The 122613-nt window shown below is 44.0% G+C and overlaps 5 protein-coding genes across 12 annotated transcripts; 3 read left to right on the plus strand and 2 right to left on the minus strand.

The window, feature by feature from the left end:
- The first annotated feature begins 9149 nt into the window (after positions 1 to 9149).
- slc13a4 (solute carrier family 13 member 4) lies at positions 9150 to 26159 on the plus strand. The gene is made up of 16 exons (XM_034526151.1): positions 9150 to 9272; positions 15672 to 15800; positions 18713 to 18849; positions 19109 to 19284; positions 19530 to 19593; positions 20250 to 20286; positions 20399 to 20461; positions 20552 to 20736; positions 23029 to 23148; positions 23401 to 23502; positions 23807 to 23908; positions 23981 to 24093; positions 24773 to 24900; positions 25015 to 25176; positions 25670 to 25807; positions 26022 to 26159. Exons 1-16 carry the CDS (start codon positions 9150 to 9152, stop codon positions 26157 to 26159), a joined length of 1917 nt encoding a protein of 638 aa, XP_034382042.1.
- A 2036-nt stretch (positions 26160 to 28195) lies between these two features.
- LOC117726088 (cytochrome c oxidase assembly factor 6 homolog) lies at positions 28196 to 29627 on the minus strand. Of its 2 annotated transcripts, none has more exons than XM_034526153.1 (3): positions 29449 to 29627; positions 28966 to 29111; positions 28196 to 28768 (listed from the first exon to the last, which is right to left on the minus strand). In XM_034526153.1, the coding sequence occupies exons 2-3, from the start codon at positions 29107 to 29109 to the stop codon at positions 28670 to 28672; spliced, it is 243 nt and encodes an 80-aa protein (XP_034382044.1). In that variant the 5' UTR covers positions 29110 to 29111; positions 29449 to 29627; the 3' UTR covers positions 28196 to 28669. The 2 variants fall into 2 exon arrangements, with proteins under 2 accessions (XP_034382044.1, XP_034382043.1); XM_034526152.1 differs by having other exon boundaries at positions 28966 to 29115.
- An 8151-nt stretch (positions 29628 to 37778) lies between these two features.
- Positions 37779 to 87106, plus strand: ptprz1b (protein tyrosine phosphatase receptor type Z1b). Its single transcript, XM_034526818.1, has 33 exons — positions 37779 to 37934; positions 38032 to 38092; positions 55978 to 56046; positions 67503 to 67682; positions 69438 to 69589; positions 69676 to 69771; positions 69881 to 69947; positions 70333 to 70490; positions 72092 to 72242; positions 73801 to 73985; positions 75561 to 75687; positions 75782 to 75834; positions 76311 to 76760; positions 76991 to 77183; positions 77773 to 78000; positions 80217 to 80361; positions 80460 to 80551; positions 80671 to 80756; positions 81691 to 81711; positions 82927 to 83023; positions 83112 to 83194; positions 83310 to 83444; positions 84084 to 84215; positions 84407 to 84555; positions 84628 to 84763; positions 85032 to 85178; positions 85347 to 85440; positions 85851 to 85924; positions 86006 to 86134; positions 86215 to 86367; positions 86464 to 86600; positions 86696 to 86831; positions 86963 to 87106. Exons 1-33 carry the CDS (start codon positions 37779 to 37781, stop codon positions 87104 to 87106), a joined length of 4416 nt encoding a protein of 1471 aa, XP_034382709.1.
- A 5928-nt stretch (positions 87107 to 93034) lies between these two features.
- LOC117725923 (HMG box-containing protein 1-like) lies at positions 93035 to 101063 on the minus strand. 7 transcript variants are annotated; one of them, XM_034525799.1, is made up of 14 exons: positions 100948 to 101063; positions 98204 to 98362; positions 97049 to 97153; positions 96290 to 96397; positions 96006 to 96201; positions 95511 to 95628; positions 95196 to 95307; positions 94934 to 95109; positions 94418 to 94574; positions 94193 to 94337; positions 94000 to 94118; positions 93693 to 93870; positions 93447 to 93588; positions 93035 to 93289 (listed from the first exon to the last, which is right to left on the minus strand). In XM_034525799.1, the coding sequence occupies exons 3-14, from the start codon at positions 97137 to 97139 to the stop codon at positions 93272 to 93274; spliced, it is 1560 nt and encodes a 519-aa protein (XP_034381690.1). In that variant the 5' UTR covers positions 97140 to 97153; positions 98204 to 98362; positions 100948 to 101063; the 3' UTR covers positions 93035 to 93271. The 7 variants fall into 7 exon arrangements, with proteins under 7 accessions (XP_034381690.1, XP_034381687.1, XP_034381688.1 ...); XM_034525796.1 differs by lacking the exon at positions 100948 to 101063 and adding an exon at positions 99985 to 100126 and having other exon boundaries at positions 96290 to 96394; XM_034525797.1 differs by lacking the exon at positions 100948 to 101063 and adding an exon at positions 99985 to 100126 and having other exon boundaries at positions 94934 to 95043.
- Positions 100122 to 111904, plus strand: pik3cg (phosphatidylinositol-4,5-bisphosphate 3-kinase, catalytic subunit gamma). The gene is made up of 24 exons (XM_034525793.1): positions 100122 to 100236; positions 101056 to 101275; positions 101380 to 101551; positions 101650 to 101912; positions 102611 to 102697; positions 102778 to 102878; positions 102961 to 103130; positions 103848 to 104035; positions 104328 to 104435; positions 104837 to 104924; positions 105000 to 105441; positions 105524 to 105622; positions 105699 to 105834; positions 107093 to 107158; positions 107289 to 107432; positions 107509 to 107590; positions 108194 to 108297; positions 108484 to 108630; positions 108751 to 108841; positions 108923 to 109053; positions 109491 to 109602; positions 110044 to 110201; positions 110325 to 110406; positions 110494 to 111904. Exons 2-24 carry the CDS (start codon positions 101063 to 101065, stop codon positions 110691 to 110693), a joined length of 3384 nt encoding a protein of 1127 aa, XP_034381684.1. The 5' UTR covers positions 100122 to 100236; positions 101056 to 101062; the 3' UTR covers positions 110694 to 111904.
- The last annotated feature ends 10709 nt before the right edge of the window (positions 111905 to 122613 follow it).

A 122613-nucleotide genomic window follows, 5' to 3' on the forward strand; every position in this document is an offset into this window, starting at 1 on the left:
TATATTGTACAAAATGACTTTGGAATTTAGTCCAAACCACTTGTGGAAGCCTCGTCTGTAGTGAAATTATATATTTTATTTGTCCAAAGTCAAATTTTGATCCTATTTGTACTTAACGCTGCTCTGCATCCATTAAGTCGGTGTCAGCTTGAAAGTCTGAACATTAAGTTTCCTAAATCTCATTTGCAAATTATCGCCTTCATTTAAATGCCTACAAACACAATATTTTACATATGAATGGGATACAATGACTCTATGGGATGTGAAAGAGATCTTTTCATATGAATCGCCAGAAATACAACTCCGGTGGTCGTGGTCCAGTGTGTAGGATATAGAGGGATCTATTGGCAGAAATGGAATATGATATACATTAAAAAAACGTTAATATTTAATTGGGTTTTCGCTTATATTAAAGTTCTTGATATCTACATAGGGAGGGAGCTCTTCGCAGAGGTCCGCCATGGCGTACTGCCATGTTTCTATAATTTTGCGACGGAAAAAATGAAGAGCTAAAATATCATTAACCGTTGTTTCCCAGTAGGAATAATCTTAAATTAGTCATTTAGTCATTTTAGCACGACGTGCATAGTTCAAATCGTCTTCAGCTTTCAAAATAGATTGTTGAGGTACAAACAAGGTTGTTGTTGTTTTTTAGAGCACGCCTTCATGAACAATTTCATCAACTTATCATTTTTTATTTTTAGTGAGAATACTTCAGCAACTTCTTCTCTGGACCTGTCTGCTCCCAGACTAAATTGACTCATTACTGTCAGCGCATATACAACTCTTCTTTCCCATCATCACACCCACTGTAAACAATTCTCAGGGTCTTCCTGCAGCACAGTGGGGAACTGTAGATTCATGGTTTTCACATCTTTCTGAAAGTATTCTACATTTGCTAAAGTGTGTTTTTCTTTCTTTCTGTGAGCGCCAGTAGGATCTTCTGTTTCTCATTTCCGCTGCGACGAGAAGAGACGAGAAGCGAGGCGGAGGTGAAACCAGAGGGAGAGGATTTGCAGTCAGGGGTCAGGACTGGAGGGAGGCCGGTTCAAATCCCTGGACAGCTGGGGAGCGATCCCCTCCAAAAGACCACTGCTGGAATGTCCTCGAAGGGTTCTCGAGCATTCTGTTCACAGCACGCGGCGCGTCGTTATTTGGGCCATTATTATTCCAAGGAATAAGCCATCCCCGCACTGTAGACTTTTGAGTTGTTTAAAATCGGAGTGTAACCTCAAACCGCTGCTGAGCGTGAAAGGGGAGATAACTTGAAGTTACCAGAAGAACTGGAAAATATGAAACCAGGGGAAAACTTTAACTTTTATTAAACTGTAATCGCTTTGATAGTTCTCTGGTTTCCCCAGATCGCCGCTCATCTCACGGAGAAACACTGAACTACTTGTACGACTTGTACTCTGGGGATTGGAGTGAAGAGCCGAGCTCTGGACGACTCCCCGCAGCTTTGCCGTTAATTAGAGAGGCGAAGCGGCAGATTATTGGACAGATAGACGCTGTGTGACGCTGGTGAGACTTTGGGACCCCCGTAGCCCGTCTGATCTTTCACTTGATCACTTACTATTAAGAAAGTGATCAGTCGGTGTGGTTCAGAGGTCAACGAGAGGGCAGCAGCGCGACGACTGTCGAATGTGTAAATCTTAAACGTTCATATTTCACCTTTGGCAGCGCATAAGAGCCATTTCATATGCTGAAAAGAGGATTTACAAAGCATCAAAACACTTCAAAATGCCAAAAAACAAAACAACAAAAGCTCAACAGGTGGAAAATATTAGGAAATATAAAGAAATAAAAACTTATTAAATCATCTTGCCTCTTTGAGAGCTGATGGTTTAAAGGAATGAGAGTAGCTGTGGAGCTGGCAAACAGCAGACTCATATGGATTTAGATTTGGTTGCCAAACAGGCGTGTGCGTGTGTGTGTGTGTGTGTGTGTGTGTGTGTGTGTGTGTGTGTGTGTGTGTGTGTGTGTGTGTGTAATGCGTTCTTAATGTGATTCCTAATCTGAGATTGGATTTCACTGCAACCTGGCACTGCAGTTTCTATTTAAATTTGAGGTCTTTAACTACTGTAATCCGGTGAGAAACGGATTCCTTTTTTTTTTATTAATCCCATCAGCAACACAAGCAGAGTGCTAAAAAGCCTGAATTAAAACGCTTAGAAATGATAAGAACATGCGCGACCTTCAAAAAAAAAACTGAAATGAAATGAAATACAATATTTAGGATAAAAAAAGCTCCATTAAAAATGAAAGATATTCATAGAAACACATTGTAATAAAATACATATTCTTTCAGCCCAGACAGTGACAAGTCTGGTTCCTCTTATGAACCAAAGCGTGTTCAGTATTTCCATAAAATACAAGCAGTACAGTATATCTCAGCTCTAACTAAGTGTGCAGCACCAGCTGGTGGTTATTAGATGGTATTGTGATCTTACTCGTCTCCCTCTTGCACCTTCACTCACACATTAAGTGGTTTTTCCCCAAAATACTTTTGTGTTCCTTGACAAAAAAGTTGAATAATAAATATGAGTACAACTGCAGTAAACTGTATGTTTAGGTCTGTACAAACTTTATTTATTTTATTTTAGATTATTGTTGAGATCCCAACATTTCTAAAGATACCAGATATGCCATGCTGAATTATGGGCTGTTGATACTCTGGGTGAGTGAATTTAATTTAAAAGTTTAACATTGATTAATGTCCTGTATCATTCCTAACTCCTACTTTGGATATTTGGAATAAATCTACATAACCATAGGCTAATAAAACAAGCTGGTGCTCATGATCAGGATTCAGAACCACAGCAGACTGGACAGCTCTGCCTCAGACTAACCACATTATATATTATTTTACTGTCTATTATAAATATATTATTACATTAAGAAGATTTTGTGTAGCTTAACACAAATTTAGGGTCGCAAACATCAGCCTAAGTACAATGTCTGAACTTCAGGAGCTCCAGAGCTCCAGGAATCCCATTGTGTCCTTTTGAAGATGGTTTTCTGTCAGAGTGTTTGCCCTGTCTATAGGAGAAGATAGTTATAGAAAGACTTCAGTAATACCTTCATCACACTAGTGAAAATCCCCCAAGATAGGTAGGTCCCCATAATGGAGTGATTTACAGTTGCTGGGACCTCACAATGTATTGTAAACTAGGCTCCACACACACACACAGGGCCACAAAATATCTGCATTCACAGATTTATTTGTGGCCACTAAACAAAACAAGCTGTGAACACAAAATGTACATATCGTTAACTTTTACATTACGGCTAATCATGTGTTGGCAGACAGGTCCTTATTCATGCAGCAGACACAATGCAACATTAGTCGTAGCCACGATGTAAAAAGAAGTAACGACTGTAACCCTGCAGAGAAGAACACGGGGAATCCAAACAAGACCCACCGCAGCCAGACTCTAATCCAATAAGAACTATGGGGGAGGAGCACAAGGACAACCGGAGACCCGCCAAATGATGGAATCGGCGTGTCACTCACACTTGGACAAATACTATTAATGTGCACAACAGAAAATAGAGGGGCATATATTCATTAGTTATACGGTATAACTCTCCGTACTACACACATATAGTGGGAACTCTGTGTGAAGGGTGCAGCCATTGACAAAGTCTTACGCAGTTGAAGACTCAAAGAGGTTTAGTGAGAATTGTCTAACAGTGATTGGATTATGTGAGATCAAAGGTTCAGTGAAGAGGAGATACACACAGACAATCCCTTGAAATGTCTCCTTGCTTTTACAGCCAGGGTTGTATTTTTTCTTGGCTGGAGAAGTCAAGAACGAATCCTCACGACACAATGGAGGAAAAGCTGTTTGTGAGTTTAAATGGTGCATACAGCATGTGTGGTTTTGCATCCCCTGTGTGTTTTTGAACGTGTTTTCGTAACTTCTGACCGAGGTCTGCACCCGGCAGGAAAATGGCCCTTCATGGAACATTAAAAAAAAGGCTAAGTAATAACTGAAAATAAAAATAACTGACCCTCTGATCAAAGCTAAAACTTTGACATAATCATCATGAACGTAAATATCATGAATAGAAAAAGCAATGTAAATACAAGGCATATATAGATTGATCATTTCCAGGCACGGGCTGCTTGAACAGTTGTTAGTACAACATCAAACGACTCAAATTACATGTGTGTGTGTGTGTGTGTGTGTGTGTGTGTGTGTGTGTGTGTGTGTGTGTGTGTGTGTGTGTGTGTGAGTAATTGAATTTAGCAGAATTTTTAAATCTTTAATTTAACTTTTTTTATATCTTCATACATGCGGGTCCTTTTTACCGAGCCGAGGCGGCAACCTCTGGGTCTGAAAAGTAAAGTTACATACAAAAGTGCCTTAAACTTTCTAATTACCAGCCGGGGGCGACTCCTCTGGTTGCAAAAAAAAGTTAGATTTTATAGAAATATGAGCAAATGACCTTACTTATTCCCTCAGTAAACATTGTAAACATGAGTTTCTGGTCTCAATCTCTAGGTTTCAAGTCTTTTGCAATACAGCGTGATGGTCAGTTAGTAAATTATGGTCCCATTACAGTCAAATAGACCGTAAAGCAGGCTATGCTTTTGGACGGGGCTACCTTGTGATTGACAGGTCTCTAATCTATTGTTGTCAGGTCTGGGAGTTGCCTGTGTTTTTGTCTGAGAACATTAGCCATTTCACAGATTCACATTTCAGGTTGTTAAAGTGAATTGTAACATTTTGGTTGTTTCACGTCCGGTTGTACTTAGATCCACCCTCTCACATCACGTCTGGTTGTATATAGATTCGCCCTCTCACATCACGTCTGGTTGTACATAGATCCACCCTCTCACATCACGTCTGGTTGTATATAGATCCACCCTCTCACATCACGTCTGGTTGTATATAGATCCACCCTCTCACATCACGTCTGGTTGTATATAGATCCACCCTCTCACATCACGTCTGGTTGTACTTAGATCCACCCTCTCACATCACGTCCGGTTGTACATAGATCCACCCTCTCACATCACGTCCGGTTGTACATAGATCCACCCTCTCACATCACGTCCGGTTGTATATAGATCCACCCTCTCACATCACGTCCGGTTGTATATAGATCCACCCTCTCACATCACGTCCGGTTGTATATAGATCCACCCTCTCACATCACGTCTGGTTGTATATAGATCCACCCTCTCACATCACGTCTGGTTGTATATAGATCCACCCTCTCACATCACGTCCGGTTGTACTTAGATCCACCCTCTCACATCACGTCCGGTTGTACTTAAATCCACCCTCTCACATCACGTCCGGTTGTATATAGATCCACCCTCTCACATCACGTCCGGTTGTACTTAGATCCACCCTCTCACATCACGTCCGGTTGTACTTAGATCCACCCTCTCACATCACGTCCGGTTGTATATAGATCCACCCTCTCACATCACGTCCGGTTGTACTTAGATCCACCCTCTCACATCACGTCCGGTTGTACTTAGATCCACCCTCTCACATCACGTCTGGTTGAATATAGATCCACCCTCTCACATCACGTCTGGTTGTATATAGATCCACCCTCTCACATCTTAACCGGCTGTACTTAGATCCACCCTCTCACATCACGTCTGGTTGTATATAGATCCACCCTCTCACATCACGTCTGGTTGTATATAGATTCACCCTCTCACATCACGTCTGGTTGTACTTAGATCCACCCTCTCACATCACGTCTGGTTGTATATAGATCCACCCTCTCACATCACGTCTGGTTGTATATAGATTCACCCTCTCACATCACATCCGGTTGTACTTAGAACCACCCTCTCACATCACGTCTGGTTGTATATAGATCCACCCTCTCACATCACGTCTGGTTGTACTTAGATCCACCCTCTCACATCACGTCCGGTTGTACTTAGATCCACCCTCTCACATCACATCTGGTTGTACTTAGATCCACCCTCTCACATCACGTCTGGTTGTATATAGATCCACCCTCTCACATCACGTCTGGTTGTATATAGATTCACCCTCTCACATCACATCCGGTTGTACTTAGATCCACCCTCTCACATCACGTCTGGTTGTATATAGATCCACCCTCTCACATCACATCTGGTTGTACTTAGATCCACCCTCTCACATCACGTCTGGTTGTATATAGATCCACCCTCTCACATCACGTCTGGTTGTATATAGATTCACCCTCTCACATCACGTCCGGTTGTACTTAGATCCACCCTCTCACATCACGTCCGGTTGTATATAGATTCACCCTCTCACATCACATCCGGTTGTACTTAGATCCACCCTCTCACATCACGTCCGGTTGTACTTAGATCCACCCTCTCACATCACGTCTGGTTGAATATAGATCCACCCTCTCACATCACGTCTGGTTGTATATAGATCCACCCTCTCACATCTTAACCGGCTGTACTTAGATCCACCCTCTCACATCACGTCTGGTTGTATATAGATCCACCCTCTCACATCACGTCTGGTTGTATATAGATTCACCCTCTCACATCACGTCTGGTTGTACTTAGATCCACCCTCTCACATCACGTCTGGTTGTATATAGATCCACCCTCTCACATCACGTCTGGTTGTATATAGATTCACCCTCTCACATCACATCCGGTTGTACTTAGAACCACCCTCTCACATCACGTCTGGTTGTATATAGATCCACCCTCTCACATCACGTCTGGTTGTACTTAGATCCACCCTCTCACATCACGTCCGGTTGTACTTAGATCCACCCTCTCACATCACATCTGGTTGTACTTAGATCCACCCTCTCACATCACGTCTGGTTGTATATAGATCCACCCTCTCACATCACGTCTGGTTGTATATAGATTCACCCTCTCACATCACATCCGGTTGTACTTAGATCCACCCTCTCACATCACGTCTGGTTGTATATAGATCCACCCTCTCACATCACATCTGGTTGTACTTAGATCCACCCTCTCACATCACGTCTGGTTGTATATAGATCCACCCTCTCACATCACGTCTGGTTGTATATAGATTCACCCTCTCACATCACGTCCGGTTGTACTTAGATCCACCCTCTCACATCACGTCCGGTTGTATATAGATTCACCCTCTCACATCACATCCGGTTGTACTTAGATCCACCCTCTCACATCACGTCCGGTTGTACTTAGATCCACCCTCTCACATCACGTCTGGTTGTATATAGATCCACCCTCTCACATCACGTCCGGTTGTACTTAGATCCACCCTCTCACATCACGTCTGGTTGTATATAGATCCACCCTCTCACATCACGTCTGGTTGTATATAGATCCACCCTCTCACATCACGTCTGGTTGTATATAGATCCACCCTCTCACATCACGTCTGGTTGTATATAGATCCACCCTCTCACATCACGTCTGGTTGTATATAGATCCACCCTCTCACATCACGTCCGGTTGTACTTAGATCCACCCTCTCACATCACGTCCGGTTGTACTTAGATCCACCCTCTCACATCACGTCTGGTTGTATATAGATCCACCCTCTCACATCACGTCTGGTTGTACTTAGATCCACCCTCTCACATCACGTCCGGTTGTACTTAGATCCACCCTCTCACATCACGTCTGGTTGTATATAGATCCACCCTCTCACATCACGTCTGGTTGTACTTAGATCCACCCTCTCACATCACGTCTGGTTGTACTTAGATCCACCCTCTCACATCACGTCCGGTTGTACTTAGATCCCCCCTCTCACATCACGTCCGGTTGTATATAGATCCACCCTCTCACATCACGTCTGGTTGTACTTAGATCCACCCTCTCACATCACGTCTGGTTGTATATAGATTCACCCTCTCACATCACGTCCGGTTGAAAAAACCAAGATGGCGAAGGCCAAAATGCTGAACTTGAGGCTTCAACACAGCAGTCCACAAACCAACGGTTGAGGTCACAGTGACAACGTCTACTTCTTGTATACAGTCTATGCTCTAGAAAGGGCCGTTCGGGATGAACTGCAACCAACACGTTTGGCACACAAGATACATTTCAGCTGGTTGGCTGCAACCCTCAGATGCCCCGACAGTTGAATGAACAATGCAGATGAATCTGTGCCATTAATATTAACGTATTGCTTATTTCTTCTATAGTTGGTCATCCATGTGGCTATGTGATAGTGCAGCGGTTGTTGTGTAGATGGTGTTTTTGCAGTGTGGTTGGGTGTATGCTTGTGTATTTTATACTCTTTATGCATGCTCCCTATGTCCTTATGTTTATGCCTCTCTTCATATATTGTTTTTAAATGTTAAGCACTTTGAGTTTACGTGCAATGAAATCTGCTACAAGAATAAAACTGCCATTGCACCTTTTCACTGAATCCTCTAGAGGGCAGTGTGTGGCTTCAGGGCTCAACTGATTGGTTTCCTTTCAGGCCACGCACTCTATTTGTGATGTTCCTGTTTAGGGTTATGTGATTTCACATTACGCAATAAAAATCATTGTGTTATTTGACCAACACACACCAGAATAATCAGCAAGTTGTTTATGGTTATTTTGTATATTCTTTTTTAATGTTAATAATTTCATTTTATCCAGCAAACCTAACATTCCAATAATATTTCTTAATGTTAAGCATCATTTTCCTCTAAACGCCATTAAATAAATTCCCCTGTCGAGGCAGTTTTGCTGCAAAAAACTTCTGGATACGCGCACACGCACACACCCACGCCCCTGTGAAAACTTTACTCGCCCCTGATTGGTCCAAACAGGGCCAGAGAGGGTGGGCTAAAGCCGTGATTAATTAGCATACCTATCCGGGCTGATAAATGTGTCGGCAGCCTCACCTGATGCCTCAGGCAGCACCACGCGGAGGAGGAGAGGGTGAGGTGTGCATGGCACGAGAGTGGAAGTGAAATTCTGATTTGGGAAGAAACAAGGTCACTCACCTCACAGCGCCACGCACAGGTCCGTCCACAGCCCGCGGTCTGTGCGTAAAAGCGCACAGCCAAAGCAGAACTTTACGCAAAGCAGACGGCTTCCCTCTCGCTCCTCCGGCCGGTTGCGGTGTGTGAGACCTTCCCGTCGGCCGATTGGTGACTTTCACACCCGGTTCTGCTGAGTTGTGTCCGGTCCGATCCAGAGCCCCGGGTCATCCATGAGGCTAGAGGCCGCGGCCAGCATGGAAGTGTTCAGGAAGCTGTGGAAGGCGCGGAAGCTGATCCTCGTGGTGTTCATCCCGCTGTCACTGCTTCCCTTACCGCTCATCCACCCCACCAGCGTGAGTACAATACATTGAATATTGTTATCTTTTAAATATAAATGGAAAAGAAAGTTTAAAATGCCAGAAAGTCATGATTCTCAAATTAAGAGTACAATGCAATTGGCTGGCAGAATTTAAGGAGATTAATAAAATACAACAAATCAAACTAGTTAATACCACTGGTCACTTTAGAATAATTGCTACTATATTGCATGCTGCTTACAGCAATATTGATTTTTAATTGTATTTCAACACTTTAAAAACTAATTTAGTTAGCATTAATAAATATATCATCAAACCACATAAATACCTAGAAAACCCCTGATGAAGCAGTAAACAAAACAATCCAGCTGATGTGTTCGTGTCCCTCTGAGTAGCTGCTAATGGCTTCACTATCTTGATGGGATTTTGTGTGTGTGTGTGTGTGTGTGTGTGTAAGAGTGAGAGAGAGAGAGACTAGAGACAGAGAATCAATCAAAAGGCACACTGTCCACTGTGTTGATGAATGCTTGTCTCGAGCTGTCCGGATCACCAGCTGAGCGGTGTGTGTGGAGAGGAGATGTCGCGACATGTTGATGAGATGGCGATGCTGCTAAAGAGGGAGAGAGAGAAGGAGTGAACCACTTGAATACCCATTTAGACCGGCGCTCAATCAGATTGTTTTCTGTGACAGAAGTTCTCATTCTGCCTCATAGCTCATGTTTGTCTTTGATCAAATGTGCCAGACAAGTGAGAGTGCCTAGGACACACACCTCTGTCAACCTCACGGCACAGAAAACAATAGTTTACCTTTTGTTCGGTTTTTTGAGTGGGCCTATAGGCCATGAACAGAAACCGATATTTGGCATCGTCTGGCTGTTTTAATTTAACTTTAACTTATTTCCATATACACACATAACATCCCATTTCAAGTTTAAAAGTGTTGAATTGATTTGAATTTAAGAGCAGCAGATATAGAAATACTTTTTGCAATATGTAGGCACACCAATGAATTACTTTTAATGTCGAACGTTAAACTGTGTAGTAGTGTTGCGTAGTTATTTTAATAAAAAAATAATTATGAAATATGGCACTTTGCTGGTCTAGAAACGCTGATTTGTCTGCAGTGTAACCGGTTCAAGACGACACATTGTGCCAGTGCTTCTTATGTGTTTCTCTATGTGGCCTAAGAGGTTTGGACACATTAGCCCCAGTTTGTGCCTTTTAATGTATGATCGCTATATTACAGTTACAGTGATGAGCATCAGGTGCTCTGCAAAAAGAAATATCTCAAAATCTTTGAAAAACTTGAAAATCTGGCAGAAAATATTAATGTGTCTCTTATTATCAACTATATTTCCTTCTTTATATTATTATATACTTTCATACAAAATGGCAGGTTTCATAATTTTTCTGGTGCTTTACAAAAATAACGAGGACATTATGTTATCTCCAGCTACCTATATCAGAACATACAGCTAACATTCATTGTATTTTGTTTGACTATGACTCACTTTAATGATAATTCATGAGAGGCATCGAACTGGGGCCAGGTCCAAATCTGGGTCAAACACCAAAAATCCTTTTCCTATAAATCATATAATATAATTTTGTCTCGTGATTACGCAGCACTGAATGAGACATGCAAAACGGGACAACAGTTTAAAGGTATCTTAAATAAACAAGTGGGTTTGTCGCTAATATTCTTATAAATAATCATGCAGTCACACGCTCATTACCACATCGCTAATATTTACTTTCCGTTGTGTTTTTAACACTCGCCAAATACGTTGCTAAAGAACCACCATCTCAAACAATAGCTGCGCGAGATGTGACAGGTGTGTGCGCCTATGTATTATTATAAATGGTCGCTTCTGCGTCACGTCATTCATATTCAAAGGAACTGTTACTTGTTCAGATGTTGTCCGTCAGCCAATCAGCTCTGTGGCCCGGGAGCCTTGCTGTTATGTCGGGGCTGATGGATGTTTGGCACAAGTTAGCGGTGCAGGATGAGGCCAACCGAGAACAAAAACTTCACTACAAAGAAAAAGAAAAACGATCAGAGCAATTAAGTTATATAATCACCCACCAACACGCTGGATTTCGGCCCCACGTGGTTTCCTTACGACACCAGGGACCCCAGACTGTGTCAAGAATGTGACGGGGGTCTGAAGAGAGAGAGAGAGAGAGTGAGAGTGTGTACGTGTGTGGGTTTGGAGTAGTAGGCCTACTGTGTCCAGCTGCAGAAAGGCAGAACATCTGTTGGATGCAGTCAGGCCAGGTCAGAGGGATGGGGAGAGAGAGACTTGACAGAAATCCCAATGTATACTTTGATGCAAATAAAATGTTATGCATTTAAAGTACTGTTGGAAATACCACCGTTAAAATGATTCCCATGTTGGTATATTATGAGCCGAGAGCCCTGAAACTCAGCAGCTGACGGTAAGATAGGTGTTTAATGTTGAGTGCATGTGCTTTCGTTTCGGTGGTTTCTCACATCTCACTTTGTGTGTGTGTGTGTGTGTGTGTGTGTGTGTGTGTGTGTGTGTGTGTGTGTGTGTGTGTGTGTGTGTGTGTGTGTGTGTGTGTGTGTGTGTGTGTGTGTGTGTGTGTGTGTGTGTGTGTGTGTGTGTGTGTGTGTGTGTGTGTTTGTGTGTGTGTGTGTGTGTGTGTGTGTGTGTGTGTGTGTGTGTGTGTGTGTGTGTGTGTGTGTGTGTGTGTGTGTGTGTGTGTGTGTGTGTGTGTGTGTGTGTGTGTGTGTGTGTGTGTGTGTGTGTGTGTGTGTGTGTGTGTGTGTGTGTGTGTGTGTGTGTGTGTGTGTGTGTGTGTGTGTGTGTGTGTGTGTGTGTGTGTGTGTGTGTGTGTGTGTGTGTGTGTGTGTGTGTGTGTGTGTGTGTGTGTGTGTGTGTGTGTGTGTGTGTGTGTGTGTGTGTATCTAAAGTCACTGTTTTTCTTTCTCAATGCCAATCCATGTCCACAGATAAAGGGAGTTGATGAGACAATCAATGCACTTCTGTTGCATGCTGAGATACAAAATTGGCCTGTCAGCTGTAAAAACTGTCAGAGTTTGAGCAAAACTTCCAACTTATCCGATTGAAGTTTTTAGGTCATGGAGATATGCTGGACATGCACATCCTTAAAACCACATGTGGAACTCTTTGGTTGGTTAATTCTGGCTAATCCAGAGATATAAGGATGCATATATAGGGGCGCATATATACAGCCCACCGAGACGATTTCACCTCGGGCACTCGAGCATCACATTCTTACATTTTCAGAACATTTAGCTTACATTCCAAAAAATATTAAATCCTTGAATTCTCATGCTTGTCACTGCAGTCTGACCTCAAAGAAAACCTATCGACTGAGGTTGCATCAGCGACGGATGTTTGAGGATCTGATTGAAGCTGCAGTCCTTGTGCGGCAACTATCTTCTGATAAACAAAGACCAATAGTCAATGATCAGTGACTGCTGAATCAGACCATCACCCTCTGAGTTTATTTAGTCGTCCATATTGGTCTCTCGAAATCTCTCCATTTGTTCTCAGGCTACACACTAATACGTTTTAAACCAGAGTTTTAAAACAAAAAGGATCTCCGTCCACACGAGCGTTTCTGTCCATACTAGCGCCGTTTCGTTGGTGTCTGCTCTCCCACTCGTTGCTCTGCTGGTGACTGAACTCCCTGTCGTACTGTAGAGCATTTATGCTTTAGTTCCTTTACAGTGTCTGTGTGGACTGCTCAATAGTTGTGCACAACAAAATAAACAAAGTCCTCCGTTTTGTGTCCATCGCCCTCCTCAAAGCTGCACACCGTGACTTCAGGCTTTGAGCAAGGGGATGGACAGCTCGCTAATCACGACAATAACAGCTGCTTCCTCCGTAGAATTATAAAATGCAGAATTTAACTGCACAACAGCTTCTAGTACAGACAACACGCCTGTAATCAGTCATTAATGTTAAATGAACCACTCGTAGTCGATTGATAATCAAGGCTGTTATTTGTGTTCTTCCGGGAGAGGGTCACGTGATCGGGGCGTGACAAATCAGGGAAAGGCACGTCGTGACTGCTACGACCTAATCAAGTAGCGGCGTCTACGTCATTGTTTTAAAACGTATGCGGCGTCCAAACTAGGAGGTAACCCCTGAGCTTTTAAACGTATCCGTTTCTGGTGCTCTGAAACTGCGGCCTAAACGAAGCAAAAGATATGCGTTTTAAAATGGGGACTTAGTCTTGTGGACAAGGCCTTAGCTGCCACATCTCTTTTGCTCTTTCCCCTCTTCTCAGTGTAAATTACAGATTATCAGTCCGACACCTAGCTTTGCTTTCATCCTGTTATTAGGCGACCTCATGTTTCTTGAATGTAACATTAGGGTGGAGACATGCTGATTAAAACAGTAGTTAGAATACACCGTTTGTTTATTGTCAACTCTTTTTTTTTTTTTTTTTTCTTTCTACCACATTCTCTCTTTGTGAAGTTTGTATGTGCTTTGAGAGGATTTAAACTGTTACACTTTCTTTGGCAAGGCCCTTTTTGGTTATGAACCCTAACAACTTGTTCTGTTCTCAGCCTAATCCAACAGCTGTGGCTGGAAATGTGCTCTTTCCTCTTGCCAAGTTAATCCACAGTGAATCATCCAAACAGGAGCACACGTTGTTGTGTTGGAGTTACAACCTGTGCATTGAAATCCAAATCAATACCAAGCCACTGCTGCAGGAAACTACTTTGGTGATCCCACAGACTGCATATAATGGTGGACGTAGTCCTTGTGATGTCCCCTATTGGTTTTTGGACTGTTGTTCTGAAGCCTTGAGTTTAGACTTTTGGCCATTGCCATCTTGGCTTTACAACCAGAAGTGACACAAGAGGGTGGAGCTAAGTACAACCGAATGTTGAATAAGTCATTTTTTTCGGAGTCCAAAAGGACAACTTCCAGACTGGACAAAGACGTGGTAGTGACCTGTCAATCACAAGGTAGCCACACCCTAAACATACCTGCTTTGTGGTCTATTATACATTCCCATCAGCCTCAGCTCCACTTTGCTTTTATTGTAAACATAGGAACTATTAGCACGCTAACATGCTGAATGAAGTTGGTGAACATAGTGAACATAATACCTGTTTAACATTAGCATGTTTGTAATTATGTGCATGCTGCAAGCTAGTGTTGAGCTCATAGCACCGCTGTGCTGAAGTAAAGGAACGTTGTAGTTTTTGTACTTTTTTTTTTTTTTTTTTTTTTTTTTTTTCATTCATCAATTCAATACCAACAAAAAGGATTTCATGGACATTTTTTAACGTTAAACTAGATTGTCTTCAAACAGGACACAACAGAGATGCAGAAATCGTATTAAAAATGGGTGCTATGCAACGCACTTGGCAGTGATTTCTGTAAAGTCCATGGTTTGAATACCTGTCTGGCCATGCTTCATCCTGAAGTCCTGTGGCTAATTCTCTCCCCTCTGGGTTTATTAATTTGAGATTAACTGACCTGTTGCTGGCAAGATGTCACAATGAATGTTGCTACAAGCACACACAGCATGTGGCAGAATTGGAAGGTGCGTATGTTTACCAAATGTGGGTTGCAGGTTAATGGATAAATCACTCTATCCGAATAATTATTTTCAAAACGTGTGCAGTGGCGTAATTTCTAACAGTGCCTTTGCCTCCATTATTTGACCTCCATTTGATCTGGTATTAAGTTTGTGCAATTTGAGTGTCAACTATAAGGACCCATCCTTAAATTTGGGGTATAAAATTGTCCTCCGAGTTTTGTGAAAGGTTAAATAAAAGTCTTGGTAATCTTCACAAGGCCTTAATAAATGTCACGAGATTCCTCTTTAGTTTTCAAGGTTGGGGAGCCTGTCGCTAAGCCCTCTGCTGTTGCGACAGAGCAGTATGAGAGGCTGGTATGTCGATATTATATAACCATTACCAGATTAATGCAACATCAATGTGTGTGTGTGTGTGTGCTCAGTCAAGTTAGATTCTGAGTATAAACCCCACAATACACATTCATACACAAAATGCTAATCACAAAAACTTTATTGCTACCAGTCTGATATCTGTCCGATAAATATGAACCTAGCCAGAAGATCGTTAATTTAGCATTAAGACAGGAAGCAGGGGTACATAGCTAGCCTAGCGTTAACGTAATCTGTTTATAACCCGAAGTTATACCACAAAGTGTCATTTGCTTTCCAAACGTTGTTTTTAACAACAAAAGAGAGGTAGGTATGATTATTTTCAGACCTTTGGTCAGAGGCAGGCTAGCCGCTTCCCCACATTATGCTGCTAAGCTAACCATATCCTGGCTGTAGGCTTCGCTTGTTTCTCATAGTTTCCAAACATTTCTAAATATACAAAAGAAGTATGAAGATGTGTCTTATCTGCTTGGTGATGAAACATTATTTGTTCCTTTGTTTTCTCATTTATAGGAGGCATGCTGTGCGTACGTGCTGATGGTGACCGCAGTCTACTGGGTGTCTGAGGCTGTTCCCCTGGGTGCTGCTGCTCTGGTACCAGCCTTCCTCTATCCGCTCTTTGGGGTACTCAAGTCCAGCGAGGTGAGTCTCCATGTATTGTCAGCTGTCTGTCTGTTTTTATAGTTTTAGTGCAAACATTTTCTCAATGGAAAATGGAAAAAAAAGCTCCCTTAGAATTGGTGAGGACAAAAGGGGTCAAGGACAGGAAGCAATGTAGTTATAGTGCTACCTATAGCACTCTAGTTAGATAATGTGCAATATAATCTATAAATTGTTTATCTTTATCCTTATCATTTTTGCTACCAAATAAGGGTCAAATTCGGTAGCTTATTTGGTTTATTACATTTCTAAAAATTCAAAGCTGAGTTAATGTATTTTTTTTTTGCCACTTGAAGACAGAAGAGCTACAAAAGAAACTCACATCATTGATATATTATTACTATTTACACATCCAGCAGACTTAAAACAACAACATTATCACACAATCTGAGTTCATTCAATCGGACAAATCTATGTCCAATATTCACTTTTGTTTTGGCTTCCCTCCATACCTCATGTTAGCTTGCAAACACCGGCTAATGCCAGCTAGCATTAGCATACTTATCATCTTTTAAAAATAAAAATGCTGCTATTGGATACAGTGATCTAAAAGAGGCGAACAAGTCACATGAGGCAGGAGTGAGGGGATGCTTTTATGTTGGTTTTGTCACTTCAGCCTTTGACAGAAAGCTAACATTTTGAGTGCCCTCTCCACCCCCTGCGCTCTCCCATCCAATAGACAAATTAGCTTGGCACTGATAACATTATCTCATCACAATGACCACATTTACATGGTTTGCAATTTGCTCAAAATCAGTGTGATTAGAAATTGCCTCGTAAACAAGGAATTCAGATTGCTTCAACAGAAATGATGATAGTATAATACTGGAGCTGGGACACGGTGTGTAACGATGAACTCTATTGACCTTACCCTAGATTAGCCTATGCTAAAATGTGTCTGTTTACATGGGATACTGACAGTTCCATTGATATCTCTATTTACATACTTGATAACGGAGGATACCCATTCCCCGTTTTGTCTCAACGTCTCCGTGTTTTCTGGAAGCGATGCGAAACATATCTTTGTTTTGAGAAGATTAAACGTGGTTCTGTTGTGTCAACCTTTGTCACTTTTGAAGGGGGAAAGTGAGAGAAACACTTATGAGAGCTAAATCATGTAGGGCTTAACAGCAACGCAGAGAACCAGCAATGCCGGGTTATCCGGTTGTGACGACACGTTGCTGTGCTTTATAGTAAGAGTCAGCTGATCAGATTACTGTTTATGTGGATGTACAATAAATCCAGATCAGGAAGAAAATGTTTGAAAGGCCTTTCTGTGCGCTGACACACAAGTATTTTACAAGATCTCAGATCCATCTGTATGTGTCCGTATACTTTTAAGAATGTGAAAGGTTTCTTGGATGAGTTTCCATGGGGGTTTTACAATATGTTAATGAGTTACGTGTCAGTGTAAAGCCGAGGCGTCATCGCTCAACCTGGTACTCATCACCATTATCCACTCATCACCCACTGGTGTTTTCTCAGTGGTGTTTCATCTCACAGTACATGCGTTCAAACATGCCAATCAAACATTCGACCAACCATCATCCCCACCGCCAAGTCCGTCTCCTAGGAAGATTTGATTGGTTCGATCGATGATGACAGCCGATAACATTCTAGTAACACAAGATTCCTCTCTGTTAACCCCCCCCCTTCACCTTTCTTATCAACCGTTACATAAAATGTGAGCTGTGCCAAATCGCATTGACAAACAAGCTGCCTGTTAACGCGGCTCTAAGCCTCTTGCGATGGCGCTCTCTAAATATGTCAGCAGAGAGCTTTATGCAACATATTCTGTTTTTGTATCGTACTCCCGGTCCTCCCTCAACTTTCCCAAATGAACCTAAGTACTGGCAGAACACCTTATAACACATTACTATTTATGGTACATGCAACTAATGTTGAATTATCAACATTTTCTAAATCTGTTTTAATGCTGGTAATTCATGGCAGAAATATCTATCTCTTGCTAACTATCTACTGCCACTCTTTGTACGGGTTCACTCACTGAGCGTGGACTGGAACGGCGTCGCTACAAATTTAGGCCGATATTTATTCCGGTTAAAGTTTCTCTTAAAGTCGAGATGAAGAATGCTCTTTTAACCCTTTTAGACCAAATGCACCTATTTGACAATATGCCAAACATTGCAACAAAAAAATAACGTGTGTGTGTGTGAAGCTAGAACTGACTAATGTCAACCAATAATATCGTGACATCCAACTATCAAGCAATCTGTAACTTTTAGCTACAAGAAAGGTGTGTCTCGGTCCTCTGTAGCTCCATATCGCGCTACACCCTAAGCCTACCCACCTTTTTACTGGTCCAATCAAATGTGAAGGATTGTTTTCAATCCCTCTTTTAGCTGAATATGTTCAAATATTCAGTTTCGCAGAGGAATACTCACAGTACATAAACTAAAGATACTCTCACATCTGTTTCACTGGGCCATTAAAAACAACGATATCATGTTTAAGAAAATGACCCTGAAACTATAGTGCTTGTTGGCTGTACATCTAAAGTAGGAGGAGAGTTTAAAGCATGTCCCTGCATCCTGTGTAGTTTCTTTCCTTTGGGTCCGTTGAAAAGGCAGAGAAAGAGTACGATAGGGCCATGTGTAAAAGTGTCCAGCAGGAGGAAGTGCAGCAGGTTTTAGGTGAGAGGTGAGGAGACGCGGTCTTATACAACACTTTGAGGTCGGGGACGCTGCGGGTGGGAAGTGGGGCAGATTAAAAAGAACAAGTGGGAAACTGTAAGTGTTGATCCAAAAAGAAGGAGGGGGAAGTGGCAAAGTGCCTGAAGGAGGGAAAAGCAAAAGGCCCCGTCTACTTCATCTTCCTGAATTTGAATTCACACAAACTTTCATTTTGAAATGTTCCTCTTTGCTTATGATTAGGTGGCAGCGGAGTACTGCAAAGACACCACTTTGCTGCTGATGGGAGTCATCTGCCTGGCCGCCTCTATTGAGAAGTGGAACCTGCACAAACGCATCGCTCTGCGCATGGTGATGATTGCAGGGGCCAAGCCTGGCATGTGAGCAGCACGCACGCACATCCATGCACTCGCTATACACAATACTCAACCCTCAGAGCGAGGACTGACACTGCTTCAATTCAGTTTATTTTGTGTAGCCCAAAATTACAAATTTGCATCAGAGGGTTTTACAATCTGTACACATATACGACATCCCTGACCTTTGACCTCACATCGAATCAGGAAAAACTCCTACATGAATGTAAAAACACACACTTGGAGACAAAGACATGATTCCCTGTCCCTCTCTGTCCTCCAGGTTGGTGCTGGGCTTCATGTGCTGCACAGTGTTTCTGTCCATGTGGCTCAGCAACACGTCCACCACAGCCATGGTGATGCCCATCGCCGAGGCCGTCCTGCAGCAGCTGATCTGCACCGGTCTGGCCGACGGCCACATGGACTCTGAAACCGCTGAGGCCCCCGAGGACGACAGCGGTACGTCCGGCGCCGCAACCACGGGGGGAGGTTGTTGAACTATAAAAGCTTTTTTTCGAAAAACATCGTACACTAAACAGATGTTGATAGAAATGCTTGACTGCGTGCATGGATAACAGTCGTAAACCCAAAAGGCACAAATATGTGATGTGTTCAGAAAATAGTGTCGCAGAACAGTTGATCTTGATTATAGTCTGGCGGCTTCACAAACAGTTCAGGCTTGTGACAAATGTTGTTGTCTGCAGCTGTTTCAGACAAAGAAGAGAACTTTGACAAAAACCAGCTGGAGCTACTCTATCGCAACAACAGGTACGTGTGTGTGTGTGTGTATGTGAGATAAATAGCAGTTTTGTTCTCCACAATTATCCTTGTTTTCTTCTCGATTGCAATTCCCATTATGTAACACTTCAACTTTTTAAAGTAAATTTCACTTTTGTTTTGTTTTATTGCCGATCAGAAATAAGGTGCTGCAGGACTAAAAGTTTCATCGTATTGAAGTCCATTAATTTTTTAATGGGTTTTCACAAGCTGAAGAGATTTTCCGTGTTTTAAAAAAAGGCGATCGCTAAATGAAACTACAAAACGTCATCACGCTAAATACTCTAATCTGCTTTTAGCCTAGGGAAGACATGTGCCCATGTTGTGGCTTGTTTATAGTCGTTAGCTTTTTACTTCTAGCGATTGCGTTCACGCTTCAAAAATCAGATTTTTATTTTTTTTTCATTTTGGAAGATTGCCAGTGGAAGCATCATAAATGTGTATTTGATTACTTTCTGCATTGATGCAAAATCCCAAAAATACTATATTTGCTGGAGGGAACTAGCGCGATGCTAACTTCTGGGGTTGGCGCCACCTCTGCAGCATCTCGTGCATTGGATTTCCCTCATTAGCAGTAACCCCGGGATCATCTGACGTCTTTAGTCATTGTGAAGTCTTCATGTTCTCTTCTCTTGTCCCTCTGGCAGCGACTGCACTAAACAGGAGCTCTGCACACTCAGCGAGGTGAGACCCTCCAAAGGCTTTTTTCTTTGCCAAGCAGACAGAAGTCAAATCATTAGAAATCCAATGACGCGAGTGAAATCCTTTTCTCTGAGTCCGTTGCTCTTGTTCTCAGGTGCAGATCGGGGAGGCCAATGGTTTGGGTCTCATCAGGCACACCAATGGACACCTGCCGCAGGTGAGGCACACACGCAGGCAGTCACGCTCACACGGGACAACATTTTTCTTCCTCCATTCATTCACAACAACCCTCTCTCTTCCCTCTCAGGTTGCGATCGAAATCCCGAATGTGAAGCGGGTGAAGATGAGGAGGGACTCCCAGTATCCCACCAAGAGGGATCACATGATCTGTAAATGCCTGTCGCTCAGCATCACCTACGCCGCGACGATCGGCGGCCTCATCACCATCACCGGCACGTCGACCAACCTCATCTTCGCTGAGCAGTTTAACACGTAAGCACACACACACACACACACACACACACACACACACACACTCTCTCTCTCTCTCTCTCTCTTCGAAAGCCTTCTGGGTTGACAAGCATCCAGGATCCGCTGGCGGTGAGAATAGATATTATAAGCAGCTTTAAAAACTGGTATCAGAGAGGTGTTTTGCTCTGGTATTAGCTCCCGCAGACACCATCTCAACTCAAGCTTATTTACAGCTCGATTGAATTCTTGGCTGCCGTGCCGGTCAGACCGAGACAGTTCAAGGTAACCTGGTTTCTGGGAGGGCTCGCAGGCTCTGAGATCAAACTAATCAGCCCCTACGATCCTAACAGAGCCGATTTCCTCCAGCCGCAGCACTAAGCCCGGCAGAATGGCCTCCTTCATGTTGCAGCTTTTTGGACAAAGGTCAGGTTTTGATTCTGTGTGTGTGTGTGTGTGTGTGTGTGTGCAGTAGTACGAGTAATCCTGGAGTGATGGTACGAGGAACAGCAACAAATAAATAAATAAATACTCCCTAAATATTGAATTTATTTAAATATAGTGAGATTGCTAGTCAAGCTGATTTGACTGACTTTGAGTAAAACAATAGCCTGAGGTTAACATCTCTAAGTGAGAGGTCCCTGGTGACTGAGGTTGGTGAGTCAGGTCAGTCAGGCCAAGTCTGTAATGAGCCCATGTGAGTACGAACAGGTCAATCGATCAAATACATGCATGCTCAGCAAATCTCCTCTTTTGAAAATGTACTGTGATCATTAGTTATCTCATATCAGCTGTGGGTACGCCAGATCGAACCTGAACTGTGTCCGCATATGTGTCCACGCTTTAATGTGATCAGCCTAATTGGATAGTGATTGGATACATTTTGTGGTCAAAGGAGCGGCTGTAAAATGACGGATAAACACATTTCATTTCCTTTAAATTCTTCAAAATAAATGTCCTGGGGTTATTTTTGCTGCTTCCTCTTCCTCCGTGCAGTATTAGAAGACTTGTGCATACTTTTTTATTTTTACTTTGAGTATATTCTGGAGCCGCCCCTTAAAAAGTACATACTGTCGCAGGCTGTGTTTAATTTGGACATATTACTTTTTTCACAACATTGCACCATGAACTTGTTGACCTTGTGGGCTGCATTTGACGAACTATGTATTGGGACATTCTAAATCTTTTTCTGGCATACTAAATAGTCCGGCAGTATGGGTATTGTAACACACAGTTGTTTTATTGAAGAACAGCAGCTAACAATTAGCTTCATAGGAATTCATTTCCTATAAAGCTTTTGTTTTGAAGCAGCAAAATCAGGAAATGTTGGCTTTTCCTCAGCAGTGACTGAACTCAGACGGCAGGTCTCAGCTGTGCTCCAGCCCCGGTTGCCCTTCTCTCCTTGTGTGGGGCCGAGACGTTTAATAAATTGTCCCAATTGTGCTCACATGCTGTCGACAGCTCACCGAGATCCCAACTCACTGCTGGGCACGTGGTCTGGCTGATGGGATCCCAGTGTGAGCTACATCTGACCCTCGGAGCTCGACTTTCATCTGTGCAAACATTTCTTTACTGCGGCGCTGCACACTGACGGTGGCTTTGATAGTGTGTGTGTGTGTGTGTGTGTGTGTCGACCCTTCTGGCCACCCCACCCCCCCCATGAGGCGGAGCTTTGGAGGGGAATGCACACACCATAGTTGGTGGTAGCAGCATGGAATCACTGACAGATGCTGACATGCAATAATTACATGTATGTTGATTGATATTAGAATGTTTATTCTATCACACATCACCAGAAACCTAGCAGAAGATCAGCAAAGAGGCTAAAGAGCAGCTTATTATCGACAGTATCAACAGTATATTGCTGTTGCCACTCACTCCCTCCTTATAAGGGTGGACAGTCACGGGAAGGACGGCGGCTGTCAGTCAAAGCAAAGACCAGAGGTCAGAGGAGGTCGGATGATGGGGGACAAATGGTTATTTTGGACTGGGATAAGCTCCCATTTTTATCAATAGGAGCGCAGATCAGTGGTCACCAGGTTCAGCCTTTAAAGATGCATCAATATATCACAGACTTGCATGTCAGAATCAGTGCGGCTGTTGTTAAATGATGGATCTTGTCGTCAGTGATTGGTGGCCCTGTGCTAACATTAGTGCGACTGTCTCCAAATGTAAAACCACATATCCCATCAGCCCTCCTCCTTTCTCCTGTTGCAAAGGTCCTTTCTAGCCATCAAAGTATGAAACGAGTGTTACAGGACGACCGCCTGCACACGCAGTTGAATTAACTCTGCGTCCCTCTCTTGGTCCTTTCAGTCGTTACCCGGACGCGAAGGTCATCAACTTTGGCACGTGGTTCATCTTCAGCTTCCCCATCGCCATCATCATGCTGATCCTCACCTGGCTGTGGCTGCACTGCCTCTTCCTCGGCTGCAAGTGAGTGTGTGCGCGTGTGTGCGCGTGTGTGCGCGTGTGTGTGTGTGTGTATCCTACTGTACTGTGTGAGTTGGTGTTGGCGTAATGCATCTTATCATTATCGACTCAATAACCGCTCTGTCTGTCTGGAGTTGAGGCCACTGCACCTGTCGGTGTCCTGTGGCTGCAGGTTAAATAATGAAGGGAAAAGAAAACAGAGCCGGTGTGTCAGGGGGCCGCGTGGTTGATGCTGTTATCGTTCTGTGCGTTCAGCTTCAGGGAAACGTGCTCGTGGAGTAAGAAACGCAAAACCAGGAGAGAGATTCTGTCGGAGAGGAGGATCCAGGAGGAGTACACCAAACTGGGACCCATCAGGTAGGTTTCTCCTGACTGGAATCTCCTGACCCTGGAATATTTCAAGTTGTATTCATGGGAATGCCCTCAATTCCTTACACTGACAAACAACATGAACAGAGCAGGAAGAAAGACCGTTTGGAAATGGTCTTAGCTACAGGAAATGTATGGGGAAAATTCATTAACTTATCTCTTGTACGCAATTTTAAAAGCTTCTAAAATGTCTCCAAGTCCCATTCAAAAATAGAGATGAAAAGCTTTTAAAGTCCCAGTAAACAAGTTGTTTGGCAGTAGCCTGTGTGTGAGGTGTGTGTTTGTCTCCCAGCTACCCAGAGGTGGTGACCGGTATCTTCTTCATCCTGATGACTCTGCTGTGGTTCACCAGAGATCCTGGTTTCGTGCCCGGCTGGACATCTTTTTTTGAGAAGTAAGTACCAATAGTGAAACAGACACACACGATCACACAGACAGGAACATCTGTGGGTGTTTTCTCCCTCAGGAAAGGCTACAGGACCGATGCCACTGTGTCTGTCCTTCTGGGCTTCCTGCTCTTCCTCATCCCTGCAAGGCGACCCTTCTCCTCCTCCTCCTCCTCCAGCTATAGGAACACAGGTCAGGACCCAAAAGAAAAGATATTTAGAAATCTATGTTCAGCTCTATCCATTAGTCAGCCACAACCATTATGATTTACCTCTAAGTGCGACAAAATCGCACAAAGTTGCACAATCATAAACAGTCAATTGCCCTGCTCCTAACAGCCTGTGCAGGTTGATTTATTGCCTGTATGCTGCAGGTTCAGCAGGTCAGAGTAGACTCTGCTTTAACAGTTGTGCAACAGTTGGAACAGCATTGGAAAAAGTCATTAATGTATTTCGCTGTGCTGTGTACACATGATGTGTTAGTGCTGACAGGCTTAATGATTAAAAAACGTGTACAATTGATCATTAATATTTCGCTATAGTTTGCAATAATAAATTAATGATTAGTTCATTTTAACTTCAAACAGTAACATATCTTGGTAATTACCTGTAAATTACCTAAAAATGTATTTACCATACATATTAGAGACTACAATGCAATGCAAAAAATATCAATTTCAGCAGAAACTCATCTCTAAATTACCAACCAAAAATTCACAAATATTTAGGTAAGAGAAACAATAAAAAATATCCACGACAAAATGATTTATAGATATGACGCTAATTTTAATAATGATTTATTAGTTATACGAGCAACAGGTCACCCCGTTAGCATTCCAGCTGTACTGACATATCTTCTGTGCGTTTTCAAGCACCCAACGACAACTCAGACTCCGACCCGCTGGCTCCCATGATCACCTGGAAGGACTTCCAGAGGCTGATGCCGTGGGAGATCGTCATCCTGGTGGGCGGCGGCTATGCCCTGGCTGCTGGTTGCAAGGTATGATGCATGTGTTTGTGTGTGTGTGGTTGCATTACTGTTGAGGGTTGGAAGACATTTTCATCTCCAAGATTACAAGCCTGTGTGTGTGTGTGTGTGTGTGTGTGTGTGTAGGTGTCCGGCCTGTCGGTGTGGATCGGCAGACAGCTGGAGCCCATGAGCGGTCTTCCTCCGTGGGCCGTCACCCTGCTGGCCTGCCTGCTGGTGTCGGCGGTCACAGAGTTTGCCTCCAACCCGGCAACTCTCACCGTCTTCCTGCCCATCCTGTCAGCACTGGTATGAAACGCGACCCCTCAATACCTGGTCCTCCAGTACCTACCAATGCACGCAGACAGTCTAGTCTCCTGCAGCGTCATATAATCCAGTGTTTGTGACTAAACTTAGCTTTGCATAAAGACTAAAAACAAAGGGAGAACCCAAAAGTATCGAAAAAATGAAAAGACACTGACTTTCTGACTTTTGTTCCTATTCCTTTAAAAGACGCACATTGCCTGTCATCTTCTTTACAACCTGCTGCGTTGCAGAAGCTACTCTGTCCACGCATACGTTTCCTAATAAGCGGCCATTTTGAACGAAGCATCACTTTGATGCTCCCCCCATGTGGATAATTGGTCTCTCCCACTGCACCTTGCTCGGACAATGAAAATAGGGCTGAAAGCAGTTTGGAATCCATTTACCTACTGGCTCATCTTCTTTTCCCTTTCCTTCTGTCTCCTCTCACCCCCTCCCCCCCCCCTCCATTGTTGTTTACCCACTTCTCTCCTTCTAGTCAGAGACTCTGCGCATCAACCCGCTCCACACTTTGATCCCGGCCACCATGTGCGTGTCATTTGGGGTCATGCTTCCAGTGGGGAACCCCCCCAACGCCATCGTCTTCAGTTATGGCCACGTGAAGATCAGCGACATGGTACGACACACACACACACACACACACACAGAGTCACATGCTCCTTCTGCACCTGCAACTTCGAAAGGCTCGAGAGCACAGTGTGTCAAAGTTGTTTTACAAAATCCGAGGGATGAAGAATTGCTCTTGCTGAACTTTATCCTGAAGTGTCTTTCGCATTGTTGAATAATTTCAACTATGTTCAAGTCACCATCTGTTTCTTCCCCTCCTCCAGGTGAAAGCCGGCTTCGGGGTGAACCTGATCGGCGTGGCGGTGGTGATGTTGGCCATCACCACGTGGGGGGTTCCCCTCTTCAACCTGAATGAGTTCCCGGCCTGGGCGGTGGCCAGAAACGTCACCGGGAGCTTATAACCACTGCCGGCTTTGGAGGATGAATCACCGGAAGACAGAGAGATCGAAAGAGAGAGAGAGAGAGAGTTTCTAAAGAGAGACAACAAGGAAATGACATCAAGAGGACGGTATTGCTCAGAGTCCAATCCTCTCGGATTAAACTGGACCTGAGGGAGGATGAAGAAAGGGAGAAGAAGAGGAGAGCAGAGAACCATTACCTGTTGCCTCGATGTAATAATTAGAATGATAATTGTATCAAGGGGGCACAAGGGGGCGGCACAAGAAATGCAGAACTGTGTGGAGCTCTGACTCCAGCAAAATAAAAAAAATGTTTTACCTCCGGCAACAAAGTTTGATGGAGATCCTGTTTTCAACGAATCACTGAAGATGTTACTAAAAGCAAAAAAAAACAAAAAAAATGTTTTTGGGTGATCAGGAATTTTGTTAAATGATTTATAATAGAACCAGAGCCACATCATGGCTTCCTCTGTGGATACGATTGATATTTAGATAGAAATACGCTACAGGGCTGATAGAAGTTAGCCTCTTTTTAACTGGGCGCTTGCTGAACCTCCGCTGCTCTCAAATGTATCGCAACCACGATGGGCTGGTGACAAGTGAGCTGAAAGAATTTGAGGCTTCAACTATGGCTGACACTGTACTGCATACATAGAGCTACTCGTCGTCAAGCCCTTCAGATGAACCCGGTATCTCATACGATACGATATCTGCTAAACGCTTGTGTCCTATCCCTGGATGTTCTCAGCATTACTTTGGAAATTGAGGTGTCTTAATGTGTGCCTGAAGTTTCTGGAGCTGATTATGTGCCCCATCACAACATTGAACAATCAACTCGCAGTACCAACTAGTGCCTTTTCATCCATATTGTTTCCCGTCATATTACACTTTCTCTTGTGGGAATCAGACCTCCAACCCTGACAGTGTTATTGCCTTGCTTTAATCTCAGAGCAGTGCAGGACCTTGGTTCACCACCATCCATCCTCCTTAAAAGATGGAGAGCGGGAGTGTAAGTGCTTTTTACTGTGCAACTGAGACCGTTAGAATATTAAGAGTGTACGCTGTACTGTATTTAAGGTATAAAAAGTTGCGCGCTGGTCGACTAATCAAACCACCGTGTGTTTTATGTAAATTCGATTTCTGAGCTTTCGCTTCTCTTGCAGTTTGGAAGGAGATACTCCTGCCATTGTTCTGTGTATTCAGCCAGGTGCTTTTGTCTCCTTAATTACTTCTTTGCCTTCAGCATCTTTTTGGGGGGGAGGGGGGTCATACTGAATACATCTGAAAACATTAGATTATGAAGATTATTTTGCTAGTTTGAGGTCATGAGGTTTATATGCCAACATACGATTTAAAAATTGAAACTGTGTGCTCGTCAGCCGGTAGAAAGCACTGTTATTAAGAATCAATAGCCTCTGCTTATTTATCACAAAAGCATATATGTTTTATGAGATCTTTGTTCCATTGGCATGTCAAGCAACAGGATGTTTGTCCGAGGTCAGGCGGTGTGACTTCTCCCAGCATGTGAGGGCTAAAGAGAAATGCAGATTTATTGATGAATGTAGCATCTGAAGGCTTCAGATAAGTGAGAGGCAGCACAGGGGTGTTTGCTCAATCACCTGTCAAATCACAACAACTGTTGATGTGAAAAGGTTTGCACATGACATTCACTGTACTGTGCAAAAATATAAAAGATGTGCTTTATATTTTTTACCCATTTTAATTGCAATTTTTTTCTTTTATATCACTGCATTTAAAGTGTAGGTCCTAGTGTGGGCAGAATCAAACGCTTTTATTTTGTAATTTATTCCGTTCTACTGAAGGTTTGACACATCTTGATGGTGTTGCAGCAGTGACCTTTGATCCAGGGGCCACACGTATTTTGTAAATACATACAGATTTGTAATATAAAGCCTGTTTCCGAATGAGCTGTAATATTCCTAAATTATGTGTTGTCTTGATGTCTCGTCAGGCAAAAACTAGAGGTAGGATGATACAACATTATACACGCACAACAATAAAACCACTAAAACCACAGATTGTTTGTATTGTATTTATTTACAAACAACACAAGTCAGACTTTTGCCCAATGGGGTCCTGGATTAAAAGGCGAGTATCGCCAAGCGGTAAAGATCAGCCTTGATTGATAAATCACACTGGTAAAATGTGATTGATCGAGTCTTGGGTCCAAACTCCATAGAGGTACCACCACTCTGGCTACGAGTAAGGGCTGCACTGATCATTAGTATTCCAACATCATTAAAGTGACAACGTTCGATGTAACTTTCAGGTGAAAGCCAACTGACTGGCTCTTTTCCGTCACTTGTCCTTTCGGTTTCCTTTGTTTTGAACACCTGGATGCAGCTCTTACCTCTACAAATAAATAACGACACAGGTGGAGTTCAGGTACTCTGTCCATAATAAAGTCCGGAGACTCATCTCCGAGCCCTGCGCCTCAAACCTGGTCTTAATGAGGCCAAAATTCTGCAGATTTTGAGTCTGCGGTCCAGGAGTTAGGAAGGTTGCCGGGGTCCTTCAGCAGGTGTGAATCCTTCCGTCTTCATCTTATCTTTGTATTTCAGGAAGTCTCTCCTCTTGGAGAAATACTTCACCTGTCAGGAAGATGGAAAAGATGAGCAACTATGCTGCGTACAGCTTTCACTTGCACGGTGAGAGTCGAGGCTGATAATAAATGACTGTAAATAATGACTTTTCAAGATTGTTGACATTGTGATTTTGCTTTCTGACTTCATGGTCTACACTAAAAACAGACATTGCTGATCACAAAGACAAAAAAGGGGTAGTTTACCCACTGAGCTGGGCAGTTTGCCTCAAACTCGCTCTGGAACTTCTGGCAGGAGTCCGTTTTGTCTCCATTGTCATCCAGACATTTCCACAAGTGGTCCCTGGCGTCCCAGCAGGCCTTCCTTTCCGCGGAGTTTGGAGCAGTCATCGCTACCTGACGCGGAGTTGAAAAGACCCATTTGACCAAGGGGACACTCTACACTAAAACACGCATTAACCTTTACTTGGAAATGTCTCATTATCCTCTTCAGTCTTGTAATACCTTTGCAACTTGCTGTATGTTTAGGCTTTGTTTACATCATGTCGGCCTCAAAAGACCACATATTTTAATGTAACTAGCTAACGTGACACCACACCACCGAGTTACCTTTGAAAATGTAACTTTCAATCGCTCTCAGATAGTTAATACAGTTAGTTAATAGCTAGCTAGTTAATTAACAACGATGGGGAACTGACTAACGCTTACAAGGACTCAGCTGTCACTCACCGAAATAACCACTGCAACGTCCACAATTATATATTTGTCCCAACCACCACTGCAGTTCGCTTCTGTCACTCCATGAAGCCCGAAAAAAGCAATACTGTAACTGAACCCCAAACCTTTGCAACGAGTTCACGGTCTGAAGCGGAGTACAGTGAAGGACGCGCGTACTTCCTGGTCGCTTCGTGATGACGTCAAGGCGCGATTGAAGACATCCACCAGGTGATGGCGCAGTTCGTTAAGAAATTCAAACCCGAGTGACACCTTTGGACGTTTTTAACATTATTTGTGAATACAAACAACTAATTATGTCACGATAAAACAACAATAATGTCCCCACACAACGTCTCCAAACACAATGTGGACTTTAGTGTAACTCGTGTCGCGTTAACGGTTTTCCTCAGGCCGCCATAAAGAGACCGACTGGAAGGAAGCAACAGGTGAGAGGGAGGGCTTCATTAGCTCCTGTACCTACTGAAGCTCGGTAGTTGTCGCTGTGGGGTTCTCATTAGCTAACAGGCTTTAACACTGTGCTGTTGCAGCTACGGCTATGCTGCTGTGTTTCGACATTGTTAGCTAGGAAATGTCTTACTTCTCCTCTGAGGTAGTAAGACAACTTTCGAAATGTCCACACGTGTTCCTTAACGTTAATAAACCATAGACTGTATGTGGCAAACAAATAATCACCATACTAAGATTGTGGAGCTTTACATTACATTACATTACATTTCATTTAGCTGACGCTTTTATCCAAAGCGACTTACAAACTGCTGTCATGTGAGCCGGCATCCGCAGATACTCCGCCGCTTGAAATGTAATGCACCTCTATTCATGGTGTTACAGTACGGAGGCTTGTACGGCCTATATTATTATTATATTCATAATTTCATAATATGTATGTGAGGCTGTGTCGATAAAGCCTCTCAGCGTTGAGATATCACTGACGTCATGCCGTTGAATCAGAAACTATGGAGGATAAGTTGATAGTCTGGAAGTGGCCGTCATCCAGACGCAGTTCCTGGAGAAGCTGTACGTGTGCGGCTACGGATATAATATATAATATTAATATCAGGAACCAGACACAAGGGCGTTTGATGTTCCGAGGTTTGTGGGACTTCCACAAGATGTACAAGGCAGAAATAGTGGCTATTTCTTCCATGGTGGACGGCGGAAACTAACTGTTTTTATGGCGATAAGCCACTCATCCTTTCCAGCACGAATGAAAGCTATTATATTAAGTAAGTAAACAGAAGCAGTGTTCGGGGTGTATGTGTCGGGGGCTTTTATTGTGAAGGGAATAACGGAAAGAGAAGAGAAGTAATGTTAGAAGAATAAAGGCGGTACAGAGAAAGGCGGCTCAGTTGACTCAACTAAAATATAAAGATTGTAGATCATTCTGGTGAATGATTATGTTCGCGCTCTGTATGCACGCTACGAGACACCGTACTCGAGGAAGTGCACATGTGCAGTGGGGTTCGGGTTCAGGGAGGCACCTCCCGCCAAGTTAAATGTTAGGCTGTATTCAAGTTCATATGGTTTCTACAAGTTTACGAAATAAACAACCGGCTTGGATTTAAAGTAACTCACTCATTTCGACAAATATGCTCCAACCGGACACCTCAAAGCTACTACTTTATCTAAGACCGTGTTTTGTAAGAGGTTTTGTAATTCATTTGTGGCGGACCACTAGGCAGGTCACATGTATCACAGCCATCACGGGAGACAGCGCCTGTTGATATGGATATTCCTAAGTAATTTCGAGCGAGTCAAATAGACTTGTAGGAGGAGGCAGTATTTGAAACCTGAGCTTGTGGTTGGTTCTGCTGAACAACTCTGACCCTCAGTGAAAGCAATTGAACTATTGTTGTGAATCAGTCTCTAAACTAGTGAACAAAAACTGGCATTTGCAGTAACGTTAACTAGAGGCTAAAAGTTACCGGTAGGTTTGTGTGTTTTTGTGAGTGCGTTCATGTTCCATTCGAATCGAGCAGGAAACACTTTTTAAATGTTTGTTTCATCCCTGGGAGCCTCTTTTCCCCCACAGAACAACAAGTATTGAGCTACGTGAATGTACGATAAAGTGTGTGTGTGTGTGCGAGTCTGTATAGTCTGTCAGGGAGTGAAGACAGAGGGAAAAACGTGTGTGGTTGATTAACTCCCTCTCTCTTTTCTCCCTTTCTTAGCCACAGCAACGGAAAATAGCCCCTCTGGTTGCCATGGCTCCCTGCAGCAATCCATCTCAGTTCGTGTGCGTGAGCGACCTGAAGGGAATAAAAAAATAAAAATAAAAGAATACTCTGATGCAGGGGTGAGGAGCTCACCCTCTTCCTAGGGAAGTAAGTGTTTTGTTGCCTGTGTGACTTGAGTGTGTCTCTCTAGCTGCTTCAAGAGACAGAACCTCATTCACTATTCATACCACACACCATTTACTAACCTCACTTCAAGTTTGTTTCCGTCGCTGTCAATGGATGTTTTTGTTTTCGTCTGCTCCAATAGGGAGATTAAGGTACAACACTTCTTGTCCGAGAACATGTTTTAAAAATGTGTCCCTTTTGCACAAGTGTGTAAATACACACAATTCATGCAAAAGAAAATGTGGAAAGTAGTCAACGCTGTGATGTCAGCATTTTCACATCGTAAAAAATGCAACTGAAGGAAGGGAGACATATAAAGATAAATACAAACACAAGGGAGACGTATAAAGAGCAACATTTTATGAATTGTAACTCCACATAGGTGTAACTTGCCTGCCCATGTGCATGTGTATACATTAGGCGCACTAAGAGGCGTTTGAAAGATAGAGTGGCAGAACACCAATTTGCCGTAAGAACCAACAATGGAGATAGAACGCCACTCCATTAATTGTCTCAACGGAAAGACGGCCTCTTAAGAGTTTATGGAGAAGTCGATTGGAGGCAGCGATCGCTTTAATAAATGACTTCAGAGAGAGAGACATATTAGATGTTTTGTCCCTCTATTATTGTTGGTGTTATTGGAGTTATTTTATTGTTCATGACTGTGACTTTTAACTTATTTTCCTCGCCTATTTGTGTCTGATACGCTGGTGTAATTTAGCCTCCTTGCTTTTAATTGCCGATGCAAGGAATCTCGACATTCAACTGAGGTTGACTTCTCCTTCCAGACACACCCTGGGGAAGACCCAGTGTGGGTTGAACCGCTAGACCTTCTTCTGTTGTACGTTGATGTGCTGAAAACTTCTGAAGGCATTTTAACTTCACCCATGGCTTGGTGCAAGTATGCCTGAAATAAGCCCAGAGGCTTCTCTTTGTCTACGGTTGACTCTTTAGACTTCAAGAGGACCTCGTATTCACCTGGAGTCTCTACCTGCTTCCAGTTTACTTCCAGTAACTCATTCTGTATTTCATCAATAAATAAATGGGGGAAATACTATGTGAAATGTTCAATTTAACAACATACAGATGCAGGTACATCTTATCTCCCCTAGCACCGACAAGATATTAGGAGGGGTATAAAATGTTCAAAAGGGATAAAAGGACTCGACCTGTATAGCAGGCTCTCCTCGCCCCTTAGCTCTGACAGTGTGCTGGTTTTAGATGCAGTATGAGAGGGGCACTTATTAGACTTTGGCAGCTGTTGAAGTTATATTCCCTTTCTGTTTGAAACTCTTATTTTAAAGCTAATTATCTAGGTTGAGGCTATTAAAGCACTAAAAGCATTTCCTCCTCCTCCTTCCGTAATATTGTTTACCGCAGCTGAGAGGTGGTATCGGAGTATTTTTGAAGAGGACGAGAAATATTAAGAGGCCAATTAGATAGCTGCCCTATGATGTATTTTCCAATCACAGCTATCATGACTATTACTAATGGAAAAACAGGTCTGTCGGTGACAAAAATCCATTGCATTTTTAAATGAGCTTTCTCATTTAAGAAAGTACTGGCTCCCACAGCCTGGAGCCAGAGCGCACCTCATTTCCTGCCGTATAGCTGAAGTAATGACGACGACTTTAATGGATCATTTGCCCTCTTCGTCACTTGTTCGTCTAATTCCCACAGCACACAAGTAAACTAGCAGGCCAGGGCCACTCACTTCACGGACAGAGGAAAACCTGCAGTCGTGATGGGCCTGCTGTCACCTGTCAGTCAGTGTCGGTTCAGCCGCGACGCAAAAGAAGGATGACAGTCACTTGACACGAGTCGGTTGGATATAAAGCCAGGTGCCCAGTAGTTGCAGGACGTTGTCATGTACAGCCTGAATCCCTAGAGGATTATCAACCACCACTGCAGCTTCACTGAGCTGTTATTACATAAAATACAGGTTTGAAAATAATATGGACTCTTAAGTGTGCTCCACGTCTGGTTCATTGACCTTATTGGTTGACTTTAACTGGAGTCCTCACTGTCTCTGCAGAATGTGGTCTCCAGTTGGCACCGCTGCTTTCGGCTCATCGGTCCCCTCTCCACTGGTAAGTTGTGTGAATGCACAGACAAAACAAAACTACAGTAAAGTTATGCTCATTGAGAGTGTGATGCAGAGTTGAGTTTAAAGTTCAAATTGTTGATGGCCATATTCCAAAGCATAGTGCAATTTGTGAGACTTCCTAACTTTTAAGTCAATAGTATAGTTGTCAATGGTTTAGTTTTTTGTGTGGTCAAAGTTACATTATTGCTTAACCAATGGGTTTTGTAGTGAATGGGGTAACACATGCCAAACCACGAGTGTGTTCCTTGATGCACCTTTGTGAAAACACTGGTTAATCCACCGCTGTCCATCACTCTCTCCATCTTAATTTGTTTTCCTGATGTAAACACTTCCATCTGATTGTTTGGAATAAACCTAATAAGATGTTGATGTGAATGAGTCTGCAGAACGCAATCTACACATTCAGATTCCTGCCATTCTTCCATTTACCACGATGTGCGAGACACAGTTCAGTTGTATTTCGAAGTGTAAATGTGTGCAGTGCGTAAATAAGTGCAAGATGCCATCTTTTTTTCTCTCTCTCACAACTAAAAGATTTTTTTTAAAGTGAGTATTAAAATGTTGCTCTGGCATGATGTTTTACATTGATAAAATAATTAATTAATGTAAATCCAACATGTAGGGATATTGTGGTCCACTTGTGGATAATGTAAGGAGGAGGTAATAAGAGTATGAGATGAGATGAGTCATACGCCTTTAAGATCTGTGGTGGAACCTTTAGTATGCCTGTAAGGTAAATGTCAGTCTGTAAAAAGGCCGAAACACACACTTAAAGGCAGACACGCTTGCTCTCTCTGTTTCAAAGACACACGCACACACAAAGATGCAAGCGGCTAGCTTTTAGCGCTTTCCGATGCTGCTTGATGCCGGTGACAAATGACAACTCTGACATTACTCTCCATATCGTGGGTTTTAAGATTTATTCTGGTTTCTTCTTTTTCTCTTGCCTCTAGGATAATCTGAGTTTATTGATTACTAAATACAACAGATGCTCCCAAAGGGAACACTTTCTTTCAACATTGGCTCGTTGGTCAATCTGACAGTAGTCTTTAGTAGTAGAGTTTAAAATAAGTTGTAGTTGGCAGAGACCAGTTTTTTCAGCATTCGTAAACCTCGACTATGCACCTTAACAACTTACATGTGCAGGCAGCACTGACGAGTTCCTTCGTTGTTCCACAGCAGGCATCGACTACCGATGGCATCGCTCTCTCTCTCGTGTGCGCACACACACACACACACACACACACACACACACACACATCGACCAGCATTTGTCAGCCCTGTGGTGTCCAGAAAACTGACCTCCAGTCGCCACCGCTAGAAGTCAATATCACTGCTAACTCGGAAACGACATTTCACTGTCATGGTAACAGAGGCACAGGCACCACCACACACATACGTGCATATCATCAAAACGTAATGGGGGGGGTGGTGTTGAAGAGGGGAACTTTTTTAAAACTTCTTCACATGGCGATTGTCTACTGATGACTCTGCGGTGGCTGTGGCTCAGGAGGTAGAGCGGCTCCCCCACTAACTGGATGATCGATGGTGCAATCTCCGGCTCCTCCAGTCCACATGTCCTTGGGCAAGATACTGAACCTCAAATTGAGCCTTTACACATGGGAATGATTCGACAGCAGACACTTAACTGGAAGATCTTTCCTCCAAGACACTTAATTGGTCTCCCGCATAGACTGTAGATGTATAGCCATGCAGGCTGGTCCCCTCCAGCATGCCTAGCTATACCTAAAATAATGCCAGCGAGGAAGTATAAAGACTACGCAGCACTAGCGGAGTGGCGGTGGATGGGTCCAACAAACACTGATCTTTGTTTGTTTCCCATGTTAAACAAGAAGTCCACTTTTCCTGAACCTAACTATTTAGTAATGTTGCCTAAACCTAATCTAAACCTCCCGTGAAGACGGAAGTTTATTTTGAAAAGACTATATTCATGGCACAAGCGGAAATTGACATGTGTTGCTGTTTTTTGTAGGAAAATGCACATAAAATGAGAAGCAACTTGTTGTAATATATCATACGAACCGTTGTGTGAAGGTACGTGGCATACGTTGGCTTCAGTCAGTTGATTGCCCTGACATTTGGTGTTCATAGTCCCCAGAGGAGTAACTGCACTTACAAGAAGATATAGGACCGGTGTGAATACTGGTCCAATCAAGATAAAAATCTATCACTCGCTTTAAGCTATAGGAACTGGAAAAGAAGTTGCCATCAGTGTAACATCAGAAACGATAGACTATGTTTTGTAGCTTCATGAAAATCTAATCAATGGCGACACGCACCTAACAGCAGATGACCCAAACACACTCTTATTGACCTTCCTCCACTCACTGTGCGAATGCACGGAAAGAGAGAGCAAACATGTAATCCATAATCCATGGCTGCCAGTGTGCAGCAAATCAGCTGTTCACAGCAGCGGGATGGGGGGAAAAAACTAAAAGCGCTGTATATTGTTTTGCAGGAGGCGACAGCACGTTGTGATCATTCACCACAAAGCTTGTGTCTGTACACCTGTCGGGGATGACGTGTAACGGTGTGCGTTCACACGTGTGTTCTGTTGAGATGTGTGTTTGTGTGTTATGTAAGACTCAAAAATAGATTTTTTTTTCTTCTCCTGTCGCATTTGTGTTTTGCTTTATTTTCTCTATTTGTGTCTGTCGTTGATTGATTGAAGCCACGAAAAAACTGATACAATCAACATGCTCTTTCTCCCAAGAGCAGGCACACACACACACACACACACACGCTCACACACACATGCACACAGGAAGAGGATATTGTAACAAGCAGCTGAAAAAGAAATGTTGGTCCAACAAGTGAGACGAGGCTCCCACCTGAATTAAAGAGGATTATCTTTCTTAATTTATGCTAATGAATGCACACGGAGTAACGAGAGCGGCATGTTATTGTGAGAGTGAGACCGAAGCACCGTCTCACTCTCACAAACATGAGAGAGCTCACACAACTGCTGTGTTATTGCACCATTGAAGCCTGTTGCTTGTGGAACTACACACATTGTGTTGCCAAAGACACACACACACACACACACACACACACACACACACACATTGCACCATGCCTTTGTGTACTTCATGGGAATCTCGTAGTCCAACCACTGCCAATACAAATCTCACCACCATCTCAAAGACGCACACGCTGGTTCCGCCGTGGGACAGGCCGGCTTGGCTGGGTCCACATTCTTGCTTCGTTTCACCGCTTCATAGAAAGTCTTTAAAACAGCTTGTGAGGTTTCTCCCTTGAGGCTTTGTGAGGTAGTCAAATGAAACTCTGTGAGAGTCACCACGATGTTCCAAGAGAGAAGACTTGTTGTCGGGTTTTTAACGTTAGAGACATTTCAAGTCACGTGGTTATGCTTCTTTGTTTATTTCTTGTGCGCCTGACTCTATATAACATGTTTGATCCTTTTATAATAATCCGATCAGATGGGCTGTGCATTCATTGCATAATCATAGAGGATTTTAAAAAATGTCTACAAAGATATATGCAAACCAATCAGCCAAACAATATGACTGTTTGGAGATAGTATATTGTCATTACAGTATCACTGTATGGGAGATGATACGGTAATACCATGACCATGCGTGAAAACACTTTGTCGTCCTCATTTATGCATTTTGTTCCCCAAATATTATATTCTCCTATAAAGTATGACGCGTTCACTGTAAACTCTTTGTTTGCTACTATAAAGTCACTCTTTCAATAAATGCCCCCCAGGAGATGAAATGAATAAAAGCTGCAGACACACACCACGTCCCCAGAAGGATATTTAATGAGCGATTCAGTGGTTTCCATTCGGGTCAGGGCGGCGCGCACACGCAGCCCCGTCTCTCGCTGCGATGTACGCGAGCGCGCGTCCGCTACCAGCGAGACAGCATTCCTCGCTCCGCACGCAGCCGAGCCGAGCCGAGCTGCACCGCGCCGAGCCGAGCCGAGCGGAGCACTTTATCACCCGGCGCCCCGCGCAGAGGCGGCAGAGGAGGGGCGATGAGCTGGTAGCGCATCTCCGCGTCCGTCCGGCCCTTTTTTGAGTTTTTTATTTCAGAAGAAGCCTCTCATTCTGCCTCTTGACGCGTCATTTCTCTCGCGGAGACCATGGCAGCTCCCAGGACCGAGATCTTCATCTCCCAGCTGCTCCTCTTCAGCCAAATGGGTAAGAAATCGCATGAGGGGGAGAGCGTGTTATTATTATTGTTTATTCGATTGAGTGCGGTGGCTGTCATGTGACGCACTGGACGTTATTGTGAACGCCGTCAACAGATTGAGCGTCTGGTTGATTCATTCCCCTCCGGATGGTGAATCATGAATTCTCTTTGGAGATTGGAATTCGGGATTTTGTCCGAGCGCATTTTCGGAAGCGTGCGCCTCCAATGTAGGTGACGCCAAGCATCTTCCAGTTTGAAGTGAATCCGCCGCAGCATGCGGGACTTCTCTGGTCATGCTTTGAGCAGTGAGCCGAAGTGTGCATGTGAATGTGAGGCTGTGCTCCCTGATGTCTTCTGTGAATGCTGCATTTGGAGAAACTGTCTGTTGAACTTATTGTTCAGTCCAAATGTCGCTTCAGGTGACGGCTGAGTGGGCTTGTGTTAATACAATCCCCTTTTTCAGAGATATATTCCAAAAGTAATTATGGTACTTAGTCATGAATATTATGACATGTATTGCTGTGTTATTCATATGCTATAAATTCAGATGTGTTTATATATAGGTAGATTTAGCCTTTTAATATAGACGGCCCAGAAGTCCTCGAGGGCATCACCACACCACCTGTTAGAGTTTTCAGGAAACACCTGATAGTTGTTTTTTTTACAAGCCATGTTGGCTGCTCTTCACCATCTTGTGAGAGCGACTGTAATGGTCTGTTAAAGACATAATCTCTCAATATATGAGTCACAGCAGCTGTCGAAGCACAGATCCTCTTTGGTAAAGAAATCCCAGAGAAAGACTTGGTGCTGATTTTACTAACTAGGTGTGGAAGTAGGATCGGGAAGAGAGAAAAAACAACCTCTGTAAACACTCTGCATGTACTCATTTCCAAAGAAGAAAGACACAAATACACATGTTCTCCAGTCAGTTTGACCAATGAATCATAGAAATATCAGTAGTTTCCATACAGTACATAGTTTGTCCACTACAGAAAGTGACGCGTAGATCTTTCCAGCTTTGAAATGTAAACTCAGTAAACTCTTTTTATCTTGGTCATAATTCTTTAACCAACTCATTTGAGCCTCATCCAACATCTTTGTTTATGTTATGTGTTGATGTTCAGACTATCAGCTGGCACATTGTTTTATTGGATTTCTTAAACTCCTCAATGAGACAATAGTTGCATTTTTTTGCTTTTTTATGGAGTGTCCAGACAGAAGAAAACCAAAGCCTTTTTCACTTGTTAAAGTTCCCAAATGGGGTAGTTGGCATTCACCCAACTTCAGTAAAGTTTAGCTGGATTTTGACCTTCGAGAACTAGAACATGCTAAAACCTTCGACATCAAGTCTTAACAAGGTCGCCTTTTTGGTTTTATTCCATTATTTGCTCGTTCTAGGAAAGTGCAGGAGATGAATCTCACGACGTTCAATTCAGGAGGCCGACATCAGAGACTTCCAAACGTCCCGAGCACAAACCTGCGTCTTCCCGTTTAAGGAGATCTTTGTGATATCAGATTAACGCGGATGAGCCATGAGGCGTTTTTCTAATTTGATATAACCCGGTGCAGAAATAGACAAATGCTGTGCCATTCCTTAAACGTCCTTATTGCAGCTGCTCTTACTTCGTGGCATGAAGATCTCACTGCCCCTAAATGCCTGTGGCTTTGACCTCCTTCCTCCACCTGCTGTCACCAGAGGAAAAAGCTTTTCATTTATATAATTAATCCCAGATTGGGTACAACAGGCTGAGTTATGTTTCCACTTCCATCCAGATATCGTGGTGCTCTGAAAGTTGCAGCAGTCGAGCTCGTAGACCCACTTTGCTGTAGCTGCACGTTCCCGTGTATTGTACCAACCGTCTGGTGCGACTTTCCTTTCCTTTGAAAAATGTTTGTGTTGAATGCTGTTCGGACACATACGGAGAGAAATAGAGGATGCTCCAGCCATCTGTCCCACAATATGCCTGGGCGCCGCTCAAAATCTCACACAAAACACACGTTCTCGCTATATACACACACACACACACACACACACACACACACACACACTGGCTGTGATGGTGTGGCTGTTTGTCCGAGCGGTTCTGCCAGTGAGCGCGATCTTCTCTCTGGAGTCCTTCTCTGTGCCACATGCTTTTCGACAGCATGGATTCCCCCCGTACAGCACAACATGCATCCGACTCCTCTTCTGCCTGTGGTGCTATGTGTGCATTTTGGCAGCCAAGGGATTCCAGCATGTATTCCCGTTTTGATGCGTCCGCTATTTTAATATTGAATATATGTCGATGCCCACCATGACTTTGGGTTTCAGCAGGCTGCGATCCTGAGATTTAAAACTAATCTGAATCTGCTCAGCATGAACGTGTGCTCGTCCCTTCCCTTCCCGATGCTCTCCTCTTCAGACCTCATTGTATTCCAATCGGCTTTCCAAACATCCTCCAACCATTATTGATTGCATGTTGTGGTTGTTTCCTGGAGTTAGTGGTGATATGTTTACTCTCCTAACAAGACTACCTTTCTCACAACGTTTGATTTGAATCGGCATATGTCCTGTTGGATTGATGGGTTGTTGTGGTTGGTGATTGGCAACAATGGCAACAGCAGCCTGCATGCTATTGATCCTTCAACAGCTCAGCAGGATCTATACTGGAGTTTGGCACAAATCGTTGCCTGTGTACTTTACTGTGTGTGTGTGTGTGTGTGTGTGTGTGTGTGTGTGTGTGTGTGTGTGTGTGTGTGTGTGTGAGCATGTGAGTGAGGGAGGGAAGGAGAGAGGGAGAGAGAGAAATCAGATTTAGGACCAAGGCAAGCTAATTTTAACCCCAAAAAAGCGAAATCATCAGCAGTTCCCAGATTGCATTCCAGCCAATGGCTCCACCTACTTAGCTCTCCACACAGACTGCTTACCTGCAGTCAACCAAGGCCTGCTGCGACGTGATTGGTCAACACTACTCAAGATTAAAAATGGCAACCAGAAGGCTTCCAACAGCCACATACTAATATGTCTCTTTGCATAATCTGTTTATGTGCAGTGCATGAACAGACATTAAATGCTATTACTTATCACTGACGGTGAGGTAGGAACTTTTAAACGGGAGCTACAAATGATTAAAAAGTAATCACCACCATCAAATACAGTAAATAGCACTATACATTATATACTAACATACCAGCATACACAATGTCATGGTTAATGTGTGATAGTTAGTGGGAGTTCAGTGATCATATCTTCTCCATGTGAGATACCACCTGGCCACCCAGTGCACTCCCAGCATTTGCATCCGGTGACATAATAGGATGTCTGGTGTAATATGGACGTCTCTATATGTGTCCGATGGTGTAATAGCAAATGCCCCCAAAATGCTGGCACACATAGCGTACTGACAGTAAATCCATAGACAATATGTAGAGAGCAGTGATGACCGAGTGTCAGATACACAGTAAATTACAGTATCATACTGTCTGTCTCAAAAGAGTTACAGTAAATGATTCTTATCATCAAACACAGGCGGCAATAATGTTGCAGCAAAGAAGACTGCAAGCTAGTAAACATTGTTGTAAACAATACAGGATTTCAAATACTTTATTAAAATGTTATAGGAAATGTGTTCAATACATTTTTGGTGAGTAAAACTAAGACTTTAAAGATAACTATAAATATATCATTTTAATTACATGAAAATGCAAAATACTTGCCTGCAAATATTATATGTCAAGGCCTTTTTAATGTGAAAGGAAGCAACAGAAGGAGTGGATGTGGTCTGCGCTCCCTTTGTCGACATTAAAAGGAGTGATCACATGTTCCGTCTTGATTCTGACTGCGAAAAAAACAACAACAACATTACTCCGATAGAAAAGTGAATCGCTTTTTATGCTGCATAGACTTAGGAGACTGCTCAGGCACACTCAACACGGTCCATGTTTGAAACTCACTGTTCATAGCATGTGATTTGAATTGCGTGCCTGCCTCCTTCTATCTTAAACTCCAATGCTCAAAATGAGATTATGCGCGCGCTAACTTACAAACACGCACACAGGCTGATGGAGTCTGTAGCTCTGTAAAGCAGCCAAATAAAAATCTCCACCGAGGGAAATGAATCTTGTTAGGAAGATTTTCCAAAGCCTTCTTAACTGTCAACCTTTTTTTTAGGGGTCATACACATTTGGGAGATTAGAATATTCTAGAGAAAACGATTTTTATAGAATACAGATCGTTAAACTCCTCAGAATGGAGCAAATGATTGTTTATGTGCTACTTTAAGTATAACCGATTGATAAAATGTGTGAAACACGACTGTACTGTGAGCGTCCTGATAGAAGTGGGTTGCACTGTTCTAGTCACCACAGTGTTGCCATTGCTAAAAACCCACAGATGTTACATTGAATAATTGATTGGCTGCTCTCTACTGTGATTTTTGTCTTCCTTAACTCTTTCTCCTCCACTCTCTTTCACTCCATCCAACGCATTTTACTCATAAGTGCTCTTATATCCTTTATTCCACTTTGCCGCAGTCTGCTTTTGACTGTGGCAGCGTAGAGTCCCACTCACGTCAAAGCTGGCCTGTGCCACGAGGACAGCCCAACGTCTTTGAGGCTCAGCGGCCTGGACAGGGAACTCGGCTCGGAGAAACACTCGAGTCACTCAAAGGTGTGGTCAGTGTAGTCGCTCTCGTCGGCAGACGTACAGGGTCTCCTAGGTAAAGGTAGAATACGGTGGGGGGAAGCTCTCTTGCAAGCCAAGACTGGTCAAATATTGAATATGGCGGTGTATCATCTTGAGGTTACCCCGTTTCTCATACAGATGCATCTTTTATGAAAAGTTTCAGTCGGACATTGAGGACCTTTTTTAGTTTTTTTCTTCACCTCAGCCTGATTTGGCCCTAAAGTAACGCTTGACACCAAATCTCACATTTCAGTAAATTAAGACAAGTGCTCCGAACAGTTTACTTTCTCTTTCGTGAAGAACATGAAATTATAGTTAACAGCAACACGAGTAACGTGGCAACAAATACATAAAAGCTCTGCAGAAACATCCCGAGCAGCCTCCTCATCCTAATCCACTTCTCCACTGCCATCGTCAACATCCAGGCCGAGCTTAAGTAGTGTGTTTAGCTCTGATGTGGAACAAGTATGTTTGGGAACACGATGAACACGAGCCTCGACTTGAGAAGTGTCTTTGCCTTTGAGTCTCCATCGGAATCCGTCGTGACTGCTGCGAGTCCGCGATAACCGGAGCTGCTGTCGTCTACAAAGAGGGAAGCGGAAGACTTTTCAAGGCTGTGCAGGAAGTTAGTATTTCCTACTTAAGAGAGAGATTCACTGTATTTCTTTAAAGCCAACAGACGTTGTACAGAATGTGTTTTATTATATGAATGGGAAACGGGAAGACAGGCGAAAGGTCCCTTTTTTTGAACAATTCTCCAGTTCAGTTTGGAGAATGCTGGCGCTCACGTTCTTTCACGATCTCCTGGATTGATGACCCCCCCTACGAGCATCTTGACCCTTTTTGAAATGCTACCTGTCCAAGGAGTTAGTACAAATGTTGTGCTATGTATTAAAAGTGTCCGATATGGATTTGTCTTTGGACTCGACATTTAAGACTCAAGAGAGTAGCGAGGGATAACCAGCGCAAGAAAAGGAGGATGGCAGGACCACGAGGGACAAAAGGTGAAAAGGAGAGGAGAGTGGAACTAAGTCGCTGAAAGCACAGAATGCCAATGCTCTCTCTGCGGTCTCTCCAGTTGAGGAGGTCTGTCTGGAGTTACAGCAGCTGACAATGGCCGTCTGTCTCTGTCGGTGCCCACATACAAAAGGTTTCAAAAGGTTGGCACTGAGGACTGAGGCTACCGGAGAGGGAAAGAACCTCGCAGGCTACCCGGCCATCCAGCTGATGGGCAGAGGAGACTTACACACTCTCAAACAGGAATACACACGCACATACTTCAGCTTTTAGGGAAGTCATATTAGTGTAAAGTTGTAGAAGTGACTTTTGACCTTAATCTAGATTAGAACTGGTTAAGTCTGATTACATGATCTGCTTGTAGACCTAATTCATTCATATTCCTGTTTCCCTGCTATAAAGCAGAGTGACTGACACATGGCTAAAGATGTTCCAGCAGTGCGTCACAACCGTAAGGTTTCTCTGTTGTATAGCACTGTTCTCTGTCATGGGGCCACTGTTGTCTTGCAAACACTCTGCTTTAAAGTCCTTTGTGCAGCAGCTATAGTCCAACATCCGTCACTGAGGCTCCATCTAACATACATTCTGCTCTTGTGCCATTGCCTGATGTTGTTAATGGCGTGAACTGAATTTGCTCACCGAAAGCAAATCCTGCCAAACCTGGCGGGATTTGTGGAATCGAGTCGTCGGAGTGAGGTAAAGTAAAGTAATGCGAGCAGAAGGTGGAGAGTGTTTGGACTGACATGTTGCAAATTCCACAACTTCCCCACTCCGAGGGTGATTAAGTGCATGTCTAGAATATCAACAATGCAACAATGCATGGTGATCAGGGTGCTGCTCCAGTGCCACGCCATCACACGGAGCCACTACAAACAGCTGTTGATATAATCATTTGGACTGTGACACCATTTTTTAAATGTTGCCTATTTACATGACTGCAATGGATTTGAAATAAAGCAGTCAATATATGGTTGAATGTAGACTTTAGAGACAAACTAACATAATAGTGAATATAATGATCATTTTGAATACTTCCTCCCTTGAGATGCTTTGCCAGGCCTTTACTGCAGCCTCCTTCAGTTGATGCTTGTTTGTGGGTCTTTCGTTTTCAGTGTGATCTGAAGTCAATGAAAAGCATACCTACTTTGAGATCAGGTGACTTGGCCATTGAAGAATATTCCATTTATTTGCCTTGAGAAGCTCTTGGGCTGTTTTCACAGTATGTTTGATTCATTATCGATCTGTACCGAGAAGCGCCGTCCACTCAGGTTTGCAGCATTTGGCTGAATCCGAGTAGATAGTTTAGCATATCTCAAAACTCATCCTGCTCCTTCTATCAGCTGTGACGTCATCAATGAACACCAGTGGCCCAGTTCCAATGGCAGCCATACAAGCCCATGCCACGGCACTGCCTCCACCATGTTAACCAGATGATGTGCCGCTCCTTTCCTTCTCTACACTTTTCTCTTCCAGTACATTCCTTCTTTTTAAGAACGTACCAAACTGTTGATTTTGTCAATCCTAATGTGTCTGCTAAAAAAAGTTGTCTTGATATAAAAAGTCATTCTATGGCTGAAGCGTTCCATAAATGTAAAAGACTTCATCACCCCAAAAACCAGATGAATTACGTGAAATGGGATGCTCTTTCCTGCTGTAACTCCCAATGTGTGACTCTTTCTAAATCATCAAGGTACTAGTCAGAAAACTGTTTAAAGAGCTTCTCAAATCAAAGTATTTTTTGTAACTCTGCAGCGTTGTTGCATGTGAGAGAGAATCCGCCGTGAAAAAAAACAAGATAGAGATGCAAAATTGGTACCAAAAGTTGGTTTTCCTTGAAGTGCTGACACATAACTCCTTTTATTGTTCAGAGAATGGCTGAGTTCAAAGAGAGAAACAAAGGCAGAAATCACAGCTGAAACTGGTGTATTTCTCAAAGCAGAGCTCTTTCCTGTTCCCCCCCCCCCCCAGCAGACCTCTTGACGCGGGGCTTTCTTCACTTGGTTCCTCACTTTAGAGCCATGACGTTGAGCGGGAACCAAATCCAATTGGTTTGATGAAAGTTAATGGAGGCTCGTCTGTTGGTCCGTGAAGCGTGGAATTCAGAGACGAGCCGAGTGGAAGCTAACTGAATCTCAGCACAGACCGGACTTTCTTTTCCCAGTGGGAAAGTTCACCGGGGGAGGGGGAGGGGGATGGGGGTTGAAAGTTGATTAACCCCCCGGCCCCCACCAGCCGAACCCCCTGAGTCGCACACACACACACACACGCACACACACATATTTCAATTGAAATCTTTGGGTGGCCGCTGATAGTCTCCCCTCCCAGATGCACATATACAGTTTCTAACACGCTTCTCTAGTGCCTGTACGAGAGCACAAATGCACACGGATGCTTTTATTTGTATACGGGTTATGTTTGCCTTTGTGTGATTATCCGTGTGTGTGTGTGTGTGTGTGTGTGTGTGTGTGTCAGACAGACAAGTGAGGAATTGGGGGCGCGACCCCGCACCGAAAGATAGAGAGGAGAGGTGATGGTTTTGTATCCATGGCAATAGAGAGAGTCCGAGCAGGAAGCCGACAGGAAGTCAGGGTGTTCCACGCGCCATCGCGGGTGCTCTTCCGTTGTCATGACGCTGTGGGCTGTTGTCACGGAAACGCGGCTGATTCAGACTGCATGCTGATGGAAAACATGCTGCCTGGATTCCTCAATGAAAAGCGCCTCATCCACACTTGTTGATAACAAGATCTGGCTTAAAGTTATAATTTAAGTCAGATCTTTTTCCTCTTTCTTCTGTCCTCGTTGTGTCCTTGTTTTATTCTTTTGCTGATTAAAACAGAAGCAGACTTCAAGGCAGTCGTCACTGCTTTAGACTTTTTTCTCCACCAGAAGCTGCTGTATTAGTTTGAAGTCCTGCTCCACTGAAATGCTACAGGATTACTAATCTCACTCGCTCGCTCGCTTACTGTGCAGTATTTTCAAAATGTGTGCCGAGCAGATGGAAGTGGTGCATCTCAGTGCTCTAACTAGGCACGCAAATTAATGACACACACACACACACACACACACACACACACACACACACACAAATAAATGAGGTGGACATGAGCAATCATACATGCTCAGTGGATAAACTAGAACTCAGAAACTCACATGCAGCCGCCAACTGGCTGGCTTCCCTCGGCCCCCCATGCTCTCTCCCCGTCGTACTGTATGTGTGTGTCCTAAATGTCCTGTCGCGTCACACACTCCTCACTGTTAACACACATGTCATGAGCTCAGTTGATCTTCTCTGATTATGTCATTCGTCTGAGTCATCGATCTGTGTCCGAGCTTTTGGATAAGATACTATCCTGCCTGCCTTTTCTTTCTTATTTGACCTCAAAGCTAAAATTTAAGGTCCGCAGGGTCTCTCTTCCCCACACTGCTCAACCAAAAATATATCTCTGCTCCACATTTTACATGAGGAGGAAACATTTATATCCTTAACGCCTGACTTTATCCAAAGCATGGGTTCATCAGTTTGTAATTGGACAGCACAAAATACATAATATGCAGGTGTATTTGAAAAAAAGTCACAATTTTACTGGCTTCACAACAGTAAAATGAAGCCCAAAGAAAGCAAAGATCAGTTAAATAATCAATGTTGATGACTGAGTACCAATTCAGTATTTTATTTTTGAGTACTGAAACAACTTGACAGGAAATAATTGACAACCATTTTAGTCATTTATCAATCAGAAATAGCATTCTCTGGTTCCAGAGGATTTTCTGCTTTTTCCTGTTATATTTAAAATACGCAAGATAATGATTGCTAATGAATGTTATTGTTAGTTGCAGTCCTATTCACATTACCCACATAGCCTGAAGTAGGCAATCATATTGCAGTCATTCAAATTTAGATTTATTTGACTAGCTCTGGATAAAGAAAACAAAGCCTGCATCATTGCTTTCCATTATGGTTTTCCTATTATATGTTGTAATCTATTTAGGGAGGTCTGTTAAGTGGGTAAAAGGTTTGGACAGGATCTGCACAGTCTTATTTGAATCTCAGCGGGGACAAAATGCTGAATTTCAAATGCAGCACTTTGGGTGTGCTCCACTTCTAAACTGAAGTCGAAAGAGACAAAAATACAAATTTTGCAACCAAAGCAGCTGTGCCTGCATAACTCGCTGACTCATGCCTTCAGTGTGGGTACTATTAATTTAATCTGTTTGACCGTAGCTCTTAGTTTTTATTTATTTTTTTATTGCTGGCATACTCGAGTGTAATGGGTTATGTGGTGGAAATTAATGTTCCCTTACCTTGTAAGAAATACAAAGTACTTTAAGCATGGTTGTCTCATAACACTTTATTACCAGAACAAGTTTACAAGTAATCAACCATGAGCCAAAGTCTTGAAAGATTCAGCTGAATGGAACAGGAACCTCTGAGCGGAGAAGTGAGGATGTCAGAAATGACTGCTGACGTTTCAGTCCAAGATCTCCGTCCTTTATACATTTACAGAAGCTCAGAAAACAAATAACTGTGTTTGAGCTACTGAGCTACATAATGATGACAAAGCTGTTTTTCTTTACCTCAACTGCCCCGGGCCTCTATAATCAATAATGTTTTGGCTTGTGTCCACTAAGATGCACCCAGGACATGTCGTTGCATTGAACCCCGTCCTGTTTCTTTAGACACAAAAAAAGCTAATAGTGTTTATCTGAGGGGGAACCGGGGGGGGGGGGGGGGGGGGGGGGGTGACTCATTCTCCGCTCAGGTGGACATGACTCCACAGTATCTTTACAAAACAAATAGAGAACCTTTGAATCACCTTGATATGCTAAAGCCGTCGTCATGTGGAGCTCCGGCAGCGTGTTTCTGTTAAAGCTGAGCAGAGTTTTAAATAACGAGATAGTTTGGTTTTATTAGAATCGGGGATACCTCATCTGGCTGGACCTCGTCAGGTGATACCTGACACTGTGTGTGTGTGTGTGTGTGTGTGTGTGTGTGTGTGTGTGTGACTGAGTGTTTTTTTAACCCCCCAGCTGTTCATCTGTATTACCACCTACAACCCAGGGCCCCAAATTCTCACGGTCACCACAAAAATGAACTCCCTTGTCCCCCCGAACAACTGTGCAGGACACACACACACACACACAGATCCCAGTGATGTCTGATATGGTTTTATATTGCGGCTTTAATTCTGTCGTGTCCAACATTTCTATAAATCATGATATATTCTAATACTTATTGGATGAATATGGAAAGTGTTTCACTCTTCTTATGCCTTATTCACAGTCGAAGTCCCCTGCTCAGGTAATTACATGGAATGACATTGAATTAAATGGGAAATAAAATGTCAGAGCCATTAAATGGACATTTTATCAGATGGGTACTAATGGTGCTGTGCGCTGTCCTATCAACATTTATGTTAAAGTGTTCCCTGTCCAGACAGCCAGTTATAAATCCCCTCTCTCTCTCTCTTCTTTGTGCATCCATATTGTTCACGGTCCTGTACGTAGCTTCCAATACGACCTGCAGCCAATCAGACGCAGGCTGACAAAGTAAGATGACGAGACAAACAGCGAGACACTGACTGAGAGACAAGCGTACTAAATTAACCAGCCGACACTCAACACAGCTGAATGCTATATAAGTTATAGTCTGGCCCCTGGAGGTATGTGCCTGTATGTATGTATCTATGTATCTATGTGTGGAGACGAGTGTGTGTGTGTGTGTGTGTGTGTGTGTGTGTGCGTGTGTGTGTGTGTTTGTTACACTGAGGTCAACAGCTGTCACGTTTTATGTGCCGCGGATGTCGCATGTCCAGCAGGGATCAGTGATGGCAGCAGTCATCTCGGAGTCCTTTCACTTGGCAAATATATTTAACACCAGTTGGTTTAATTAGAAGTTCACTGTAGGAATGTGACTCATTATGTGTTGACAGGCTTCAGTGATACAGTTTACTGTATGCTGAGAGCGGCTGCTTTGTGTTCTCAAGAGGATGAATTCTATTGATTTTGGTGAAGCCTTGCACTTTCCTCTTCCACCATCATGTCTCAACAACTATTGGATGGATTGTCTTGAAAATGTGTACAGATATTCAACGATCCTTAAAGGGTGAATCCCAATTATTTCCTGACTTTTCCGCTAGCCACCATGAGGTTGACATTTTTAATAATTTTTTTTTGTCCACTAATTTGTTTTATGACCAAACATCTGCAAAATAAATAATACTCCTGTTATTTTCAGCTTAAAGTTGTGGCATGTCGTCAATACCATTACCAGTGCAATTTTAGGATTCTTAATAACCACAATGCTATAGTAAACAGCAAAATAAAACAATACATCACTGTACTTCAACATACACTTTTATTACTGTTTGCAGTATATTTTTTTGCAAATTTATAATTAATCTCTTATGATCCGCCACGAGTTTGATTTTTCAAGATTGCATTTGAACTCATCATAATGAACGCATTATAACGTGCCTCAATGCAACCTCCGTACGTTAGCTGTTAGCTCCATTCGTTATTAGCCAAGCAGGACTGTGCTGCCCATCGGCTGCTAACGGCTAACGTTAACTAGCTCCCCAACATGTTCACAGCGTAGCCTCATCGGGGAAGCTTTCTGTCGTCCGTGGGTTGTGGGGATGCCATCGAGCCCTTATCCCCAGTACCTAGTAGACTTGAGGTACTGTAGAAAAACAAGTACCATTGCCTTTTCAGAATGTTGGCATTGCCTTGGTGCCGAAGAATGTCAGTTTTCCTGACATCCCTATCTAAGACTTGGGAAACTCGTCATCAAATCTAATGGTGGGTCAAAATGCTTTGCACATGATGCGTCTCCAAGCTTTGCCACTGAATCATCTGAAAACAGCGCTTGTTGAAAAGCTGCTTGAAAGAATTATAAAGTGCTGTGATTCTTCTGGAGAACAAACTAAACCCTACATAGAATCGTACAGACACTTTCCCTCTTGTGGATTGCACTCTCAGGATCTCCGTCCCCGGAGGAATACATTGCTTCATTTAATAAGACCGCGGTAATCACATCTACTGTTAATAATACGTTTGTGTTGGTGTAAATGCAGCCGATGAACACATCCCTCCTCTCAAGGATTCAGGTTAAATCAGCCCCAGGAGTCCTGTAATCCAATACTGTGCTATTCATTAGTGTTCAGCTGGGACCGACTCACTTATCCCAACACTAATAATACAGAATCCTCCTTGCAGCTTCCCAATCCCCCCACCCAAAAGAAACAGCCGCCTAGGGCTGCTTCTGCATGTAGTTAAAGAAGTCATAATTAGATTTAATTTCAAAGCAGTTCCAAGAGTTTAAAATACACGTTCCAAGCTTGATAACGTGCAGTAAACCGGCTAGCTATATTTCTTTATCTATAAATCTACATTGGATTGAAAGCAACATGTTCATGCCTCGCCTTTCTGGGTTATTGAAAGGCCTTCTCGGAAACATGAGGAATTGGTAACCGTAGAAGTGCAAAGGTCAAGGCCAAGTGGATACGGCATAACAGTCAATTTCAACACTTCATCACAAAATGACCGCTGGACTGAGCGGAACGTGATGGATTGATGTAAGAGGATCTGGGGGGGACACCCTAGCCTGTCTGCAGGGTGAGAGTGGAAGGGTTTCCTGATAAGAGTAAGTCGGGTTTAATACCGCAGCGGACATTCCTTGAGCAGCTTCTTTGTGAGAAATACATTGTGAGAACAACTGGTGTCTGTTTACAGCTCTTGTTTTACTTTTTGATCCAGTCAAATACGATGCTGTGAATGACTGAAAACTACTACATTCTGATGCAAATATTTTTTTCTTTTTTCCGTCTGCTTTACAATAAAAGCCACCATGTGTTGTCACCAGTTGAATGCTTTTAATGTGGAATATCAACAGTAGGACATGTGAGGCCGATAAGGTAGGCAATTTGAAAAAAAACCAAATAATTCTAGAAAGGTCATTTCAGATTTACTTTAAATTCTTATTGGAGGAGAAATGTCCACCTGATTGAGACCAAAACATTTCCAAAATGCTGTAGATTCAATTTGTGAAAATATAACACATGAAGTAATCTCATTACCAGCTCAGAAAGATCAACAATGCTATTTTTGGTATCACTGACGACCTCATCTGTGTTTTCATTTTGTCAGTCGAGGACTTGAACCTCTCCATCTTTTGATGACCAACTCATCAGATCAGATCTCAACTGAGAACTCGTGTTCTTCACACTCGCATCGCCTCAACATGTTTTGCCGTATTACATGTTTATGAGTGGAGCTCTTGTAGTCGTACGAGTGAAGCTTGTAGTGAGTATCAGCTGTCTGGCTGACACACATCCTCATTTGGCTTTTCTTTTCGCTTCATCCTTCAGTCCTACGCACTCATGCCAATACACGGGGCATCAATTAAAATGGGCTGAAGCGTGCTTTTGTTCCACATCTATAAGTGGAAACCAATCTTTTACTCCACCAGTGTTCCCTTCATTCCAGCATCGAAGGCAGGTATGTGAATGTGAGGTGCTGTGTCGGAGCCTTGTTGGAGAACTGCATGTCTGATGACCTTTCCTACATGAATAAAACATCCATACAAATGTCTTGATGCTGCCGCGGTCACCTAAGCCTTTAATGTCAGGCCTCTGGTGCCTCCCGGGGAAATCTGATAAAGCAGAAAGAGTGCAGATGGGTGGAATAATGCAGTGATTCAGCTGTGAGCGTCATGCATGGCCAGCCCCGCGGCGGCGCAGTCCCGTCACTATCCGCTGTGCTCTTCCAGCTCGAGGCACCGGGGACTCGGCCCGTCTCATCGCCTCGTTCCACCGCTTCCTCCAATGACTCAGAGTGGCTGTTTAGCTCTGACTGCTAGGCCACCGCTGCTTTAGGGCCGTGACACTTGCCAGTAAGACCCGTGAGGTCCATCAGAAGCCAGCGGCTGCCATTGTAACTCCCTGACAACCGGGCATCGGTGGCAGCTTCTCTTGGACCACGTGTTGAAAAGCTACATAATTAGTTAAAAAATGGCAGCTATCAACTCTTCACTCATTTTATAGGCCTACCTGTTCCCCTATCTATAATATGGTGTATGTAATAAACCTTTAAATAATACATGTTGATGAAAGAAAGATATCCGATAAACAAAATGTTGTTATTTTGTGATTTGAAACCATTTTCATGCCTTTTTATTACAGAAAGTAGAGAGAAATTACGACAAATGAAGGAGCGTCAGAGCCTGGCAGCTATACTTCTAATAACTAACACGAAACAAATACAACAACAGTTCTTGCAGTTGCATGATTAAAACCAGGTCCTGTTGATCTTCTTTAGAGCTTTTTATCAGCGTTATGAGAAGCTCAAGATAATCTAAGTCTAAATCTAAAATCTACATCTTCTCCTATTGACATTCCTCCACCTCTGTGCCTCTTCACTGATCAACCTGTAATCCATCCCTTTAGAAAAAGTGACTTGGCAGCTTCACTTGTTTAATAGTCACATCAGGATGCATCGGCCGACTCGATAAAGGGCGACTGGTGTCAGAGTCGGTCCATCTGGTTTTGTGGTTTCGCGAGTTACGGATGTCCACGTAGACGGCACGGGGAGGAAATACGCCCATCATACATTTATAATGTGCTTCAAAACGCGTATTATAATTTTGAAGGTGTTTCTAATTCATCTTAATGCATGTCCGCTCTTTGATTATGCAGCGCTAATGCATACAAGTACATTCAAAATCCATTTCAATCATAGTGTGTGTGTGTGTGATTGAAATCCATCACAGGGTGGTGTTAATGAAGCCATTATTTACGCCACATCACCACATTTAACTCCATTCTTCACACTTTCGTTCATCTCTCTCATCAGACTTCCCTCCTTTATGCGAAGGCAGATGTGATCATTGATTACACTGAATTTATAGATGGCAGTGTGAGTGAACGCTAGGAAAAGAGGCTTTAATTAAGCCCCCACATGTATCGGTGTGCTATTTTCTGTCTCTCGGTTTTCTGTCATTACATTTCTTTTCATGAAAAGTTTCTTTTTTTACTCTCTCCCTCCTGTCTTCGTTCTCATATTACACATAAAAGAGGATAGCAAGCTGCATGGGTCAAATCCTAATAATCACTTTACGATACATTGGTCTCGTAATTGTCATTCCTGTCAGTACATAGGGGACAAGACTCATTCCATTACTTACACATTCCATCTTCTTACATCCAAAATGTGATTTCCTTAAAGGAAGCACTCCTAACTTAGTCCCAAGGTCAAGAATGACCCTCCATAACTATTCGCCACCAAGTCATAGGCCTCTGCTCAGACCTTTAAAGACCCATCGGTAGTCTGTTTTCACCCCTCCGTGCAGCCAGTCAGCAAACAGCTCCCTGTAACCTCCAAAAGCAGAAAATGAAAAAGAAAATATTTCTCACTTTTATCATCAGTCTCTTTTGGGAAAGAAGCAAAAGTTAGTTAAACAAGTGTGAAGCGCAACATTAAATCCCCAACCCTGTGGCTGCATCTGTGCATCGGGGTGTGTTGAATATTCATCGATGCAGACCATTTTACAGATGATACAGAGATTTTCCCTGCGCTGCGTTTCGCGTCTTTGCAAGTTCAACAACAACATCGCTTTTGATAAAACTACATGAAAGGAGTGATTTTTTTGTCGGACGTTTTGATCCCGGCGGCTGTAAACAATAGGATTACACTGTGCTCGTCCGTGCCACATGGATAGACCTAATGCAGTAGATATGGTGGTAATCGTCCATGACCTAAATCTGACTCTCCTCGCGGCCTTTCATCTCCTCGCAGGATAGGTGTTTGTTTTTTTTCTACGCGCAGCAAAAGATCAATAGAGAGTAGCTCAGCGACGGGCGTTGTCAGACTATACATGTTGTGCCTGACCTCTTCTGAGCACATGAAATATGCCATCTGGTTTGCACTTTAGTGCGTTGCAGTATCACCGTTGGTACCCGTCGCTTGCGTATAGGCTTCTTTTCTGGCCACAAAAAGCACAATATTTATATTGCGGGCCTGTTTGTAGTATGTCATGCAGCTCTAATGGAAATTCAATCTGTGCAGCGTTGGCGTGTTAATGTTGGGATTATTTTAGGGTGGATGACTTTCCCACCAGCAGGCAACCCTTGATGGTGTTGCTGGGAGAGATGCACCGTGTGTGTGTTTTATTTTACAGAGGAAACATTTTCTCTGTTAGCAGTTGATTAATTGACTCTAGCGGGAGGAGAGAGAGTGGAAAGAAAGTGACTTAAGTAGAAATAGCACGAGGGAGAGAGAGAGTTGTGGGTAAAGAACCCCGAACAGCGTTTTCATAAGCTTCAGAACCCCCTGCAGGAGGAATCTAAGAACTGATCCTCACACTCTCTGTGTCTTATTAAAGCGTGCAGTCAGCATTTGATCCAAACGTCAGTTTTAGGCTAACTATATTTCTGTAAATTAAACTAAAACATTGTTGACTGTATGCACCCTGTGCTATAGTGGAATGTGGATAAATCCTAAAGCTATGCTTCGTCATTCGTCATCGTTTTAGTGGCTCCCCCTGGTAGACATATGGTGCTAAGATAATCCTGACATGCTGAAATCTGATGTGTTCTTAGTTAGGTGTGTGTGTGTGTGTGTGTGTGTGTGTGTGTGTGTGTGTGTGTGTGTGTGTGTGTGTGTGTTGCAAACAAATCATTGTCATTCTTTGAATAAAACCTATGTGGCTGTTAACTTGAGTTCATGGTCTCAATCTCTAGTTTCAAGTCTTCTCCAAATGATGTTCATTTAGTAAATGTCAAATAGACCATAAAGCAGGGTATGCTTTTGGGCGGGGCTACTGTGATTGACAGGTCGCCTCCGCTGCCGGAGCTGTATCCGGCAGCACTCCTCCACATTCCAAATATGGTTACTTCAGTTCATCGGTTGCAAAAACAACAACATGGTGACGGCCGTATTCCAAGATGAGTGCCCAGATGACTTCGTCCACTTCTTCTGTACAGAAGAAGATGTTTGTCTCCAGCGTTCGCCCGTTATAAATGGCGGCCTCAAGAACACAGTGACATCACACACATCGGTGTCGTGGTAGTGAAATGTATCCAGGGCATGACAGGAAAAGCCTGTGTGGTCATGTGATGATGATGCTGCTCACCTGTCGGTCAGCACATTTGTGTGTGTTTTTTGGAAATGCAAAACAACGCTGATAACCTTTTTTTTTTTTCATCTTCTCCTCTGTAGTTGTGGCAGCAGAGCCGCTGGTCCGTGGCCTGAGGAAACTCCCTGAAGACGTCGACTGGTCGTACTCAGGTGTGCAGGAGCCATCTTTTTGAACTGATGAAAGATATTCAACTGTCATGTGTTCCTCGTGGATGAGAGGGATTTGACAGGAAGTAGGATTTTTGGGTGTTCATGAGCATTTGTTTACTTTATACTAAAGTTATAATTTACAGCTTGTGTGTGCGTGTTAGCATTTTAATATTTAAGTAATCTTACGGGTCACAGTGCATCTGTACTTCGTGACCCAACAGTGTAAATCCACCAATCAAATCTTACAGATGTTTTACAGTACAAATGTCGGGCTTTTTTGTATTATTAAAATAATGTTATCATAAGATTATTAACATTATCTCTATATATTTTCAGAAAGTATTCTACATCAATAATGAAACTAATATAGGAATAATCAAACATAAACATAAGAGCAACAAGGTGCAGTATACTTGCAAACACACGGGAACTCATTGGAAACTGGATTGATCAACCATCAATTTCAAGTTTCAATTGGAAAGTCCCAATAATCAAGGTTCCCTCTGCTCACCTTTCAAAGTCATACAAACATTTCCTGAAACAGACAACGGGGCACAATTCCATCAGACTGGTAAATGTCCGTACATCACGTGGTACAAAGGGAAGTCTCCATATGGTGAGATGGCATCAGCTAACTCAGAGCGAAGCCCCTGCCGAGCTAAGCTGTGGTCCACCGGAAACAAAGAGAGGACACAGACGGACCGTGATGGTCCCCGAGCGGGAGATTAGCTCCTTAATGGTCGGGGGAAGGGGGATCAGGAGGAACGATCAGGCTCAACAGGTCATCAGAGCTGAATGCAGAGCCATTAAACGTATTAACCTGCACCCCAAATGGATTGCTGGTGATAATCGACACACTGTATGATGAGGGAAACGTCTGAGTCGCGGAGCCAGCATTCGCAAAGTGATTTTTAAATTTGAATTAATGTCATTAACCAGACAGTGTGTGACGATGAAGTCCACGCACCTTTAGGCATCGTTCCTTTTCCTGCACTTGTAAACACTGTGACAACCTGATTCAGGCCAATGGCTGCATGGGTGTTTGGTTCATGTGCAGTGAAATGATGACGCTTTAATGGTAGATGAATCGTCATACCGATTACTTCAAGTTAGAGCTACGAGATAAATACTACGGTGCACACTTTGTCAGCTGAGTGATCTTTGTTTGTGGCCCTCACCATCAACCGCCCAGGAAGCAACGTTTACATCGTGGCTGTTGGGTGTAACCTCTGTAAGTTAACAGATCATTTATTTTTGAGGTAAATCAACTTCCTAGTACAAACACATGAAAATATTATTGCCATAAACACATGTTTACAATGTTTACTGTAAATCAGGAAAGAATTTTGGTAATTTTCTCATAGACTTCTATACAATCTGACTCGGAGCAGCTGCCCCTGAAGGACATCCGAAAGAATGAAAGTTTAAAGTGCGCATTGGCTTCACCTTTCCGACCCGGAGGTTGCTGCTGGTTTAAACACTTCCATGTTCTTGGAAATTGAATAAAATACAAAATACGTTTGTTGATAAAATGGATAATGAAATGTTAAACCCCAAACCGAATGCAAACATTGCAACATAACCAATCTGTTGAACTACAATACAAGTATCCACAACTGGATTGCGTTTAATATGAAACTTGTCCCTGAGCCATGTTGTAATGGCCTCATAGCCAGACTCCCACAGCCATGGGGTTTCAAAACAGTATGAATATCAATATCAACATTGTTTTCTTTCCCTCTGTCAAATCTTGACAAATCATTTCCCAGACAGGACCGTACACCCGGTTTGACAAAGTGTAATAGTTTTTTTTTCCTTGTGAGATGCACTGAAATGATCAGTGTGATGAAAAGCCTGTCTGCAATAGAAATGAAGCGGCGACGCCCCATGTCTTTCCCCTCCTTGTCTACCTTACTTCCATCTGTATTCCTGCTTCCTGTCTCTTGGCCTGTCTTTCTTCTTCCTTGCCTGCTCCACACTTGTCATGTTCCTCTCTGTTGGGTTTTGAAGTTCATCATCACAGCTGAAGGTGGCTCGGTGGCAGGTCATTTGGATCCACTGTAACGACCGTGCGTGCACAGTCTTGTTTTCTCCGAACCGGCTGTTTCTTGCCTTGTGCTGTGCACCGAGTCGTGAGTAAAATCATTAACATGTGAAAGAAACGCACTTCATTGTGAGGCACTGCGCACAGCTTTTTAGTTGGGTCAGAAGTAGGGGTGGGGTGGGGTGGGGGGGGGGGGGGTAAAAGAAAACAGGGGGCGGAGAGTGAGAGCAGGAGGGCTGAAGTGAAAGAAGAATTCAGCTGAAAGGAAGAGAGAGAAGCAGAGGAGGAAAGATTAACATTAGGCAACAATCAACATTTACATTTTTCAAAGCGCTTCCATCAAGCAAATCATGTATGTTTGGTTTGATTTTTATAAAAAAAAGTTTACATTTCTAAATTACTAAAACTTAATTAAATACATAGGTCTTTTTGCTTCTAAATTTAAATATACGTTTGTACGAGGATTCGGTAACAAACATAAGATATGAAGTCAACTTGTGTGAAGCGATTTAAAGAAAAGTTTTTCAAATGGTTAAATTCAAATGATTAGGAAATACATAGTATTTAATTGTGAATTAATCTTCCCGTTAGTCGTTTAAAGGATGAATTAGAAGCTGCTTAGAACTAGTGTTCAGAAATTAAACATGTCATAATTCCCTTTCTAATATCCATTTCATATTGCTGGGAAAACATCCCATGATGATCTTTAGCAATCGAGTTACTGGAGTTTTCATTTCAACCCTAATCCAAGTCTGATAATCACTTTCCTTTTAGTTTTGCTGAAACTGATGTGCTCCAAGTTGAAAGTGCTCCGCATGGGTAACGCTGTGCTCCGTGAACCCAAAGCGATGGCTCAGAGACACTAAAGTGCTCCGTAGAGCCAAAAGTTCACGAGTTTGTCACTACAAGACATCCCTTTCCTTTCATCCTTTAAAAGCTTTAAAAAGACTATTTCTATTTGATTAATTTTAGATTTGTTGCATATTTAAATAATATAAATCTGATCAGTTACGTGTGTGGCAGCTTGGTTTCATTATTTGTTTTTTTAAAAACCTTTTATTAAACCTATATATAAAAGTATTAATAATACACTTGCAGGTACACTGTATGTCTGCACACAAAAGCATCCCTCTTCCTCCTCCTCCTCCTCCTCCTCCTCCTCATTCCTCTGTGCTTTGTCTCTAAGGGGTCCCTGAGATCCTCTTGCCTGGAGGACGCCCCCCAGGGCATCCATCTGTTATGTGTGTGTTTGTGGGAAATTGTGCGCTCTGAAAATACCAGTTTCTTTTTCCTGGCAAATGCATTTGAATATTTTTCAAAAGTTACTGTTAAAAAACCAGACTAGGAGTTCCTATAGATATATTACGCTGACTATACTGCTGCTACTTGTTTTATCAGAACAGCTGAAATATCATGTCATGTTGTGCATAGAAGATGAGCCTTCAATGAAAACAGCAATGACGGAGGACGACAAACAGAATGTTAAAGAATAATAATGCTGGCTTCATTAATAATGCATTAAGCTTGAATGACAAGTATTTCTTTTCTCCTTTGCCTTTTTTCTCGATCTCTGTATCGGTGTCTCTCCTACGAAATGACGTTCCCCTACAACTAAACTGTGTTCTCACTTACGTCGAGAGGGAAACCTATATCCTCCCCTGGATCATGGGGAAAACATCATTTTGGCTGAAGTTAAGGACTTAAATTGAAATATTTACGCAGACTGTGATTGGAAACGCACTTGTGATTCGTCGAAAAACAAACGGAATTAGAGAGAGAATAGGTTTTCATCTCAACTTAATTGACAATGCAGTTTTGTTGGATGTAAATGTAATTTTCAGGAGACCAGGCTGCTCTGCCTCCCTCTTCCAGCTCTCACTTCCTGATCCTACTAAGTCTCACCCAGGGGCGATGCAGGCTTCAATACACACACACACACGCACACGCACACACACACACACACACACACACACACACACACACTGCTACAAAAAAACAAAAAAAAGTATTACCTTACACTTGTGGTTCAATAGTGCGGCCCAGAGAACATCATGTATCTGTCCGTCATTAGTGTCCCAGAATCCTCGGGGATGGACTAATAAGGACCGCATGAGAGGCTGCGTGACGGCTCCATCTCCCCAAACACCAGAAGAATTCTTTATCCAAAATCTCCTCTTATTATGGTAACGCTAATTTCGGATCAGTGTGCTGGTGCGAACGTTCCTCTTACATTCATCCATTTGCGGGTATGTGAATATTAAGTGTCACCAATGTGTTTTCATGTGTTTTCCAGACCAACATCATTAGCATTGCATAAACATTTTTTTTAACATTTTTTTTTTTAAAGCCTGCAGCCACCTCATTTAAAAAAAGAAAAAAAGGTGCCCAGCAATCTGTGGAACTAGGCTCAGCGCACTGTGTTGTTAATTATTTATGCAAGTGCAGATTCCTGGTAGAAGCCATTGTCACGTGAATACCAACAATTCTCCGTTGAGACACAGGATACAAATAAACAAAGGCTGTGATTACTTTTACATTCTCATCGTATTGTACTCGGCTGTCCGATAAGTCTTCAAACGCGTGGATTGATTACTCGAGGTGGCCTTTCTGGATCATATTTCATCTTCTCCTTGGTACCTTAAGCAACATTCCCCATCCCACACAGACCTTTTCTTTTTTCTTTTCTGACGCACTGCTTTAAAAAAATTTTTGTGTATGTATATATATATATATAAGTCTGTCTTAAGTCTTTCTGTCACCTTTGTGATGAAAGGACCACCACCAATGTATGCATACTGTATGCTGTAAAGTAGCCGATTTACACATGATTAGCATAATCCTGACAGTGAGAGAATATGGTCGAGGTGTAACTAAACCCAACTGGCTTTCCAAAAATGTAGACTTAAAGCTGCTCTAATCAGTGTTTGTATATACTTGGCACGTTTTCTGTGGCACGTGTAACATCAGCATGGAAGCACAGTGGAATCGGTAAGGCAGGTGGTGAACTAGACTTCCTCTTAATGAGTAACATTGAACAACTAACTGCTTCATCCACACACTCTTGTCAAAGCATAGGAAAGCACGTTGCTATGCCCTAATAAGTTACAACTTTATTTGGGTCGTTTCTTTGTTACAAGTGTTGCGTGGAGGTGTAATTAGCAGGCGTGCTAAGTAGCTATCCATCTTCTCACTGGTGTGCTAATTCCTCCATGTCTCCTCATCCCTCATATAGCAATATTTTATTATCTCTGAAACGCTTGGCCGATATTGGAGCTGCTTAGAGCGTTGAAAACCGGTTTATCAACCCAAATGTATCAAATATTGACCGGTCATGACATCATCTCTAAAAGGGTCCACATTGGTGGCTCAGTGATGGTCGTCCTTCAATCAGAGGATCGGCGGTTCGATCCCTGGCTCCACAAGTCCATGTCGATGTAACCTTGGGCAAGACACCTGGCACCCAAATTGCTCCCGCAAGCTGTTCCTGTGTATGAATGGGTAATCGACATGTAGTGTTAAGGCGCTTTGAGTGGTCGTAAGACTATAAAAGCTCTATACAAGTACAGTTTACCATTTTACATTAACAATGGATGAAACGATCAATGTAAAAGGTCTGGTGGCTCCCGTTGTTTTGGTTCTACAGGCACATGTTTTCAGCAAATAGGTTCTGATACAAGCTGCTGTGTGCTAACTACCCGTCAACTAGCTGGTGAACATTGTAGTCAACGTAGTCATTTGAAAACCAGACCGCAGCCGTCGTGTAGTGTACCAAGCAGTTTGTTAGAGTGGGACTTTGTCACTGATAATTGGTTGGAAGCCTTTAACCTAAATTAATCTTGATCCTTGTAAGTACGCATTACCCAAGTCTTTGTTGTTTTTGTTATCATCATTTCATTTAGAGGGACTTAGCGTTCCCTAAGGGTCTTAAAGCTGCTGTAGAGGCTTTTCCACTATGACAAGAAGCCCGGATTCTGTTTTGGGTCTCTCAACCAGCTTGCTGCTCGTCCTCTCTCATCTCATGTGTTTCGTTGTCTCTTTTTCTGTCCACATGCATGTGTTCACTTTAGCTGTTCCCGCTATGTTCTCAAGTTCTCTCTTAGTCACCAAATACTCGAGGCTGGCTTCTCTTCTGCTCCAGTTGTTGCTCAGTCTGTGTGGCCGCTCGCCTTGTGGGAGACGTGAGGTAATGATGCCGATGTGCGTTCCCGTGTTCCTTTATTCACGAACACGCTCTCGCTGTCCCCCGTCCCCTTTCCCTGTTCCTTGCTTGCACCCCCACGTGGCTGGGTTAATGAGTTCAGTGGCTGCAATGGCGACCCAGCATGATAGCTAACTGTGTACTGTGATAAATCCAGTATCCAAAAAGCTTCGTAAACTTCCCACAGTGCTGTTGATGATGTCTTTTCCGCATTCCGTGACAATCACAGGTTGGCAGACCGGGCTGTAAGTTATACAAACATGTACGCATATGCAGGATTAATCTCATTGGCGAAGGTAAACCTCAGTGGGCGGAGCCAAAGGACATATGATACATTGTTGCAGTGTGTGTATGTGTATATATATATACACATACACTTTAAGTTAAGTTTGGTGCGGTTTTATTTTCCAGCTTCACTGTGACTGTTTAAATGAACAGTAAATCAGTTCAGAGAGCCAGTCTGCAAATGTTCAATATTTAACTAAGTGAATCCATGCAGAGAGTCTCGTCCCGGTCGTTTCTCCAGAGACCTTTTCATATTCGCACGTCTAGACGGAGTCCTCAAAGATCACATAAACGGCATATGGGGACTGTGATTTATACCCCCAGTAAAAATAAATACATAATTTGACAGGTCTGATTGTCAGATCCACTGGCTGTAGATGTGTGTGGCGGTTGCATCATTAACATGGCAGATCTCGCTGGAGTGATGTGATGCGCGTGTGCGTGTGTGTGTGTGTGCGTGTGTGCACGCGCGCGTGTGCGTGCGTGCGTGCGTGCGTGCGTGCGTGCGTGCGTGCGTGCGTGCGTGCGTGCGTGCGTGTGTGTGGAGTCCTCTCTCTGCCATTCATAATGGATTTATTTAGTAGCTTAGATCTTGTCAGCCTTAGGCTCACTCCTTTATGTGTGCGTGTGTGTGTGTGTGTGTGTGTGTGTGTGTGTGTGTGTGTGTGTGTGTCCATTGATTCTGCAGAATAAGAATGACTGAAGTCTCTTCTCACACAAAAGAACAATTCTTATTTCTCTGCTCCGGCTTCTGCTGCATTGTAATCAAAGAGTTTTACTGCAAACTGAGATACTGATTGGAACGCATGACACCAGCTAAGACGGAGCAGTCCCTCTCACAGTAAGGAGAGTATTGAGCTTTCAGAAATTAGGGAGATTTGCTGCATCAGGTCGTAACGGTCACTCAAATCTCCCAAATCTGAGCTGGTCACTCTCAAAATAACATGTTTTTTTGTGACTGATCATTAGCAGCGGTTGCATTCCATTTAGTTGTACCAGTGTCCTTAGCGCTGAGCCGGCAGGCACAACACCAGAGCCCTGGGGCCGAGAAGAACCAGCGCAGTGGTTTACGCTCGTATTTTCAGTGCGACTTTTTGTCATCATGTCAGTATGCGTTTTATACTCCGTATACACTGGGATCCGATCAACCAGAACCACCTGACTCATCCAATCACAAAAGTGTAACCACGGCCCTAAATGCCACGCAGCCTTTAATACGGTCGTTAATAACACCTGTCCCTCTCCTGCTGTGTCAATATGTCCGCTGTGAAACAGGTCTAGAGGCTGCTCCAGGCTTCCTTATTTGTGTTCACATAATTAACTAATTAGTGGTGTAATGATACGTGGAGCAATTGATTTGTCACTATAAACTGAACATCTTTGGGTTTTTGAAATGTAGTTTGGGATTAGATTGGATCTCTGTTTTCTTCTGTGTGCTAAATGATTGATCAGTTAATACAAAATAATAGATTCATGGATACATTCACAAAATGGTACATGTAGTTCCTTAAAGAGAGTGGAAGGCCTCTCGCTGCATGAAAGGTTAGACCATTCAACCGCTTGTGGTATATCTGGCCAGCCAGACAATAAAAGCACCACTCTGTGTTCAACTTAACGAGCCGCCATTATTTTTTTCTTCTTTTAATATTTGATACATATTCAGCTATTTTTGCCAGCAGTGATGCAAACAGGAGCAGACGTTCGCCAAAAAAAGTCAAGCCCTCCATTATTCAATGTAATAACCCTGCATGTTTTGTGAACAGTTAACTCGCTCAGCAGGGCAGAACCTTCTCTCTCTCTCTCTCTCTCTCTCTCTCTCTCTCTCTCTCTCTCTCTCTGGGTGTGTGTGTCATCTAAGGGAGCTAATTGATGTAAGCAGAAACAGTATATTTGCATGAATCACACAGTACATCAGGGCGTGCGCGCACACACACACACACACACACTTTTCTCCATGTGTCTCCTTTCTCTGTTCTTTTTGTCTTCTACATTTCTTCTATCATGCATTAGTGTGTCTTTCCCCTCCTCTTGTGTCTTCAGCCTTTTCTTTGTCGCCTCCTCTCTGCTCCTCCTTGCTCCCTTTGTGTCTCCTCTCTCCTCTCTTTGTCCTCTCCTCCCTCGAGAGTGAGAAGTGAGCTGAAACGATGGAGGTGGTGTGGTTAAAAAAGGCAGCCGTCTCTGGTGTAAATGGTTTCTGTCTTGACCGCTTTCACAGCTGACTTCTCCTCGATCCGCGGCAGAGCTTTTTTTTACTTCATTTTTTTTTTTTTTGCAGCTTTCGAAACAAAAATAATTAAATGCACATTTTTATTACAAATGTTGATGTCGAATTGCTTTTACAGATGACCATGAATTAAATCCCAGACTGTTGACCATGAGAATACAGATAATAAAACATGTAGACAATGTCTTTCTATTCATCCTGTAGAACTTGATAATTTGAGAGAGCAAGAGGTAGAAAAGCAAAAAGTAAGGAGGAACATGTAGAATAATACTTATAGAAATGTTTCATCAAATTGCAGACTGTGCTTTAAAAGTCTCCCATGTGGATTTGACAACAATAGGTACACTGGCAGCGTCAGCATGCTTCACTTTGGGAATACTGTGAAAAAGCAAGTGGAACTCAGAGATATGAAATCTAATTTCCATATTTAATCATGAAACGCTACCCCTTGGCTGAATGCGAGAGGTTGTGCATGCATGTGTGTGTTTATTGATTTAAATTAAGACGGGAAAGCCGTAATTTTTTATTTCTCACTCCAAATAGTGAGCGACTCGTTGCCATGGTAGCGTTATGTAACTCGATGTGTGCGTTTGTGTTGCGATGCTGAGGGACGCGGCTGCAGGAGCCAGATGTGGTCATTGACACAGTGACAGTCCTGTGTCATTTTTCCCCGCCACACACACACACACACACACACACACACACACATACACACGCACACACATGTTCACCACTAGCACTTGTAAAATGCTAAATACAGGTCGAAATTTAAGATTTTAAATTCTGAATAATGTTTAATCATCATTCCCTGTAATCACCTTCAATCAGTGTATTTTCAATAAATTGTCGAGCAATAGCTTAATTATGTTGTGGTATTAGAGGTCTCAGTGGCAGAAATCGGTGTGACTGAATACCACAACGGGCAACTGAGCAAAAACTGGTAGCGGAAATAAAATCAAAAAGATACTTCCAGTAATCAAGTAGTATAGTAGTATATTATCGCATATTTGAGTTAATGGCTCCTGTAAATCAACTACATCTGGATGCTGCTGAACCACTGGATGGATCACATGTTCACTATAATCCACAGTCTATCTCTACAGGTTGAAACCAGGCAGTAATGCACCAAAGAGGGCATTGGTTTGGTTTAATTTAGGCTTAACAAGCTCTCACGACACACAACAAGGAATGTAAAGCTAATACCTCGTTAAGTCATGTGTGACCAGTTACAGTTAAACCATCTGCTCTGACCTCATTAGACTCATTGTCTCTACTACTGTGAAACACACACACACAAACACACACACTCACTAACGACCAAGCCCTAGATAAGAAACGTCCAATGGCACATTTCCATTACCCAATAACTCAATACATTTCAGCTGTTTGCTCCCCGCTAAACCAATTTGAGTTGTTTCATGCACAGGTGGCAGTTTATTTAGACAATAATATGCACGTAATGAGCGGAAAAGCACAACAAAAATGAGAAGTTACTTTTCGTGAAAGAGCATACATCATAAATAGCTATATTGTGACTTATAAAGGCTGTGATTTCTATATGTAATGACTTTTTGTGCCTTTTTTGTTATTTGCCCGTTTTCCAATGTTCTCGCATATGATTTTAACTCTGAAATATTAGCCAGCGTAATGAATGCAGCTCAGTCAGGTCTTCTCCCTGTGACTAACATTAATGCTCCAGGAGGAAATGACTGGGAGGAGCGGATGAATGCGTGCACAGTGAACACATTCACTCATGCCGACACCAGGGGCTGTTCATGCATGCACACAAATACACATACTGCAGTCCAGAGTGCACACAGGTAACTTAAACATGTGAATTCATATTGTACACGCACATGCACACACTGCAGGTCAATACATATGAAGGTACACATGCATGTGCTCTAAAAGCATGAATAATAATATAAATACACACATCGTGTGAGTTGATGTAAATGCAGATAGTGTGATATTCAGTTGTGAATAAATTCACGCAGGCACTGCATTTCATAAAACACCAGACATGCGCTCATAAATAAACAATGCGCAACCCTTTTGAGGCAGAGCTGGTGATATTTAGCGGAGCATTAGTGCCAAATAAATCTGTTCTGAGCACAGAACGAGGAGAACGTCACATCTCCTGTCCTCTATTTGTGATTGAGTAGTTTGTGTTATGTTGTCGAGCAAACCTCGCTTGTTAAATCACACAAACGCATCCATCACGGCGATACGTTTAAACAGAATTCATGCTGCAGACAGAGTGCTGGGCTGAAGTGACCGGAGGCCGGCCAGTGATGTCTCACCCTCTGGCCTTATTGAACCCCACTGCTTTTGAACAGCAAGACTTAAAGGCGCTATGAGAAGCACATCAACATCCATAAATCATGACCGCATTTCAGTCATTTAGAGACTCTTGAGTAATTGGAAGACTCTCTCTCTCTCCCTCCCTCGCTCTCTCTCTCCGAAGGATGCATTTGGAAGGAAATCCAGAGGCCAAGCAAGAAGTCGCTGTTTTTCCAGCTGAAACGCAGCTGTGCTTCGAAAATGTTCTTTTGACAGCACATGAAAAAGATTTCGTAACAAGCTATCAGGGAGTTTGACATTTTCAGATCAGCAGTCCTTGATAGTGTTTGTCTCTTCATCTATCTGTCTCTCTCTCTCTCTCTCTCTCTCTCTCTCTCTCTCTCTCTCTCTCTTATGTACAGGTGCCCTGAACCAGCACAACTGGGGTAAGAAGTACCCGTCCTGTAACAGCGCCAGGCAGTCCCCCGTGGACATCGACGAGACGTTCACCCAGGTCAGGCTGCAGTACCAGAATCTACAGCTAGAGGGCTGGGACAAGCTGACGGCAGAGTCCAGCACCATCCACAACAACGGCAAGACCGGTATGTTGATGTTCTTCCTGCACTGTTCTTATTTTTTACAAGCACGACTTTCTTACATCGCCAGTTGAAGCCGCGGAGGGCATGTTTGCAATGGCAGGAAGTCAGACCACGAGCTGTGTCACGTGTGGTGGAAGGATTTCTTTTTAATTATCCTTTCAGTCCCAGACAAATGCACATTAAAGCAGAAACCAGAGGAAGGAGATAATGTATGTAGTAGATTCAATCTATGGAAATGATTTTGACATTAGTCCGGTTCTGTAAAGCACAACATGTTAATTAATCCCCTAGATGTGGAAAGAAGCTTAACTTTCCAGAAGCAGACAAACTCGAGGTTAATGAGAGAAAAGGAGCAGCGAGGATTAAAAGGAGAAAGAGTCCGAAAATGAAAGGGGAGGAGGAGGGAGGGACTAAGTAATTCAGTGAGAGACAGCCAGAGGGACAGCGGGACCAACATGTCATGTGGAGAAAGAGCGTGTCAAGAGGCAGAGAGGAAGCTGAGCAGGAGGGGAACAGAAATATGAAAGAGAGAGACGGGGAGAGACTGAGAGTGAGTGATGTCGGCCCTGATAAACAAATGAAAGATGTCGGCGCTATCACCACCATCTTTCCAATACAGCCTGGGCTGTGAATGAGTGTGTGTGTGTGTGTGTGTGTGTCTTCTATACATTAATGGTCCCAAAATGAATCTCTTTCTCCAAGAAGTCGGAGAGGAAATTGCATATCAAAACAGATTACATTGCATCGCTGCCATTGTTATGTTGTCTCACCAACACATTGTGAAGCTACGCAGAAGAGATACAGTTCTCAAGAGGCAAAATGTAAAGAGGCTAAATAAAAGTGGACTTGTGGGACGTTATCGTCTGCTTTGATTAAAACAAGGATCGTCTCCCAGGTAACATTATTGTCAGCAGACTCTGTCCCCCTCGTCTCTATGCAGCGGCTTTCAGCATTGTTTTGGTTTTGTGGCCTGCGACTTTAGCGTTTTGGTTCACTCTCCCCGGTCTCATCTTTGTTTCTGGTAGACACAGCAGGCAGTCGTCATTCAAAGAAGCTCTAAAAAGCCCAATATAGGCTACCTGCCCAGCGCTAAGCCGCAGACAGACAAGTTAGCGACTAGTTGGATGACATCGTGGAGCATCTGTAAAGAGACAAATCAGACTCATATCCGTCCAGATATTAATGAACGCTAATGTTGCTCTGTAGCTGCTGATAAGGTAATACTATGCAGCCTCATTGTTGCCTTTTTATATGCTAATTATATGTCAATGTTTAGTTTTTCCAAGTGGCAAAGAAATGTGTGAATGCAAGTTCAAGTGTTGTTATCAGATGACAAATACCCGGAATAGACACAGCCTCATTCCATGCATAAAAAGATACACATGTCCAAGTTTTAGCCCCCAGAGGCTGTTGTGTCCTGTGGGGAAACTTGGAATCTGTATCTTTTGCATCACTGAAGAACTGTTTTGAGCAGAAGTTCCACATTTAGACAAAGCTTTGGGGCCAGGTGGCCATGCGAGTATTAACTATAACGTTGTGAGTATCCACACTGTTTAACGATACCGTTCTGTAAGCAGTGGTGGAGTCCGACAATTCGGAAGGATTTTGGTGGGGTTTCTATCGTTCGTAAATCTGCCTGCACTTGAGTGAGAACGATTTTCAAAACGATATATTTATACACTATTGCAGCCCTTAAGCCTGTTGTCGGACAAGTTTCATCTGACAGTCTTTCCTGTTATTATTATGTGTGTGTTTTAGTGGCCCTCCGCGTGGAAGGGGAGTTCTTTGTGAGTGGAGGAGGGCTGAGCTCCAGGTTCCGCGTTGGTACAATCACCTTCCACTGGGGGCACTGCAATGCGACGTCCGATGGGTCTGAACACAGCCTGAATGGGATGAAATACCCCCTGGAGGTGCCGTCTTCTCACCAGCACATTTATTGATCATACATTTGTCTACCAGTGAAGCTAAACTTCTCGTTTCCAACGCACTCGTTCAGATGCAGGTCTTCTGTTACGATCCAGATGACTTCCAAAGTCTGGATGCTGCCGTTGGGGAAGGAGGAAGGATCGCTGCCTTGGCTGTGCTCTTTGAGGTCAGTCAAACCTCGTTGATTGGTGCTCGGCGTGAGAGATCAGTCTGTTCCTCCTCAAGGAATACAGTGATGAGATTAAAAGTGTGTCCATCAATGCTCTTTCCCACAGATCGGCTTGGACGACAACGAGAGCTTCCGCCCTGTTATAGAAGCCGTCAACACCGTCAGCAGGTTTGGTAGGTCACCTCTACATACGAGCAGCTGGTGCCCTCATAAAAGAATCACATTTAAGGAAGTATTTGACTTTCTGTTTATCGGGCGAAATAGTGTTAGTGTCCAAGAGAATATCTGTGTTTAATCAAAGCAGCAGCTGAAAGATTGTGTCAATTATGGTGACATTGAATTTCAGTCTGAGACAGGGCAGTCCAATTTATGTATATATATATATATATATATATATATATATGTATATATATATATATATATATATATATATATATATATATATATATATATATATATATATATATAAATGGTGGTTTTAATATAATTTAACCAGACAAAGCAGTGTGGGGGCAATACATTTCTTACTTATGGGGCTTTCTTTCTTCTTTTTACCAGATAAGAGCGGGTCGATGGAAGCGTTCACCCTGCGGTCCTTGCTGCCTAATAACACCGATAAATATTACATCTACAATGGCTCACTAACCACACCTCCCTGCTCTGAGACGGTGGAATGGATCGTCTTCAAACACACTGTGGCCATATCAGAAACACAGGTTAGGAGGTTTTTATCACACACACACACACACACACACACACACACACACACACACACATAAAAGGTATTACCTTGAGTAACACTGGTTCCCATTCATTCTTAACCTGAATGTACCTTTAGGCATTAGCATCAATTTCCAGCACAGCTGACATGTAGAAACCTCCTCTTTAGAAATCAGTGACAGCAGCTCTTACTGCTAAACTGAGTACTATGAAAAAATTGAGTACTATGAAAAGCGCTATATAAATTAAATGCATTATTATTATTATTATTATTTAGCATTGTGCCCGATGAAAGTGTTATGATGCACATTTTCCATTTTTCCATTCTTAATATTCTAAATAATGAAAACCAGAAAGTTTATTTGTGTTCTTTTGGCTATGTATCTAGTGGATATCACCATGAAGCTTCCCTTAGTTGATTAATTTCATTAAGACAATACTTTTTTTAATGGCAAGTTTTAGCAAATGTTTAAATATATGAGTTATCTCTTTAAATATATTTTTTTCTAGAACAGAAATCTGAAGATCAGTTTCAGATATCTCTTCATATCACTTCATAAATCAGAAAATACGGTCAACTGACATTAAGAATGGTTCGGGATCCATGTTGTGTAAATCTGTCTATGAATGATATCTGAACAAACCCCGACGGGGAAACCTTCAGACTATCGAACGGAATTAAACTGGAAGGTTTGGTGAAATGAATATGTTTTGTAAAATTCCATATATTTTGAAGACACCCCATGTAACATAGAGTAAAACATTTTGACTAATGGATACTACCATGCAACTTCCACAGTTGATTACTTACAAGACAATTATGTTTTGTATTAAAAATGTTATCAATATCTAACTTTTGATGGATTTTGGAGAAGTCACAGACGCAAACATACAAAGTGGAAAAAGAATCCCTTAAGTGTTCTTCTTCCTTCCCACTTCTAGAAGACACTGTTCTGGTTCGGGCGTCTCGCCTTAAAACAGACAAACATCTTTCGTCATGTTGACATCATCGCTGCCTGTATTTGTTGTGGCTGGTTTCAGGTCAGCTGTTGTTGACATCCGCGCGCAAGATAAAAAGAAAACGGCTCACATTCGAGTGATGCAACGTGACAGACTTACGTCATCGGGGGTTTTGTAGTGGTCATGATCCGGTGACGTCATGCAGCGGCGACACAAGCTGACGCCGCAACGTTACTGCGGCTCGATTTCAGAGAGGAGACGTTTGAGAACCGCCGACTTTGAATGGAATCATCTGTGTAATAATCATCAATTATGTAGCCCAATAACAGAAAGTGAATGGGGTCATGAAAGTGGCTGTGTGTGTGCGTCTGTGTTTGCATGATTGAAATGTGGATGGCAAGGCATGACACATGCACATCGTAGCTAACCTGAAAATAGAGCAGGGTCGCCTCCCTGCCTCCGCCTGGCCCCAACGCGATCCCTTTAATCACACTCACTCACACGCATCGGTTTATTTTGGTAACTGCACAGAAACGGAGAAAGATGCAACAGACACGTCTTCATTCCTTTGTTTGTTTGACTGTCTGTCTCCCTCTCCCTCTCCCCCTCCCCCCCCCCCCTCTCTCTCTGTACCCAGTTGGAGGTGTTTTGCGAGGTGATGACCATGGAGCAGGCCGGATACGCGATACTGACGGATTACCTGCAGAACAACTTCAGGGAGCAGCAGCAGCAGTTCATGGGTCAGGTGTTTGCCTCGTACACCGGAGTGGAGGACGTGCTCACCCCCAGTACGTCACCCAGACATTGTAGAGCAGAACGACGCTTCATTCATAATCTTGACATTTGAATGCCGCTGCTGCTCGTTGTGCCTCTGTTGTGTTTTCGGGAACTTCTTTAACTTTGGAGCAATGGTCCACTTAGACTCAAAGATGAACTGATTAGAATTTGGCAGTCAAAGGTCACTGTGAGCTCACAAAACAAGTTCAAGGATTCATATGCTAGTGATGACAATTTCACACAAATGTCATATAGGATCAAATAATGAAGCGATGACATATCATAAAGACGTGGCTGTAAATTAGTTGGCAAGAGCAAACAATCGCAAGATGGTAATTCTAGTTTTAATCATTGAATAGGTCTATTTAATTCCAATTAGTTCTTTTCTAATTATTGTATAAAACAGCAGATTTACTATTTTTTGCTTCTTTTTATGTGTCTTTTCCATCTTCAGCTCTCAGTTTTGTTTTCATATCCGGACTCAGTGCCCGGAGGCCATCGAGCAACTTGCTATGTGGACTATGAGAACTGCTAATTGTGCTATGTTGGTTTCAAGTTCCTTTATTCATTTGCAGTATTATTTTGGGTTCACATTCACGGTTTAGACAACACATTTATGGAATACATTCTTTATTTATTCGTATGCATTCCCGTGAGCTTAACTTGATGCCATTCTTTTTAGTCTCGGTTCTGTAAAGTCGTGTAGCATCACATCTCTTGCATGCGCACAGTGAGTCTTAAAACAGGCCCGAATGACTCCCAGAGATCTCAAGTATTGGCAATTGATTAACAGCGCACGGAAATATTTCAAAACAAAATCTCAGCATGGTATGATTTTGTACCGTAAGAAATTCTTCCCTTCAAAGTATAACCCAGAATCTCTACACTTCCAAAGCTCTAAATCTTTTACACAAAACTTTGGGCACCTTCCCTTCCTCGGAGATCAATGCCAACATTACATTATTAATCCTATTTCTCTCCATGACTAAAACAGATTCTTCCGCTGTAAAACTGTCCATTAAGGTCAGCCCAGTCACTATCATCAAAAGACACGACTCGCGACGCTCTCCGTCTTCATAAAGTCGACCCTCAAGGAAAGTGGGTCTTTTGGGTTGCCAGGCAGCTCCACTTTGTAGTTCTGTGCCTCTGCTCCTCCCAGCGCAGGCAATTTATTTTGCTGCTCTTTTTGAAATTGAAATGAAGTATTCAGAAATTCAGAGAAGCGTCTTTTTTTTTCTCCCTGTAACACACACACACACAAACACACACACACACACACACACACACACACATCCCACTCACCTCCTGAGCTGGGCTTTTTTAAAATTTAAAATGTATTTCCTTCCACTTTCCCTTACGGTCAATTAACATAACGTTACTACCTTTAGCAAAACTGAACTTAATGTGAGACGTTGCGCCATTTCTGTGCTTTCCATTTTAATCTTTTTCTTCCAGTTTAAAACAAATATGTTTTATTGGGTTTCCTGCATCACATCCGCACGGATCAATATGCAATATTCAACATCTGTACCAAGCTTGCCCTCTTTTCCTGTTTTCCGCCGTCTGTAGCCTGCAGCTCGGAGCCGGAGAACGTTCAGGCTGATGCCCAGAACGACACGACCATCGTGGTGACGTGGGAGCGCCCGCGCGCGGTCTACGACACCACCATCGACTGGTACACCGTCACCTACCAGAGGCTGCAGGGCCGAGACCAGAGCAAGCAGGAGTACAGGACGGACGGGGACCAGGATGTGGTACGAAAGATCTCTTTATATATACCATGTTATCACAATACTTCGGCCATGATACAATCTTATAAATAGTTTTGTATTGCGATAACATATCTGGCAATGAATTCACATTTTTTTCAGCTGCATATTAGGCAATTTTCATCTAATGATAGTTTTCACTCGGTTAATATCCCTTTTATTCGTTTTTATTGCAACAAAATGGGTTTGTAAGTAAAGCCGACATCAAAACCCGTCATAAATGTGGCATTATGCAGCTGACAAACTGGACTGGCCTACAGTCCAATCCTGCTGACTCTACCTATGACCGCACCAGGAAAAACTCACTAGTGACCAAAAGGTTTAATTTGTATTTGCAATATTTAACAGTTCATATAATATCGATCAAGCACCGTAATGCCGAGTGAAGCCGACGCGGAAGTGCCTTAAAACTTGCATTCCCTTTAATGACCAGCAGGGGACGACTCGCCTAATTGTATAGAAGTTCATGAGAAAATGACGAGTGACCACATCTTATACAGTCTATGGTAGCGAGACAATGTCACTCCCTTTTCTCCTGCAGCAATTATTACAAATAATATATTAGAATTCTCTCAAACATCCATCCGCTCGCTATCTGTCACTCTCACACGGATCTAGATTGATCAAAGCAATCGATCAATTGATTGATAGGGCCTCTCAGCGGGTCACTGAGCATCCTTTAACGTGACCAGCACCATCTGTGGAGGTGCACATGTAGATGGAGCTCCGTCTCAGTGTGTGTGTGTGTGTGTGTGTGTGTGTGTGTGTGTACGTGCACAAGCCTTTTCATATTTGTATGATTACCTGCAATAGAGGTGCCCTCCGGTGAGAGCTTGAGGTGGATTTTACATCATGGTTATTGGTAGATGTGCAACTTGAATTATTACTCCCATTAAGATAATAACAAAATAGGAATTATGATTTATTTTTAACACCTATGAAAAACCAGCTGCATTCCCCAGGAGGCAACAACTTGTAACAGCGACTGGCGAATAGATAAAGAGAGCTAAAAGGGCTACAGCACTGGTCTCTTGTAGTGGTGTTCAATTTCAGGATCATTATTGCACCAATATCCTTTTTTAAATATTAATAATGATTAGTGTTAAAAGCTAGGGTTGGTGATCTTGATAAACTAGCAAGAGTACCCAGCCCAGTGTTGCAACTCCAAAAGTTGCTAAAACGGCAAGTCGGCAACACTGAGAGCCCGCCCCTTTTAGGCCTCCCTCCAAAGATACTCCTCCAAAATGATCTTTATGAATATAAACAACAAACATGGCTTTTGCTAGTACTCACAGCTGTTAAGCAGCTTGTGGAAGTGCATGGGCAGAATCCGCTCAGGCAGGTAGCACATCCAATCATCACATTAGGCCCACATGGAATATGTGTAGGGTCTCCTGAAACAGCCACAGATACTGGATTTTTGTATTTATTTTAGGCAGATCATTTTGTTCTGCCAAACCCTACCAGGATGTAATGAGGATTTCAACAAACGAATATATATAAAATGTGTGTGCGGTTGCCAACCCAGTCAGAAAACTCCCCATGTATGTGACTTTCCAGGGTGCCATCATCCCCAGCCTGCTGGCCAACAGCAGCTACGTGGTTCAGGTAGTCGCCATTTGCACCAACGGACTCAGAGGTCGATGGAGTGACCAGATTATAGTGGACATGCCGCTAGAAGACCCTGGTACAAGCGTGCACACACAAACACACACACGCACACAAAACTGTTCATTCCCTAGACTTGTGAGCCAGTCTTTATTTCCTCCCCCTCTCTCTAGAAAGTGATTCAGATCCTGACGTTGCCACTAAAGAGCCGGAAGGCAACAGAGAGGTAGGGCGCTCTGTAACATCTGTGGTTTCACCTGACACCACTTTGCATCTTCATTTTGCAGAATTACTTTGCAGCGGTGAATTTGACTGCATTCCGTCATATCAGTGGACCTAATTATTATGCAAATGGTTGTAATTATGTCAGCGGAGGCTTGTCGGTGAGTGTTTGGAGAGCAGCACAAAAGGTTGAACGGGACTTTTCAGAGTGTATAGTTGGGATTTTTTAAAAAGACAGAAATTCTACCAGTTTTTTGTTCTCTTCCACACTGCTTGAATGGAGAATTCTTCCTTATTATCAGTTCATTTGAATGTTGAAGAATTTCCTGCACCACTGCTACAGTATGTCTTTTGTAGGATGTTTATATTCATTAATTTAAGAAAGAAGCAGGGACGGCATAAAAATATGTATTTGTTATTACTATCTACCAGACTGGCTCACCGCTCCTCTTAGTCGTGCTTTTTACGCCCTCCTGTTAGCTCTCACCTAAAGTCAAATCAGAGCCGCCCAAGAACCAGAATCCGGTGGATTTGTCTCCGGAGGACCACAGCCCCGTGGAGGAGATCCCCGTGGAGCAGACCAGAGTTTACCAGAACCAGCGTTCGCACCACCAGAACCTCCCGTTCGAGGTCAGCAGCCGCCCTGAGTCTGTGGTCCTGCAGAAAACCCAACTGGACCAGAATGGGAAAAAGAAAGCGGGCCGGAGCGGTACCGAACCCGATGACACGGATCAGAACTGGATTTACGAGGACAGCGATCCGACACGCGGGCCGTTCACCAAAGAGGGTTTCGACGGCAACGGCGCGATATGGGTGACCGAGGTCACCGAGCAGCCGGGCTTCCTGTTTCCAGTTGCCCGGACAACAACGCTGCCGACGATTCGCCGACAAATCATAGAAGAGGCGTCGTTGTCGGTGTTGCCACATCAGGTAGTTCATCACACACCTCTTTTTCCTCAAAGTTCTCTTTTCATTTATCCTTAAACCTTATTAAACAATAAACCTGGCTTCCACACAAAATGTTGCCTGTAATGTTTTTTTCTTCCTCCCACGATATATACTACAGACTGGTATGTTTCAGATTAACCCTCGTCCAAAGATCATGATGTTGTAGTTTCCTCCAAGAAACCCAATGTTTTGTGTACTGCCCTTTCTACTAGTCTGGGGATCACGGTCCACCAGACCAAGACCAGGACGGAGACCTCGGCCTCCCTTCCCCTCAGTCGGCCCTCTACACCCCTCTTGTGGAGGACATCCACGTCACAGATATCTTCTATGAAGACACAGTCGGCAGCTCTGCACTAGAAACAACCGCCCCTCCAGAAACAGGGTCTTCTGCTGCTGTGTTGCCAGGTCAGATTTTATTTTCGTCTTTCAGCACTCATGTCTTTGATCAGTGCCAGAGGAATTTAAGCTCATAAATATTGGAAGAGAAGCAGAAGATGTTTCGTTTACTGAATCCTCCTCACTCTCTCTGGTGAAATCATGTTATGATTTTGTGTTGATTTTTTCTTCTAATTGATACATTTCATAAATGTTTTTAAAAATATATTTTGTGTAGCTACTGCTCATACAATCTCTGAACCAATCGGCTGTCGCTCTCACAACCATTTAGCCTCTGGGGGTAACATAAGCATCATATATTAATCCAAAAGCAGTATTTTTAAGTAGAGGCCTAAAAGAACAAAGACAAATAAATAACAAAATGCTATTTCAGCCGATGAACGACGTGAGACAGGAGTTGGAGTTATGAGACGAAATGTATTATATATATATTTTTATATAGATAGATATTTTTGTATATATATTTATATATATATTTTTTATATATATATATATATATATTTTTTAAATATATATATTTTTTTATATATATATTTATATATGTATCAGGCTGCGGCTCAACCCGTGTCGAGTCACATCATCATGATGTACCCCACAGGTGCTAGAGTGGACAGAGTCTCCCTGCCGTCCACCGAGGTCAGCGATGTCCCTGTGAACCGACCTCGACCAGAAACCATCAGCTCGGTTCCCTCCACCCCTTCGCCGCTCTGGATCACGGCGAAGGCGGCGACCGCCAGCAACACCCTGGCCGAGTCGGTCTACAAATCATTCACCACCTCCTCTCTGCTCAGGGTGCTGATGCATACAACCCAGCCCATGTTTAACGGTAAGATATGGTGGATCATTATTGGATCTATAGATTTATAACACAAGTGGTTTTACTCCACAGCAGCTATATTAGTATTGTCATTTTTTTGTGGTGGGTCTGAATTGACTTTTTGTCCACTATGCGAATCACTGCTGTGCTCTGTGACCTGGGTGGTTATATGATGATGATGATGATGAGGTGGTGGTAATGATTATGGAAAAGAATAACAACTCTACTATGAAATATGCTCGACTGTCACTCAAATCTCGCAGCATATTGCAACTCCACATGAGGTCATACTTTGAGTCCGTCCAGGCTTGGTGATCAGCATGTACTTTTAGGACTCCTCTTTTTTTGGTCTTCGTTCATATCTGTGGCTCAAAGGCGCTCTCTGGTGGCTGTTTATTCAAAACACATTTCATCCGTTCTGCTCACAGAAGGAATCTTGAGGGTGACTCTTTTCACCAAGTTGATTTGTGACATTTCTTCATTCAAGTCATTTCCATTTCTTGGCTCTCTTCTTGCATTGTGTGTACGCTGTGGGCGTGATGATGACTGACAGGTCCACCTCTGCTGAGTCAAGACTCTGTGCTCCTGTCTGAATTTGTTGGAGGTTTTCTGCCATCTTTCCTGGAATGACAAAACATAATGCTGGTGGCCTGGAAAAGTGTGTTTCACTTTGGCTTTTCTTCCAGCAAAGACACCCAGGTTCAAGGTCGAGGACTCAACTACTGGCCGCTCCTCGGCCTTAACGAACTGTCCTAACAACCCCGCAAATCCTGCAGCCTCTGTCCCAGAAAGAGGATCTGGATATGTATCTACTCATCAATCACTGAACCCTTTATAATGAATACATCGGCAGTTTGCGTCCCTCTCCCTTGAGGAATCCAGCACAGGGAGGTGGATCTGGATCTGGCTTTTACAGCAACAGGCTCGATCAGGAGTCGGCACAGTCGAGACCGACCTTTCTCCTCTTCTAAAGTCAGCTATCAGCACCGAGGTGGGGGACACTGTGAAAACGAGTAGATCAACAGGAATTGAGATGGCTGGTGGAACAGATGGCGAGACAGACGATTAGGTAGCAAGTGTGAAACGGAGGCGGTGGAAGAAAGGGAGGAGAACGAAAGTGAGCTAAGCGGTGAGGAAGAAGAAAAGACGGAAGGAGTCAATCGCATTGGGGATCAGAGAGGGAGCGAAGTGAACGGCGGAACAGATGGAAGTGCCAGACAGCTCAATAGTACAGCAGGTTGTAACACGTTGGAAGAGAAAGGGGGAGGAGCTGAAGCTGAAACTGCAGTGGGGAAGGCAACACACTCGGAGGCCGGCAGCGGGGATGAACTTGAGTCAAATTTTCTAGTTTCAAGCTGGTCAGTGGTGTTGGAGATGGAACAGTAAAGAAAGTCTGTAACAATAAGGAAGGTATGAAAGCTGTCGGTGAAAAGGAAAGTGGTGATAGAAGGGAAGACGGCAATAAAGAAGTCGTATCTGGAGGACGAGATGGTCTCCGGCTGTCTGCCAGTCAGGGTAAACCTGCGGTAGGGTTCCCACTGTTGGACGGCAGGGAAGACGACAAAGAGGGAGACGGATATGGTTCAATAGACGGAGGGCGAGGAACACGTCGGAGGAGGCCCTACAGAGGATGGGGATGCAGCTTTAATTGAAGAGAGTTTACAGCAGCTCTCAGGTGTAAACGCGGTGTTGTTTGAAGCCTTGATGGCAGAATTGATGTTTATTCCAAACAACACGGTTATTGCTTGTGGAAACATAAACACTAATAGCTGCAGTAATCAAAATGTTATTATTACCAGAGGATGCAATGACTAGATGTAATGTGAAAGGCATTGGTCACAGTGATAAACCCACACAGAATAAGCCACAAACCTCAGTTTCTCCTCAGCTTTATGGAGAATTCTCTCAGCGCTCATCGATTTGGTTTTCTGTTCTGCAACAATCAACCTCATCTTACAGCCACATTATATTATAACTACTATTAATGCGTAATAGTGTCAGTTGCCTAGTTATCATGGAATTCCTGATATATAAAGTTAATTTTCAACAAAAAATGTAGACACCGTTGACATGATCCCTGTGTCTCCTTTCCCTCTGTCGTCTGTCCTTTGTGACAACCAACCCCTCTTTCTCTCTCTCTCTCTCTCTCTCTCCCTCCCCCTTCTGTCTCTTTCTGTCCCCCGCCACACCCCACCCTCCCTCTCGCTGCCTCTTCCCTCTCTCAGAGGGCAGCAACAGCAGCCACGAGTCTCGGGTGGGGCTGGTCGGAGGCGTGGACAGGGAGAAGAGGACGGTCGTCCCTCTGGCTGTTGTCTCCACTCTCACCATCCTCTGTCTGCTGGTGCTGGTTGGCATACTCGTCTACTGGAGGTACACACACACACACACACACACACACATGGTCGATATCTGTCTAAAGCAATGACCCCGGTGTACTTGATTTAGATTCTAATGTGTTTGTGTCACAGAAACTGTGTCCAGACGGCTCATTTCTATCCAGATGACAATGCGTCACCTAAAGTCATATCGGCTCCATCGACGCCCCTGCTGCTGGCCACGGGTAAAACACACACACACACACACACACACATACACATACACACACAAACACGCACACAAATCATCTGACTTAATTACATTATCACGGCGACATCGAACTGTTCAACTCTTTTGTTGCAGACGGTCACGAGCCGCTGACAGTGAAGCAGTTTGTGAAGCATGTCATGGAGCTGCACGCCGCCAACACCTTCTCCAAGGAGTTCGAGGTGTGTGGAGTGTTACTAATTAAGAGTGTTTGAGTTCAACAAAATGTCTGTAAACATGAGCTGCCACAAGACACTTTTGTACAATAGACAGTAGATAGATACACTACCTAAGATTCTGCTTGCGGCCGTTCAACCAGCATAGAATAAAGGGATCGTGTGACTACACAGTTCACCGTTTGTCATAGCTCCTTAATGCTCCTCCATATCTCTATTAACGTCATGCTCTTCAGGGATCTCATTTAGCGCGGCGATAATGTGAAACCTCCATGCACAACGTGTCGTGCAACAGAACGGGGTGTTTGCTACTAACCACGGCGGTGGCACCTGCTTCTCATCCGTCTCCAAACACGCAAGACAGGACCTCGAAAATGTGTTTCGATTGAGAAAACTTCCTGTTTTCCAAGTTTATATTGAATGTGAAACAACTTTTTATAAATCTTTCATGTCCAGTATTGACATATTGTAATGTTGTTGAATTTCAACAATACCCACATCTGCATGACATCCGTCACCTGTTTCCTAGCATGAACCTCATGAGTAACGCACACAGATAGGATTCATTTCCATAGCTGCAGTACAAACCTACCTTTTATATGACATCAGTGAACAGAACAAAGGAGCTTTTGGGGCCGAGCAAAGCCTTGTGACCACACACAAGCCTTTACGGGTATATGCAATATTGTTTTTTACAGTGTAGATTAATAGGTTATGGCTAACAAAAAGTCCATCGCTCAGTTGGGAACATCGGTGCATTTCCCACTTAGCCCCGCCTTTGTGTGTGTATCTGAACCCCATATTCCTGGACCTGCACTGACTCCCTGTCTGTCTGCCTGTCTGTCTGCCCCCCCCCCCTCCTCCTCCCCCCTTCCCACTCTCCTTTCACCACCTCCACCACCATCGTTGTGCTTTCTGCATCCTCACCACCCTCCATTAGATTGTCAAAGAATCCTATGAGGTAAGACCCCTAACCAGCCGTAGAGGTGGTTGGTATTTCCTTTCTACAACTCTACTGAGCTCTGTCTCAAATGAGTTCTCCCTGTTGTCAAACCAGTCGGCTCGTAGACCGCCTCTTCTGTATTTCACATATTGAATGTAAATTTGATGTTTGCCAGTAAAAGATTGCCTTTTGAATTCAAATGTGTACAGCTTTCTCTCTCTGCTTCACATTACAGACACTTTCAAACTGAGATGGAGCCAACAGTATAATCTCATATTGTATTAATCCATATTTAGAATCATTTTGAATGATTATATAGAAATGAAAACCCTACCGTCCCTGCAGCTGCTTGTTGTCCCACATTTGTATTGAATGTGAGGCTTTAATACAGGGCACATACAGAAGCATCAGTCTCCTGCATAGATCCATAGGCTGTATATAAGAAGTGGACGTGTGTGAACTGCTGTTTTGAAGCCTCGGATTGCGCAATTCTACCGTTGCCATCTTGGTTTTTGACCGTTGCCATTTAGTTTTTTTCGGAACCAGAAGTGATACGAGAAGGTGGAGCTAAATACAACTGAACCTGAATAAGAAATTTTTTAGGGGACCAAAATGTTACAGTTGCCTTTCAGTGAAAACGCACTGTGAAAGAGCAAAAACATGGACAACGCCGTAGTAGTGATATGTCAATCACATGGTAGCCCCGCCCCAAAGCGTTACCATCTATTTGACCATCATTTATGAAATGAACATAATGCTGTAAGAAGTAGGGTAATTTTCTCATAGACTTCTATACAATCAGACTTCTTTTTATAACCAGAGGAGTCGCCCCCTGCTGGCCATTGGAGAGAATGCAAGTTAAAGGAACTTCCACATTGGCTTCACTTTCAGAACCGGAGGTTACTGCCTGCATAGACCACGAATCATGCCCTTTTCTCCTTTATATGAAGTTTGTAAGCATATGCGGCCAATGTAATCCTTTTTATGTGCTATTCTTTGTCACGCAAAATGATCATGTTTTTTTGCCCTACTTGAATCCTTAATCCTCGTTACAACCGTATTCACGAGAGCTTATTTCTCTGTTCATTTGTCTTCACTGTAGACTCTTGATTAGTGCACTGTAATACTACAGACAGGTATTGACCAATCGAAAACAAAAGCAAAAACCGAGCATGTTTAGCTTCCTCTGAGCGGCTAACCTGAAGTCTCATTTGTGTTTGTGTTGATTTCCAGGAGGTGCAGGTGTGCACAGTGGACATGGGCATCACTACAGACAGCTCCAATCACCCCAACAACAAATGCAAGAACAGATACATAAACATACTGGCCTGTACGTCACTGTTCAACATGATCATGGTTCAACATGTATGATTGTAAAAGCCGGCGGTGATGAAGTAAATAACCCTTCCCTCTCCCAGATGACCACAGTAGAGTCAAACTCTCCAACAGTTTGGACAGAGATGGGAAATGCGGAGACTACATCAACGCAAATTTTGTAGACGTAAGTATGATTTTTGGCAGACTGACTGATTATCCCTTATTTTCCATTATTGTAGGAAATGTGCTGTGCAACCCCGTCCAGTGTTTTCTTGACGTCGTGGCGGTTTCCTCTGCAGGGTTACGAGCGAACAAGGGCGTACGTCGCGGCTCAGGGGCCCCTCAGAGCGGGCAGGGAGGACTTCTGGAGGATGATCTGGCAGCAGAATGTTGGAGTCATTGTCATGATCACCAACCTCAAGGAGAAAGGACGGGTAGGAAGGGCCCTTTGGGGCCGCTTGGACCACCAGTCAGACACCAGCTTCTTACAGGATCACAGTTTGGCAATCATGTGCTGCTGGTAGAGTTTGGAAAAGTTTGTTAGTTTCAATATAAATCTCAAGTGCCTTTCTATTTCATGTAATCTAAAACAAGATGATGAGATGTACCTCAAAATGAACGTTATTTAGAGTACAGAGTCAAAGCTCTCTGATCTGTCAAGGGGAATAAACAGGCATGTGTCTAAAACCAGGATAGAAACCCACATTCAATTACATTTAGGTTTCAATGTCATAGCTTTTAAAGCAGAATCACCTGATTCTTTAGTCACTTTGGAAAACATGTCGGCAAACAGAGAAATAATATAATTAATTAATTTGGACTTTGTTTGTGTCTACCTGACAAATGTAAGTCCAACATTCACTCTCTGTTTGGCCTCGATCAACATCTGGCTCTTCAGCTGCTAAATGTTCCACTATGCACAGTGGGTTTATTCCAGCCTTTTAGCTGAAAACACGGCTGACTCCATGGAGGTGAGGGGATCTCAGCATCTTGTAATCAGCCGGCAGGAGAAACCAAACCTTTTCGGGACCTAAGCCTCCTTCGGTCATCTGCTCTATGTCGTCTTTCCACAGACAAAATGTGACCAGTACTGGCCGCAGGAGAGCCAGGAAGAATACGGCCCGTACCAGGTGACCCTGAAAAGCAGCAAGACCCTCGCTTACTACACACTGCGGACATTCACCGTCAGAGATACCTCAAATAAGGTACATCTCACACACACACACACACACACACACACACACACACACACACACACACACACACACACACACTATCCCTCTCTCTCCTTCCAACACACTCATACAACAACAAACAGTCCATAGTGAGTTTTGGGGTTCAGTTCAAACTTAAAAACATTGGCTTTGTGTCATTGTTGGTCCTCCAGGTGTGTCAGAGGAAAGTTGAACACACTGTCCTCCATTACCACTACACCCAGTGGCCAGACATGGGCGTCCCAGAATACACTCTGCCTGTGCTGTCCTTCATCAGAGCATCCTCCCGGGCGAGGACACAGGAGATGGGACCCGTTCTGGTGCACTGCAGGTGTGTATCTATTACTATTTCAGGTATGCCATGCACTGAATCTATGTATTTGACACGTGTTGTGTGTCACAGTGCCGGTGTCGGAAGGACAGGAACCTACATAGTGATAGACAGCATGCTGCAGCAGATCCAGGATCAGGGTACGGTGAATGTTCTCGGTTTCCTGAAGCACGTCCGGACACAGAGGAACTTCCTGGTTCAGACGGAGGTAAGCAAACTGACACAAGGACCATGTACTTCTGTCTTTGTGAGGACACTCATTGACAGAATACACCTGATTCTAACCCTCAAACAGGCCTTTAAAGGTCTGTCCCAAAGTGAGGACCAGACAAAACGTCCTCACTTTTCGAAGGTCTAAAACTCCAACTGGTCCTCACAAAGATAGCTGTACAAGTGCAAACACACACACTCATCTAAGTGCGCATCCAGCCGATCTTAACCGTCTCTTTGTTTCTCCTTCTGTCGCTCTCCTCTAGGAGCAGTACGTCTTCATCCATGACACTCTGGTGGAGGCCATATTAAGCCGTGGCACCTCAGTGACCTCTGACCTCCTCCACACTTACGTGTCTGACCTCCTGACCCCTGGGGCGTCGGGCAGGACGCGCATGGACAAACAGTTCAAGGTACAGTATGTTCCCCCCATGTTTTATAGGCCTCTGTTTTGTACTCTTGTTTGTCCTTAACAGTCCAGGTATTTACCCAACACTTTGGGGTTTTCGGCCATATTTCTATCATGCAGGTGTACACATTGAATGTTGCAAATGTAATCAACTCGTTTTGTTGTGTTTCAGTTGATCAGTCAGCGCCAGGCGAAGCACGCAGACTACAGCACCGCCCTGAGGGACGGCAACGCCGAGAGGAACAGAGCCAGAGCTCTGATGCCTGGTAAGCAGGGCTGGTTTATTAAACCCACAAAGAGAGATGTGGATGTTTATTAATGTTTCACCCACAGCCTGTTTAAAAAGCGACACATGTACCTTTAAAGGAATATTGTTTTTGGGACCTCAGAATGATCCATTTATATATATATATATATAGATATATATATATATATCTATATATATATATGTGTGTATACATGTAAGAGCGACCCTCTTCATGGAGTCGACCGCCACGTTTCTACGGTAGCCCAGAACGGTCAAGCCAATCACTGGCTCTAGATGGGCCTCTCCGCTACATATCGCCAGATTCTACTTTAAGTCCGAGGCAGATGGAGGTGCACGGCCAAGTGGCCCCGGTTGTGATTGGTTCTCTCCCCAGTGTGGTGAAGATGGGCTTATGTCTCTGTGTTTTAGTGGAAAGATCAAGAGTGTGTCTGACCACTTCAGAGTCGAACTCCACCGGGTTCATCAACGCCTCCTACGTCATGGTAAGACTACTGGGAACTGTTTACTGGGTACCGTTTTATTCAAGGGCCCTTCAACGAAACATGCTGCTGGTGTCTTCACAGGGACATCACCACAGTAAGGAGTTCATCGTGAGCCAGACTCCTCTGAGCAGCACGGTGGCAGATTTCTGGAGAATGATCTGGGAGCACAGCACACACACTGTTGTCCGTCTGCCAGACACACACTGTCAGGTATAACGCACACACACACAGTACTTATTCAATGAGTATATATAAACATACAATCTGACATGTTTTCCTGTTTATGTCAGACTGAAGACAGGGAGTCCTGTGTTTACTGGCCCATTAAAGACCAGCCAATGAGCTTTGAGGGTTTCACTGTGTCATATTTGGGGGAGGAGCATGTGTGTCTGTCCAATGAGGAGAGACTGTTGGTGCAGGACTTCGCAGTGGAGTCTCCACAGGTAACACACACACACTATTCTGTGTTTTACATATACATGTATATACATGTTTTGTATATACAGTACATATATTTTTTTTTCACTACTTCTGTGTAGACTGTGTTGGAGGTGCGTCAGTACAGCGCCCCCTGCTGGCCTAACCCAGACAGTCCCATCAGGAACAGTTTCGATCTGGTCAGCGCAGTGCGAGAGCACAGCAGACATTCGTACACACCCACAATCATACATGATCCGTGAGTATTACACAGGATCAGGCTTTCATGTTCCACTTTCTTTGCAAGGGTAAATCTTTCTCTATATATATATATATGTGTGTGTGTGTGTGTAGGTTGGGAGGTGCTACATCAGGGCTGTTCTGTGCCCTCACCGCCCTGTCCAGTCAGCTCGAGGAGGAAGGAGCGGTAGATGTTTACCAGGTGGCACGGATGACCAACCTCATGAGGCCTGGCGTTTTTAATGATATAGTGAGCCCACAATACTCTCAATGCTCCCATTTCTCTGTCACCACTTCATGATCTCTAAAATGACAATTAAGTGAGCAACTTCACCCCAGCTGCTAACCAGTGACCCCCCCCCCCCCCCCCCCCCCCCACAGGAGCAGTACCAGTACCTGTACCGAGCTGTGCTGAGTCTGGTGAGCAGCCAGGAAGACCAGAGAGCCCTGCAGAGTCCAGAAACCAACGGGTCTGTACCACTGGGCCAGACTAACATCGCTGAGAGCCTGGAGTCACTCATGTAGACCCACGCGCACACACACACATTTATCATACAAACATGTCACCCACACAGACATTGCATCATACAAGCACACAAACACAGCGCCGTGGACCGAGTGCTCTGTTGACTGAGGGTTGATCATCTCTGTCTGCTGAGCAGGTCGTTAAAGGTGATGTCACGCACAGCAGACGGCGTCCACAGGATCCAGCAGACACACAGCTCATTTGGGGATGTTAACCCTCACGTCAGATGAAGTGACCCAACCAGGCCAAGACATGACTCGTCCTTTCAGTATCGATCAGTTAGAAGTCTTTGAATGAGCTTTGTTTGTGTTGCCAGGAAAGCTTCTTTTGATTGGTCCGACAGTTCACACCATATGGCCCAAAATCCATTTAGAGCAATTGAACCTACATTCTTGATGGCTTATTAGAAAGTGAACACCCAATGAGCATTTATTAATGAATTACCAATATTTCTAGCAGTACTTTTACAGAGTAGAAAGGATAAAAACCAGCACAACCCAATAACTGATTTAAGGACATTTAGTTTTAACGATTAATGAAGCCATTAGTTACAATTCAGTAGTCCTTTATAAGGGAGGTTCATTATTAGGAAGTGGGACCAATATTTCATTGGAAAATATTTTTCTTACTGATAAAAGGAGTCACCTTTTAAATTCCAATGACAGACCTACTTTAAATTCAAAATTTATTATCATCTTTCTTTAACATGTATTTGCCTTTTTTCATTGCTCTCGTCTTCAAAAAGACAAAAATGTATATGGATAGAAATTAAAATTGGCAAACAGGTAAAACAAATAGAAACAAATACAAATAAAAGTAGAAGAAGATGATGGAAAATGATGTAGAAGTTACATTCTCCTAAATGCTACATATTTTATGCACTGCACATTAACCTTCAGATTGTGGGGCTCAAACTACCACGGATTGTTATTGAGAGTAATATTTTTAACCAAAATCTCTTACGGCCTCACTAGTGACACTAAATTGACTGCTGTTGAAGTTCTCCGTTCATGTCTTGTTGCCACCGGCTCCATGGTCTCTGGTACCCGTGCCTTTTGTAAGTCATGTTATTGTACTTTAAACCTGTTTTGATACGACAACTGTGTGACTAATATGCCAAAATAATGATCTGTGATTTATTATTTTTTTTCTATTGCGCTTGTTACTTTCATATGTCGAAGTCAGAGAGGAGATCAAATGTCGGATGTTTTGTAAAAGATGCAATCTGGGATTTAAATGGCATTCCACACAATGTCTGTGTGCTGAGTTTCTGTAAAAAGCTGCAGCTTGAATTTGTGTCCGTTATCTGGACGGCGTGTGAGGGCCATTGTAGGTTAAAGAATAAATAATAATAATGACGGAGGGTAATGGTTTCAGAGATTAATGTTGAGATACAACTTGAATATTCTCTTGGATTGATGAGGATAACAAATTAACAAGGAAAAAAACATTCTATGTCCATTTAAAATATGTGTAATATTTTTGCCCTCCAATGGCCCAAATCCGCTGTCGTAGTTTACGATGAATTCCGATGGTTGGTGTTCCTAATGTTGAGGAAACATGAAAACCTCTCTCATCACTATAGCAACACAATACTCCGGCATTACAATCAGCTGTTGTAGCGTCAGAACTTTAGTCAGAGACAACGAGACCAATCGGTGGAAAGACAAACCGCTGAACGTGCCACTGGCTACGACTTCCTGTGCGTCCCGGTGCCACTGGCTACGACTTCCTGTGCGTCCCGGAGCCACTGGCAAGACTTCCTGTGCGTCCCGGAGCCACTGGCAAGACTTCCTGTGCGTCCCGGTGCCACTGGCAAGACTTCCTGTGCGTCCCGGTGCCACTGGCTACGACTTCCTGTGCGTCCCGGAGCCACTGGCAAGACTTCCTGTGCGTCCCGGTGCCACTGGCAAGACTTCCTGTGCGTCCCGGAGCCACTGGCAAGACTTCCTGTGCGTCCCGGTGCCACTGGCAAGACTACCTGTGCGTCCCGGAGCCACTGGCAAGACTTCCTGTGCGTCCCGGTGCCACTGGCAAGACTTCCTGTGCGTCCCGGAGCCACTGGCAAGACTTCCTGTGCGTCCCGGTGCCACTGGCAAGACTTCCTGTGCGTCCCGGAGCCACTGGCAAGACTTCCTGTGCGTCCCGGTGCCACTGGCAAGACTTCCTGTGCGTCCCGGTGCCACTGGCAAGACTTCCTGTGCGTCCCGGTGCCACTTGCTCCGACTTCCTGTGTGTCCCGGTGCCACTTGCTACGACTTCCTGTGCGTCCCGGTGCCACTGGCAAGACTTCCTGTGCGTCCCGGTGCCACTGGCAAGACTTCCTGTGCGGCCCGGTGCCACTTGCTCCGACTTCCTGTGTGTCCCGGTGCCACTTGCTACGACTTCCTGTGCGTCCCGGTGCCACTGGCAAGACTTCCTGTGCGTCCCGGTGCCACTGGCAAGACTTCCTGTGCGTCCCGGTGCCACTTGCTCCGACTTCCTGTGTGTCCCGGTGCCACTTGCTACGACTTCCTGTGCGTCCCGGTGCCACTGGCAAGACTTCCTGTGCGTCCCTACGACTTCCTGTGCGTCCCGGAGCCACTGGCAAGACTTCCTGTGCGTCCCGGAGCCACTGGCAAGACTTCCTGTGCGTCCCGGTGCCACTGGCAAGACTTCCTGTGCGTCCCGGAGCCACTGGCAAGACTTCCTGTGCGTCCCGGTGCCACTGGCAAGACTTCCTGTGCGTCCCGGTGCCACTGGCAAGACTTCCTGTGCGTCCCGGTGCCACTTGCTCCGACTTCCTGTGTGTCCCGGTGCCACTTGCTACGACTTCCTGTGCGTCCCGGTGCCACTGGCAAGACTTCCTGTGCGTCCCGGTGCCACTGGCAAGACTTCCTGTGCGTCCCGGTGCCACTTGCTCCGACTTCCTGTGTGTCCCGGTGCCACTTGCTACGACTTCCTGTGCGTCCCGGTGCCACTGGCAAGACTTCCTGTGCGTCCCGGTGCCACTGGCAAGACTTCCTGTGCGTCCCGGTGCCACTTGCTCCGACTTCCTGTGTGTCCCGGTGCCACTTGCTACGACTTCCTGTGCGTCCCGGTGCCACTGGCAAGACTTCCTGTGCGTCCCTACGACTTCCTGTGCGTCCCGGAGCCACTGGCAAGACTTCCTGTGCGTCCCGGAGCCACTGGCAAGACTTCCTGTGCGTCCCGGTGCCACTTGCTCCGACTTACTGTGTGTCCCGGTGCCACTTGCTACGACTTCCTGTGCGTCCCGGTGCCACTTGCTACGACTTCCTGTGCGTCCCGGAGCCACTGGCAAGACTTCCTGTGCGTCCCGGTGCCACTGGCTACGACTTCCTTTGCCTCCCGGAGCCACTGGCTACGACTTCCTGTGCGTCCCGGAGCCACTGGCAAGACTTCCTGTGCGTCCCGGAGCCACTGGCTGTTCTCCTCCTGAGCGAGTCCAAGCGTGTCCATTGTGTCGGACAGAATCAATCAACCTCTGAATCACTTTGAAACGATGCTGCGGCTTCTGTATGTGCCTATTTAGCACCCAGCATGCACCCTGTTTAGAGTACATCTGGGGATGCAAAATGGCCCAAACCATCGATGCTACTGCAACTGTGCCGGATCGTGATTCCCACCAGATCGTTCTGTGTAAATATCCCAGAATACATCAAAAAGGCCAAATTACTGTATGTTTATACTGTACCTCTATATATTTTCTATTTTACTATATAAAAAAAAGTGATTTTCTAGTCATTTACACATATACAGTATAACTGTGGATTCTATTTGATAATTGTAGCCTGGAAATGACCATGTTTATAGTTTTAATGGAATGTTATCTCTTTGTATCTTTATGATCACAGTAGCAGCTTAATGTCTATACCTTTTATCTCCAGCCATAAACTGGTGCAGTATGTAAATAGCAACACCAACCTTGTGTTTGATTTTGAATCTGTTTCTTTTTCCGGGAGGGAAAAAAATGAATAAAATGTTCTTGTTTAGACCCAAACTTATCCCTTTATTTTATTAAACAGTCTCACACATAAAGACACATGTTTATCATGATTTTATTTATATTATAATACACTGTATTGCATGGTCTCTCCTGATCAACCTGTACATGACACGATACTAAAAACAAGTTAAATAATCAATGCACCGCCATGAAAGGTTAGCAAGGATTAAGTCTAAACCAAAAATATATATTTCTATATAATCATATTAATGTTTGTCATGACACATATACTGTAGCAGTCCCGTGAGATAAAGTGTATATAGTGCATTAAGAATAAACCTTGTTATGCAGTGAGATTATGAGTGCCCTTCATTTCTCACTCACATCCCTGTCACTTGCCAAATTATGTTCATGTTTGTAATGGTTTTGTTTACATGCAATCTGTACTTAAGATGATATCACATGACAGAGGCTGTTCTCGTTTTTCTCGTATTAATACAGCCCTCTTTGTTTCAAACTCAAACTGCACGAGGATAAAACAAGAAAATGTCTCTAGACTTCAATCATCTGAGCCAAATGTGCTACTATAAGAGACTAGATTGAGAAACTTAAAAACACAGCATCTTATTTAACTTTTTTTCTGATTCCTGATCATATAAAATGATTAGTTCATGGCAATAAGTTCAGTTGTCCCGCCTCCTTCGTCTCACCACAGAATGTCTAGAATCCTCTCCGTGTGCACACGACCCCGCCTGACGGAGGCTAGAAATGGTTTTATAATCTATTCCTATTTTTGACATCAAGTAAAGCCATCGAAAACTTATTGGAGAAGATAAACCTCGAAGGGGCGGGGCCAAACTACCACGGTCTGATTTTATCAGGGAACGAGACAAACACTGAATAAAATGATCTCCGTTTCGCTACTTATGGAAGTCTTGAAGCTCAATCCAGCCTCAGCTGTCTTAAGGTCTCTTTGATTATACATGAATATACTGTTACTTATATTATAACACGGCTAAGACATTGTATTATGGCACATGGAGATGCTAGAATGCAGTGTGGTTGATGGCTGACGGATCATCCTGCTGCCTGCGGTGTAATGACAGTTTTATGTAACATAACCATCTTATATCTTTTGCGACGATACATATTAACGGCCGTAAATTCTCAAATAAAAGCCATAAAACAGTTATTGCTAGTACCTGTATGACAATGACTGGATTGCATTAATTCTCTCCGGAAAACATATTTTTCATTGTACTTTCTTAAAGAAAATTTTGGGGAAAACTCATCACTACTTTTCTTTTTTTAAATAAATGCCTTGCGGCGAAGTGAAAGGATTCGTCCCCCGTGAAGCGCTCAATATTGTTTTAATGTTTGGAAATCAGGGGGGCTTCCTCCTGGAAAATATGATAAAATAGTTTATAGGTTGCACATAACTAGTAAAGGCCTGACTATCTATTATAGTTGCAATCTTGCAGATCTCCGTTTCGTTCCCTTTGGTGACACCTATGGCTCTCGTGCCACTATTTGAGAATTTATGGCGTACAATTTGTTTAATAACTAAACATTACATGATAAATTACCCGAAAAGCAAGGTTAAAATATGTCATCTTGTGCAATACACTGAGTGCAAATGCAAGCAATACAGGCATGAAAATACTTTAAAATATTTCTTTGTATATAATATATAATTTTGGGAAAATAGCTACATCGTCTACTTTACCTAAAATGCTACAGCACCACAACTTCCACCTGTTTCAAGCGCGTGATGAGAAACTTCTTTATCATTGGCTCATTCACACATGTAGTAAAGTGTTGGAGACGAACTCCGGTCCTGAAAAAACCCGGTTGAACTGCTTTGTTATTGTGTTTGGGGAACGATGTTGTCTCTGGAGGGAGACGCCGCCGTGCTCTGCAGTATTAAAATGTCACGTTTAATAGCTTCTTATTACTTCAAATGTGTTTTTTTACATGTAGCACCTTTTAAAAGCAAGAGGAAGGGAGAGGCGTTTGTTGGGAGGCTCAAAATGTCGACAGAAAGGGCAAAAGTGCTGCTCTCTTTACCGTGAGGCCGTCTCACTCTGTTGTCAACGAGATAGAGTATCGAGGCGTCACATTAGACCACGCAGCGCACTCTGTGTGTGTGTGTGTGTGTGTGTGTGTGTGTGTGCGTGTGCGCTCTCCTACAGACTGTTCTCTCTTCCTGTCTGCAGCCTTAATTTCCCTGACAGCCCTGTTGGGACACAGAGGAGAAATTAGAAGCAGTATGTATAAATAACTGGATTAAGCTGTGTGTGTGTGTGTGTGTGTGTGTGTGTGTGTGTGTGTGCGTGCGTGTGTGTGTGTGTGTGTGTGCGTGCGTGCGTGTGTGTGTGTGCGTGTGCCCTTACAGAGTTGGTTCGTTTGCGTTTCCAGCAGTCTGGGTTGATTCTTTTCTGCTCGTCTGCGAGGGCTTTGGCCTGCACAGTGAACGTCCGTCGCTCCTCACTTCGCATTTTCTTCCACCGCTCCCCAAGGAGGACGCTGATCGCTCTGCAACACACACACACACACACACACACAGACACACATTAACTTAAAACTAAACATTGACACAGCAGCTCCGCAGCACACATGCAGACACGGGGCACACCCACCTGTTGTCCTTGCCCGGGTACATCCGAGTGTACTCCACCCGGAACTTCTTGGCAAACAGCATGAAGGCGTTCATTGGCCGCTTGCACCTAGTGGGCGTGGCATTGTTGCTTCCTGCCACGCTGGCTTGCTGGCTTTTGGTTGGCTTTTGACGAGGAGAGTGGGAGTGACCGGGACCATCTGCAGGTTTTTAAAGCAGATCCACAAGTTGTCTTTTTTTTCCTTTTTGTAGCAAACTGAACGTTGCCTGTTCTCCATGTTTGTGCTCATTCACAGAGTGGAGCCTCTTTAGACACTGAGGCACAGTACCTTGTGATGGGTCTCTGTCTGGAGAAGCGGCTCCCCCGCTGGACTGCGAGGCGCGCCGCCGCCTCGCCATGCTGCTCAGCACGTAAACCGCAGAGGAGTCCAGAGGAGTGAAATCATAACTGAGGAAGACGCATGTGTTAAAAAAGAATAGGTTTCAGCCTTCTGCTGCTCTGGGCTTTGGAACCCGCTTTACCTCCTGAATGTGTCGAACACCAGCGAGTTGTCGGTGTGTTTGGCGTCTCTGTGTCCCGGAGGGAGGCACACGTCTCCCACCTCCATTTCATAGCACGGTATCCCATAACGCACCACGGTCAAGCTCGGGTGAAATGACGACCAGCCTGACGGGAAAGCAAGGCGGAGAATGTAAAAAGGGCCGCGTTCCAAACCGGTTGCAGTGTTTTCTCGTCATCGCTCCTACCTTTCTTTCTCACGTAGAAGGGGTGGTCAAGTTGGCACCGGGCGGTCATGGCGGCATGTCCGAATGCGCCGGGGTCAAAGGTCAGCTGAAGGACGGCCTGACCAGACAGCACAGTCTCTGAATGCTCCACCAGCTGCAGACCCTCGCAGCCATAACTCTGCAAAAGAGTCATTACATACAGTCACTTTATTTAGTGTGATGCCACTAGAGGAGATAGTGAGCCACTGCACAGCCCCCAGTGAGTGTCACAGTAAACACACTCAAGATTTTAAGACAACAGTGTTATATGTTGAGTGTCTCTCAGAGTTTCATGGTTGAATCTTTCTTACTCTTCACTGCTGTTAGTTAGTTTTTTATATAACTGACGACTTTACATTCCGACTGTATGGACCCAGCAGGAGAGGTGCAACGCTGCATGTTTGTACTTTTAGTTGATACAGATCTGCTGCTGCTGTTGAACCGACACCGACATAAAGCGATGGTGACGTGCGGCTACGAGCTTCTTGCACTACGTACCTTCAGAGACCCGGACCGCTCCTCAACACCGGAGTCTTCCTCGGCCGAGACCAGGCCCTCCACGTCCTGCCACTCCACGTTGGAGCCGCGGTGGAAACGCAGACGAGTGCCTGGCGGCGAAGAAAAGCTGCTCTGAGATACAAACGATAGGCCCGAATACAAACTCCCATTGATGTCTTTCGAGGAGCAGAGAGAAAGAAAAAGTGAGGTCGCAGCAAAAGAGTGTCTGTGCGTGCGTGTTAGTTTGTGCGTGTGCGTGTACCTTTGAGGAAGCAGTGCCAGGCCGTGGGTGGACAGGAGAAGCTCCAGCCCATGTCTTCCTCATCAGACAGAGAGGATCTGGTCGACACCGCAGAACCACATTCACTACTCTTCTGTGGAAACACGGAGCGTTTGTCAGGCGCGACTCGGGAACTTGACAGCTGCCAAAGAGTTTGTACAAACACCACAAGCAGCCCATTGTTGCCCCGGTGAGTCAAGTCAGTTGGACCGACTCAAATGCAATGAAAGATGCAGGTTTCATTGTTTTGTGTCGGCGGCGGCGATTTATGATGAAGCGGGTAAGCGTGAGCTCTACCCTGGTGCGCCGGCGTATCCTGCCGTGACCTCTGGGGGGCGACGGGGTGAGAGGGAGGGGAGGCCGGGCGTAGGAATGTAGATTGCTGCTGGTGCTGGAGAGGCAGGCCGGTGAGGAGCTGAAAATGACACGGGCTCATGAGTGGAAAGGAGGCTCGCAGCCACACAGGAAGGACTCGTAGTAAGCTACCAAGGACAGAGTGCAACGCTGGTGTGAGAGCGCAGCTTTAGAAGCGGTGGCGTTCCTGTGAGATTGTTTTACAATCTGACCCAAGAGTTAACGTTCTACAATTACATACAAATTACATATTTTTAGAAGGACAGTTCACCCCAAAATCTTAAATACGTATTTTTCCTCGCAGTTACACAAAGGAGCAGATGATCTGTGGGTCATCTTGAGTAACTGGGTCATGATTTCCGGAGACGCCGCTGTTCTGAGCAGCATCTCAACGTTCTGCTCTGCGTTCCCTCCGTGTTTCAGGACGAAGCGGCCTACCTGCTGACGGGACTCTCTCGCAGCAGGGGGCTCTGAGGTCCGGTGGCGATGTGAGCCAGCTGGGTCAGCCAGTGTGTGTCCGGAGGCTGAGCGCGCGCATGCCGCTCCTGGTGCGACACGCCCACGTCCACCTGGTAGATGGGGGGCGCCGCTGGCTCCGCCTCCTCCCGAACCTCCTGCAGGTCTGGGAGGTCGTCTAGGTGGAGAAAAGGTATGACGTGTTGGATAGGAAAAAGAAGAAGAAGAAGAAAACAAAGTGTTCCGCATGCCGGTGTGTTGTGTACCGTATTCCATGTAGCTGTCACTGGTGGGGAAGCCAGGGGAGGAGGAGAGGCGCTCCTCACAGAGGAGCAGGTCATGTGACTGGTCCCCATCTGCATCCATCATCACTTCTGAAGGTAACGCCAGACAAACGACAGCAGAGGAAGCACACTTGACTTCAATGACAGGATATACTGAGTTTAAATTTCACAGCATTTTTTTATTAGATTTATAGATGAATAAGTCCTTTATAAAAACTAGTATTACCATTTATTACATATTAGATTCACATAGTGATTAAGTTAGTAGGATTAGTGTGGAGAGTAATGATAACACGCATGAGATGGATCAAATCTATAATCACCTTCCGAAAACTCAAGGCCAATCAATAAAGTGTGTGTTTTCAGATACTATTCCCAAGCTAATATTAGTGTATTCTGCTTATTATTCATATATTAATCATATCATTAGTAAGTCATCACCTATTTATAATGATTAGTATATAATAAGACTTGCAAACAGCTTTTGCAATTCCTGGCAGTTGGTTGGTAGTTTTGGGGAAAAGTCAGTTTACTGAGCTTTATAATGTCTTCTAGTACTGTGGGGTAAAAATAATAATAATAATAAAAATTAATACACATTTGACTACATATTTCAATGTAATGCCCGTGTTACAAACAGGATGTCTCTGAAATACCAGCTCAGTGGGATCTTTAAGAGCGCTGCGTCAGTTACATCGCAGACATGCGCGTAAAGTGCGCAGCGCGCCGCTCTGGGGTTACCTGCGTGCCCGCCCTCGGGCTCTGAATGCCGCCCGCTCTGACGTGCGCGGTCACCGGACAGCACCGCAGGGGTCACCACCTCCCAAACCATCGCGTCCGCCGGAACTGAAACGCACGCACAGCCACAACACGTCTCACTTCACGAGCGTGATGTTTTATTTGTTATTACTATTTTATATATTATAAATTCAATTTATAGAGCTTACAGGTAAAGCTAAACAGCATTACCAGACTCCCATGACCACCCACTGACACGCACACACACACACACACACGCGCGCGCGTGCGCAGGAACTTGATCCTGCGCAACGTATGGGCTCTACATGGCCAGGGTGACGTAAAGGAGACATAGAGTGACACAAGGTAACACAGGGCCGGTTATCTAATAATACACCGAGGCGCCCTCAGAGCTCCGGTCTACCGACCACTTCCCTGTCTGTTGGTTATTATTGGATACAACACGATGAAATCGAAACATGTACATATGATAAGGGGGTGTTCCAGTCTTATCTATGTCACAATATTCTCGTCATGTGACTCCCCTCTTGTTTATAAACTTTTGAGATCCTGCACGCATGCGCACCTAAAAGCCCATTCATTCAATGGTGAGCAGGGCATCGATAACGAACTAAGTAGTTTACAAGAAGTACAAAACAACAACACGGACATAAAGCACGCTATGGTCCAATGACCAGTGTGACGTCACCAACGTGTACCATATGCCGCTGCTGTCCACGTTCTCACGCGACGATAAACGTGTTGAGCGTTTTCACCAAAAGTCCCGTTGACAAAAAAAAAAAGAAAAAAAAGTGGAAGTTACGTCGACGAAAAATGAAAAAAAAATAAATAAAGCGTTCGCGTCCGTGTTTCAGCCCCACACGCACGAGCCAGAGAGTGTGTCTGTGCGGGGAGAAAGAAACGTTTACACACACTGACACGGACCAGCCATTACGAGAACAAAACAACTGCCGTGAACAATGAAGCTCCGCGCAGAGCGCAGAGAAACGGCTTTTACGGCGAAAAGTTCACGTTGTCAGTTCCACGTCGAGACTCGCGAGCCAAGTTCCGTGCGCAATCCTCCAAGTGGCGTGGTTACTTGTCAAATTGGACACTTTAAAACCGTCAAATGATTTCAATGAAGTTAACTTAACTCACCCAAACAGTCGCCTTGTACGGGGAAGGGGGCGGGTATAAACACCGTGTCCTCAGCGGTCCCATTGGCCAGACCTGATGTCAACCCACGGCTTCTCTCATCCTTATTGGTCGGTTCCGTGCAGCTCGTTCTCTTCACTGTTCTCGCCACAACAATAAACCCTGGGGTGGGTTAAAATGATGAAAGATGGCCCAAACAAACATCTGGTCTCCTGTTTAATGAGCATTGTATCTTTGCATGACAATGGCAGCATTGTTTTAACACTGTTGAAGACTGTGAGACAACAAGATAAGTAGAAAGTGTTATACTGTCTCACTAAATGGTAAGATCAAGTAATAGCCATAGTTCGAACTCAGGTCTATTCATAAATCCCCATTGTTATTTTATGTATTCGGACTATGTGCTTTATGTCTACTTTGAATTGTTATTTAAAAACAATAACCCAACTGAAATGTTAATTGTCATATATCCATATTTCAGCCTACAAGCTTGGATAAAACGGAATACAAACATGAAAAACGTGGGAAGGAAAAAAACACGAATACAGCAGACAAATAGCCTTCAGCGCAATTGACACACATCCAAGCAACTAGTCCAACATGTAGTTTAAGTCAAGTAGCCGGTCAAAGACCACGTGGCCTTCTCCTGTGTTTCAGACACGTGGTTGTAACCCCTGTAATACCCTTAAGTAAACCCTTTAGTGTAATTATACATGTTTCACTGCTGCAAGCCAGGTGAAGGGTGAAGCCGTAATTGTAGGCCTCCTCTCATTTAGACAGGGGTGAAGGAGCTTAAAACTACTCAGGTAAAACATACTTTGTAATAACAAGTATTTAAGAATACATAACAAAAGTAGCTGTACAACAACAACACGTAAACAGGGCACTGCATAATGCTGGCTGTAATAAAGATGGCCCAAATTCCCTTTTGGCGTTTCGAGTTGTGTCAACAGTCTTCTGCTGAACGAGTCCACCTTGATGCCGGTGGAGGCGACGCGAGACGTGATGGAGAATCGTGAGTTTACTGCCCTCCAGTGGTCACTGTGGGGAACTGTGCCAAAGCGGCACACGTCAAGTTGGAGACGATTACACTTCTGGTCAATCCTTTCGAAATAAATCAATAAACACTAATGATAAAACGAAATATAAATTATCCTGAAAGTACATCTGAAATGTATTAACATAAATTACATATCATTCTGTATAGTAGGCATGTTCATAATTTTTTTGTGGAAATATCTATTCTTAATGTTAATATTATTTTGTTAATAATATTAATAATAATATGTATTATTATTATTTTATTATTACTAATATTGCGTTGTGTTGATGAAGCTTCACACTGTGGCCACAAGAGGGCAGTGAACACTCTGACATCATGATCCTCCGACTAGAAATATGCCCTTAAGACAACTCTTAATATAATATTGTAACTTATATTGTGACGTCACCAACGTGTACCATATGCCGCTGCTGTCCACGTTCTCACGCGACGATGAACGTGTTGAGCGTTTTCACCGAAAGTCCCGTTGAAAAAAAAAAGTGGAAGTTACGTCGAAGAAAAATGAAAAAAATAAATAAAAAAATAAAGCGTTCGCGTCCGTGTTTCAGCCCCACACGCACGAGCCAGAGAGTGTTTAAGACAACTCTTAATATAATATTGTAACTTAGTTTCAAGCAGTATTAATGTTACTCTTGTTATACATGACACATTATCACTTATACTTATAATCACCACTATAATTGACTCTTACATATTGAATTAGATAGATATTAAATTTTACTTAATGACACTGCCTTCATAAGAACTACTGTTAGAGTTGTGGTAGTTTATTTTGAAGAGAAAAGCCGGAAGTGTCGTTTCTATCAGCCGTCGAGCTTGACGACCTTCCTGAGTCGAAGCGCAGCGGACTTTGCCGAACTTTCCCACACATGTAAACACATTGTACTGGTTCCAGGTCGCTTCTTGCCGCATAAATGCCGAAACTTCACCGCGAAGCTCCGGGTTTCGTTGCCGTCCGCGTCTGCGTCCATTGGTGAGTCATAAAAACGCGTGTTTTTTCGTGTTCTCGCTTGACACAAATTGACGCCTCTCCGTCCCATTATCACGGGAGCTGCACCGTTACATTCTCCGACAAGTCTCTCCAGTTCCGCTGCGGCGCTTTTAAAAATCTAATTCACGCCCAAAATTAGATTTTTTTTAAAAAATTGCGGCTACAGACACACACCGTTTAAAATAGTCACTCTGGGTAGTTTGAGCCACGGGTCGAGCTTTGCTTCCTGCTTTTCAAAGCTTCCTCTGCTGCTGTTACAAGAAGCAGAAGGGAAACTCCGTTTAATCCTGTGATATGAGATCAGGAGTTTATTCAAAAAGAAGAAGAAACACTTCATAAGGCTTTCGTCCCCACGCGCTGTATGCCTAGATTGTGTCTAATAAATGACATTAATGTACTTTATTGCTCTAAAATGAGTTTCATTGGATTGTCATAGTTGTTTTAGACACTACGGAGAGAAAAAAAGGAAAATAAGTATTAATAGTAAGATTTCACTTGTTTCCGTGGCTCCATCTCAGATCACTGTGTGAATCTGCTGACTACTCTCTTATCAACTTGATCTCTCGAGCGTCCCAGTGTGTGAGGAGTGCTTGTCTTGGTTTTATATGTCAAACCGACAACATTATTGAAAAAGGAGTTTATTAGGAGAGAAAATAATCCACTGATGAATCAACTAAAGAAAAGAATCCTTACCTTCCTGCAGTTTAATTGATCTAGTGATGAATTAGCTGCATTACTGGCGCTTCTGCGATCAACTAAAGGAAGATGAGGTGAATAGGATCTCCGCCTGTCCCCCTCCAGCTAGGCGATGGACGGGCAGCAGACACAGGTGAGCGACGAAGAACCCAAAGTCCTGCGAGAAGACACCCGGAGGAGGAGGAGAAAGAAGGCCATCTCGTCGTCCTCCGGCGCCTCCATGGATCAGATCACTGTCGAGTTCGTCCTGCCCACGGCGGCGCGCGGCGGAAGCGGCCCCGACACTCTGCCGCTGGAGGTCGCTGGGAACTGGACGGTGGAGCAGGTCACCTCTTCTACTGTTCTATGATCTGATCATCTATCTGTGCGCCATTTCATCACGGACGTTAAAGTGACAAACTGCTCTGTGCCACGATCCGTTTCCCGCAGGTGAAAGCTCAGGTGTGGCTGAAGGCGGTGACTTTAAACCTCTGCCCGGACTTCTACCAGCGGTTTTCCCCCGACCACTGCATCCTGCTCTACCAGAAGAAAGGCAACGTGTGTGAGATCTACGACAAGCACCAGGTGTTCCAGACGCTGGACTGCATCCGTTACTGGAGAGGTACCATTCGCCGACACGCACATTAATACCCTGAGTTATTCTGTGGCGATGATGTCAAACTTCTTTGTTGTTGTGTGTGTTTTTTTTTTTTTTAAAAGCCCTGAAGAAGGACGTGGGGCGGATCCAGCTGGTCCCCCGTCCGCAGCCCTCCGACGAGTCCCTGCAGTACCAGCGCTACCTGAACTACCTGATCGGCTACGACGTGACCGACGTGAGCAACGTGCACGACGACGAGCTGGAGTTCACCCGCAGGAAGCTGCTGACGCCGCGCCGCATCGAGCTGTCCGACCGCGACGCTAAACTCTACTCCATGGACCCCTGGGTGACCCGCAAGCCGCTGCCTGAGCACCTGCTCACCAAGGTGTGTGTGTGTGTGTACAATGTTTTATGAAAGTAATGCAAAGCCTGAACATGTGAACTACTATTTAAAGGGCCAGTGTGACGGATTTTCCGCCACCTAGCGGCAAAGTTGCATATTGCAGTCAAATGAAATTACTACCGTGAACCAAACTACAGTGGCAGATGTGATTTTAAAATTTATTTTTATCTGGAAAATATATATATATATATATATATATATATATATATATATATATATATATATATATATATATATATATATATGAATTGGACGTAGTCACTCTAAATGGACCATCATTTACTAAATGAACATCATGCTGTATTGAAGTAGACTTGAAACTAGAGATTGAGACCATAAACTCATGTTTACAATGTTTACTGAGGGAATAAATAAAAAGAGAAGTAGAGTCATTTTCTCATAGACTTCTATACTACCAGAGGAGTCGCCCCCTGCTGGCGATTAAAAAGAAAGCATGTTTGAGGTCACTTCATCGTTGGCTTCACTTTTTAGACCCAAAAGGTCTGAAAGCCACCGCCTCAGATTTCGTTCACTGCGTTTCTGAAACTTGTCACTGAAGTATGCACGTCTCACGAGGACGTTGCCAATGATCGGGTGGGGAAGTTCATTCTCTTCTTCCTCGAGGAAGAGTCAGATCTCATCCCGCCGTTTTAAACGCCCTTGATTCATCACCTTCCCAGGTCAGCAACGCTCACGTCCTGATGGTGATCCACATCCGCACGGCCAGCCAGACCATCAAGGTCTCCATCGACGACACGCCGGCGCAGGTAGACGAGCACGGCGCCGGGCGCCATTCGTTTCTCTTCTGTCGCGGTTCCACTTCCTGACAACTTTCTGTCTCGTTTAGGTGTTGGTGAGCTTTTTCGCCAAGACGGCGAACAAGAGAGTTTTGCTGGGCATCCCCGACAGCATGTGTGAGGCCGACTTTGTGCTCCGTGTGTGTGGAAGGTTCGTGGGAGGTTGAGACGGACCACAGCTGCTCATACGTAGAGATGGTGTTAGGCAGATCATAATGAATATGTCCGCACAGGGAGGAGTACCTGTACGGGGATGAACCGCTTCAGGACTTCAACTGGATCCGTCAGTGTCTGAAGAACGGGGACGAAATCCACCTGGTTTTGGAGATGCCCCCTGACACAGACCTGGATCTGGTCCAGAAGGAGGACTGGGCACAAGTGGATGACTGCACCGGAGTCGCAGGTAATCAGTCGGAAAGGCAACGATGGAGAAACCAGCAAGAGTATTCTAGATCTCAAAAGTAACCCACCGAAAAATGCCAGCCCACTCCTTTCCAATGAAAGTAGCTAGCAACTGCAAAAGTCGCTAAATCTGGCCAGAAAGTCGTGATCATTTATTGTCTTTCAATGGAATCATATCGTGATGAAATCATGTATCGAGATATTGTGAGACACAATGAAATGAGCACATTCTCTCAAATTTTGACCGTAAGTTCTTAACAAGAAAATGTGGTTGCAGTATCGTGACATATGTCGTTATCAAGATATGTCCTCTAATGTGATGAAAGACTTGAGCCATATCACCCCTCCCTACACTGACAGGCCTCCCTCCAAAGCCACTCTCTCTTCTGGGAGAACCAGAACCAGGACTTTCAGACCATGCTACAGTAAAAGGAGAGCTTTTCTTCAGGGATTGTGGGGCTCAGAAACACTACCACTTTCTTCCACCGGGGCTGCCAAAATCCATACAAAAAGAAAGTTCCTTGTAGTAACGGAAACTATCTGCGTGTGCTCTATAAAAGATGCGGGCGAATGTTGGCTTATTCCAGTCCTGTGGTAACCACAGATTCCGTATTTAATGGGTGGTACCCAACCTGCCTTAAAACAGTGTTTGATGATGTATGTAACCCGAGTGCTCCTTTCAGAGGTAATAATAGTCCTGCTAACTTGTCTTTGTCAGGTACCCATGAGCAGTTGACCATCGACGAGAAGGACCATGAGCGGGTGTTCACCATCTCTATGTGGGACTGTAACAGGAAGTTCAGAGTGAAGGTGCTGGGTATCGACATCCCATCCCTTCCCAAAATCCCAGAGTTCATTGTCTTCATAGAAGCGAGCATCTTCCACGGCCAACAGCTTCTGGCCCAGGTGATCGAAACGCTCAAGCACGTAAACATATATATAATCAATATCGATTTATGGCCGCTACACAGTGCATTTCAGTGCAAAAATGGCGACCGTTATGTGGTTTCATTTTATGAAAGTTGCCTAGTTTTAGAGATCTCTGGCTTCTCTATTTCTTTATTTTGGAGTGAACTGTCCCTTTAAGGATTATAACTTAAAACTAGATTCAGACTCAGAACTAAGAACCACATCTTGCTCAGTTGAATGTTGGCTTTGTAACCCAGGAGAGAGTTTAACCCGACCTTTATTGTCTCAGGAGAGGACGTCCTCTAAAACATTCAGCGAAGAAGTGCTGTGGAACTGCTGGTTGGAGTTTAACATTAAGATCAAGGACCTGCCGAAGGGAGCGCGACTCAACCTCCAGGTAAATGTTTAATTCAGGACAGATGGGATAACTTTATAGCAACTGGTTGTTTCAACAATCATTCGTCAATTTCCAAATGTTGTGGCAGGAAAATAATTTGTTCATGCAATGATTGAATGAAAGAACTCCATTACTAACTGTAGAGGTGTAATAACATATTGAGTATTGCAATATAATGTATACATTCTCTAAAAAGAATTATCGACTTTCATAGAACTGTTTTTGGCCTGAGGCATTATATTTTTGGGTTGTCTATTAAAATTAGGTTTGAAATATCAAAATAGAAATATATTGCCTTGCATACGGTATCGCGATACATCGCGACATATTGAACCGTAGCGTATCGTGATACGTGACATATTGCCACATTCTTGCCTAGTCCTACTATTTTTCCCACCCAGGTGGTTTGTGGGAAGCAGCCCCTGACGCCAAACTCCAAGGGAGCCTCCACCTACCAGGATAATACAGCCGGAACGGGCGGCCATGACGGTAAGGTCTGCTAACATTTGGTTTGCCTCCTATCATTCAATCATTCTGACAACCGTCCGTCCGTCCGTCCCTCAGGGAAGACCAAGAGCCGCCTCCTGTACTACGTCAACCTGCTGCTGATCGACCACCGCTCCCTGCTGCGCCAGGGCGAGTTCATCCTCCACATGTGGAAGATGCCGGAGAAAAGCGAGGAGAGCAGCAGCAGCATCAACGCGGACAAGCTCACCTCCGCCACCAACCCGGACAAGGCCTCCGCCATGGCCGTCGCCATCCTGCTGGACAAGTACTGCTACCCGGTGGTGCTGCCCAAGAGCCGCAACGCCGGGAACCGCGACGACGGGGGCCGCGACGCCGGGGGCGAGGAGGCCGAGGGGGGCGAGCGCGGCCAGAGGGAGATGCCCAACCACCTGAAGAAGCAGTTCGCGGCCATCGTGGCCACCGACCCCCTGCACCCGCTCAGCCCCGAGGACAAAGAGCTGCTGTGGCACTTCAGGCACGAGTGTATACGCGACCCCAGGTACGTTCTTTATGTTATTCCAACAAAAAACGGGCGGCTAAATGTTCCATCACTGCTGCTATAACTGTGAGATCATCTTCAGGGCCTACCCAAAGCTCCTGGGCTCAGTCAGGTGGGGAAGACAGGAAGACGTGTTGGCGACACACCGGCTGTTGGAGCGCAGCAGCGCGTGGGACAGCAGGTAAACTTTGCCTTCACAATGCGCATCGCGCCCTCAGCGGCTCCAGTGTCCCATCACCTGTCCTCGTGTTCTTCAGCGGCTTGGATGTTGGTCTGGCCATGCAGCTGCTGGACTGCCACTACTCGGACGCTCAGGTCCGCTCCATGGCCGTCAGGAAGCTGGAGACTCTGGAGGACGACGACGTGCTCCGATACCTCCTGCAGCTCGTACAGGTGCGCCCTCCTTCTGTTCCGTCTTCCACGCCGGCCAAGCGCCTCTTTTCTGCTCTAGCTTATTCACAGTTTCACGAGCTCATGCAGCCCATCGGAGACGCGCCGCATGTTTGTCACCTGACGTGTTTCCAAAAGTGACTCTGTGGTCAGCTTTGCATATGAATTATTATCTTTGGTCTGATAGGAAAATGACTCTCACCATCACAGTGTCGTGTTTGTATCATGAGCTTTAGTGATACGTGGAGGGTGCCTTTCCAAAATATATATTTGCACGCACCTGAAATTACATTCTCTAAAAAAGAGAGATCACTTGCCTTGCTAAGGTGTCAGACCGGTTGGGTCCATAATTCCACACTTACATGCTATTTAGTACGCTTTATTGTTACCGTACCCTCGTATCTGTCTGTCTACACCTCTGACCTGTCGATCTGCTCTCTGCTTCCTTCAGCCAACATTTGAATAGCTGTCCTGTGTGAGCACAATGAGCTCTGTGTTTTCTGTTTACTGACACCGTCCACTCTCACATCACACTCTGAACACAATCTGGTAAAGGACCATGTGTGTGGGAGTCAGTGGCCCCTAGCGGTGGTAGGCCCCTAGCGGTGGTGGGCCCCTAGCGGTGGTGGGTCCCTAGCGGTGGTGGATCCCTAGCGGTGGTAGGTCCCTAGCGGTGGTGGGTCCCTAGCGGTGGTGGGTCCCCTAGCGGTGGTAGGCCCCTAGCGGTGGTGGGCCCCTAGCGGTGATGGGCCTCTAGCGGTGGTAGGCCTCTAGCGGTGGTAGGCCCCTAGCGGTGGTGGGCCCCTAGCGGTGGTGGGCCCCTAGCGGTGGTGGGCCCCTATCGGTGGTGGGCCCCTAGCGGTGGTAGGTCCCTAGCGGTGGTAGGCCCCTAGCGGTGGTAGGCCCCTAGCGGTGGTGGGCCCCTAGCGGTGGTGGGCCCCTAGCGGTGGTAGGCCCCTAGCGGTGGTGGGCCCCTAGCGGTGGTGGGCCCCTAGCGGTGGTAGGTCCCTAGCGGTGGTAGGCCCCTAGCGGTGGTAGGCCCCTAGCGGTGGTAGGTCCCTAGCGGTGGTAGGTCCCTAGCGGTGGTAGGTCCCTAGCGGTGGTAGGTCCCTAGCGGTGGTAGGCCCCTAGCGGTGGTGGGCCTCTAGCGTGTGTATAGTAAAGACAATGTGTGTTCACTGAAACCATATCATATTAGATGCGTTCATTCGATATTGTGTGTGTGTGTCCGTGTGTGTCTGTGTGTGTGTGTCCGTGACAGGCGGTCAAGTTTGAGCCGTACCACGACAGCGCCCTGGTCAGGTTCCTGCTGAAGAGAGCTCTGAGGGTAAGCAGGACCAACGTTTGTGTCAAATATTTGATCATCAGTTTTCAGCATCAACATGGACGTTATATTACTCATGCACCTGATGCCATTGACAGCCGAGCCTCTTTTCTTTGTGGTCTTCTCCCCACAGAGTAAGCGCATCGGTCATTTTCTCTTCTGGTTCCTGCGCAGTGAGATCGCCCAGTCCATGCATTACCAGCAGAGGTACGCCGTCCTGCTGGAGGCCTACCTCAGGGGCTGTGGTGAAGACATGCTGCAGGACTTCAGGAAGCAGGTGAGCCGCTGAACGCTGTGGTGTAGATTGAAAAACGGCCTTTCAGTCACTGACGCGATGAGGTGACGCTCCCCAGGTGGAGATGACGGAGGCTCTGCAGAAAGTCACCCGTGAGATGAAGGCCATGTCCGCCGACAAGTGTGACATCACTGCACAAGGTGAGCAGGGCTCCAGACTAACTATTACGCCTTCTTTTGGTACAGCGTGGTGTGAATCAGTGATGGAGAGTCACTAAGTAGATTTAATCAGCGACTCTACATAAGTACAACTTTGATGTTACCTTCTACGCAGAAGGGACATATTATACTTGTCCACATTTATTTATTCATAAGGTGTAAATTCAGTAAAGCATTGATACAATTGGCTCCATTAAAGTGAGGATAAAAAGGCAATGATAATAATCTAAAATCATACTAAATTGCTTATTTGACTACACAATGAGTAGTTTTACTTTTATACATAAAGTTTATTTTCTTGATTGTGTACAAAGATTTTAAATGCAGGATTTTTACTTGTAACATTGCGTCTTTTAAATCGTGGTGTTAGTACTTTTACTTCAGTAAAATATCTTAGTACTTGTTCCACCACTGTTATAATTACTGTTAATTACACACTAGTCTGCGATATCCAGCTCCCGTCGTTCTATGAAGCAAATCCCTCTATATCGCATGAGCATGAGCTCCTGCCATAAAGGTAGCCAATAAGCACAGACACATGTCCATGCAGTGAGACTAAAGCCGTGTGTGTCGTGTGCTTGTCAGTGGTGTTCCAGTTGCGTCAGAAGCTGGAGACGCTGCAGTTGTCCGGTCTGCCGGAGAGTTTCAGAGTCCCTTACGATCCTGGACTGAGAGCTGGAGCCTTGATGGTGACACACACACACACACACACACACACAAACACGCTGGAATAGGAGAGAACCATACACACTACTACTACTACAACACGCAACTAGAACACCATTTAAAAAAACAAAACATATAAAAAACAGTTTTGCAAGTTCAATAAATCCATGTGAATACCTGCAGTATAAACACTGCTTGTGAACGCGCAGATCGAGCAGTGCAAAGTGATGGCCTCCAAGAAGAAGCCGCTGTGGCTGCAGTTCAAAAGGGCCGACCCCACCACTCTGTCCAGAGACCCCATCGGCATCATCTTCAAAGACGGCGACGACCTCAGACAGGACATGCTCATCCTGCAGGTGGGCGGCGGGCGCAGCCTCGGCAGCGCGGGGGCGTGTTTATCGCGGAGAAAGAAGAAGAAGAAGAAGAAGGGGAAAAAAAAAGAAAAAAGACTCAGCTTCCCTCTCCTGTCCCTTCAGATCCTGCTCATCATGGAGTCCATCTGGGAGACCGAAACACTGGATCTGTGTCTGTTGCCGTACGGCTGCATCTCCACCGGGAACAGAATCGGTCAGATATTCAGCGCAGAGCAAATGTGTTGGATTGTTCCCGACAGTCTAAGAATGACTATAATCTGCCTTTTTATTGCAGGTATGATTGAGATCGTGAAGGACGCCACCACCATCGCCAACATCCAGCAGAGTGTCGTGGGAAGCACCGGGGCGTTTAAAGATGAAATCCTCTCCCAGTGGCTGCGGGACAAGTGTGTCAGCGAGGACAAGGTACACGTCAACCAGCTCTACTTTGACATGCATCCATCCAGCTGGCGCTCCGTTCATCAGACGGGAAGGAAGCAACCAACAAGGGGGTTTCCTGTCATCGCAACACACACACACACACACTGTGACTGCGGTGACACCGGCAACCCCCCCCCCCCCCCACGTGTCTAAATGTTCCGGCTCCGTTTTTGAGAAGCTATTTTGCAACGTTTCATCTGTTAGCTTCAAGTATAAAGGATGCTTATTATCTCGTGCACATTAACACAATATTTGCATCACATCTACAGTGAACGATGTAACGGAAGAGGACATTCTGCTCTATTGTTATTGAATCTGACGTTCCAAAGAAACTTTGCTCCCTGAAGCCCACCAAGCAAACCTCTGGGTCACGGCCCAGTTATTGGCCTAGATGTATGACGGCGCTCTCTCTCTCTCTGTAGTTCCAGCAGGCGGTGGAGCGCTTCCTGTACTCCTGCGGTGGCTACTGCGTGGCTACCTACGTTCTGGGTATTGGGGATCGCCACAATGACAACATCATGATCACTGAATCTGGTAACGACGTCGCGTGTCTGTACGCTCATCTGACTTTGGGACAAACTCCAAAATAGTGGAACAACGTTTTTTTTGTAATTTTTAATTACAAATATTTATACATACCTGCACATTTCTCTGGTGACAGGTATTCATTCAGAAGTGCAAATATGACTCATACATGCACACAAACACCTGCAATTCAGCCATTAAAAATAACAACTGAACATCTGAACCATATTTAAATGTGGATTTTATTTAAAACCTTTTGTCTGTAAACATTTGTAAAACTGAAACATCTCGTTGAAGCTCGGGGTCGGTAACATCGGAGAAACCAGCAAGAATAATATATATTTATTTGAAGAGTTATCCAGTGTTGCTGAATAAATGCACCCCATTCTCTGGAAATGAAGCGAGGGCTTCAGGAGACACTGACAACGAATCCTCTCCGTGTTCCTGCAGGGAATCTCTTCCACATCGACTTCGGTCACATCCTGGGCAATTACAAGAGCTTCATGGGGATCAGTAAGGAGTGGGTTCCCTTTGTGCTCACGCCAGACTTCCTGTACGTCATGGGAACGTCAGGAAAGAAAAGTAGCCCCCACTTCCAGAAATTCCAGGTGCAGCAAATTCGATGTTTTCATTTATTCATTTTTTTTCATTTGAATAATGTGTGTGTGTGTGTGTGTGTGTGTGTGTGTGCACAACAGGCATGCGTTTAACTTCCTTTACCTCCGTCTCAGGACGTGTGTGTGAAGGCTTACCTCGCCCTTCGGCACCACACCAACCTGCTCATCATCCTCTTCTCCATGATGCTGATGACCGGTACGACTCCCCCTCCTCGTTACCCCCAAACACTCACTTATTTAAAACGCAGAACCGCTTTTTATTTTGTATTATTTTGTCAAACAGGCATGCCCCAGCTGACCAGCAAGGAGGACATCGAGTACATCCGAGAGGCGCTGACTGTCGGCCGCAGCGAGGACGAGGCGGAGCGCCACCTACTGGACCAGATAGAGATCTGCAGGGAAAAGGGCTGGATGGTGCAGATCAACTGGTTTGTTCACCTGGTGCTGGGGATCAAGCAGGGTGTGGAGAAAAGGTCCACTTAGGACTTTAGGCTTATCGGCTTGTTTTTTTAGTATTTGAAGTCGAACAGCAGAAGAAGGGACAATCTGGAAAGCTTTAGAATTTAGAAAATATAAATATGTTTTTAGGGAGAATAACGAGAGCAGGTGATTGGACAATCATTTCAACTCTGGAGAAAGGCTGGAACTTTTAAAAGCAAAGCCATGCCCATTTTAACCTGTGACGCGGCATGTATGCAGACAAGATGCATACATGCTAAACTGAATGTAGTTATTAATAATTATGCAAAAGTGGCTGTTTTCTTTGAACTGCCTCGACCAAGTCAAACATTCACACCAAACCCAATCACATTTACAGAGAGGTTTTTTCTCTCTGTGAATAAGAACACTAGAGAATAAAAGCCAAACCAGAGGAAGGAATCGGATCTCGACGCGCGTCTATTTTCATCCTTTTACAAACTCAAACCACTTCCTGTTTCTAGTGTTCATTTCCTGCTGAGGAAACACATTTCTCTCACATTTCCTTCTCATTGTTTGTTGCATTCTCTCTGAGGCGCTACACTGTGTGGTAGATTGAGTATTGAAGGATCTGTTAGAAAAAATGATTTCAAAACATGAATTATGTATTAAAAGTCCAATGTGACCGTGCTAATTTATAACTGCTGTAAAAGACCGTTGTTAAAGGTTCTACTTCCTGGTCTATCGGCGACATTTAGCACATGCTGGTCAGTGCTGTAGTCACGTTTAATAGGATGGTGTAATTCATATATTTTGGGGGTTTGTCTACGACAATGATTTTTCATATTTTAAGAAGAATAAGCAAAGTTAAAATAATTCTTTACAAGATTACTGGATCTCAGTATTATAACTGTTATGTCAGATAATATATTTGCCAGTAAACATGCCAACATTATAATTATGCCCGTAAGCAACAAGTCAACAAGTTCTCTCTCAATCTTTTTGTCGAAATGAGTCCTGATTGAGGAGAGTTTAACAGACGAGGTAAAACCAAACCCACAATGGAATTATGGGATGTAGTAACCATCTCAGATTATGGTTATGTTAAATAGGAGCATAAACCATTTCTCAGTCGGAGATGAAAGCTGATGAAAACAAGCATCAGCAGTTTGAAATATGTTTAAAGCTTTCATAAAAACGTGTATGAAACCTTTTTCCTTTCCTTTTGTACCTTTTGTGATTTTGAAAATAAAATGTATTGACATCAGACTATTAAAGTTATGTAATCTGCGTTTTTTGTCTTTCACAAACCAAACGTACTGCTTGTTTTGCATGTCATTAATGACATGATGTCCTTCCTTTCGCCGTCTTCCCTCTTCACGTGCTCCTCCTCCTTCTGGCCTTGACTCATTTCCAATATTAACTGTAATAATTGTCATTATCCACAAGATGGCGCAAGACTGCAAGCCTTCTCCCAGAGTAACGCGTTTTTGACACTGACATGATCGAGTCTCCTCTCCTCCTTCGCCTCCTTCTTCCCTTCCCTTCTTCCCTACTCTTCCTCCCACAATTCCCCCGGTCCTTCCTGTCAGGTTCCCATTCATCTCTTCATCCTCTTCCTCTCCCCCTCTTTTCCAGTGCTGCTTGAACAGGAAAGGTCCGAGTGGGTGTGAGTGTCTTTCTTGCCACTCGGTTAACGGCTGAATATGTTGTGATGTGCAGGGTGTCGAGGGACCAAATGGATTCCACCGATAAGCCTCTTTCTGCACTCTGTTACTCTGCTAGTGCGCTTTTGAGCAAGGCATTGAACTGGTCCTGGAGGTGATGGGTGTGAATATAGCGAAACGTGAATGGATCGCAGACCCACTCCTCCCTTTGTAACCTGTTTCTCTTTAGCATTCTTATTGTTGCAGATGCATTGTTTATGTTATGTTATGTTATCATGCAGCTTCATTTTCAAACCATCCCTGATGAAATGACATGGATTACAAGGAAATGTGACGGCAGTAAACATGAGTAGGGGGACTTTTATGTCCAATTAAAAGTGTCTAATGGCATCAATGCAAACTATAACAATAACCCATTTCCTTATATTCTCTTCTCTACAGACGCCTAAAGAAATGATCCAAAGTTGAAGAAGTTCAAAATCAAAAAGTTTTAGAAGTCCAATTGACAAAGTCCCTGTACAGGAGACAGATTTTGAGCCGACTTTACCTTGTTTACTAAATATTGTGTATTTTTTAAAGCTGAGCCGGCAGCTAGCAGCTAACAGTGCTGACCAGAGGGTGGGCACTACGCTTCAAATCCCCAAACTCAAATGTGCATTCTTTTTTTTCTTTTTTTTTAATGTATTTTTTATGTGGAAATACTCAAATGCATTCTTTTTTTTAATGTATTTTTTATGTGGAAATATTGACAGGTACATAACACAGTAAACATATACTTTAACTGATATTTCCATTGTTTCAAATGTGCATTCTTAATGTCATGCTCGCTGACAAACAAACAGAACAAAGATATCGGTGTAGATCTGTAACTATGATTTTATAACGTGTGTGTGCGTGAGGTCGGTGTGTGAGAAAACTGCAAGAAACTGGAGCGTCGAGAATCGATTTTGCTCTCTTCCTCTATTAACTCTGGTTCCTCTCCAGGAAGACATGAACCAGATCAGACGACGGGGGAAATCACTGTGTGTGTGTGTGTGTGTGTGTGTGTGTGTGTGTGTGTGTGTGTGTGTGTGTGTGTGTGTGTGTGTGTGTGTGTGTGTGTGTGTGTGTGTGTGTGTGTGTGTGTGTGTGTGTGTGTGTGTGTGTGTGTGTGTGTGTGTGTGTGTGTGTGTGTGTGTGTGTGTGTGTGTGTGTGTGTGTGTGTGTGTGTGTGTGTGTGTGTGTGTGTGTGTTGAATTTGAGATCTTCAGGGTGAGGATCTGGCCTGTCCTCACTTCTCCAATGGGGTTATCTCAGGGTCAAGACGTGGTTTGAGGTCAATGGAGTGAATGAGCACATGTTGGGCTTTGGGCTCGGGTTATGTGTCGAGCTGAAGAAGGCACCTCGTCAATGGCGGTTCTCACAAGCACTGACATCATGTGTGTGTGGGGTATTGTGTATACACTTTAATGTAATGCTGTTATGCTGTTTGTACATATGATTATGATGTGTGGGTGCGATGCACTTCAGTCTATTTATGGCGCTTGCCTTGAAGTGGCTTTAAGAATGTAAATACTGATTTAATGAGGTGCCTTTTGAATTCACAAGTCCACCGTCTTCCTCGTTAGTGAAGCAAACATATTTTTCTTGAATGCTAAACATATTTTTAAAGGCATATTAGGTAGGTCCCAAGCTATTCCTTGTTACCAGGAGCTGTGGCTGTATGTTCCAGAAGTATAGTCGAGTCATACATTCATATTTTTGACTCGAGTTGATATATTTTCAACTCACTGTGGCGTGACTTTGCTTAGCGTGAATTTGCATCTTCTCTGGTCTCTGCATTGTCTTAACTTTCCATCTCCATCTGAACATATCTTACATGAGTAGTTTGACATTTATAGCCATGCTGACTGTGTATCCATTAAGCTCAATTTAAACCATGAATCGGTAACCTCAGACTACTTAAGCCATATTGAGCCATTTCCTTTGTCATAACTGCAGTTTGAGGGCTGCGCCGGGCTCTCTAGCACCAATGTTAACCCAAGTGGTGTTGTTACCGAAAGCTAACTTCCTGTGAAGACGGAGGTTTATTATGAAAAGACATTATATTATGCATGTAGTAACAAGTCGAAACTGAAAGAGCGGCGTAGTTTGAAGCTTAGGGTCGCCAATCAAGCGTCGGTATTTGACAACGTGGGAGTTTGAGTGCTGTCGAGCTTCACGTCTAACTCTCAGCTTATCTCCCGAAATGTTGAACTCGTTTTTTTTTTTTTTAACGTAAAAAACAAGAAATCCAATTATACATTTATATGACCAACTTGTGACGAAATGGTGCAGAATAAGGTGACTGAAGTTTGAAACACACGTGTTTACAATCCGTAAAATAACATGGTTGATATCAATATATGTTAAGTTTGCCAATTGCAAAATGTGCTTCAGTGACGCCGGATGGAGCTTCTAATAACGCATACGAATATGGCAGATGTTCACGAGCCATAAATAATCCCAGTTAACATCACCTCTGGGAGAGAAGTCCCATCATTCTACCAGACCTACACTTCCCACAGGGCTTTGGTCCCACCCCGACACCTCAGTCATCCTTTGAGTTCACGTTGAACTTGACCTCTCCGAGTCAACGTTTAAGAAGCGCTAGCTACATATTATGGTCAACTGCGTTCGCCGCCTGTAATCCGAACTTGACCTTTTAGCGGTTTCCTCAATTACAACTCTTAGCCGTTTATGTTACAGCCTTTAATATTTAACACCCTGCACATATCTGTACCGGCTGTAACTGGACCCTGAAATTGAATGTGTGTGTGTGTGTGTGTGTGTGTGTGTGTGTGTGTGTGTGTGTGTGTGTGTGTGTGTGTGTGTGTGTGGGCGCTGCCGGTCTGTGTGTCACATCAGATACCCTTACTGACAGAATAAGAGGGCGCATGGGAGTGCGTGCAGGTGTGTGCGTGCTTGTGTGCGTGCAACCTGACGCCGCCTCTCACACTCTTATCTCTATATAGCATCAGTTACCATCAGGTAGAACAATTAGTCGCAGAGGAGGTTGGCCAAGCAATTAGACTGGGAGGAAGTAGAATGTGCACAATGCAACATTTATTTCATTCGTTACTTCCCTAAAGCGGTGGAAAAGGAACTCAATTTGATTTACAAAAAAAAGTTTTAAAAAAGGCCTGTGTGCATAAACACTTTGGGGGACTCCCATGGTGCATTTCAGCAACACATAATTCACTGATCTTCAAATTATGCCTCTGAGAAAACAGATGTTTCTACTTGCAGATGAAATCAGTTTTGCTTGATACCAGCAAAAGTGTGTTTACGGCTTCAATGCATTTAGCATTTCTTCTCCATAGCAACGGCAGCCATGACACATGGGTATTGCAGTATGGAAAGCCGTCTGGCAAAATGACAGACATCAAATTATTACTCAACCGCAACGTTGAAATAATATAAACAGGTGGCGATTACATAAACTGCGATGATTGTTACATGAACTACATAAACTTACGTGAGTCTTGAGTTTCTATGTTTAAGAAAATAAGGACATTCTTTAAAGACCCTCCCACTTTGTAACTATGTGGCAGCAAAGATGCTCTATAACAAAAGATGACGCATTACAAGTTGCACACAAGTATGGTAAAGGTATACACTTCCTGTGTCTAATATATTTATGTTTTCTTTTGCAGACATTATATATTTACGCAACCAAATTTAGCACTACGAAATTAGTTAGCTAGGGCATTTCAAATGTTTACAAGTTTTGACTAGTTTGACTAGCCAGATCTCGCGCGTTGCTACAGAGACATGTCTCAAACAAAGTGCATTTTCTAGGAGATCATAATCTGACACCTAGTCAGACGTTCACTTCTCCCATTGGACGTAATAGACTTGGGACCTGAAAGGGGCGGGGCAGTGGCCTTTTGGTGCGTTACTGCCGCCATCTGTCAATCAGTGGAATAGAATCAATAGCAGAAATGTGTATTGCGTCACTCGTGTACTTTGGTGCATACATTCACTTCATGGTATGTGTGCTTGTATATAGCATGTCATAAAAACAAAGGACATAAAAACAAAACAAAAGCACCCAGGGGTCAACAACTCCAGAGTGTGCCTTTTTAATTCGGGGATATCTGGGACATTAATAGGTTGTGTTTTTTACTATTATTTGTATTCCCATTTGCTATTCTCTAAAAGATATTATGTGGACCTTTGAGTGCAAATATTATTTTGTCACACAGTAGCAGTACATTTAAAGCAAAAATATTTGACAGAACAAAAGCCAGTGTTGACATTTGAGGACTTACTCTCTGCTAGAAGCCTAGCGGCGGTGTCCTGAGTCAGCTTAAATATATTTAAAGAAACACCTGAGGAATGCCCTTTCATAATAGTCCAGCCTCTTTCCATTGGTTTTCTTAATCTTTTTGCAGATGAATCATCTGATTCTCTGCTCTAATTGTCAGCTGCTAGCCTTTGTTACTTTGCACTTGAACGAGCCTCCGATGACCACGTTACGCGTGCCTCACGTAAACTGTCACCGTCTCCCCTTCTCGGGTTAAACTCCTCATTGTGTAACTTTAATTTACACTGGTCTATGCTTCTGGGTCTTAAGCTCCATGCAGCGGAGCCTTGATGCGCCACAGGCTCGCTAAACCTCAACAGAAGGCCGTGTATTTAATGCACATTAGAGGGCCCGATAATCTCTCCTTGTCTCTTAGAGAAGGAACACCCAATCAGCCAGCCGGTCTGTGAGTGTGCGGTGTATTAAGCGAGTGTACACAATGAGCTCAGTTGTGGAGTTACTGCTGTCAGCCATTTGGAGGAGCGCATTATCCCGGCAGAGCTAAGCTTCCTCTGAGCTGAGGATTGCTCGTCTGTTGCTCCACTCACCTGCTGCTGACGGCGAACCTGCATGGCTGACTGACGCTCAGAGTTGAGGCGCAATGGCCCTCCGCAGATCCCCCTCCTCTACCTGCGCAGGTGAGTGCCACGGTAACCTATAGGGAAGCCAGCAGTACTCTCCTTTGTGTGGCCTGTCCTGCCTGTCCTTCCTGTATCCTCACCCAACAAAAAGGACACACTAGACAGGACCACCGTAGAGTAACCCGCCTATTGTCCCTTCCCATTTAGCCCCAATGTGTGTGTGTGTGTGTGTGTGTGTTTGTGTGTGTGTGTTTGTGTCAGCAGGCTGCGTGGGGCAGCCGTCAACAGGCAAGCAGGGTGTACAGTTGCATGCGAGGCTGCTGTAGTTTTAATTTGATGATTCATTCGGACCCCTCTGTGTTGATGTAGTCCCCCCTCGCTGTTCTCAACGAGGATTTATTTGTTTGCCACTTTTGAACACAACAAATCTGTTTTTTTTGTTTTTTTTTGCGGATGACTGTATCTTAGACACGTGCTCCCTGTCAGTAAACCTCAGACCGGGCAGTAATCTGGGTCAGTCTGCGTGGCTGACTGTGCTTTGCTGTAAGTGAGGTGAGGAAGGCTGATTTCAAATGTCCCTTTTAGTTTAGTGATACAGCAGGGTGGTGCTAACATTCTCATATGCCCCCCAAAAAAAGCATCCCTCGCTCTTTAGAAAGTGCCCCCGAGCTGAGGAGGTGACTTCAGAAGAAGTGACTTTGTGCGTGCGTCGACATTTCACTGGGAGGCTCCAGGGGGAAACAGTTTGACACGATGCAGGCAGGCGATATCGACTGCGGCATGGGGAATGATTTGGCAGCTCTGGGACGTCAGGATTTACTATCGAGCCTCCTGGAGGTTTTATGTTCCAAAGTCATTATAATACCGTATCCTTGATGGGGAGATGGCCGATTGATAGCCAATAATGACTTCCCAGCTGTTGCACACTGCCTTGCTTTGGCATCCAAGCCAGACTACGTAGTTTGTTTACCCGAAATAGCGCTCGTGGAAAGTTCCATCAGTGCTGCATGGAAAGTTAAAGACCCCCTCCAGGCATGTTTGAACACATAAAATTAATCAACTTAGAATTACAATTTTACAATCTGATGTCGTTTCTTTTTCAAATTAAATTAAAATTACCGTGTTAGATTTTCTTTTCTGACAGAGAAGGAGATGACATTTCAAGAATTTATACGTGCAAATATTATTTTATGGCATTTTAGTGCCGGACATAAAGTGTCTGAAAAATGTTCAGCTTATGTGCACTTGAGAAACGTCACAACCGTAAGTCACAAAATCCTGCTCGCTACCATTTGAAGGTACCCTGTGTGCATTATGCGTCAGAAATGTGTGGAATGCATTACCTTCTTCATAAAACTCATCCAAACCAAACGAGGACCCACTTGTAGAACCCCCCACCCCCCCACCCACCCCAATCCATAGCTCAAATAGAGGCCAACAAACTCCACGGGGAGCCTCGAGGGTGAACGGAGGAACTACAGCATGAATGTGAAATCAGCCGCCTGCTGTAGAACTCTGCACATACATGAGTCTGCACAGTAGAGCATATTTTGTAATGGAGGGGGGGGGGGGGGGGGGGGGACTTTAATAATCAGGACACAATTCGTTGAGTGAATTTCAGCAGGACAAAATGCTGATTGTTGCAGATCTTGTGCATCGTTCCAAAATGCTGAACATCTTTATATTCCCCCTGTTGTGCTAAAGTATTTTAGTTTAATTAAAAGATCAATAACGTGAAACCAAACAAGATGGGGTTGAACATGTATCAATTGCATCCTGGCAGAGGCTTTCATACGCTCAGTGAGCCAGAGATGAGACAACACACGTGATAAAAGCTTCAGCGTTGAGTCTTTGTGTTTTGATGCTGGCCGTTAGGGGTGCTGCATGGAAAATGTTCTGATATCATATCATGAAACTTTTTGAGGAAACTGATTGGAGACTTTTCAATCTTGGACACAAAACGTGTGATACAGTTAAGGCCAAATTGAGCTTTCGCTTAGTCCTCACAAAATCGCTTGAGAGACCCATGCTCCTCTGTGATTGGCCCGTCTGCATTTGAAGACGCATCTTAGAACAATGCTTCTCTCCTTGTGAGATATGAGGTGTGGGATTTGATAACAGAACAACATAAATGTGACAAAATTCAACCTGTGAGCAAAAATGAATATCAATCTTTTCACATGTCCCCACACTAAATTAAGCATTGCAACGGCTCAGATAGATTGCCTAAAGAAGCAATGAGTAATATTTCCATATAGCAAGAGTATGAACTAGTATAGAAATGAATATACGTCCCCACAATACCAATTTGTGCAATCTCCTCTCTGTGGACGACTGACCACTCCAAAATGGATGTGGTTAATCTGCTTTATTTTTAAATTTAGAAACATTCAACAGAGCATCATTTCGATAATCTGTGGTGCCCTGCTTTATATTTAGACAGGAGGGATTTTGTCATTCATTCTCCCTCCTACCAGATTCAAACTGGCGACCTTCCAGTTACAGACCTGCCTCGCTAACCTCCAGGCTACTGTGCTGCTGTCAGTGAGCTGTAAGGAACACAAGCACAACTGTTGCCATGGGATATCTCTCCGTATAGGTCGAAAGGGCTTCAATTGAGACATTATGAAAATGGCTCATGCTCATACACAACGTTTTTTGCATTGTTGTACAACCTGCGTGCGGCTGAGAGAGAGAGAGAGAGAGAGAGAGAGAGAGAGAGAGAGCAAAAGATAGAATGAAACCGAGAGAGCTGTCCGTGGTGCTGAAATGAGAGCGCAGCACGTGGCCTGGTGCGTTACTATGGCTACAGATGTCCCTAAAATAACCATACACAAACGTAGTAACCTTATTACACAAAAGAGGGAAAAAAATGGCAATCTGTTGCGGCTTTCGACAACACAGCAGTCAGATTGATGAAGGTGGAGAAATGTCTGTTTTGTCAGCGCTGCCCTTTAACTCCCCCAGAAAAAAGAATCTGTCCTCAACACCAACATTGGCTTTGTACTGCAGCAACAAGTCGTCTGCCATCCCGTCCCAGCCTTGTACAAAATAAGACGTTTACACTATTTACAATATATTTCTATCCTGTGCTCTTTCTTTCCTTGTGTTATATTGTGTTCTTTTGTGCTTTGAGACTGCTTGTTGAGAGGTTGGCTCAACGTGGGCTTGTCCTTTTGTAAAGTGCTTCGAGGCAGGGTTTGTGATTGACTGACGCACGAGTCAATTTGCACAGTGTGAAACAAAGCTGCGCCGGGCCACTTTGCATATCTGTGGCTCTGGATGACAATGAGCGCTAAAAACCTGGTCCTCAAAACCCAGGAGTCGTGAGGCCGTGTCATAACCATGAGGTCCTATGTTTGGTGAGAAAACTCCCACGACAAAACCCTTCATCACAGATGTCAAGTCGCTTCTGAGCAAGGCACCCCTCTAGAACATGGAGATGGTGTTGTACCAAGCATTGTTAAAAAGTAATAGTTTGACATCTTGGGGAATACGCTTTTTTTCTTTTCTTTTCTAGCTTTCTTGCCGAGAGAAGAACGATCAGTGCCATCCAATATTACAGGTCAGTTAGCTTAACTTAGCATAAAGGCTGAAAACGGGGGAAACATGTTACCCTTTCCAAGGTTAAAAAGGTAAAGAAATCCACTTTCAATAAGGTGCTGGTGGGCAGATGTTCTTACCTTTGGTCAGAGCTAGTTGTTTCCCCCTTTTCCCAGTCTTTGTGCTAAGCTAAGCTAACAGTCTGTAATCTTATGGGCAAATGTGAGAGTTGTACCAATCTTCTGATCTAATGCTCGGCAAATAAGCACAAAAGAAACCAAGAATGTCAACCTATTGCTGGGGTAGAGCGGGCCAGGGTTCACTTCACAACTTAAGAGCCAGCTTCTCCCAGGAGGCCTTTCTTTCCTTTGCAACCAAAGGTGTGAGCGTTTTTTTTAATGTTAATTTTGTGCATGAATGTGAAGTATGCTTTGAAAGTTTTAGTGCGGCTGGTTGTCTTTGCCTGGGTAAACCGTGGAAAGCTGCACAGGACAAGATGTGAAAATACACCTGAATCAATACAGCTGAATTATCCAAGAGGCTCTAGATTCTTCCTGTTTCACTTCTGCGTTGGGTCCCTGGGTGGGAAATATTTACCCAGAGTGAACTGTCTATAGATGTACCTCCTCACCACCTCCATGTCCAAGATGTTTACTGACATCACAAGACGAGACCTTTCGGGATAATTGTTATATCTCAGCATGACGTTTCCTGGTGGAGTCTTAAATGACCAAATGACCAATCGAGATGATGAACCCTCCATTGCAATCATTTGTATTTCCAAAATATATGTCTTCCAGAATCATGGACCAATGGCAGAAGCTTCTTTCGAGGGGCCACAGCGCTCAGCGAGTCTTCCTCCATCCACAGCGATGCCTTGTACCTGACAAAGGACATGTCCGGGATGGGACTGGAACCCATGTCCTACAGCATCCTGGAGCCTGTCCCTCGCATGGATGAGCCCCATGCTGAGGAATCGCAACGTTTGTTGCAGGTGATTAAAAGGACCAGAAAAATTATGCGTTTTGGCCAAACAAAAGAAAATGAATTAAAGTTCTGTTTTCCCTCGTGAGTTTAAAGCCTGCTCACACACACTGGGAGCAACTTGTACAAATAAGTTCATTATGTAATATTTCCTGCATGGATAAAGTATTGCATTGCATTGCATCATGTTATAACTCAGTATAAAATAGAAGACACGTCTCATTAAAGTGACTTTTAATGTGTTATTAGAATGGAGAGAGCTGTTCTCTGAGATGTGTTTTTTTATGATGCTTATTCTTGTAGTCCTTGAAAATAAAAGTTGAACACGTGAGCCCAAGTTAGAAGTTGGTTTAAGGAAAACACTTCAGTTAAGGATGAAGGCTGATATTAGAAATAGGTTAATGGTGCCTTGTGATGATTTCCTTTAAAATGCTCACTCTGAGAAAGATAGAAATATCGTCTCAGATACAAAATGACGCTCCCATACAATAAACCTGCACTCTCAAATACGTTTTCCACGAAACATATTTACTTCCGGTTGTAGTATTAAACCGTTTCAACACAAAACGAAACACTTAGTTAGGTTTAAGAAACAAATAATCATGGTTTGGCTTAAAATGACTGCGGAATTAAAACAAAACAAACCCCAAAAAAGCAACAAAAGTACTTTTTTAGGTTTAGGCAACGAACCTAATACTTGGTTCCGTTAAGGCTGGAGTACATGGTTCATTCGGGACACGAGCAGCAGTCTCGTGGGAGAAAGCCATGTGTTTTTTGTTTTGTGTCTCACCCCCAACCGTTGATCCTTTCAGAACTTATTAACGATATGACAAAAGGTACCCCACAACAAAACACTGTCCCCTCGAAACGTAATTCACAAGCTT

This window comes from Cyclopterus lumpus, chromosome 23, assembly GCF_009769545.1.
Source record: "Cyclopterus lumpus isolate fCycLum1 chromosome 23, fCycLum1.pri, whole genome shotgun sequence".
Classification (NCBI taxonomy): domain Eukaryota; kingdom Metazoa; phylum Chordata; class Actinopteri; order Perciformes; family Cyclopteridae; genus Cyclopterus; species Cyclopterus lumpus.

Bases quoted from the DNA above. Each gene is read 5' to 3' on its own strand.
- slc13a4 (XM_034526151.1), top strand. From the start codon at position 9,150: ATGAGGCTAGAGGCCGCGGCCAGCATGGAAGTGTTCAGGAAGCTGTGG. The intron at 24,094-24,772 runs GTCAGGACCCAA...TGCGTTTTCAAG, and splicing joins CTCCAGCTATAGGAACACAG to CACCCAACGACAACTCAGAC. The intron at 25,808-26,021 runs GTACGACACACA...CCCCTCCTCCAG, and splicing joins ACGTGAAGATCAGCGACATG to GTGAAAGCCGGCTTCGGGGT.
- pik3cg (XM_034525793.1), top strand. From the start codon at position 101,063: ATGGACGGGCAGCAGACACAGGTGAGCGACGAAGAACCCAAAGTCCTG. The intron at 101,913-102,610 runs GTGTGTGTGTGT...TCACCTTCCCAG, and splicing joins CTGAGCACCTGCTCACCAAG to GTCAGCAACGCTCACGTCCT. The intron at 104,436-104,836 runs GTAAATGTTTAA...TTTCCCACCCAG, and splicing joins GAGCGCGACTCAACCTCCAG to GTGGTTTGTGGGAAGCAGCC.
- ptprz1b (XM_034526818.1), top strand. From the start codon at position 37,779: ATGTACGCGAGCGCGCGTCCGCTACCAGCGAGACAGCATTCCTCGCTC. The intron at 81,712-82,926 runs GTAAGACCCCTA...GTTGATTTCCAG, and splicing joins TTGTCAAAGAATCCTATGAG to GAGGTGCAGGTGTGCACAGT. The intron at 86,832-86,962 runs GTGAGCCCACAA...CCCCCCCCACAG, and splicing joins CTGGCGTTTTTAATGATATA to GAGCAGTACCAGTACCTGTA.
- LOC117725923 (XM_034525795.1), bottom strand. The intron at 96,202-96,289 runs GTACACAACACA...TTCTCCACCTAG, and splicing joins TGACAGCTACATGGAATACG to ACGACCTCCCAGACCTGCAG. The intron at 95,629-96,005 runs GTAGGCCGCTTC...TGTCATTTTCAG, and splicing joins CGAGAGAGTCCCGTCAGCAG to CTCCTCACCGGCCTGCCTCT.
- LOC117726088 (XM_034526153.1), bottom strand. From the start codon at position 29,109: ATGACTGCTCCAAACTCCGCGGAAAGGAAGGCCTGCTGGGACGCCAGG. The intron at 28,769-28,965 runs GTAAACTACCCC...TCTTCCTGACAG, and splicing joins CAAACTGCCCAGCTCAGTGG to GTGAAGTATTTCTCCAAGAG.